Here is a 144,179-nt window from a genome sequence, read left to right as displayed (position 1 = left end):
AGATCAGAAGGACAAACGTTCTGTCTTTGAACAGCAGCAATGTTAAGGTAGGCTCTGGCGAGAGACTGGGATTCTGGACTTTGTCAAGATCCTTATGAGGACTTACTTGGAAATTTCCTGGGTCACAGCAAAGTGAGTGTTCCCCGAATCTTTGTGTCAAGATGTTCATCCTTGTACTACATAAAAACAGAAGTGTCATGCTCACTTTATTGAGTTTCTATTCAGCATCCTTTTCCCTGAAAACTAAAATAGACCCTGTTCGTGCATCCAACACTGATCCACTTTACTAGCCCAAAGCATCCATCCCCTGGATGTTGTTGAGTATCAGCTGCTAGGCTTACCTCTGCCCTAGGGGAAACTTGCAATTGGCCAAACAGGAGCCATCTGGCCCAGAGAGCCCACTTTGGGTATACCCCTTCCCCAAGACCATCCTGCATCCAATGACTGACTAACCTAGAGTTTTATAAAGGGGCTCATCCCCTCACTTTAAGGTGGAATCAATTCTGCATGCACAGTTCATGCATCCAGTGAGATCGGAACACATCCTCGCTTAGCTCCTTCCCCAGACCTCTCCTCTCCTTTCTTCTGAGGGTCTTGTCTCAATATATCACACTCATGAGAATCCCAGTCTCATTCTACTTTTATGGAACCCAACCTATAATGTCAACTTAGCACTCTGTTCTCTAGCCCAATACTATTATTGATAATAGGTAACATTTTTGAGCTTCTACTATGTGCCAGGAAACTCTTTATATACCTCATCTTATATGATCTTACAGGTTCAATGCCATTATCTCCACTTCACAGATGAAAAAAACTGAAGCCCTTTATAGAGGTTATTATGTGCGGTATGACTGACAAGTTTCCTCTGGCTTCAGAAAAAGAGCCCGGCTGTCCTATGGGGTTGCACTCCTCATTCTGCAAAACGATGCTTTCCTCCATGGCAAATGTTCCTCTGAGCTTCTCTTCCTTCCTCCTACCTCCTTCTCATTTCTCAGACCCACCCCACCCACAGTAAACCAGTGGTCAGTTACGTGAGTTTCACAGCTCAAGATCTCTTGGGACGGAAAATTCAATTTATTCCCATCTGCTTTAGTTTTTTTTTTTTTTTTCTCAGAATGTCTTTTTAAAATTGGCAATACGTATTTTAGTGCTTCCAAGGATCGTACACTCAACAACATGTTCCTAGCATTTTTAATAGGGATGTGTGTGTGTGTGTGTTGAGAGAGGAGGGATCACACAACCTTCTTTTCCAAGTGCTTAAAATAATTGATGAGACCTGGGTCTACTCTAGAATCACTGGGGCTTCCCTCTACGCCCAAAATCAGGCCTAGTGCCAGCAGAGTAAAAGGGAAAGTATGCAAACCCTCCTGTGAAGAAAGGGGCATAAGAGAATGCTTTAAAAGAAAGGACAGGGACATGGAGGGTATAGTTAAATGAAGAAGAAAAATCTAAGAGCAAACCTACATGCCTTGCATAGGCTTTTTCTTCTACCTGGCATGGCTTCTCTCCTTCTCCAACTACTGAACTCTTCATGCATGCAACAAAACCTAGTTTAGAGTCAGTGATGCCTGTGGACATGCAGAGTACAACCCATTCTCAAAATGTGGAATGGCAGGTAACTAAGAGCTCATTCCTGTGTGAGATAAGCCAGAATCAAACCCTCCCTTCACCACGCACTGGCTGTGTGACCTTGTGCAAGTCATTCAACTTCTCCAAGCCTCAGTTTCCCCATCTGTCAAATGGTAATACACATAAAGCACTTAATGATATGCCTAGAACACAATAAATGCTCAATAAAATGGCACTAAATCTCTTCACTACTATCACAATTAACACGCTCTCCTCTGAATTCCCATAAGCACCATTTTCCTATTGTTCATTCTATTAATTTGCTATTTACCCTAGATGGCCTTGTTTTGTTAATTAACATTCCATGTGTGTATCTCTCTTTTCCTTAACTATACTGCAAGGTCCCCGGGGACAGGAAGTGCATCTTATACTTTTATATCCCACACAGCTGTGAGAACGGTGCCAACCATATAATACATGCTCAAATATTTGCTGAATAAATTCTTAAAGCTTTGGCTACAAGTATAGGTGCTTATTTTGCTTGGCAACCGGACAAATAACATTTGTATTTACACTCTTATTTCCCAGGCTAATTGATGTGGGTCTTATAATCATAAAAAACCCTCTAAACTCTCTCCTAATAGCGGCAGAAGCCATCAATTAAACAAATCATTAGATGTATCAACAATCTATTAATCCACTCTTAGTGGAGGGACCCGGGTTGATTTTCAGCAGTGAATTCGACTTAACTGGAATATTCAGTGTGGTTTCTAGTTCTTCGTCAGCACGCTTATTCTATGAAATGAGGATTAAATGATAAAGTAGCTAATATAAATATGGATATAGATAAGGATATGCAGATAGCATCTAATCCAGTTCCTGCATATTCCAAATCCTCAACACATGATGGCTTTAAAATTTTGGAGGGAGAGAAGACTTGGATAGTCAAGACCCTCAAGCCCTGGCTCTGCCACTTGCCACCTTTTATGAGACCTTGGGCAAGTCATTTTATCTCTTTGATCTCCCATTTTGATCTCCCTCCCATGGGAGATCTCTCATCTCCCAGCAAAACAAGGATAAAATAGTACCTGCATTGTACGATTAATAGGAGGGTTAAATGAATAAACAAGGATAAAAAGGATTAAAAAAGTACCTGCATTGTACAATTAATAGGAGAGTTAAATGAATAAACAAGGATAAAAAAAAAAGTACCTGCATTGTACGATTAATAGGAGGGTTAAATGAAATGATAATATAACATGATACCTGTCCACATCTGTCTAACCCAATCTTCATTCCTTCATGCATCCCTCCCCTACTTCTACCGTCATTCATTCATTCACCTCAACACACATTTACTAACCACCTACTGGGTGCCAGAAACCACACTTGGCACATGAGATATAGTGGGGAAAAAAGAACAAGAGGGGCTGCCTTCATGACTTTGATAGTCTAGAGGAAGATACAATCAGTTAGTACAAGAGAATAGTAAGTACCCTGATAGAATCTGGTACAGGGGACCAAGGGGCCACAGAAGAGGGAAGGAGGAGGTCACCAAAGGCTTCCCTGAAAAAGGTGTGTGCTGGCTATCATGCTACCATCGCTCAGCCCCTGCCCACCCTTTGATTATCTGCATGGGTATGCCAGGCTGCACCTGCTTCCCAGTTTGCCTGCATCCCTGGTAGAGTCTGTAAGATGGATGGTGACAGAGATGACCTCAAGGATGGAGGAGTCTCTATTAGTTTTCTGGGACTGCCGTAACAAAGCACCACAAGCTGGATGTCTTAAACAACAGAAATTTGTCATTTCACAGTTCTGGAGCCTCAAAGTCCAAGATCAAGGCGTTAGCAGAGTTGGTTCCTTCTGAGGGCTGTGAGGGGACTCTGTTCCATGCCTCTCCCCTAGCTTCTGGTGGTTTGCTGGCAGTCTTTGGCATCCGTTGGCTTGTGGAAATACCACCCCCATCTCTGCCTTCCTGTTCCCATTTCCTTCTCCCTGTGTGCATGGCTGTGTCCAAATTTCCTCTTTCCATAAGGACACTAGTCATATTGGATTAGGGTCCACCTGAGTCCACCTCATCTTAACTAATCACACCTGCAACGGCCCTATTTCCAAATCCTGTCTCATTTTGGTGTGGTTAGGACTTCACCACATGAATTGAGGGGCAGGGACAGTGGGTTGCTAGCCATTGATAAAGAAAACAGGCTGTAATACAAAGAACAACCTCCCCGTGGCCACCTGCCCCATAAATCATTAGCGACCAAGGGCTATTGAATTACCTTTGGAAGATGGATGACACTGGGCTGGAAGGCTGCTTGATAAGGTTTCCCTTTGAATAATTCTACGTAGAAAGCTGGGTTTGAGAAATGGGGTCTTTCCACCAGCTCGGCCCCATCCATGCCGTCTCTGCCAGGTGCATTCAAGATAAACACGTTCCTTATGGCCTGGCAGAGTGTCTGACGAAGGAAAAAAATGTACTGCCAGGTCCCAGGGAAGTATTTACTTCTTCCTGAGGCACAAATGATGGTTTTGTTTTATTATTCTTCATCGTTTATAGCACTAACGTATTAATAATAACCATCATTTATTAAGCATAGTCTATGTGCCAGGCAATGTGCAAAGCACTTGAGCCTTACTAAATCCTTGAATCATCATACGAAAGAGGTCCTATTACTTTCGACACTTGATTGGAGAGCATATGGAAGCTCAGAGAGGTGACGTGACATTCTCAAAGTCACACAGCTAATCAGTGTCAGAGATGGGGACTCGAACCCTTGCTCTTGACAGGAGGCAGCAAACTTTTTCCATTAAGGGGCCAGACAGTGAATACTTTTAGGCTTTGCGAGTCATACTAACTCTTTTGAAACTACTCGCCTCTGTTCTTGTAGTGCCAAAGCAGCCATAAACAAAGGAGCATGGCTGTGTTCCAATAAAACTTTATTTATACAGACAGACAGCTGGATTTGGCCCATGGGTTGTAATATGACAACTCTTAACAGTTATATGGCACTAACTTTGCCCATTTGGGCTCTGTAGTTTCCTGTACTTATCTGCTTCCACATAGAAAATGTACTGGCTCCTCATGGAGTCATCTAGTTTATTCAATTCATTTATAATGTCTTTATTGCCTTCTTAAAGGCTCTAGCTCTATGGAAAAGAGAGAGATTCTGCTAGTCAGAGAGGTGAGATGTGTGATAGATTTCAACCATTCATTACATTAGTGAGAAAAGGGCCAGATAATAAATCCCCAAGTCTCAGGGACTTAGCAGAGTCACTGAGATTTTTCTCAACTTCAGCATTATTGACATTTTGGGCTAGATGCTGCTTTTTGATTCTGTGCATCGTAGGAGGTTTAAGCAGCATCTCGGGCCTCTACCCACTAGATGCCACTAACATCTCCCTAGTCACGACAACCAAAAATGTCTTCAGACATTGCCAAATGGACCTTAGGGGGACAAAAATCATTCACAGTTGCAAGCCACTGGGTTAGGACAACAAAAGTTTATTCCTTACTCACGAGAATTTGGATGGAGATCATCAGCTCTCCTTGATAGAGGAGATGCAAGATGCTTCCCACAACTTTCTGCAACTCTGCTATCTCAAAGTTCTTTGCTTCCTGCCATGCAGGGAAGAGACAGAGAATGGAAAACTCACCCCCTCTCTTAACTTTCTCGGACCAGACGTGAGACACATTGCTTATGCTAGTGAGCCACTGGCCACAGCCTGGCTGCAAGGGAGGAAGAGCACCGGAGTTGTTGGCAATCTCCACCAGTCATTCGGTTACTCAGTACACATTTAGTGACTACCTATTCTGGCTGGCAGCGTACTAACGCTGGGGATGTCTCAGTGGATAAATCAGGTTTTGTCTCTGCCCATATAGTGCTCACGTTCTTGCTTCATTGTGCTCTTTTAGGTTGCAAAATAAATAAATAAAAAGGAGCATTCTCAGGTTTGATAATACAGATTATTGAAAGGATATGTCTAGAGGTGAGACATAAGATAGAATTATCTCAACAATGAGGCTCGGTCCAAAACTCCTGAAGCCCCATTAAGAACCTGAATAAATACCATGAAAGTCTGAACCTCAGTGATCTTTCTTCCCCTTGGTTCCCCCCTACTTACTATCCATACGTCCAAAACCAGAGACTACAAAAATCAATTACCATCCAATAATGAGTCTTGGTTGGCCACTTTTGCTAAGTTGTGCTATGGCCCCACTCAGTTCCACAGTGTCTGTGGCTTACAACAACATTCATTCCTTTGTTGCTTATGTACATCTGTATGCCATCTGCCGAGTGGGTTTCATCTCTGCCCCACATCTTCTTTATTCCAGAACTGAAGGAAGGGCAGCCCCATTCTCAGTCATAAGTCAGAAGGAAAAGAAAAGTATTGCAATCACTGTTGACTCATAATCTACTGAAATTCCATTGGCCAAAATAAGTCATTTAACTGAGTATGACACCAATGGGGAAGAAAGTGTACTTATTACTCAGGGAGGGACACAGAAAAGGGGTCCTAGCTGATAGGTGAGTTTATCAACTAGAAAAGGACTCTGGAATCTAGTAGGTGAAGTCCAGAGATGCTGCTAAACATCCCATAATGCACAGGACAACAAAGAATTATATAGTCCAACATATCAAGCAAATATTTTGAACACTTAATGTAATACAATCTGCTACAGTGGTTCTCAGTTTTGCCTCCCACTCCCAGGGACTATGTGCCAATGTCCAGAGACATCTTTGGCTGTCACAACAGTGGAAATGCTACTGACATCTCTGGTAGAAGACAAGAATGCTGTTAAACATTCCTACAATGCAAAGGACTGTCCCCTACAACAAAGAATTATCCCACCCCCCACAAGAGACACTAGGTTCCTCCATTCATTCACTCACTCAGTCTTCATTAATCAATGATTTACTGAACATCTGTTGAATGCCAGGCACTGTGCTAGCCCCTGGGGATATAATAGGAGCTAAAATAGACATGATTCCTGCTCAAATGGAGTTTATGGTCTACTTAGATTGACAGACATTAATCAAAGAATCACATTAACAACTGTTTCACAATAAAATAAATGAAAGAATGGAATAGTTTCTATAACAACCTGTTAGGAAAGAGTTCTAAAAGGCTCTAAAAGGATGAACATACAGAAAGTAAGGAGTGAGTAGGACATCATATAGCTTAACATGACAGCAGGGACCAGATCACCCAGGGCTTTGTAGCTCAGTCTAGAGAGTTCAGTGTTTCTCTTATAAGCAATGAGAAGCTATTAGTAGGTTCTACGCAGGGAGGGAATAATCTACTTTGGGTTCTGAACAGATCAGTCAAGCTGCAATGTGGAGAATGGTGTGGAAGGGGACAGAGTGGATACAAGGAGACTTATCTGCACACTGCTGCCATCTTCCAGGGAAAGGGTGATGGGAGCTCAGAGCAGGGTGGTGGTGGGGAAGACAGAGCCAAGTGGATGTATCTGAGAACTAATTAGGATGCGGGGTATGCAGGGGGGACAATTGTTCAGACCATTCATTTTCTAAATTTCTGGCCTGTATCCATGGGTGGATTATTGTGAGTTTCACTGGGATAGAAAACACTGGAAAAGGACCAGGTTTTGGGGCAGGAGAGAGCAGGAAGACAATATAGTCTATAAAAGAATGTGAGCTTAAGAAGTGATTGAGGCACCCAAGTGAGAACATCAAGGCGGCAGCTGGGTACATGGGTCTGCCATTTCTGAAGTTACGATACTAATCATCATATAGATGCCTGAGCCTCACATGGAAGGAAGCCTTTGCATTGGACCCCAATCCCCAGTCTCATGCATTGTGGCTGGTTTTCCTTGACTCAGTGTCAGTAACCATAACAACTGGATGAAGATAGAATCACTTGTCTGCTTCCCTAAGAATTCATTCCTTCATTCAACACTCTTGGGTATTTGTGTGTCAGACTTTGTCCTTGGGGGTTGGCGCTACAGCTGTCCATGAGAACAAGCAAGGTGATGGCATTCAATATTTTATGGTTTCTCCCTTTATATGGATTGCTCAAAACGACTGATTCTTGCTCTTTCATATCTGGTCTGGAGTAAATCATCTCATAGTGAAGGAAATGCTTGCCTATAACATAACCTTAAAATTTTAATAGGATAATAGAATTAGGGTATTTCAGCCTTATAGTGGTAGGATCTATTTAGTTCAATGGTGTCAGATAGATTTCCTCTCACATGCCAACTTCAATTGATTGGTAGTGGCTGCCTGGAGAGTTTGGCTGAGAATGGTTCAGCTGGAAAGAAACACAGTGATCGATTAGTGATGTCTGTCAAGGATTTGATATGGGAGAATGGAAGGTAATTACCCACTATGCTGATCTCAGCTCATTTATGTTTATATATCACTGAATTCTATTTTGTTAAGAATTCTTGTGTACATTAGTGAGAGATATTGGTCTATTATTTCCTTTTTTCAATAATGTCCTCATCAGATTTTCTTTTTAGAGTTATGCTGGCCTAATGATATGAGTTGGAAACAACTGCCGTCTTCCTTTTATGAAAGAGTTTGTGTAATACTGGCATTATTTCATCCTTGAATGTTTGAGGAAATGTGCCTATAGTTGTGGGGGAGAGGAGGCAGGGAGAGGCTTTAAATTGTGAATTCAATTTCTGAAATAAATGCAAGGCTATTTAGATTTTTGATGTCTTCTTCTGTTAATTTTAAGCTGTGTTTTTCAAGGAATCCATACATTTCATCTAAGTTGTCAGATTTAACTCATTCCTTTAAAAGGTGAAGAAACAAGAGCTTAGCCGTGACAACTGACATGCCCCAGGCCATGTAGTAAACGACAGATCAAGAGTAAGAACTCGGGTCTTCACAGGCTCAGTCCAGCGCTCTCAATCCGCCACATCCAGGCTTACCCTACTTCCAAAAGTGCCAGAAAACTGTGTAAAGTCTTTCCATAAAATGGCATATACATGCATTTTTAAATGCCCCCATTCTTAAGTATTTAGCATGATCTGGTGACAGAAAGAGCTGTCTGGGGCAAAACCCCACAATTGGAACCTTAGATTTTAGCAGTCTTACCTGCCAAAGCCAAAAGTTTTTTGAGAAAATCTCATGGGTAGCAAGGAAACTACTCTGTCTGAGCTGCCCTGGAAGGTACCCAAGCCTGCCTTTCCCCGTGGTGTCCCCAGTTCAGCGCAGAAAGCCAGGCTGTCCGTGCAGATTATTCCCAGCCAAGGCTGGTCCTGGCCACTGGAAGACAAAGTCCCCAGGGACCATCTCTGCCTACTCTGACCTACTTAGATGTGACATGCCTGATGGGGTCAGGAGTGGAGCTGATGGGGACGGACAAGGAAGGAAGGATTGGGGTGGCCCCAGGGAGATGATCTCCCAGGATTTGGCTCAAAACATTCCTGGGGGAAGGTCTCTCTAGAAGAGAAGCATTTGTTAAATCTGACCACATCTGCACCCTGCTTGAAACCTTTCAGTGATACCCTTGTGCGCTCATGAAATAGTCCAAACTCCTTAATGTGACCTTCAAGGGCTGAACACACCTTGCTTCTCTTTAATGGTGGCCATTCTGAAAGTCATAGGAAAAATCCTTCGGGACATTGGCCTAGGCAAAGAATTTATGACCAAGATCCCAAAAGCAAATTCAGCAACATCAAAAATAAATAAATGGGACTAATAAATGATCAACAGAGTAAACAGACAACCTACAGAACGGGAGAAAATATTTGTAAACAATACATCCGACAAAGGACTAATATCCTTCTCCCATATCTTTCAGGTCTCTGCTCAAATCCCACTTTACAAACGAGGATTCCCCCGCGGCCCTGTGTAAAGTGACGACCCTCCATCTCTTCCAACCTCTCTCTTACTCCCCCTTTTCCCCACCATAACATGTATCTTTACTTGACCTACACATGCCATGTTTACCCATTCATTGCTTATGATTTGTTGCCCCCACTAGAATGTAAGCACCCTGAGGGCAGGACTTCTGCTTTTCACTGCTGTAACCCCAGTGAGTAGAACCATCCACCCATATTGTTGATTGAAAGATTAAGACTCCCGGCAACATGGTGGATTGACGAGCATTGCCAACCGCTGTGCCACAAACACACGTTATTAGAAAAAAACACAAAACATTAAGTAATACAGAGCCTGACTCAAACAAAAGAACATCCCAAAGGGTCAGAAGTAAAGAGAGAACCGAACACTGGCTGAGACCAGGATGACCCCATTGGAGTTCAGACACAGAACACAGGCCCCGGGGACCTGAGGGCTAGAATACTAATTTCACCATGGTGACAGGGGACATGGATTGGAGCTCTGCAAGGAAGGGAGCTAGATGTGAGGCTCTTGCATCTAGTGGGGTCTTTTGAAGGGAGCAGAAAACTGCACCACCAGCCCAGATGAGCCTGGTCTCCTGGCCGGTCTCTCAGCCTGGGTTCCCCCTGGGCAGATCCTGAAACAAAGATTTGGATGCAGGCAGTTAAATTGGGAGGTGACCCTAGGAAGCATAGTGACAGAGTCGAGGAAGAAAAAGAGGAAAAGGGGAGAAGTCAGTCACGGGTGCACAATAAGCAAGTTACGACTGTGGACAATTGAGGCTCAGTCCTGCTAGGGGCCTCTGGGAGACCGTGTAGAACTCACCCTAAAATCATCTCATGGAGGATGTGGATGGGACATTTATCCACCCACTCCCACCCCCCAAACATAGAGGGCTGCTTGGAGGACCTTAACTTCCCCCAAGCTCCAGGCTTTTCTAGAGCTCAGCCAGATGAACTCCTATGAAGACGGAGAAAGCTCTCAGGCAGAGAAGGGGAGGCAGACAGGGAGCTGTGGGCCGTAGGCTGGGAAACACCTGCAGCTAAAGAAAAGCTCACATGGCCCAAAGGGATGCAGGTGGAGCAGCTACTACACCGGCAGGGGCAGGTGCGAGTCTGCAGTAAGGCATGCATGTATCGTGCCGTATGGGTCTGATTTTTATTCTCCCTACGTGACACAGAAATCCTCAGCCAAGGAATCAACATAAATATACAGCTCTTGAGGCCCAGCAGGAAGAGAAGCAATAACGCTGTGTAAAGATGAAATCTATTACCGGGAAGGTCTGTTGGGGCCCCCGCCCACCACACAGAGTCCACGCGCAGGGGCCAGACCCGTGGAAGGGACTGGCAAAAAGCAGAAGCCCCGACTCCCAGCACAGAGATGGACGCAGCAGTTAGGATGACACAGAGGAGGATGGCCAGATCACCAAGGACAACATCAACAAAAGTTCTCTTCTCTTTTCCTTCCTCCCAACCTTAACACAGCCGGGAAAAGAGCAGGCAAGGGTGTGGAGTGCAAGGAGAGAGCTGATCAGATCCATCGTGTCAGTCCAGCCAATGCTGAGGAACCCAGAAGAGGAACTTGGAAACATAAGATTGAAGTCTTAAAATGGACTGGGTGTAGCAAGGGGGATCCTTGTGCAGGAAGGTTGGAAGGTGTAACAGAGACTGCCCTTGCAGTAGTCACTGGAAAAAATTAAACAATTTCATGTTTATTCCTCAATAAGGGGAGACTTCTCAATTATACAGGCGCCAGTGGCAATTTCTGAAATCTTTTACAAATTGGATAAATCTTCCCTTGTCTCTATGTCTAGCGTCTACCCTTATGGACGCATGTGCACAAGAGCACACACCTGCGGACAGCTGAGGAAGCCCCCTGGAACTGGCGACACCCCAAAATAATGTTGCTGGTTTTGTTGGCAGAGCACAGGGCATTTCAGTAAGAATATTTTCTGGTTCTGCCGAGAAGCAGGGTATCAGTAACAATCCCAATTGTAAAATCTCCCACTTCTGCTCCATTCCAGTGTGTTTCAGGAGGTTTCAAACAGTTGGCAAACCTTCATGCATTGGTGTGTTTATGCACACTCCCCACCCGAGGGAGGAATCGCAATTTTGAGACGCTTGTGCCCAAGTCTGACATGGTGTAGCAAGATCCCAGAACATCTGTCAGGCGATTACATGGTCCTGTCCCCATCATTCATGTACCGTGTCCTGCAACTGTTCCACAAGGTTGAGACAGCAATTCCCCTCAAAGCCTGCCATGTCACTCATGGCCAATGAGCCGCCATATCTGTTCTTTGGGCTGCATTCGAAGGTGAAACCCCCTTTTCCACTAATCAATGAGAAAGCACAAGGTGAGAACTGTGGTAAGGGCCTAGCTAAAAATAATGCACAGGCCTGGCTAAAAAAAAAAAAAAAATTAGTACCTGTCCCCATTTGCCATTCCAGAGCCACCTAGCTGGTGTCCATAAAGATTGATTATTAATTCCCTCTATAGATAACATCACCTATTTGAAACCTAAAGGTAGTCTTTAAGATATCTCCCAGGCCCCGCATTCCAGTGGATTGGCTGACCCACCCAGTGGACCAGAGGCCAGACCAGGAAACCTACTCAACTGGAATTGTGACCCCAGAGACTGAAAGAACACAAGAAGATGATTTCTACACCCTTTTAATTTTGCCCCAGCTAACAAACTCAATTGCCTCAGCCCTTATCCTTAAAACCCTGTCTCCCAAATTCTCTGGGAGGCAGATTTGAGAAAGTTCTCCCGTCTCCCCTTTTAGTGCTATGCAGAATAAAGACTCGTTCTCTGCCTTGTAAACCCTGCTGACTCCGAGTATGGGCTTCCTCTTGGGCAGCGGCGTACGAACCCGGTTGGGCCATAAGAAAGGGGCTATACTTCTCCTCTTTGCTTTGATTTGGGTCTCGCAGTTTCTAGAGAAGCAAGGAGAGCTTGGCAAGGGCTCTAGAGCACAGTTCTCTAAGAAAAATGAGGTTGATGGTCATGACCCCACATCTTACAACATACCCTTTCCTCTCCACCACGCGGCACAATAGTTGTCTTCGTTAAAGCGCTGGAAAAGTGCCCAGAGCCTTTTCACTTTCCAGGCCCAGAAAGACAGAGATGGAAATGGGCTAATGGGGGGCTTGCTCACTCTCCATGCTTCTCCCACCACCGAGCCTCTCTGCAAGGGCTGCTCCCTCTGCCTGGAACGCACCAAGCCCACGCCCTGCCGGCTGCTCCCTCCCTCGATTCCAGCACCAAGCCCCTTCCCCAGTCTAGAGCACACGTCTTTGGGAGATTCTTGTACAGAAGCAAGTCCCCTGTTCTTCACATTTTTCTCACTCTATAGCAATTCACCCATTTTTAGAGAATTTGACTACAGTCTGCTTTTCCACCCAGACTCCAGTTTCCACAAGAGCAAAGACTGTGTCTAATTTTGCTTACCACTGTATTTCCAGAATTTGGTGCATCTCCTGGTACATGGTAGGTACCCAATATTTTAATGAATAAATAGACTAATCCTATTTTACCGGGAAATGCAAATGCATTCAATAAATATTCAAATAAGTGAATCAATGCCTTTTAAACTGGCATCATATTGGTACCTACCTAATAACAGTACCTACTTAATAAAGTTATTAGGAGAATTACATTAGTTAATGCAAATAAAGCTCTTAAACAATGCCCAGCACATAATGAGCACAAGTTAAATATTAATTTCATTGTTATTTCATTGTGCCCACGATAGGAAGATATCTTGAATTATTATCTAAAGTGGGTTTTTTTCCATATTTTTTGGTAACCCAGCCCTTCCTTAACCTGGACATCATTTTTCAGATGTGGAAACTGAGGCTCAAAGAGAGTCTAGCTGCACAGCAGGGAAATGGCAGAGCTTAGATTCCAGTCCCCATCTCTCAGACTCTAAGACATTTGTGTTTAATCCACTTTTCAAACCTTCCAACAGTGGTTGAAATGAATTAATAGAACTTCAACTTTATGCATTTTGAAAGATCAACTTTTTGGGGGGAGTGGGAGAGCCCATTAAAAGAAGGTACCATTTTACTCAGGAATCACCATTAGGAAAAGTACCTATACAATGATGATAATCTCATGCCTAGCTAAGAAATAAATTCTCCTTTTTTTATTATAACAAGGACAATGGTGTACTGATGCATTATTGGAAACAATTATCTCTATGCATGGTCTGGCCTGTAGCTCACACCAAGAAGTTGCTGCCTCAGCCAATATTACTTAAAGATGGTGATTTTGTTTTGTTTTTTAGTCTCATGAAGTGTACTTTAAAAGTGAATAGGAGTCCCTATAGGAAAAATCGATTACATATTTCCATTTTAATGTAAACATTTAGTGTCTAACACTTTGCCTCGCTATCTCATTAGCATTTGAATGCAAAGCACCATTCCAGAAATTTCGAAGCCTTTTTTTTCTCCAGGCAGAGAAAGCAAATAGAGCAAAATAGTTACCCCAGTGGAGAGCTGACTAAACACAATAATCATGATGAGGAGTGGAGAGTGGTTGGGCAAACTTTGGGTCAAGAAATATAAGAGCTTCAAGTCCATCTTCTCCTCCAGGGAGTTGCTAAAGGTGTTTTATTCAGATTTTTAGAGAATCTTTTAAGTTCTGTTTTGCAAGTATTACGCTCCCTCTAAAATAACAACAAATAAATAAAGCAGATGTTTACAATAGTCAGTTTCAAATTTCGAGGAAGGCAGCCTTTCCGATTCCTGAGAAACACTCAGCCTGTCTGCGCCACGTACACCCAGCGTGGCAGGTGCAATTGAGGCAATTTAGGCTGAGTGCAAAGTGCTTCATTTCAGGCTGAAATCACGCCAGAGCCTCCTTACAAAAGCTGCATTCAGCACCTCCAATTCCACATTCCACGCTGCACACTGTCTGCCATTATTATCCAGGATTCCGAAAGCACTTGGCCGTGTTCAATAAGAGTCAGGAAGGGGAACAATGGCCAGGAACTGCTGGAGGACACAGAGCTGGAATAATGCAAAGGGAGCCGCCAGAGGTGTCCACGGAGCTCTGAGAATAGATGTGGCTCTATGAATGCGACGTGAGAGAGGTTGGGTTTATCCAAAAAAGCAGACCCAACCAGGTAAGAATTTGATCACCACACTCTACTGATAGCGGTGTACTTTTGGAGGGCTGGTTGGCAATATTAATAAAACTAAAATATGCATGCGCCCTGGCATCCAGAGATTTTTCTTCCTAGAGAAAAACGCAGATGGATGTGCACAATGAGGGACGCACAAGGAGTTGCTTGTATAATAAAAGCCAAAACATGGGGAACAATCTCATAGACATCTACAAGGGAAGAGTCACACTGTGAAGCACCGTGATGCAGCAGTGAAAGAACCTCAGCTGAATAGGTAATACCCGAGCACATCCGTCCAGGGATCAGAATGTTCCAGAAATGCTCCTAAGTGCCTACACACATTAAACCATTTAATCTTCATAACAGTTCTTGGAGAGGTTCTCTAATTATGCTCACAGAGCAACTGAGGCACCAAGATGTTGAACAACATGCCCAGGATCTCACGAGTACACAGGGCATTCAAACCCAGGCCGCCTGGCTCCGAAAGCCATACTTGCTACTCAAGAGTCTTAACGACATGCTTTTCCCTTTGAATTTAAAAAAAAAAAAATCAAGTTGCAAAATCATGCATCCAGTATGACATAATTTATGTTTGTATTAACACCTATGTGTGAAATAATACTATTTCCTATGGTCACTTTTGCTACAATACAGAGAAAGGTGTGGAAGGATACGGTCCAGAGAAAAGAGGTGGGAAAAGGTTAAAAATTGAGAAGGTGGTCAAGAGAGGATCTAGTTTTATTTATAACATTGCAATTTTTTAAATAAAGGACAGTATAGCCATGTATTACTTATATAACTGAAAAATAATTTTTTATAACTGCATTGTTCATAAGAACTTGTCTGAATTGGTTGCCAAGATGCCTAAATGAGCCAGGCAGGAACTGTCCAGTAGCTTGTGTGTGTGCAGCATGGTTCTATAGTTCAGAACCATTTTCACCAGCACTGTCCCATTCACTCTTCATGACAAGCTTGAGAGTCAGCTTTCTCGTCCCCAGGTGACAAATGAAGGCAACATGAGGCCCGAGGAAGTCACACAACTTGCCCAAGCTCTCACCACTGAACAGTGGTGACTTCAGAGCCTTCCCTGGCTGACCCAAAGTCCAGGCTCCTCCTACTTTATTACGGGAGCTTCATTAATATCATACCAATTCCTGTAATAGGGGACCCCACTGTTTGGCTCAAGGCCCAGGGTATGTGACAGTCACATAACTTTGTCACCACAAAGTATCACAACAACCAGCCCCATATGAAGAGGGGAGAAAATGCAAACATAAAAGAGGCCATGAAAATATCAGCAGTGATTTAAGAGTCAGACAGAGTTGACCCTAGCTCTGTCACTTTGTAACTGTGTTATTTTTAGGATAAAATAGTTAGCTTCCCTGAACTCTGATTCTTCAAATAACAAAATAGAAATAATAATTAATACCCTTAGAAAGTTTTTATGAGGAATAAATAGCTAATGCACAAAGAGTTCCTGTTACATAAACGTATTTAGTAAATGGCCACAATTATTAATTCATGTGGGCATTTAGCAAGCATTTAGGAGGTAGATTACTATGTGCCAGGCACAGTTCTAGGCGTTGGGGACACATGTGGGAATAAGACAAGTAAAATCCTTGCCCTGGTGGAGTTCACATTCTAGAATAGGGGGACATGCATGATAAACAAGTAAATGAATGTGAACAGGTGGTATTGAGTGGCTCAAACTGAAAGGAGATTCTCATGAGAACTTTCAATGAAACACTAAGTTGAGGAACCCACAAAAGAATGAGAGAAGAATGATTCAAGTCTTACTAAAGTTTAGGGAGTTTTTCCTTCTGGGAGTTTTTCTATAACAATGGTTCTTAATCAAGGGCAATTTTGTCCCTTGCTATTGTATGAATGTTTGTTCCCCCAACTCCAAAATTCATATGTTGAATCTTAAACCCCAACGTGGGTAGTAAGAGGTAGGGCATTCTAGGAAATGATTGGCCCATGAGTGATCTGCCTCCTAAGCAGGATTGGTGTGCTTATAAAAAAGCCCTAAGGGAGCTTGTTCACCCCTTCCACCAGAGGAAGATGCCATCTTTGAAGAAGAGATCGAGCCCTCAACCAAATGGTGATGCTGTTAGCACCTGGTCTTGGACTTCCCAACCTCCAGAACTGTGAGCAATAAATTTCTGTTGTTTGTAAATTACCCAGTCTAAGGTTATTTTATTACAGCAATCGAAATGGACTAAGACACCTCCTAAGGGACAATTTGTCAGTGGCTGAAGACTTTTTTCATTGTAATGACTTGGGCAGAGAGAGGGGGCTGATGTTACTGGCATCTAGTTGGTAGAAGCCAGGGATGCTGTTAAACATGCTACAATGCATAGGGCGGAGACACACAACAAAGACTCATCTGTCTGCAAATGTAGACAGTGCCAAGACTGAGAAACCCTCTCCTGTGGGAATAAACATGATCTGTCTGCTAAACCCAGGCTCACATATGCATACAACTGTCCGCTCAGCATCTCTGTGGAAGGCTGTATGCAGAGTTCCTCGTCTCATCCAGTGACAACCGTAACCTTCCAGTTGCTCAGGTCCAAACCATCAAAGCATCTCTACTAGTTTCCCAGGGCTTCTATAGTGAAGAACCACAAACTGGTCGGCTTCACGACAGAAATTATCTCCCAGTTCTGGAGGCTAGCAGTCTAAGACTGAGGGGTCAGCAAGACTGGTTCCTCCTGAAATTTCTAAGGGAAAATCCATTCCATATCTCTCTCCTAAGCTTCTGGTGGCTAGTGATCAGCCTTGGGTTGCAGATGCATCACTCTGGCCTCTGCCCCCTTCATCACCTGGCATTCACCCTGTGTCTGTGTCTTCCCATGGCTGTCTTCCTATAAGGACACTAGTCGTTATGTATGACTATTTTTAAATAAGGTCACCTTCTCAGGTACTGAGGGTTAAGTCCTCAACACATCTTTTTTGGGGAACACAATTTAACCCATAATACCTGATCTCCTTCCTCTTACTCTCCAGAGCCAAGTTGTCAGAGCATCCTGCTGGCTCTACTTGCAAAATATAACCAGGATCTGACCATTTCTTCCCCCATCCACAGTTACCCCACTGGTCTGGTCCTCCATGACCACTCCCTGGGACATTGTGGTGGCCACCTCATTGGTCTCCCTGCCTCCCTCTGCTCTGCTTCCATTCTCCATCCAGATGGATCCTGTTCCAACATAGTCATATAATGTCACTCCTCCCCTCAGAATCCTGCAGTGGCTCCAACTAACGCTCGGAGGACAAAGGTAGATCTTTACCTGAGCCTACAGCATCCTACATGACCTGGTCCCCGTTTCCCTCTCTCACCTCCTCTTCTACCCCTCCCTTACTGCTCTGACAACACTGGCCCCCCTTGGTTTTCCTCAAATCTACCAAGCTAGCTTCTGCCCCATGACCTTTGCACTTGCCCTGACTGGAATGCTCTGTTTTAAATCATTTTTTTCAGTATTTAATAGATTAAAATAATATTTATAAAATATGTATTAGTCTAAAGAATAATAATAGAGTGTACCCACTATAAATTTTAAAGAAAAAAAAAAAAGAAAGATGGACAACTCTTCTCCTGGGCACCCATGTGAATAACCCCTTCAGGTCTGTGCTCAAATGTTGATGTCTCCAGCATCTCAAGCCATTTGTGGCACATAGCGGGTGCTCTGGGGCACAGGGACAGAATTTGACCTTGCAGGACTGCAGCTGGATGTGTCACAGCACATGGAAAGCAAACCCTCCAGTGAATTGTGAATGCACATCAACCGTGCTCACAAGGCTGATGAATAAAACCAGAGTGTCACTTTATTCATTTACAGTGAGTACCGTACCTGCCAAGAGGAAAGACACTTAGAGCTTTGGGCCAGCCTTGTATACATGCCACTTGAGAACAATAATAATTCTTATTCTTTTTTTTAATTAACAGCTTTATTGAGGTATAATTGATATTTTAAAACTGTACATATTTAATGTATACAGTTTGATGAGTTTGGATATGGGGATATACCCATGGTACCAGCACCACAAAGTAATAAACATATCCATCACCTCCAAAAGTTTCCTCATGCCTCTTGGTTTGTGTGTTTTGTTGTTGTCATTGTATGTATGTGTGTGGGGTTAGAACACTTAACATGAGATCCACTCTCAACAAATTTTTTACATTCATTACACAGTTTAATTAACTAAAGGTACCATGTTGCACAGCAGATCTCCAGAACTTATTCATCTAGCATATTTGAAACTCTGCACCCATTGACCAACATCTCTCCACCTATTCCCCTCTCCTGCCCCTGAAAGCCACCATTCTATTCTCTGCTTCTATAAATTTGACTATTTTAGATTCCTGGTATAAGTGGAATCACGTGCAAATCTTATTATTACAACAATAGCTATGCTTATAACATTATTATAACAACAGCTATGAGTAAGAAAAGAGTGACTCTGTGTCAGTCCTCCTGCCCACTGTTCTACACTCACTCATTTACTCTCATGACTGTGTTAGGATGTGGTTCAGGTTATTAATCAGATTCCATCAAGGAGGAAGCCAAGGCTTGGCGAGGCAAAGAGCTCACTCACAGTCGCTCCACTGGGAATTCGAACCTTGGCCTCTCCACTTGTATAGGAATTAACGCGACACCCTCAGCCCCAGCCTTGCAGGGAAATTCAGAGTATTCTCATTAGGTGCTTGGTTATGTAACATCCTCCTCCTTTCTCTTCCTCCAAAAAGACAACTTTCGATTAGAACTGAGATGAGAAGCAAGGCAGAACAATAACGAGCGAACAACTGATACTTGACTTCTCTGCCCACTGCATCCCCATTCCAGAGCCCATCCCCAAGCTGAATCTTACGGGCCTATTTAGGAGTCTGCCTAATTAATGACTGTAAAAGCAGTTTGGACTTTGCAAGCCTTTTATAATGTGCCTCATTTAGACATAATGGGCTCAAGATTGCCTCTGGCATCCTCAAGAAAATTAAAAATCCAGTAGGCAGCAGAATTGCCTCTATGCGATTTTCCTATTACTTTTATTTTTATTATGATTGCAAATAGCAGCATTACTAATGGCACCTTGGACGAGGATGCCTTTCCGGGGAAGGCCCATTTCCCCACATGCGCAGCAGGATCTGTCGGTCCTCTAGCCAGCAGCATGCTGGCTCCTTCCACATGATGTCATTGAACATCAGCCAAAGGGAGGGGAGCTGGAGGGCTCCTGGACACACGAGTCGTTCCTAACGTGGGGCCACCACATGCCGAGATGCCATTCGTTACCCTCCAGCTTGACAACAGGGCCCTAATTGGTGCTTGTCTGATCCCTGGCTCTGGACAAGCAGGTGTCTGGCACATGGCAACTGGACAAGATTTGATATTTAGGAAGTCTGGGTTCGCATGCAGTAGAAAAAGATGACAGTGTATAAAGAGGGTAGGCATGGAGTAGCGTGACGACATCTCAGGCCACCCCATTCCGTCCCCACCCTCCCCCGCCCCCCCGCATATCAATCCCCACCTTGTCCAGTATCTCCACACAGGATTTGCTACCTGCCCATTAGCCACTCGGTAGCTAAGTAGGTGATAAGATCAACTGTCACAGTACCGCAGTGCCTGTGTGCCAGTCACCCTTGTTTTCCTTAACAATGGCCCCAAAGCACAAGGGTAGTGATGCTAGCAATTCAGATATATCAAAGTGCTTCTTTTAAGTGAAAAGGTTGAAAGTTCTCAACCTAATGAGGAAAGAAAAAAAAAAATCACATGCTGAGGTTGCCAAGATCCACAGTAAGAATGAATCTTCTACCCGTGAAATTGTAAAGAAGGAAAAAGAAATCCGTGCTACTTTAGCTGTCGTATCTGAAACTGCAAAAGTTATGGCCACACTGCGTGGTAAGTGCTTAGTTAAGATGGAAAAGGCATTCAGTTTGTGGGTGGGAGGCACGAACAGAAACACGTTCCAGTGGATGGCAACAGGGGTCAGTACTATCTGTGGTTTCAGGCATCCACTGGGGGTCTTGGAATATAGTCCCGGGGGAGGGGGGGAGAGGACTGGAGGGGGGTGGCAGGGGGCTACTGTGTTGCCAGGAATGAAAGCCAAACTACAACACTTCAGCAAAGACAATCGCTACGATTATGCTACAGATACCTCAGTTTAACTATTTTAAACACCACTTCCGCAAAGGTTTCCAGAGATTTCGGGGCTGATCAATGAAAGGGATTCGATCACTGTAGCAGTAGCACACAACAAGCATCACCGAGCAGTACTTGAATGTGATGGGGTGGGGGTGGGGGTTCCTCACAGCATGAGACCATCCAGAGGCTCACTGCCCCGGGGGCCACCATCCAGGGGGTGGAGGGCAAGGGGACTCCTAGGAGACAGAGGGATTGTGAGTCTGGATGAGGATGCACAGCAGGAATGGAATGCACAGCAGAGAATGAACCACAGTCTCTGAGGCAGGAAGCCCCAGAGGGCAGCAGCTGCTACAACCACAATGTCCAATCTTATCAATGGGGTTTCCCAGCAGGGGCTCTAAATGACTAAAAGCCTGCTCATCTGGGCTATTTTTAAAACAATTGCATGTGTACAAATTTGAATTTGGTTCCTTGACTTGCACGTCTCAGATTACAGCAGACATAAAAATAAAGAGTAAACAACCAAGGACCAACCGACAGAGGCCAATTTAGTATCAATGGAAGACATTTGGGGCTCATTTATGTAACAACCTCCTTGCCATTGCTCCCCCTAAAAAGCTGGGTGCAGCTGCCACTATGCTCAACCCAATTTCATTCCACTCATACTTACCTACCCACGTTGCCCACTTCCAAATTGATGTTTTGATGGTTTTTGCAGGTGAATAGAATTGGTGGGATTAGGTAAGTAGCGTGTTACAGGCAGTGAGAATGGTCTACCCCAGGTGCAAAGAGTGCACGATTAGTAGAGAATTTAAAAGCAATATAATAAAACTGACTACCATCACTATGTTTTATGTTATCACCATGATCCAGTAATTCTAAACAATGTCAGTGATAAAATATATCTTCCAGGTACAGCAGACCACACCCACCCTCTTCAGACCGCTGGATTAGTTCACGTTCCTGTGCTGTAGCTACAAAGAAGCGTATCTGTCAGATGGGATAACAAAAGAACCTCATAGGGATGTTGTGGGGGAAAAAAGAGATTATAATAAAGACATCACAGTCCCTCTCCAAATTGATCTGTAATCACTGTCAAAATCTCGGCAAGTTTTTGTTCTCATGGAAATTTCCAAAGTCATTCTGAAATACATGTGGATAATCAAAAAAACCAAGACTATCACAAGGAAGAATAAAGTCAGATGATTTTCACAACTGGGTATCAGGAGTTACTATAAAGCCAGGGTAATTAACGGAGCATGCTTTGATGCAGGAAAGATAAACAGACCAGTGGAACAGCATAGAGAGCTCAGAAACAAACCCCCCATACTGGATTTATAACAAAGGCACCACTTGAAAGTGATGGTGAAACAACGTCTTTCTCAATAAATCACTCTAGGTCAAGTGGCCATCCACGTGGAAAAATCTGAATCTTGGTTTCTACCTCATATTATATGCAAAATCAATTCCAGGTGGATCGTAGGTCTAAATGTGAGAAAACATGGCAAAGTTTCTAGAAGACAAAATAAGAAAGAGTATCCTCAGCTTGCGGTGGGCAAAGATGCCTTAAACAAGATGCAAAGGAACTGGGGGTAGGTGAAGCCCCGTGGGGCAGGTGGCTCTGAGAAAGAGGCAACCCACAAATCGAAATCCTTGTCTAAGTCCCATCTTTTAAAGTTTCACTGCTTTGGAAATATTTCAAAGCACAAAATGTTCAGCCTGAAGCATCCCAGAGGTAAGGGAATTTCCCACAATGCTCTTTGTGAGAAGCATCTATGCCTAGGCTGCTTTTATAGCAGCAGTGACTCTGACTCTATGTGTGGCAATTGTTGTCCACGTGCCAGGCACCATGTAAAGTGCTTTGCCATCTTTTTCTTATCTATCTGTATTTCAGCCAGTGGTTGATGCCCGTGAGTCAGTCACTATGGAAACAACAAACACAAGAAAAATCTATCCCCCAGTCTCTCTCCACTACCTCATCCTTTAATATTTGAAATTTTAAACTCACCAAATTAAGACACAAAGAATCAATCACGAAGCTGAAGTTTAAATGAGGGCGTTCTGCTCTCTCATTTTGCTCAAGTAAAACCTTACCCTTGGGTTGATGGTTATGACTCTTAAAAGTTTATTTCCATGCCTCCTCTTAATCAACCTGTAAGAAATAGCCATAGTCGGCATTGTAACACCCATTTTCCAAATGGGTAAACAGAGGCACGCCAAAGAAAACTACTGATCGGGGTCTGGAACCAATGCTAAATAAACATTTTAAGCCACATCCAACATAAATAGAAGAGTTGGTTGGTCAGTGTTTCAGGGACCGGCTTGAGTGAAGAATAGGACTGCTGCTTCCATGTTTGCCTCGCCATAGGTAAGTAACTTCAGTGGGAAGGCAGATGTGTATTCAGCCTTTATTTGATTAGCCATGTTCAGGACCTCCTCACTCTTTTCCCAAACTGCTCCTCCTGCCTCCACTTTTTCCCTATTCCACACAACTCATGATAACACTCTCACATTCATCTTTGGGCAACAAAGTTCTATGTCACTTCTTTGCCCCAAAACCATCAACTGTTCCTCTTTATTTTTTTAATACAACATTTGCAATCAAACACTGCCAGAAATAGATCTTGGCTCAAACTTTGACACCACCGCTTACCAATGGAGTGTTTCTGGTGTACTTACTCAACTTCTCTGAGCCTCAGTTTTCTCATCTATAAAATGGGGTTAAGGCTAAGGGTTGATATGAGTGAGGGTAAAGAGACAGATTTTAAAATATAGTGACTTAGCACATCAATGTGGTACTTTTAAAAGGTAGAATGGAACACTGGATTCAGATAAAAGTAAAATCTTTTTATTTTCCTCCTTTTAGATCTGGCTTTGTACCAAATTCTATGCTAGCACTTTTCATGTAGGCCATTATCAAATCTGCACAACTACCCCCTGAGGTAGGAATTACTATTTTCTGCATTTTTACATACACAAAGAAACTGAAACTCAGAGATGTCACCCAGCTGGTAAATAATAGAATTTAGATTTAAGCTCAGATACGACTGACTTCAAAACTCATACTTTTCACAGCTATTCTTGGACTACCTACATCAAAATCTCTTCCGGGACTTGCAAAAATACAGATCTCCGTGCCCCAGTCCAGACTCAATATGATGAAGATTGATGGACTTCCAACAGAATCTGTTCTCCCTTTCCTTCTTAGGGGCTGGAATATGGCTGCACAACCAGAGTTACATTTCCCGGTCTTCTTTGCAACAATTATAGATGCAGCCAGGTGATACGTTCTCGCAAATGAAATGTGAGCGGAAGTACTGGGTGCCCCCTCTAAGCCAAGCTAGATACGAAATAAGCACGCCTTCTCTGTTCCCTCCCATCACCGGGAACCTGAATATGGTAGGACCCAACCCAACGTTGACTAAGCAGGTAATAACTAACCTTGACTAAAAGATGTTTATAGAGGACAGAGGTGGGGGGGCCTTAAGAGGGAAGAAAGCTGGGTCTCTGAATGCCTGTGTGATATGGTTATCTACAGCTATACAACAAACCACGCTAAATCTTGGTCACTTTAAATAAGAGTCATTTGTTTGGCCTGTGACTTTACAATTTGGGCAGATGGATATGGATGGCACCAGGTGGGGAAGCTCAACTGGAACAGGAGGATCCACTTCCAAGATGATTCATGTGCAAGGTTAGCAAGCCCAGCTCATCCTGGGCCGACATCTAGGATTTACCTCTTCTTTCATACCTGCCTCTTCCCAGGGTGTTGAGCTTCCTCACAGCATGGCCACTGACTTCAACCAGTAAGTATCCCAAGAGCAAAGGAGTGGAAGCCTAGAAACGGATACATCATCCGTCCTGAGCCCAGAAACGGATACATCATCATTTCCACAACATTCTCTTGGTCAAAGCAGTCACAGAGCCTGCCCAGAGTCAAGGAAAGGGGACACCAACCTCATTTCTCAATGAGAGGAGTGTCAAATAATATGTATTCCTCCTTAATCTGCCACATCACATGAAACAGCTTCCACCAATAACACTAACTCACTTTGGATTGCTATGCATAGGGAAGAATTTCTTTGTTCTCTAAGCCACGTTGTCATTGGGCCTCTAATTATAACGGCTTAGCTTTTTATCATAACAAATACTCTCAGTGAATTAGAATCTCCTGGGACAAGGGTCAGGAATCTGCATTCTAAAAAGCAAGCTGATGGTTTAATACGCACTAGAATTTGAGATCCACACTGCTGAGCAACAAGGGAGGTCCGTTTCCGACTGCCTAATGCCTCTGAGATAGTTAAGCCCTTTTATCTGATTGCTCATGGGGTTCAGATCTTAGAACAGACAACGGCTCCACAGGGATGGTTTGAAGATCCACAACATTGCTAAATCCCACTTGGCAACACTCAACACTTGGAGAGGCCTTGGAGCTCATCTAGTGAAATCTTCCTTACTACTTCCAGTGTTATGGGATGCTCCCTTTGGTGGCAAAAATGACAAAGTCCGTAGTAAAGGGAAGTATTTTCTGACGGTCTTGTCTAAGATGCAACCGCTATAGACAATCAGATCAAAGGATTTAACTATTTCCAGGGCATCCAGAGATCAGAAACTGAAAGTATAGCAGTATTGCTTAGCTGAGTGGATCTCAAATACCTCCCATATGACATTAATTAATAGTGAGTCACTTTATGGGTTACACAAATTTTACATAACTGGGGAGGCCAGGTTCCTATCCCAGGATGTTAAAACTCTCTAGGCAAGAAAGTTGCAGGAAAGAGCAGTAATATTTAATTAGTGAAGACACCTAACCAACAAAAGGACAGTTTCTAGACAATTATCTAGCTATTCAAGGCTCTTACCACCTGAGAATTTTATGATATCAGGTCTCTAATTCAAAGCCATTCTCCTCTTCTTAGTTCCCTTTCAATTCTGTTTGAATATTAAGCTTCTTTGTGGTTAATATTGAGTTCTTGCAGACTTACCTTGGTGATCTTCCTCAACAGACATTACAACTGCCCCATAAGGGTGTTGCAAAGACTAAATAAGATAGAGATATCCATGCAATGAATATTCATGATGAAGATCCCCAGAACATGTAGTACAATGTTCAAAACAACATGGCTGCACAGTAAATATAAATCTCTCTCATTACTTTCTCATTTCTAGGAAATAACTTCTAAATCAGAATAACACCCAAATACAGCCCATGGGTATTTGGTTTGCCGTATGTAATAAGCTTTAAAAAAAAAAAAAACAATTTAAATTTGATTCCAACATAAAAATCAGAAAGTTTTAAATGAAAATTCAAACTTAGGGCTTCTCATAAAAAAACAGAAGTTCTAGAACACAGACCAGCATGGTCCCTACAGGCGTGAGTTTGACAACTCAGGACCTAAATGTTCTCTCTCACCAACTTCTGCCTTCTAGGCCTGCTTTCCTGGGATCTGATTTGTCTTCATGGCCTGGGGGAGTAGGGAAGGAGTTTGCAGAAAGCTCTGACATCACCATGAATTCTGAGTGGAGAAAACCGCATTTGATTCTTGGCCAGGTGCTGGATACATGCATTGACAAAGGACATGGGCATAGCACTATTTCTGGAAAATGATAATACATCTTCAATATGGCTTCCCTGGTCAATTACCACCCATCCAGAGAATTGCTTTTGAAGTCATTATGTCTTATTCATCTACTGATTCAGTGAAGCCCTCCTATGTTCAGTGTTTGATGCTCTATCCTACAGAGTATACAAAATTGGTAGGAAAGAAACCTCATCTAACCAATCCCTTTTCACTATTCATCCTTTAGTTCTCAGCATTGATGTCTCTTCCCCCAGGAAGCCTTCCGTGATTCTTCTAAGTTAGACTACTCTCAAGTATATACTCCTGAACTTTTCCCTTTTGTCACATCCCATGAACTCAGTCAATGTCTTTCTCTATCCTCCTCCTCTGAGTTCCTTACGACGTCCTGTTAACTGTATCTCTGGTTCTTAACACAGCGCTGATACCCAGTGGTCCCTTAACAATATCCTTGGAAGAAAGAATAAATGAATGATTGCATGAATGAATGAATGACAGAAGATTTGATGCTTACACAACTAACTGCAATAGAATTGAGAAGTCAGTATAGCAAATGTGCTCTTTATTCAATGGCGGTAGAGTACCATTTGTCAAACATCTTAAATATTACCCCTAAATATAGGAGGTTAAATGTCCAGTGTATTCATAGCTATAATTGATTAACAGCTATAATGATTACAAGCAGATAATTAAAGCATTTTCCTCTAAAGGGGCAATTCCCTTCCCACAAAGAATTCTGATATCAAGTTCCTTATATAAATTAAGTTCTTGGAACACAGTAGGTGCTCAATGCATGGCATGGCAGAAGTCTCACAAGTGCTGAGATTTATGATATCACATGCATTTCTCATCGTGACTGCTGTAGTCTCAGCACAGGATCTGGTTCATAGTGCATCCAATAAATATTGACTGAATCAAATTATTTAATTAATGATGAATTAACAATATTAGATCAAAGAAAGAAGTTCATCTGATCTTCCAAAGGGCTGTCTGAATGGGTCATAAAGTCCCCGAGTGTGCTCTGGGACACTTGGGGTCAATGATAGAAAGGTCAGTGCTCAGCCCAGAGGGTGAGCATCCCGGGAGCCTGGGCTGCTTATCTGGTCTGTTGAGGGTCGTGCCCACGTTAGCTCTGCTGCGAAGGGCACTTTATCTCCGGCAGCACAGGAGGCTGAGGGCCCCAGATAAGCCCTGCAGGAGAGAGGGGCAGACTCCGATGGGGCTCCCGATTAGAGCTGAACATTCTGAGGTCTAGAGGGGTCTGCGGGCTCGGCCTGGTATTTCAGGCCTCTCCACAGGGGAGTCTTCTTGTATTTCACAGAAAAACTGCAGAGCTGGGAGGTTAGCAAGTAAGGGTTTACGAGAGAGAAAGAGACTAAAGATAGAAAATAACGGACACACGCGCGTGCACACACAGGCTCGGGTGCACAGAGAGGTGCACGGCGGGAAGGCAGGGTGGGCAGGACAAGAGAAATTTGGGAGACGTAGAGCCAGACCAAGAGAGCCAGGGCAGGCTCACAGGGATACACACAGGAACAGACAGGAGAAAAATGAGAGATAGAAGAGAGACAGAGATTCAGAGGTACCCACCCAGAGAGATGACACAAATATACAGAGATGAGAGAGACATGTGCACAAGAGAGACACAGACAGATGAAGGACAAACACTAAAATAGAAGGACACAGAGAGACACAAAACAAGACATATACAGAATGACAGACAGAGGGAAAGGACATAAGGAGTGGAGGCAGTGGACAAGCAGGTCAACCAGGCAGATCTGGAGGTCAGCTGTATCTGGAGTGAGTCTCACAGAGATTCTGATTTGGTAGTTCCCATGGGGTCTGGGCATCTTAAGTTTTGAAGACTCCCCATGTGCATCCTTGCCCAAAGCAAGGTTTTGGTCAGTGAGAGAACAGAATCAGAATGACTTGAGGCTATTTCTTAAAAATTTAAGGTTCTTGGGCCCTTCCAAATCCACGAGTCAGATCTACGGGCATAGGGATCATGCAACTGGATTTATACAAACTCCTCTGGGGATTCCAGTTCTAAGCTGGTGGCTTTAGAGGAACCACACACACGCACACACATACATCTCAGAGCACTCTTGAGGATGGTGTCACTAGGTGCTTGGGCTGGCCTTTCCAAAACTCTCCTAGCCCAACCCATCTTTATTGGTGGAAGCATATGATTCTTCACTAACTACTTAATCATATGGAGATTTTACTATCATTATGCCCACTTGAGCAAGGTGAGGCTCAGAGAGATGTAGTATTTTTCCCAGGGTCACAGAACAAGGTCTCTTACATCTGAAAGGAATCTCAAAGACCAGCCTATGTAATAATTTCCCTGTAAAGTTCAGAGGATATAATAATTTCCCCCAAAGTTCAGAGATGAGATATCTGACCAGGGTCATAGAGTCACTACTATACCCAAATTATTTTTAAAAAATGATTTTAATCAGCCATGACAGACAACATGATTGTATATGTAGAAAATCACAATGAATTAAACCAAAATAAAATTTTACTAAAATAAGTGAATTTAGCAAGGTCACAGAATCCACATCAATATGTAATAAAAACAAATTGTATTTCTATTAGCAACAAACAATTGCAACACAGAATTAGAAAACCAATAGAATTTACAAAAGCATCAGCAAGAATATAGTAACTAGCAATAAATTTAATAAAAAGTGTGCAAGACCTGTATACTCAAACTAAAAAAGAACATTGAAATTGAAGAAGATCTGAGTAAATGAAATAATAAACTATGTTCATCAAAAAGAAGACTCAAAAGTAGACTCAATATCTTTAAGATACCCACTCTCCCCAAATTGAATGCAATCAAAATCAAAATCTCGGACAAAAGAAATTGGCAAGCTGGTTTTTAAATTTCATGAAAAAGCAAAGACCTACGTATCAGTTTGCTAGGGCTGCTATAACAAAGAACCACACACTGGGTAGTTTACATAACAAAAATGTAGTCTCACAGCACTAATTATAATTTTTTTAATTCATAAGTTGGATGTCATAAAAATTTAAAGCTTCTGCCATTCAAAAGACACCATTAAGACATCAATACAGAAGCCATTGGGAGAAAATAGTCACAATACATGTGTCTGAAAAAGTGCTTGTATCCAGCATATAAAAGAAAGTCCTATAACTCAATAATAAAATGAAGAATAACTCATTAAAAGTGGTCAAAAATCTTGGATACACACTCCACACACACACAAAAATAAATAGCCAATTAGCACAGGAAAATGTATCCAATGTCATTAGTCATCAGGGAAATGCAAATTAAAATCACAATGAGAAAACACTATAAGTCCATCAAAATGGATATTAAAAACCTGATAAGGTCAAATGTTGGCTAGAAAGTGGAGCAATCAGAAGTTTCAAACATTTCAAATGGGAATATAAAGTACACAACCAGTTTGAGAAAAGATCTGGAAGGTATCTTGTAAAAGTAAACATATGTCTACCCTGTAACCCAAAGAAACTCATCCCTAGGAATGTATCCAAGAAAAACTTTTTAAATATTCAAATATTTGTACATGTTTCATTTATAATAGATATTTGGAAACAACCCAGGTATCTATCAATAGAAGAATGGATAAGTAAACTGTGGTATATCCATACAATGGAAAATTATACAGCAATAAAAAGGGATGAACTGATGCTTCAGGCAACAACATGAATGACTCTAACAGGATGATCAGCAAGAAATGCTAGACATAACAGAATAGATACAATGTGATCCCATTTTATATAAAGTCCAAAAACAGGGAAATGCATCTTTCCAAAACTCTCCTAGCCCAACCCATCTTTATTGGTGGAAGCATAAGATTCTTCGCTAACTACTTAATGATATGGAGATTTTACTATCATTATGTCCACTTTGCAAATGAGCAAGGTGAGGCTCAGAGAGATGTAGTATTTTAGTATAGTGACAGAAGTCACTATAGAAGAAAAATTGGCCACCTCTGGGGATGGAGTATAGGCTGGCAAGAGGCATAAAAGGACCTCTTAGGATGTTGCAAATGTTCTATATCTTCATTTGGGAAGTGTTTATATGTTTAAGACTTACTCTAATTATGTTATTCTTCATTGAAAATAATAAAGATAATGACAACTGTCACATTTTAAAAATAACACACCAGCACTTCAGTATCATGCAAAATAAATACCAGGATGTCATTTGGATACTTATTTCAGTCACTATCCATGGAAAGATCCTCCACCAGGTAGCGGAGAATTGACAGTAACATCTGTATCTTGCTCAGAAAACACGCAGGGCTTTAGAACGCAGCCAGCTCACCAAGGTAACAGCAGTTCCTAAGGGAAAAGGACCCACCACCCTCATTAAAAGAAGTGAGACACTACTGGTGTCTACCTGTGAGAAGACTGGATATGTATACAAATGTGTCCAGAGAAAATGAATACAAAGCTATGGCAGTAAGTGCTCTCCACAAAGATGGCAGACCAACAAAATTGAAAGTATATTTATTAAGTACAGGGGTGCAAATGCCAGGAAAACAATAGGCTGATTATTGATCATGGAAGAAGCTACACTTTGGGTTGACCGGTGGCCAGATAAGGCTGAGTGTGCCAAGGTCTAGGCACCTGGTGTCTGTCTTATCAGAGGAGAAGGGACCAGCTGAGTAGCAGGCAGGTGACACTGTAAGTTCTTATCTCAGATCTCATCATTTAAGGAGGAGGACAGCGATCAGAGGTAGACTAGTTCATAAGAAAGAGAACCAGATATAAGATCAGTCATTCCTTTCCTTATTTGGAGTTTGGGTTTGGTGACGCATACATCTAGTCAACTCCAATTTATTGAGCACCTTCTATATGCCTGGTATATAATTTATCAGAGCAGTTACGAAGTCAGGCTGCCTGTATTCAAATGCTGGCCCTACAGCTGACTAGTATGTGACTTGGGCCAAATGACTTAAAAATCTCTGAGTCTCACTTTTCTCATTGTAAATGAGGACTAATGGGATTAAGCTTATGAAATGATGCAAAATAGGGTTGCTATGAGGATCACATTATGAATTCATATATATTAAAAGTAATTAGAACAGTACCTGCCACAGAGAAGTTACAGTTACTATTGTCAGTGACTATGTCCTCATGGATTGTATGCATACATATACACATACATACACACACACACATACACACACACACATGCAGATACACAAGAGAAACAGAAAGATAGTGGCCCACACAAAGAGTATATGGAATTTTTCTGATATTCATTAGTTGAGCACCTAATACACGCCAAGCTCCATGCTAGGAATTGGTGTGCAGAGATGAACAGTGTACGTCCTCGAGGATTAAAGAGTCTAGTGGGGAAGTCACAGACACAGCAAGCTCCTGCAATACAGTACGGGGGGCAGATGTGATAGCAACACAGCAATAAGTGTGATTAGACTCTGTATGGAGGAAGGGGGCGAGAGAGAAAAGAAAACATTGAGCTGAGTCTTGAAAAATGATGAGTGTTTACTAACTCGCTGGGGGCAAGGAGGGACTTTAGATGGAATGAACCAAGGTTTAAATCGAACCTAGAGTGTTCCAATTCCAGCATGACAGTGTGAGAAACTCCATGAACCTGTTTCTTTGAACAACTGGTGAAAATTATTTATAAAAAACACTCATACAACAATTTAAAATCCATAGAAATGGTCCCATGGACATACACCAAGGAAGAAACATTTGTTTAAGAAACTCTACTATAATTTGGTGACAGAAGTATTTGACTTTGGTATTTGAACCTAGACCTCAGGCCCTTTCTTCTCTCTCTCAGCTGAAACAAGGTAGAAAATTTACTCAAAGCTAGTACAGTCAAGAACATACGTTTCCCTCTTTCTCTCTCCAGCTCCTAATCAGAGGTCTATCTTCCCAGAAAGAGCAGAACAGCAGTGTTTCTCATCCTGCCCACAGGAACCTGGTGCTCAGGCAAAGTTCCGGGTGAGTGTGGCTGGAAGGTGAGGATGTTCTTCTTCGGCCCAGCCCCACTGATGAGACAGAGGACTTGAGCACGGCACTGCTGAAAACACCCCTGCTCCGGTTTAGCAGTAGGGAGAGGCAAGCTGAACCAACCTGAGGTTGCTGCCCACCCCTCTAGAGCGAGCACTCAGCTCCTAAAATGGGGGTGTCAATCAAAGGGGACTCTGCCATTCACCTACCCCCAGTGCCACAGTTGTGGCTCAGAGGTGTTCCTCAGGAGAAGTAAGCCATCGAAAATGGGACCCCTCATCCATTCCCAAATAAACCAATTTTATTTGGAACAGAGTGTGGGGGGCATAAAAGTCTAAAGGTGCCTCAATCAGGAGTGCAGGTGGCAGTGAAGGGCAATTCGGGAGAAATTGATAGATTCATTGTAAGTATAGGCTAAACCGTAGGCTAGCTAGCTTGCCAGAGAGAAAAGGGGTAAAAGACAACCGGGAGAATTTCATCACTACAAATCTCAAACAATGACCTTAGAAATGTGTCCCTTAAAAAGACCCCAAATTTGACTGAATCAGTTTTGGGGGCAATTTATGCCCCCAAGGCATTGTTGAAAATAAAGGAACAATTAATAGAGCTCAACATTTGGCATGGTCAGGGAAAGAAACCTGCCAGAACCACTGACATTCTAGAGTGACTGTGGACATGCCCCAGGCTGTGTCCCCTTGCGGAGTGGCATCAGTGGCTTCATACTGCAATGATAACTTCATTAAATTAATTAAAACTTCATTAACATAATCCACCCAGTCACTAAATAAACAAGCAAATAACGACAAGTTCTGAGGAGGGGAGCAGCATCCAAAGTTACTGCATATACTATTTAAAATGTCCAGTTTCCAACAATCACAAAAAGAAGTATATGACATGCAAAGTAACAGGATGGCCCATAAACAAGGGGGAGAAAAGGCAACAGAAACTACCTGCAAATGTGACCAGGTATTAGATTTAACTGGTAAACACTTCAAAGTAATTGTTATAAATATGTTCAAAGAATCAAAGAAACCATGACAAAGAACCACAAGCAGGTATGATGACAATGTCACATCAAATAAGGATTATCAACAAAGAGATAAACAGTATGAAACAGAACTACATGGAAATTGTGGAGTTGGAAAGTACAATGACTGAAATGACACTAGGGGGGTTCAACAGTAGATTTCCACGGCAGAAGAAAGAATTAGCAAAATGAATATTGATAGAGATTATGTAATTTGAAAAACAGGAAATAAAATGAAGAAAAATAAACAGGGCCTCAGAGAAATGTGGGACACCATTGAGTGCACCAACACAAACATAATGGGAATCCTAGAAGGGGAGAGAGAGAAAAGAGCAGAAAAAAAAAAAAAAATTGAAAGAAATAATGGCTGCAACTTCCCACATTTATTGAAAAACATTAATCTACACATCAAAAAAGCTCAGCAGACTCAAGTACGATAACTTCAAAGTGATTCACACACATCATCATCATAAAAACACTGAAAGCCAAAGCCCAGGAGGAGATCTTGAAAGCAGCAAGAGAAGAACAACTCATCACTTAGAGGGAACCTCAATAAGATTAACAGTTGACTTCTCCTAAGAATCACTGGAGGCCAGGAGGTAGTGGGATACTGTATTCGAAGTGCTCAAAGAAAAAAAATTAAGCTGTCAAAAAGTTTTATATTCAGCAAAACCACCTTTCAAAAAAGAAGATGAAATAAAGACATGCCCAGATGAACAAAAACAGAGAATATGGTGCCAGTAGACAAGCCTTACAAGAAATACTAAAGGAAGATCTTTAGGCTGAAAGCAATTGACCTCAGATAGTAATTTGAATCCACATTTTTAAAAAAGAATAAATTATGTAATAATAAATGCTTATTTCCTTCCTCCCTTTTCTTCTCTTAGTTTAAAAATTGACTGTATACACCAATAGAATTGAATAAATAATTCTATATGTATAGAATGTATTATTGGGCCCATTTTAACATATAAAATGTAATATCTTTGCTAATAATAAGACAAAGAAAGTGGGTGTGAGCAAAGCTGTTTTGGACTAAGAGAAAGACTCCGGGGGTTACTTGAATCCATGGGAATAAAGAAAACCAGAATGATAAGTAAGGCTAATATAGCAAAAGCTATAAGTATATATATGTTTTTCCTTTTTAATCTCAATTTCTTCAAAAGATATAAAGTTATATAAAGTAATATTCATGTATTACTGGGTTTCTAACATGAGTAAATAAAATATGTCTAACAATAATGCCACAAAAGAGGGAAAGGGAATAGACCTTTACAGGAGTAATGTTTCTACATCACACTGGAATTATTATTACAAATCTGAAGCTGATTCTGATAAGATATATATGGCAACTCCTAGAACAACCACTAAGAAAATAACTCAAAAGACATGGTAAAAAAAATATTAAAGAAATGAAAATATTACATTAGAAAATATTCAATTAATACAAAAGAAAGTGGTAAAAGGGGAAGAGAGAAACAAAAGACATGGGGGACATAGAAAACAGAAAGTAAAATGGCAGACATAAATGCAACCAGATAAATAACGTTATAAGTGTAAATGGATTAAAATCTATTCGATAAAGATTAAAGTGAAAAGTAATGAAATAGAGCATAGGAAAACAATAGACAAAAATCAATGAAACCAAAAGCTGGTTCTTTGTAAAGATCAACAAAATTGACAAACTTTCAGCTAATTTGAAAATAGAAAAGCAGAGAGGGGCCTCAAATTCCTGGAATCAGAAATGAAAGATGGGACATTATTAGTGAACTTACAAAAATAAAAATTATAAAGGAAATACCATGAGCAATCATATGCCATTAAATGAGATAACTGAGATGAAACAGATAAATGCCTGTAAAGACACAAACTACCTAAAAAGACCCAGGAAGAAAAAAACAATCTGACTAGACCTATAACAAGTAATGATATTGAACTCATGCTCAAAAACTACCCTCAAAGAAAATCCAAAGTCCAAATGCCTTCTTGGGCCAATTCTATCAAACATTTAAAGAATATAGGAGTGAATACTTCCCAACTCATTTTATGATACCAAAACCAGACAAAGAAAACAAAGCTATAGACCAATAACCCTTATAAATATGGATACAAAATTCTCAACAAAATGCTACCAAATCGAATCTAGCAAAACATAAGAAAAGTTATACACTATGACTAAGTGGGATTTTATTTATCCCCAGAGCGCCAGGTCAAGGTTGAGTTAATTTCTGAAAAGCAATTAATGTAACACACCGTATCAAAGTAATAAAAGACAAAAACTACATGGTAATCTCAATAGATGCAGGAAAAGCATTTGACAAAATCTAAAACTCTAAAAAGCATTTGATGAAATCTAAACTCTAAAAGGATCTAAATGGGCATTTTTCTTTAAAAACAAGATATACCAGTGGCCAATAAGCACATAAAAATATGCTCAACATCATTATTTATCAGGGAAATGCAAATCAAAACCACATTGAGAAACAACTTTACACCTACTAGGACTGGCTGGAAATAAAAAGTTGGATGTAACAATGTTGACAAAGATGTGAAGACAAACACTGCTGGTGGGAATGTAAAATGGTGCAGCCACTTTGGAAAACAGTTTGGTAATTCTTCCAACGTTTAAACATAGAGGTACCATACGAACCAGCAATTCTACCCTGCATATCTAACCAGGACAAATGAAAATGTATGTCCACACAAAAACTTGTACAAGAATCTTTATAGAAACATTATTCATAATAGCCAAAAAGAGGAAACAAATGTCCATCAACTGATGGATGGATAAACATAGTATGTCCATATAATGGAATATTATTTGATCATAAAAGGAAATGAAGTTCTAATACATGCTACAACATGGTGTGAAAACATTATGCTAAGTGAAAGAAGCCAGTCACAAAAGACCACATATTATATGATTCCATTTTAAATGACCAGAAAAGGCAAATCTATAAGGACAAAAAGAAGATTTGTAGTTGCTTATGGCTGGGGAGATGGGGGGTTTGGGGAGGTGATAGCCAAAGAATATGAGGTTTTGCTGTAAAACTAGAAGAAAACATAGGGGGAAAGTTCTATGACATTGTTCTGGGCAATAATTTTTTGGAGATAAACCCAGAAGCACAGGCAACAAAAGCAAAAAATAGATAAATGGAACTACATTAAACTAAAATGCTTCTGCACAACCAAGGAACAAGAAGCAGAATGAAGAGATAACCTACAGAATGAGAGAAAATATTTGCAAATTCCATATTTGGTAAGAGGTTAATATCCAAAATATATAAGCAACTCACTAGTAAGAAAACATATAATCTGATTTTAAAAGGTACAAAGGATCTGAATAGACATTTCTCAAAAGACAACATACAAATGGCTAACAGGTATATAAAAATGCTCAAAATCACTAATCATCAGAGAAATTTAGATTAAAACCACAATGAGATATCACCTCACACTTATTACAATGACTATTATCAAAAAGAGGAAAGATTCTGACTTCATTTCCTCTTCTAAAAAAAAAAAAAAAAAGAGGAAAGATAGTAAGAGTTGGAGAGGATGGGAAGAAAGCGGAACACTTGTACATCGTTGGTGGGAATGTAAATTAGTACAGCCATTATGGAAAACAGCACGGAGATTCCTCAAAACATTAAAAATAGAACTACCATATGATCCAGTAATCCCACTACTGGGTCTGTTTCCAAGAGAAATGAAATCATACCAAATATGTATCCACATTTCCATGTTCACTGCAGCTTTATTCACGATGACCAAGATACGGAATCAACCTAAGTACCCAGGGATGGATAAATGGATAAAGAAAATGTGGTCCATATACACAATGGAATGCCATTCAGTCTTTAAAAAGAAGACAATCCTCTCATTTGAGACAACATGGAAGAAATCTAGAGGAAATTATGCATACAAATACATGATGTCATGTATATGTGGAATCTAAAAATGTTGAACTCACAGAAGTAGACAGAATGGTAGTTACCACAGACTGGGGTGGGGGCTGGGTTTGGGGAGACGTTGATCATAGGATACAAAATTTCAGTAACATAGGAAGATTAAGTTCAAGAGATCTACTGTACAACATGATGATTATAGTTAATGACAATGTATTATATTCTTGAAAATTGCTAAGAGATTAGAGTTTAAGTATCCTCACCACAAAAAAATAAGTATGTCAGGCAACGCATGTGTTAATTAACTCAATTTAGCCATTCCATAATGTATACATATTTCAAAGCATGTCATATATGATAAATATAATTTTTAACTATCAATATAAAAAATGTTTTAAAAAGTACAGGATTTCTTTCTGAGGTTATAATCAGATTCTAAAATTGACTGGGGCGATGGCTGTACAAATCTCTGAATGCACTAAAAACCACTGAATTATATACTTTAATTGGATGAACTGTATGATACATGAATTATTTCTCAATAGAGCTAATTTTTTTCAAAAAGACCTTCTAAGAGATATAACCCCCCCCCAAATTGAACCTATAAAATAACCACAAACATTTACAAAGTGTTTATTATGTGGCAGGCACTGTACCATCTGACAAAAGTTTGCTTTACTTGTTTACTATGCACCAGGCACCTCTCTAGACTCAAATACATCAAGGAATGAGATGCATTTTTTGTCTTTATGCTACTTACTTTTGAGTGGAGATAGACAATAAGTAAGTATGTATTACATAGCAGTATGTGTTGAGAAGAAGAATAAAGCAAGGTGAACATACAAAGAGGAGGAGGGACTGTCATCTTGCAGGGGGAGCACAGAAAAGTTTTGTGGATCAGCTGGTATCTTTGCAGAGAGAGAACTGAAGGAAGCGAGACCTGGGAGGGAGAAGGTACAGAGCACTGGGAGCAGCTGGGCGCAAAGGCTTTGAGGTGTGGATGTGTCAGGTGTGTTGTAGGAAGAGCAAAGAGCTCAATGTAACTGGGTGAAGTTAGTGACAGGGAATGGTGGGAGAGGTGGTCAGGCAGGAAGGCAGGGACTTGTAAAGGGGCAGTGGGACTTTACAAACATCTGGTGCTAGGCTCTGTCTCACTCCAGTGGACAGACTTGTCCTTAACCCCATGGCAACACATCGAGGGCATCTTCCCTGTATGTCTGAATGTCTCAACATAGGGTTGGGCAACCATAGTCTCCTATAAGGTTTTTCAAACTGTAGGCTGCAACCTATTCCTATCCATTCCATAATATTAATTTAATGGGTTGAAACCAGCATTTTTAATGGAATGGAAAATAACCCAGTGCAACAGTTGTTGATGTGCCTGTATGTGTGTGTGTGAGAGATGCACTGTCTATGATATGTATTTCTTACCAAGGGCTGCATCAAAATATTTTAAGCCGACTCTAGTCAATTCTCCCACTCACACTGCCCTGTTGGAGCAAACACCACACTTACACCTGCACCAAAAGGCACCTTGGCTGTTGATTTGTGTTTAGCCTCCTGTGCAGACTGTCAACAATTTAATTGATCCAAAAGATGAATTCATCTGTGGCTACGGAACCAAAAAGGTCTCCTGTATTAATTGAGATGTTTACTTTAAGCAAGGTAGCAACTGCACTGCAATGACTATCTTTTTGCTTTGTTTACTTATCACAGCTCTTGGCTGCAGAGGAATCCTGTGATAATCCTCTGAGTTCTGATATACCATGTAAGGAGGGACTAGTGGCTTCCCACCAAAAAAGTGCTGGGCACCTCAAAAGTGGAGTTACAGGGCTCAGACAGGTTGAGATTCCAATGCTGATGCTCCTACCTCCCCAGCCATGTAGACCTGGGCTAGTGACATCACTCCTTTAAGCCTCAGTTTCCTGTTCTGCAAAATGGGGGTAATGATAATACCAATCTCATAGGATTGTCATGGGTTAAATATGAATGGCAGTTTATAACTAACATAGCACTTGACTGTGCATATTAACATAGTTGATCCTAACTACAACCCTGAGAGGTGAAGAACCTATTATCCCCACTTTAAAGATGAGAAAACTGAGGTCAAAGAGGTTCAGTAACTTGCCTAAGTTCACCCAGTTGGTAAGTTTATGAGAGATGAACTTCAAACCAAAGCTGTTTGATACCAGAGTCCACACTTGCAAATTTTATATTCTCCTTACTTCAGTAAGATAATATTGATAACAATGCCTGGTACACAGGTGCATAAATTTTTTATTTAACACTTACATAGTGCTTATTAAGCACATCTATAGATATTATCTCATTTTACAACAACCTTAGGAGGCAAAGACATTGCCATCTCCATTTTATAGATGAGAAAACTGAGATACAGACAGGTTAGGTAACATGTGCAACGCCACACAGCTCCAAGCAGAGTTGGGATTCATGCCCAGGCAGCCTCACCCAGTCTGGAAGCCTAATCACTTTACTATGCTGCCTCTCATTTCACTGAGCACGCTGCATCCCACTCTCCAAGACCTTTACCCTATTTCCAACCCATCGTCAGTCCAGAATAGTCATTAAGGATAAGGACTACATAGTCAGCCAGGATGATGTGTGAACTGAAGTGACAACTGATGCCCGTGGACCTTGGGCAGGTTCCCTCTCCTCTCTGGGCCTCACATCCTCCCAGACTGGGATGATAACAATAGTGCCTGCCTCATAGGGAGGAGAGCAGAGGACTGGGGCCCATCACTCATTCATTCATTCATTCATCAACCAGAGGTCAGTCCAGCTCTGAGCAGGGCTCTGCTAGGGGGGCAGACAGCAAGATCAAGATGTCTCAATGAGAGAACCAGACAAGAATGTAGAAAGGGGTAGGAACAACTTTCCATGTTATGAATTACTCATTTATAGCAGCAATTTCTAAGGTATGTTCAGGGGAATTGAGTAATAGTCCCATGAGGTCTCAATAGCTAAATTGTTGATATATTATTCCCCTAAGGTTTTCAGGGAGGGAGGGAGGGAGAGAGGGGGGGGAGAGAGAGGGAGGGAGAGAGGGAGGGAGAGAGGGAGGGAGAGAGAGAGGGAGGGAGAGGGAGAGAGAGAGAGGGAGAGAGAGAGAGGGAGAGAGAGAGAGGGGGAGAGAGAGGGAGAGAGAGGGGGAGAGAGAGAGGGGGAGAGAGAGGGGGAGAGAGAGGGGGAGAGAGGGGGGGAGAGAGAAGGGGAGAGAGAAGGGGAGAGAGGGAGAGAGAGAGGGGGAGAGAGAGGGGGAGAGAGAGGGGGAGAGAGAGGGGGAGAGAGAGGGGGAGAGAGAGGGGGAGAGAGGGGGGGAGAGAGGGGGGGAGAGAGGGGGAGAGAGAGGGGGAGAGAGAGGGGGAGAGAGAGGGGGAGAGAGAGGGGGAGAGAGAGGGGGAGAGAGAGGGAGGGAGAGAGAGAGGGAGAGAGAGAGGGAGAGAGAGAGGGAGAGAGAGAGGGAGAGAGAGAGGGAGAGAGAGAAGGAGAGAGGGAGGGAGGGAGAGAGAGGGAGAGAGAGGGAGAGAGAGAGAGAGAGAGAGAGAGAGAGAGAGAGAGAGAGAGAGAGAGAGAAGAGGAGGCAGAGGAAGAGGGGAGAGAGGGCAAAAAGAAAGAAAGAAAAAGAAAATAGAAATGCACAGAAAGGAGAAAGGTTTCTCTGCTTCCGCTGTGGGACTCCTAGGAGCATACCAATGTGTATTGTGAATTTCAAAAGAAAAAGAAAGAAAAAAGGTGCTAGAGCATGTAGCAGTTCCTACACTTTGCTGATCAAGAAAGATATTCATCGAAATCCTCTGACAAGTATGTGGTTCCACTGGCTAAGTTTGAGTTCTAAAATAGATCCTGAGACAAAGATGTAAGATCAAGTAGTTTATCTGAGAGGTACAAGAAACCGCAGCAGGTGAGGGAGGGAGTGAAGGTGCATTATCAAGCCAGCTACCACTGTGAGCAACTACAGATTAATCCCACTGGGACTGGGGTAAAACACATACCTCAGAGTTATCCTGCTTGAAGGGAAGCGAACTGGGATATTTGTAAACAAGAGTTTCTCAACCTCATCAGCAGGGGCTGAGTAAGTCTTTGTTGCAGGGCCAGCTCTCCGGTCCATTATGGATGTTTAAGCAGCATCCCTGGCCCCTACCCACTAGATGCTGGTAGCAACCCCCTCCCCTCCCCAGTCATGAGAGCCCAAAACATCCCCAGACACTGACAAACTTTTGCCTTCCATTGCGAAGCACCATTATAGACCAACTCCTGTCAGTCATGTGTTGAGACATATTGGCAAAAGGGATGTTATTTCATCAGAGAAGACAAAGAAATGTTCAACAGTTAGAGAAAGCCCCCGGGCAAAGAAATCAGGTGCTGGCAGTCAAAAACCTGTTAGCATAAGGGTGCCCAATCTATGGTGAGTTGTATAATTGTTTCATTAAATATTACAATGTAAAAATGATAGCAGTCAAGTGCACAATAAATGTAATACGCCTGAATCATCCCCAAACCACCCCTTGCCTTCCCTGGTCCATAGAAAAATCGTCTTCCATGAAAATGACCCTTGGTGCCAAAAAGGTTGGGGACCACTGTCTAGTATACCACAAAGTGGTAAGGTAGGGATATGGGTAAGACTGACCATGTACACCTCCACCAAACGGTTTGGAAAACTCTCTTTCTATAGGATTGTTTTAGCAGTTTCATAACACTATCACATAGACAAAACAAAATGTATTTAACCAATCACTTGTCACTAAACATTCAGGTTAATTCTGATTTGTCAATATTATAAATAATGAATATTCTTACAGCTTTATCTCTGCCCACATTCATGATAATCCAGGATAAATTCATAAAAGTTGACTTTCTAATTCAAAGAGTCTGAATATTTTTTCCAGCTTGTCTTTCATAATATATAAATTACCCTCTCACCCATACCAGCGCTATACAGTATTATATATTTTTTGACCTTTGCCATTTTGATAAGTAAAAATGGCTGTTTATTTTTATTTGCATTTCACATGTGTATAGGCCATTCACAGTTCTTATGTCCATGGGCTTGCCTGCTCATTCACCGGGGAGTTTGATTTTGAGGGCTGGGGAGGTGTTCTCCCATTCTGAGCTTCGCTTGGTCACCCAGGCCTCCCCATCTCCTGTTGTCCACCAGTGATCGCCAACTCTTGGCATAATTAACTCTGAACAGGAATGAGCCCAGTAGACTCGCTAATTAATTCTGATCCCTCCTGAACGAAACACTTTGAATCTCCTACTTCTAGGACACATTTCTCCAGACCAAATGGTGCTATGCAGGGTGTGAATCTTCTGGCACTGGATCCTGCCAGCCGCTGTGTGGGTCTAGCCTGGCCCGGAGCCTCCTCCTCCTTAGCTTCACAAAGGATGGCGAAGTGGGGAGATTCCACCCCAAAGAGAATCAGGATAAAACTGATAATTCATCCAGATTCTTTGCTGTCAAGGAAAGAGAGCAAAAATCCCCACTCCTTAAGGGTAAGCTACGCATAGTGACCTCCTTCCAAAAAAAAATACAATATAGAAAGAGGGAAGATAGTAACTATGGCGGAGAAACCTGACAAACAATATCTTCTCCAGGTGATCAAGTTCAACGACAACAGCCATAAATCATTTTGATAGTATGTACCCTTGATAGGATGTGATAAAAACTGGCACTTTACCTTTTTGGTCTTCCTCCCAGAAACCCATTAACCTAGTCTAATCATGAGAAAAAAAAAAAAAAAAAACCATCAGACAAATTCCAAAAGAGGCGCATCCCACACATACTTGACCAGTACTCTTCAAAACTACCAAGGTCATCAGAAACAAGGCATATCTAAGACACTGTCACAGCCGAGAGGAGCCTAAGGAGACACAGCGGGTGAGTGTACTATGAAGAAAACGTTATTAGGCAAAAACTGCAGGAATCTAAATAAACTGTGGACTTCAGTTAATAATAATGTCTCAATGTTGTTTATATGTGAGAAACGCCCCATACTAACCTAAGATGTTAATAACAGGGGAAACTGGGTGGGGGGCATATGGAAACTCTCTGTTTTATAAGTCATGATTTTTCTGTAAATCTAAAACTATTCTAAAAAAATAAACTCTATTAAAAAACGATTTGCCAATAAAGGAGAATAATTTTAGACCAAGAGAAGGCGATACCCCGATGGCTAAGAAAACAGCCTGCAACGGGGTGGGAAATGGTAGTTTCTCTCAGAGGAACTATCTGTTCTGGAATTTCAGATGAGCACTGAGCTGTAGAGTCTAAAGACTGGGGTGCAAATCCTCCATCTGTGTGACCTTCAGCAAAGTCACTCAGCCCCTCTGAGGCTAACTCATCATCCGTAAAATGGGACGGAGCACTGGCATGCTTCCCTCAGAGCACGGTATCCTCTGACTCCAAGTCTTGTGCTCTTTCCTTGATGCCAATGACGACTTCCATTGTAATGTTCCACCATGATTTCTTTTGTTAACCATCCCAAAGTGGCCAAAGCAGCAGCAGCCGGCCAAGAAGAGGATTCCACTTACATCTCCACCTCAACTTCCTTGTTTCCTTGCCTCCTCTAGCCAAAACCACCTTCAGCTCTGCCCGACTCCCCTCTATGAAACGTAGATCTTTTACTGTTTATTTGCCCTTTCAGAACTATTGTTTTCCCTTCTCTACCCTGTGCTGTCCCTGAGAGGCTGACTTCTATAAACTACATGAAGTTGCTGCCTCATCCTCTTTCAGCTGGGTTTGGCCAATGAGAGGCAGCAGCAAGAGAATTGGATGGGGGTGGGGGGGGAAGATATTTCTTCATCCTTGCTCTCCCTCTCTGCCAGGCTATGGTTTGGGCAATGGTTGCATGCCTGTGGCCACAGCTCCTGTCGGGTGAACTCTTTTCCATAATCACAGGTCATGCAGAGTTCCAGAAACACCACTCCTCCCCTTGCCTCTTCAGAGCTGGTGTGTGCTCCAGCTGCCAAATGTGGTGGTGTTTATAGGGGTAGAGTGGGGTGAGTGGGAAGAGGACTTTGGCTCAGCAGTCAGTCTGGGAAGGTCAGTCCTCCCCAAGGCAACCCCTGCTTTCTTCAGCCTTATTCTACAGAAACAGCCACTGCAGGTGTTAGAGGAGGTGTATCTATACCAGAGAATCTGTATCATTTAGGGAAAATTGCAGAGCTAAAGATAAGACATGCAGAGGATTAAAACCAGACGTCCTCATGTTTTAAAATATAGTGTATTAATAGGAAATTAATATGGAGGGATGTGAGGCCAACAAATCAGGAGATGACTGCCACTGACAAGACAGTTTGCTACTCCCAGTTCCTGAGAGGAGGGAGCGTACCACCCCACCACAGGGAGGGGCTGCACAGAGACACATTAGGGTAATACAGAGACAGAGGGTATGGGGTTACTGTGGGCAGGAGCCTTTGTTGGGGTTTCCACAGAAGGAAGCAAGCAAGGTGGGGTAAACAGGGTTAGGAATGGCTAACTTAAGTAATTTCAGCAGGCTCTGAAGGACAGGGACTGTCTCTAGTTGTCTGGTACTTGGCACTGGGTGATTAGGGCAGTGACCTGCAGTATGGAAGCCTAAGAAAGGAGGTATTTGGGGTTGGTTTGCATTTGAAAAGCATGCTCAGTAGGATAGTTGTTTATTATCTCTAGTAATTGGCTAGTCCAGGGAGGGACAGTCCCTCCAAGGTCAAAATACAGAAAATAAAAAGTGTGGTTAACATGCTCCAAGATTACTTTCCAAAGGCTCTCGCACCCCAAAGGGACTCCAGATTTGTCAAAAGGCAGCCAGAGGCCATGTAGTATTGTAGAAGGGGAAACAGGCAGAACTGTAGGCAGAGACTGGAGTCCAGGACTCCCCAGACCCACTCTTACTGAGTAAGCTGCTCCCCTCCCACCTCAAGGCTCAGCTTCTCCTCTGTTAACGAAGCTGTGGTGACTATTCTTATGTTTGGGAACCCCAGCATCCATTTCCCCTTTCCTAACAGTACCCTAAATGTCCTTTTAGGAGCCAGCACTGCCCACTTCTCAGTCACGTGATTTGGGAAGACTGGCTTGAGCCAAGCAGGACATCCCACCTCCTGGGCACAGTGATTGTTTCAGGAATAGATATACACAGCAAATCAAGATCGTGAGATACTGGAACATATTTGCAAAGGTTTTGGGGAAAGTAAATCCTCTTCCAGGGCACAGTGATTGGTTCAGGGATGGATATACGTAGCCAATCAAGATGTGTGAGATACTGGAACATATTTGCAGAGGTTCTTGGGAAAGAAAATCCTCCTCTGGGGCACAGTGATTGGTTCAGGGATGGATACACATAGCCAATCAAAATGTGTGAGATACTGAAACACATTTGCAGAGGTTCTTGGGAAAGAAAAGTCTCCTCTCTCTTCCATGAGGACTACCAGAAGGAACTGTCCCTCAACTCTCAGACAGTTCAGTAGGAAGAACTATGGAAGCCATTTTATGCCTGCGTGTATGTAATCCTGGAGCCCAGGGAGACACAAAGTACCTGGATCCTTGAGAACATCAGTTGTGTTGCTAGAATAAAGCCACCCTACGTCTTGATGTACCTCTGGACTTTCAATTACCCTAGGCAATAAGTTCTCCTTATTACTTAAGTGTGAACTGGCTTTTATGTCATTTGTAACATAGAGACTTCACTAACATACCATCCCACCTTCAAAATCCAGCTCCAAATGACTATCCTTCATAGAGCCCTCCCCAGCTCCCCTCTTAATCCCAGAGAGCTCACTCTGCTCCTCCCTCATGCTTCCCTCCTCCTGATGCCTCCAACTGCTGCTTGGTGAAAATTCTCCTTCGAAAGACTCTTGGGGAAATGTCACACACAAGTATGACCCGTTCCTTCCTTTGGCTTAAACTTAACCCTTCATTGTTGAATAGCCTTTGCAGCTCCACACCCTTTACCAGTGATCATGAACAAAGAAGATGTTTGGGTTGATGGAATGCAATGAAGGGGCAGGTGCGCTGGATTGGGAATCAGGAAACCCACATCTCAATCCCGTGTCTGACCTTCACCCACGACGTGACTTGGGCTAAGTACCACCCCTCTCAATGTTTTTATCTGAGAAACAAGAGTTGGAACAAGATTTGGGGGGTTTTCAGTCATGTTATTTGGGACCCTAGGGTTCTAAGTGGCTGTCCCTGGAATCCCTGCAGAAGTAGAGAGATTGACTAAAGAAGTAATGCCCACCCACTCTCCTTCTCAGTGTCAACAATAGCTGCTTAATGAAAAACATTAAAAGCCCCTAGAGAAAGGGATAGCTAAGTGATTATGGTAATCACCAAGGCTGTTTACCAAGAAATTCTGGTTCTCTCTCCAGGTACATGGTAGGACTGCTCCTCTCCTCTCTCTTGAATTTAGGTATATCCATTTGCTCGTTTTAGCTAATGAAATGTGAATGCAAGTGATAGGTGTCACTTCCAGGCAAAAGCTTTAAAAGAGAGTATGCAATTCAGCATATTCCCTTTTTTCCTGCTATGGTAATCAGAAAAACATGTCAACATGGAGTCTCCATTAACCTACTTTCCTGAAAAGCTTTGATGCTTTGATGAGCAAAGACACCCCCCTTGCCCCATCCTGCCAATGTGCCTTGGTCACACTACATGAATGAGAAACAAAGTTTTGTTATATTAAGACTCTGAGGTTTGGGGTTATCTGTTACTATAGTAACAGGCAATGCCTAGCCTAGTCTGACTGATACAAGCCTTTCCCAGTCTGACTTAGGGCAGCCACCATTTATTAAGTTCTATGTGTCAAATTCAAGTGCTAAGCATTTCACATACTTCAACTCATTAAACCCTGGCCACACCTCCATACAGAAATCCTATGAGCATACCCATTTACAGAGGAGAAAACTAGGGCCCTAAGAGGTTAAATGAATTGCCCAAGTACACATAGCTAATATGTGACATGGTCAGGACCCAAACTCAGATCAATAATAATAATTTCCTCTATCACTTATAGGAATTAAACCCAGTAGTTTGCTGGAGCCAGCTCGTACCAGCTCATGAGACCTGACTGTGAGCATCTCTTCCCAAGTTCGCATTCAGTGACATCATACTGATAGCTTGAAATTGATCACGGTGGTATTTATACCATGGAAATTAGCAAATGCTATAATTCAGGGCTTCTCTGTGGGAGCTCTTATCTACCAAACTTGTTCAGGGAAATTCCCAGAAGCTCATCTAGGACACCTTGGGGTTCCCTGAAGTGTCTTTCGTTGATGAGAAAGAATCTGCAGTGAGACAAGTGCCAAGCACTGGAGTTGTTAAGAGTAAGAAGAGAGAAGGTGCTCTGCAGGATGACTAAAACATATGCCAGGAGAGCAAGAGGAAGAAAAAAAAAAAAAACCCAATGGGGGAAAGAAAGGCCTTCCAGGAAGGAGGATAGAGTCTTTAATCTTTTCAGCACACATTTTGTTAAGTCTGCATAATTCATGAAACACAAGAAAATCCTGCGGACAGTGGCAGTTCAGGGCAGAAGATCAAGTTGACAAGATTGGCTTTGGGGTGAGACAGGCGGGTGGGGGCTTGGCTGCTGGACCTGACCTATATTTCTCTGTGTTTATACTTCGGCAGGAGCTGTCACTGCTCATCCGTCACCCCAGCCAGGCTGCAACCACAGTCCAGTTTTCCCTACGGGCTTTTGGAACCTGGAACCACAAGGATGGCTATTGCGTTGGGTTCTGGTTGCTGTTCTCACATATCCAGACCACTGTATTAATTCTTGGGATGACAGTGATAGTCACTCTGCCACTCATAGGCAGGGTGACCTTGGGCAAGTAACCTTACCTAAGCCTCACTTTGGTCTTTGGTAAAGTAGGGTTGATAAGAGGTCCTAACTCATAAAACTATAAATGCACAATGCCTGGAACATACTAGGTGCTTAATAAATGGTGGCTATCAACTTTTATTATGACAAGGAATAATAATTAAAACAACTAACAGTGCCAAACACATTTTGAGACCTTTGCTTAAAGTAAATCCTTTAATGCTCACAGCAAGCTTACCAGGAAGGTATCATTATTGATCCATTTTCTAGATGGAGAAACTAAGGCAGGAGAGGGATTATCATTTGCCCAAAGTCACAGTGAGTGGTGAAGTGACTGAGTCCCTGCTAAGGGCTAAGCATTTTGTAAACATTATCTCCTCCCCATTGACACAACTTTGAGAGTTACAGATTGTCCTTTGCATTTCAAAGATGAAGAAACAGAGGCTCAGAGAGTTAAACTAGCTAACCCTAGGACACTAGGATTGTAAGCGGCAAAGTGCGAATTCAAACCTAAATTCACTTGTCTCTTAGTGTCCATTGTATTCAACTATCCTTCATCCCCAGAAATAAAAGCAGCCATCCTTATTAAGGCTAATTAACATTTATTGGGCACTTAAGATACTCAAGACATTGGTCTAAGCACTCCACAGGCATCCTCTTACATAATTATGCCAGCAGCCGCGGGAGGTGGGTACTTCTTCCCATTTGACAGAGCAGGAAACTGAGGCACAGAGAGGTTCGTCCTTGCCCAGAGTTGCACAGCTAGAAGGTGGCAGAGCTGGGACGGGAACCCCACTGTAACTGTTCTGACTCCAGGGCCTCCTCGCTCAACCTCCATGTATTCTGTCGAGGTACAGGGGCTACTCCACACACGCCCTGGACCTCAGTGAAAACCCCAGGTCCTCTCGTTTGCTCTGACCAATACCCGAGCAGGTTTGCAGAGGGCGGGTGGGGGCGGTACTCAGTACTCAGGAACTGGAGGGAGAAGCTGGTCGGGGGAGGGGCGATGTTGGGGCTAGACATGATGGACAGAAAGCCAGGCCAATGGCCAGTGGGCTGGGCCAGCCCTTTTTACCCTGGGTGTTCCTCCCTCCCCCAGCTGACCCGGAAGGAATCCCATCCTAGGTGTATACTGGAGGTCATGGGGCTACCAATTAAAGCGGGCCTGAGGGGAGGAAAAAAAATCCCTCTGTCTCCTTGGAGACAGAGTGAATCTCCGTGTACTCCAGCCTCCGTCCCCTCCGGCGAGGACAGCAGGGACCCAGGATGGGGACTGGAGAGGCGAGGGGAAGGTCCCCCTACCCCGACCCCGGGTTTCCAGGCTACAAAGACTTACTAAAGCAGAACCTTCCGAAATGACAACATGAAGGTCGGAGGCTGCCGGCTGGATGGACTTCCAGGCCGAGTCTAACAGAGTCAAGACAGGAGGTGCAGGAACACTTGGCTCCATTGACATCACCCGCACACTTCCGGGGGTGGCCCAGACGCAGGGCCCCGCCTCGAGGAGGAGGTTTTATGTCTCCTGTAGGCACCAAACTGAATTCCGATATGAGGAAGTAGTCAGTCCTGCAGGGAGCTCACCCTCTGGAACCTCCGGACATGCTCAGGGTGACAATCGGTGACTGCTGCGTCTCTTTCTTGCTTACACACCTCACACCACCCCGGGTGCCTACACGAACCCTTGAGGTTCCTCGTGTGGCCTGTGGGTCCCCGCCCGCCTTCCCAGCTTCGCCTCACACTCGTCCTGCATCCTTCTAGAAGTGCTGCTGTGTGCAGGTCCCTGCCTACTGGGAGCTGTTTCTCCTCTCCTGGACTTAGCTACCCTGCCTCAAATGCCCTTTCCCTGTCTCCTTTCAGCCACCACCTTTCACCAGAGGGACCCTAATCATCCTTCACAGTTCTCCCCACACTGTCTGTTCTTGCCTTTCTCCCCCAGTGCCGGGTTAGCTGCTCTATTAAGTCTTCTAGAACTTCTGTCACTGATCACCACACACTGGTGGCTTAAAACAACAGAAATTTATTCTCTCACAGTTCCAGAGGCGGAAGTCTGCAATCAGGGTGTCTGAACGGCCATGTTCCCTCAGAGACTCTAGGGAAGACACCTTGGCTTGCTTTCTTGCTTTTTCCTGGCTTCTGGTGGTTGCCAACAACCCCCTCGTTCCTCAGCCTGTAGCTACATCATTCCAATCTCTGCCTGTCTTCATGTGACTGTCTTTCCTCTCTGTGTCCTGGTGTCTTCCTTCTCTTACAAAGATACCAGTCATTGGATTTTGGGTCCACCCTCATCCAGTGTGACCTCATCTTAACTAATCATATCAGCAAAGACTCTATTCCCAAATAAGGTCACATTCTGAGGCTTCTAGGTGGTGGGTGTCAATTTGGGGGAAACACTAGTCAACCCAGTACAACCAGTTTACAAATGGGAACAGTATAGTATTGCAGGTTGGGAAGATCAAGGGAAAGTTCAAAGAGAAACTGGGTTCCTGAGGTTGACTACTATTTGAACAGGCAGAATAAAAAAGTAAAGAGATTCCATTTTCACAAAATTGCTTGAGCAAACACCCAAAGGTGGGGAGCCAGTGACCCCCATAAAACTTCTCTAGTAGGTTTGAGCTGGTGCCTGATAATATCCTTTCTGAAGGCCCTCATAACTCCTCCCACTTGCTTGGGCCACTTAAAACAATCTGGCAGTGGAAGAGAAATACTCAACACCTTTAAACAGAACCCATCCAATAATAAAACTGAAAATAATAATCTGTCACTTTGAAAGTATGAGCCAACACGTTTTTCAAGAAGTATTCTATTCTAGCAATAACACTGGACTAGTAAAATGCTTTTCCTGTACATTCTCTCTTCTGTGCATTTTCCAATGATGAATATCAAGTCATCTTTGGGAGCATTAAATCTCCAATTAGTCCATGCAATTGCAGAGCAGGTACATTATTAATTCCAAAAGGCAAGGGGAAAAAAATGAGACCTGAAGCAGTAGAGAGTCATGGAGTCAGATATTTAATAGTTGGGGATTCAAATACTGCCTTCGTTACTTACTGACCTGTGACTTTTTGACCTCTTGAGCCTCAAGTTTCACATCTGTAAAATGGGGATAATAATTGCACCACCTCTGGTTTGTTTTCAGATTAAATGATATAATGTATGTATTACACCACACCTGGTACAAAGTGAGAACCTGAATAATGCTAGCTGGTAATCTTCTTTTTAAATAAATTGTTTTCAGTAATCATATCGTCAGTAATTATATTGTTATTGTAATTCCGAAACATGATATATCTGTATTGTAAAATAAAGCAAATACCTAATTTCTTGTCATTGGGAATCAAGGTTTTTCCATTTAAGAGAGAGATAAATATGCAATCAAAGGAAAAACACTGCATCCTCAGTTTAAATGAGAAATATCAGTATGAACTCAAGATATACTTTCTCCTAAAACACATATGCATTTCCTAACTGTCCTCTTAAAGTGCCTAGACCCAATAACTAATCCAGGAACAATGAGCATTCCTAGAGCCCAGATTATGGTCTCAAATACCATTTTTCCATTCAAAGAAGTAAGAGCTCCTTGCAAAAATGGCTGACTCTGTCTTTGAGCAGAAAATGTGCAAGATGAACCCAAAGTGGTATCATACCAAAGGGTGAGAAAGCTGTTGATATGTTAAAGTTGTTTCCAATGGACTCAAGGGCCAACTTTAATAGTCTAGCCAAAAATGAGATGATTTCATCATCAATAAAAATAATAATGCAATGCACTTAAGCACAAATATATTAACGATCCATGAATTCACAATGGTATAAAAAACTAATTCAGTTGTTTAACTCCTCACTTCACTGATATAAAGGAAGTTCTAATTAGCTCTATGTTACAGATGAAGAAACGGAGACCCAGTCTTTCATCCAAAATCACACAGCTTATAAATGAGGGAGCTGGAAGTCCAAGCCAGGTCTGTGACATTGCAAAATGTATTGCAGAAAATATTCAATAAAGTTTAACTTTCCCTCCACTACCCCCCTCCCCCACCACACCAGGGATATGACACATAAAAAATGGTGAGAATGAGGATCTATTAAAGTTTCATCCTGCTGTCTCTTATTCCCCGGTTACAAGCAACAGATGTTGGAGGTTGAGTGTGTAGCGTGATATAGATGTGAAATGATAATGATGAACCAATTATGACCACTCTTGTGAAAATCCATGAGAGCTGTAAAATGCTCTTTGGTTTCAAAGTGGTAACCAGCAAGATGTTCCTAAGATACTTTATGATTCACATTGACACCTCTCTACCCCTTAGACCAAAGTTTCTTAAAGAGTGGTCTAGAACCATTTCTACCCATCATCTAGGGTACTGTCTTAAAATGCAGGTTCATGGGCCCCATCTCAGATCTACTAAGTGGATCTCTAGTGGACGAGGCCCAGTAATCAGTATTTTTAGCCAAGTTCCCTGGAAGGGATGTTAGAACAGTAAAATTTAAGAATCACTGCCCAACATTCCCCTCCTCTCATCCAAAAACACCCTCCTTGCTCAGACCTCTCTGCTTCCATCTCCCCCATTCAACTTACTCTTCACTACACTGAGTGATCTTTCTAGAAGACATATCTGATGCAGCACCCCTGTTAAAACCATTCAATGGCTTCTCGCTGTCCTTAGGACAGGGTCCAAATATTTTAGCTCTTTAATAATCTCCAGCCTTGTTTGACACCATCCTACATGACTCCCTGTACCCCAATCATGGGGAATTCTTGACCCTCTTCATGTTTACTTATCATTCACTCTAAGCCCACCATTGTGTCTCTCTCCAAATCCTACACTCATCCTTCAAATGCCCTTTTGGATTCACCTCCTCTTGGCCTTCCTTGGTGCTTCTGGCTAAGTCAATTTCTCTGATCCCATTGCATCTCTCTCATAGCACATCTTATGACACTTAGTAACGGGCAGGTTATGTACCTCACCCCCTGGAAGCTCCTGGAGAACCAAGGCCATGTCTTTTTCACCATTGTATCTCCATCACCTGGTACACTTTGAGCACATTGTGGGCTCACAGGGCTTATTAAATGGGTGAGTGAATGAAGGAAGGACTGATATCCTCCTCCTAACCTTCATTCCATCATAGTTCACACCCTAGCCCACCCATCCTCTGAACTCTTCCTACCTTCCTTCACTTCTTCACTCATCAGTAAGAAATTTTTTTTTTTACACACAGCCCCACTGGCTCAGGGCTGTGATCTTGGCAAAGGAGGTGAAGGGTGCTATGCATGGTCTTCCAGATACCCCCTTTAGCCTAAATAACAACTTGTTCTCCCGTGGCACTTAACAGTTTGCAAACTCCTTCAATATATATGAATATAGCATCCCTTAAAACATCCCCAAAAGACAGGCAAGGTTATACTTGGTTCTCCCATGATGGAAGTGTTTTCATGTAGGTTGGAAGTGTTTTCATTCTCTGGGTGTCTGCCCCATCCACAGCACCTGTTTTGGCAGCCCTTGCTGAAGAACTGACCACAAGTAGCCACCCGTGTTGTATGCTAGGAGCCTGACCCTTGGCCACAGCTGACTGAACCAGGGCTGTTACACTTGATTTAAGTGAGCCAATCGTGTCCTCTCTTGAGAATTTGAACTGGAAAAGAAAGGAGACTTCCTTGCAGGTCGTTTTTGGCATTGGGGGAAACTGTGAGCTGAACCGGTGTGCACAGAAAAGCAGAGAGGAGCCACTGATGGTCTCAGAAAGAGAAAAAAAAAACAGTCTCCTTGACTTCTGAGCTCCGTGTAGTGTTCCAGTATAGTCTCTTGTGAAAACAAGCTCTGAGCCCTGCCCTTGGGTCCAGGAGTGCCCTCACCGTCCTTACAATAAATATTCTATTTCACTAGAGTTAATTTGTGTAGTTTCTATCCCTGTAAACAAGCCTTGACCCAGACAGGTACATAAGCAGAAGGAGGAATACTGGGTTAGAAACCAGAAGATCTTAGTGGCTTTGCCACTGAGCAACTATGTGTGTGACCATGAGCAAAGCATTTCATCTCCCAGGACCTCAGTTTCCACTCCTATAAAGTGGGAGCATTGACAATGCCTAGCATACAGGATCAACAGGGCAGCACATGTAATAGCATTTTGGAGCTGTATAATTACTTAGTGAATTAACTTGTCCAAAGTCCCCACAATGGCAGTAAATTCAAGCATCCTAGTGGGCAACCAATGAGAGAGCTACTAAGGAGAGCTCGAGCATCATTCAACAAGAAGTCACTTTGTGCAAACAGCCTCCTGGGAGTGAAGCTGCCTGTGGACCCTGCCTGAAGACAGCAGGGAGGGTGCAATGGCTTTGAGCACATACTACCCGGAACTCACCAGCTTCCAAGAGACCCCAGACTGGACAGAGAGCCCCAGTCCCTCCACGGGAGGTAGGAGAACATCTCCCTCTGGCTCCACTTCTAACATCAGTTCCTCCCTCTAGTTCTGTAAGCTCCAGGGGCAGGGATGGTGTCCGTCTTGCTAACAGCTCTATCTCCATAGGGCACAAAGACCTGGCATGGAGTATGTGAATGAACGCCTCCCGTGTTGCTCTATGTCCGTCTCTGTGGTCTCTGTCTCTGTTTTGATGTCGCTGTCTCTGCCTCTCTCTTTATGTCTTCTTCTGTGTGTAGTGAGAGCTCTGCCTCTCCCTTCCCTTAGTCTCTCTCCTGTCTCCTATATCTCTCCTGTCTTCCCATCCTGTGTCTCTTTCCCACCACACACACACACACACACACACACACACACACACACACACACGCCTGCCCCAGACCTCTCCCTCACACCGCCTCCCTTTGTCTTGGTCCCTCTCCCGTTGCCTAGTAACCACCCACCACCACCACCAGCCCCGCGGAAACCATAGCAACGAGCAGTCGGAAGATGCAGCCATTTGTCTCCCTTTTGTCCCTTACATTTCGGAGGCCCGCGCACGTGGACGCTCCAATTACAGGTACTCGGGAGGGGATGCCTTTGTCCGCGGCCCATTCACGGCGCCGGCTCCGCCGAGAAGCTGTTCGCACTGCTGCACAAAGCGCCCTTGTGCCTCCTCCTGGCGGTCCCCTCCACCCCCTGCCGCGCTCAAGGACAAACAAGGATCTCCAAACTCGCGCTCCAACAACTCGCGGGCAGCAGGGATGGGGAGCAGCGCCTGGTAGACAGACAGACAAGGGTACTACTGAGTCCACAGCCCCCAGAAGAGAAGCCCCCCCACCACCACCAGCGCAGAGGGTGGGGAGTGTAGCGGGGACTGCGCAGGCTGTGGCTCCACCCTGCTGGCTGAGCGCCCGTCTGGGCTCCCACCTTCTGCCCACTCCTCCAGCACCTAGGTCGTTCTCAAGCCACAGAGCCTTCGCACATGCTGTTCCCTCTATAGCTAGCTCAGATCTTCCCTCCCGGCTTTGCGTCCTGAACTTCCTACCTGACCTTCCACCCCAGCTCCCCTTCCTGAGCGAAGCCTGCCCTGCTCATCCCTCTACCCCCTGCATTGGTTCCCACAGCTCCCTGAGTCGTGCCTTCCATGTGTGCGATCATACGTATTTCCTGAATGGTGTATTTGTTTCCGGGGGCTGCTGTAACAGATTATCACAAACCGGGTGGCTTAAAACAGCAGGCATGTATTGTCTCCTAGTTCTGAAGGCTAGAAGCTGGAAGGTGTGGGTAGGGCCGGCCATGCTCCCTATGAAGACTGTAGAAGAGCCTCCTCGCCTCTCTTCCAAAAAGCTCTGCTGGCTGCCAGCAATCCTCAGCATTCCTTGGCTGGTGGACGCACCACTCACAATCTCTACTTCCAAGGTCAATGGCTTTCTCCCTGAGCCTCTCAGCCCAAATTTCCCTCCTCTTACAAGGACGCCAGTCATTGGATTAGGGCTCATCCTATTCGAGGATGACTTTACCTTAACTTGATTATGCCTCTAAGGAGGTTATTACCAAATAAGGCCACATTCTGAGGTTCCAAGTGGAAATGAAATTGTAGGGGAGGGGCCACTATTCCACCCAGTCTCAATGGTTATTCCTCCTCTAGACACATAAGCCCTGTGACCTCCGCAAACTGTTGATCACAACTCTGGCCCCCAGCGTCCTGTCCTCCAAGGGGTTGGTCAATATTTAGTGAATGCATGAGCAAGCAAGAGTTGCTTCACCTCCATGAGACTGAGTAGTCCTTACCCATAAAATGGGAACAACAACATAACTTCAAAAGATCATTAAGGAAGAATCAACATGGGGCACACACAGAATGTTCAAAACTCAGCAAACCATGTGTATTAGCTGTAACTGCTACAGCCTGTAACTGTTACAGCCAATTACCACAAATTTCATGGCTTAAAACCACAGAAATTTATTCTCTCACCGTTCTGGAGGCCAGAAATTCAAAATTAATGTGTCAACATGACCATGCTCCCTTCCCAAGTCTCTAGGGGAGAATCCCTTCTTGTCTCTTTTGGCTTCTGTTGGCTCCAGGTGTTCCGTGGTCTTATGGCTGCCTCACTTCAGTCTCTGGCAGTCATGGCCTTCTTCCCTGTTCTGTGCCTTCTCTTCTTCTTATGAGGACACTTGCCACTGCATTTAGGGCCCACTCAGATAATCCAGGATGACCTTTCCTGGAGACCCTTAAATACACCTGCAAAGACCCTTCTTTTCAAATAAAATTAGATTCACTGCTTCCAAGGATTTGACCTGGACATATCTTTGCACATGGGTCCCGAGGGTGGGTATCCTTCAACTGACCGTCATGATTATTATTTCTATAATTAAGGTACAAGCTCTGGTTGCTGACAATTTATATTCAATCAATATTTATGAGGGCCAAGTAGTTGCAGTTCTGAATGAAATATACTAAGTTTTATTTAATTTTCACAATGACCCCGAGAAGGTAGATGCTACTCTTTCCATTTTAGAGTTGAGGCAAATAAGGGAGGAGGGGTGGGGTGATTTCCCCCCAAGTCACCAACCTGGGAACAGGTCAGAGTCCTCAGATGTACCCAGCCCCTAAGCCCAGTGTGGGCATAAGCCATACCCCTGCCCAAAGCCCTTTCTCTCTTCCTGCCTTCACTGGCTGGACCTCCTTCCAGTCCCTTCTGGCTGGATGTCCCTTCTTCAGGAAGCTCCTCTGACCAGCAGGTCTCTGTTAGGGCTCTTTCTCTGCTTTCTAAGACATGCTCTACTCTTCACTCTGTGTCTGTGTCTCCTTCCTCTGAATTATGAAATCCTTGAAGGTAAGGACTGAGTCTTTTTCACTAATCACACAACACAGCTAAGCATGGAACCGATCCTAGAACAAGAGTCCCATAAATATTTATGAAGTGAAATTATATATATAATGGCATTGTCATGGACTTATTCAACTGAAACATATATCAATACCCATTATATTATTACTACGATTTCTTTAATTGAGACCCAGGTCCCATAGAAATCCTGGTTTAGAGAAAACTAATGGATCCTGATTCCTAGGAGTCAAGTAATTGCAAAGATTTAAGACTGGGTCATTGGCAAAATCCTGGTGCCATTAATAGAAATCAAGAGAACCAATTGTATAGGCCAATGCTTATCAAACATTAATGTACTCACAAGTCTCCCAGGGACTTGTTAAAAACTCACATCCTGATTCGGCTGGGCTGTGATGGGGCCTGTGATTCTGCAACTACAAGCTCCCAGGGGATGCTGACATGGCTGGCCCCGAAACACACCTGAGAAGCTAGGTTGCTGCAGATTTGAGCAAGAAGTTGAAGATGATGAGTTACATTCAGAAATGCTGAGTTTGAGTTGCAGAAGTGATTCTCCAATGACTATTTCAATGAGGCAGTGGCAACACAGGGATAGGCTTTGGACGGGGGCTGGGGACTATAGCTTCCAATACGGCACGTCAAATAGGTTGTTGATGAGCTTGTGTATGAGTAAGGAAGAAACAAGTAGATATTTGGGGGAATGAAAAAGAGAGAAATAGAGAAGCAGCAGGAGAGGGAGAGAGAGAGAAACCAGGATGGTGTAAGAGCCACAGGACAGTCAACTGCTGCGGAGAATGAGGACAATGAGTTTGTTAATGGAATAATGACCTTGTAGGTCACTGGTAACCTTGATAAAAGGTTTCACTAGCATGCAGGCATGTGTAGCAGACACTGTTGATTCCTGTTCCATATGACTTTGGGCCGTGTGAATTCACCTGCAGCTGCAGCAGGTAACTGCCCCATGCAGAAGCTTCCAACCTTGAGCACCTATGTCCATTTGTTTTCTCACTTTCTGGACCTTCTCTAGCTCCAGAAGAGCTTGCTTGGCCTCAAGTACTCTTGACCCAAATGTGTAGGGGAGCAGAATTAAGCTCTCTAGTTGCCCACAGTGGTGATCCACTCAGCAACACACCTTTCATCAGCTTTCTCCCCTCCCCAGCTCACTCTTCCACTCCTCATTTATACTTCCTGGGGTTACCACCTCCTTAATAAATTATTTGCACCTAAGTCTTTCTCTCTGGTCTGCTTTGGGGAAAACTCACACTAAGATAGGTAGGTAGACATAGTGCAAGAGTTTAAGCCAGGAGAAATGCAAGAACCAAGTGCATTAACACAGGTATGGAAGGCATTTTAAGCTAGTCTTGCAAATAGCCCCTCATCCCCCAGACCAGACAAGTAATGCTCTGAGCAGGCAGATAAACTAGTGATTAGAATCACTGATTTCCCACTGGGTGAGGGCAAGCCTTTGGAAGCAAGTCCACATGACCACCACCCCCAAGCATCACCACCACCACCAATCCACTTTAACCCTTGCCCCCACACAAAAGAGTGGATATTGTCCCAGAAAACGGGCAAAGCTTGAGGAAGAGGATAAAGTCTGCTTTGTTCGGTTCACATCTCTGGCGGGAGTCTCTGGGTGCAGCTGAGGTTGCTGCTATATATAACACACAAGCACAACTAATAAAACTGATTGTAAAGCATTTTGCAGATCCAAAGTGCCACATAAATGCTAAATAAGAAAATTAATCTTAGCTACAAAGAACTCACGTTGTGAGATTGGAGTGGTTTTGAGGCTGTGCCAGGGAAGGGGAGTGTGTGCCATCTCTCACTCCCACTCTCTGCCTTCATTCCCCCACAACCAACATGTGCATATATGCTTGTGAGCAGCATGCAGATGCTCCCATATGCACCCCTGACACACGCCCCCCCACACCCCAACACATACACCCCACATGCATACTCATCACCCTGCAGGTGTATATACCCAGAGACATCTCCATAGCCATGATGCATACGCACATGCACTCCTTACACACACACACTTGCAAACATACATCACACATACATGCACCCAGAGATACCTGCATAGCCATGCATATACACCCAGATGCACACACAAACATATACCCACAAACATTCACACATAGACAGTCTCTCAGATACATGCAATCTTCTATATGTCCTCTTCTCATACCCTCTTATACATGTGGCCACAAATGCACCCCCTGAGAACCACACACACACACAAAACACCCTCTAACATATACCCCACTATGCACACACAGTCTCACACATGCCTTTATACATGTTGTAGTATCTTAAATCCTTGTTTGAAATTCTTCACACCCTCCTTGCATTAAAACCATACATGCATGCCCTTTGCCACGTAACTTCTGCTATGGACCTAGTTTACTTCCGCACCTGCTGATGGTGGAGGCGGCCACGTCAGTTGCTTTGGCCAATGGAATGTTAGCAGATATGCTACAAGGATGGATTAAATATGCTTCTAAGCTTTGGATTGTTCTCTCGGTCTCTATGACCTGATGGAAGCAGAACATCCCTCTTTAGCCTGGGCCCTAGGATGGACAGGGAGCAGATCTGAACTTCATGCACAGTGTGAGGCCTAGCCCAGCTGGACCCACAGCCCAAACTACAGCCACCCAGCTGAGCCCAGTCTACAACCAACATGGTTGTCCCACAAACCTGTGAGACTAGACCAGGGGTCAGAAAACTATAGCCTGTGGCCCAAATCCAACCTATGCCTATTTTTAAAATACCGATTTAATAGAATACAGTCATCCCCACACATATACTTATTGTCTATGGCTGCTTCCACTCTACAAGGGTACAGATTAATAGTTGCAACAGGCACTCCATGGTCAACAAAGCCTAAAATACAAGCCATCTGGCCCTTTATAGAAAAATTTTTCCAACCCCAGGAATAGATGCTAGTTGTAAGGCATTAAGGTTTCAGGGGAGGGAGTTATACAGCATTATTGTGGCAATAGCTAACTGCCACATCTGTACAGATACAAATACTTCAGGTACTTTCCCACGTGCATGTTTTTGTTGCCATGTATCTATAGGCACGTTTCATCTCATAAAATTACCCACATTCTCAACACATACACAGATACCCTTTCAAGATCTGCATAAACACAGAACATACAGACTTACATGTAAGTACACATACACAAATACATGCCTAAAATATTCCAACACAAAGACACACAACATTCCTACAACCACTCACACGTTCACCCACATGCCATTCATATGTTCATACTACATGCCTATGCTCACGCCTACATATCCTCATGCACAAATGAACACACGGGCACATGTGCATTCTTTCTGGCTCCATTTCAGCTTTTCTGCCTGTTTGTGGAATGAAGCTTGAGTAATTCAATAAGCTCAGTGTCTTCCAACAAAATTCTTTGGGCTGCCGAGAAGTGTTTCTACAAGCCTAGACCTCAAAGAACTAGGACCCTTGGCTCTGATGGCCACAAGCACCCTCCTCAGAAAAGAAGAAATGTGCTCAAAGTTTGTATACAGTAGAGGCAAAAACTCCAGTTTCTGGCGCTGTTGAGAGCAGAAAAACATGCATGTCCACCAGGTGGACAGAGAGATACTGTCTGTTCACAGACTGACTTTACCTCCTGCCCCAACACCCCTCAGTCTCCAGGATTTATTCCTGGGAGCACCTTTAGCAGGCATGGCATGCTTCTTGGCTTGTCCTCATTGCTTTTAGAAACCCTGATGCTCAAGCCACACTCGGGACCACAGTAGCTGGCACTTGGGAGAGACTCAACACATCCTTGCTATTATCTTCCACGATTACCATAGGAACATATGCTCTTGTCTCCTTTCCAAAAGCTGTAGAGGCAGAAGAGGTTTCTTCCCTGCAGGCTTCTCTGGCACCCCACCCCCACCCTCAGCAGCTCACATTGGCTTAAATAAAATATAGTGCCAGAGTCAGCCCTGTTTGTCAAGCACGAACAGCAAGTCAGGCATCAGATTTTTCACGGATGGAGAGCGGCCAGCTGAGCCCAGACAGGAATTTGGATGCTCCTCACAAAAGGCTTTTGAAAGACCCTAAGAACTCACAACCTGGAGAGGCAGGAACGCCCCAAGCCTTGATAAACAAGAGTGACAGCCAGGACGTCTACCTAGGCTGAGGAGGGAGGAATTTAGGCTCTCGGTCACCTTCAACTCCAATCACCACGTTTCTACTTTGCAATGAAGGCCAGGTTGGAGGGCGACTTGGATTTCTGGAGGCTGGACCAGCAGGGCAGCTAAGCACGTGGGGTTTGGGGGCAGCCAGACCCAGGTTCAAATATCAGCACTGCCAGTTTTTAGATGAAAGACCTTGGATAAGTCACCTCACCTCTTCAAAGCTCCAACACGTCAACAGTAACAGCAGCATAATAAAATACTTCCCCTTGCAGGGTTATTTTGAAGATTAAAAAATGAAACAGGTCATTTTGTAAAGTGCTTGTCACATAGCAGGTACTCGATAACTGGCCCTAATTCCTCCCTGCACGAGTGTCAACATTTATGGATTTTTCGTTAAATATCCGCAGGACCTGGACTTCTTCTCTGTCACACGCATTATCCTATTTAATTTTGGTTCCCTTTTCCTGCTCTGTTATATTATGTAACATTTTTTGAACCACATGTTCATTCAGCTGTTCCTCATCAGCTTGGTTTTGTTCCCATATAAACACATACACATAAAATAAAACAAGTTTAATGAAAAAAGAATTTTTCCCTTAAAGTTTCTTTAATGAAGGAATTCACGTAAACCTCTATGATGAAAATGAATCCTATTTAATTTTTTCTGGAATGTTTTTCCACCAAAAACAAAAAAAGTGTTTGCAGAAAGTACAAGCTATGCAGTTGTATTGCCCTTCATTCTTTGTTCTAATAATAAGCATTTAAAATGGCATATTTAACCCCCACCCATAACCTCTTGATGAGGTAGGTACCATTTGGATCCCAGTTTTCTTCTGTTTAAGCAAATTATTAAAGTACAGCACATATTATTCAGAAAAGTACACAAATTGTAAGCGTCCAGGTTGGTGGCTTTTTGCAAGGTAGATACACGTGTAGAAACAGCACCCACATCAGGGCTCCCATGTGTCCAAGGCCAGCCACTCTCCTGAGGAGGTTAGACTGTTTTGAACTTTGTATAAATGGAATCATGCAGTATTGTGATAGGCAGAATAATGACCTCCCAAAGATGTCCATGTTCCAATCCCCAGAATCTCTCACTGTTTTACCTTGCATGGCAGAAGGAACTTGGTAGATGTGATTAAGTTAAGGGCTTTGCGATGAGGGAGATCATACTGGATTTGGGTGCAGTCCAGCATGGCTATGTCTAAGACCATAGGCACGTTAGTGGAGTGGCTGGGATTTGAACCCAGGCAGCATCTAGAATCTACACTTCAAACCACTGGTCTAGGTGGGAAAACCAAGGCTCTGAGAGACAACGTGATTTACCCAAGGTCACCAAAGCCAAAGGGCAGAGCTGGGATTTGGCCTGGACCTCTGCTTCCTGACGTGTCCCTAACAGAGCTGACACACCACGGACACTGCCAGCTTGGATCTGTGATGCTGGAAGCTTCTCCTGACGACAGGCTCTTCCCCAGTCCGCCACTCTTGCGACAGCTCCAGGACAACAGCTGAGTGAACTACTCACCAGGGAGGCTCAGTGGACTCCTAGGTGTCACTTGCTGTCCCCAGCCCCTTCATGGGAGGAGAGAAAATGCCACCAGCCCTTCGATGCTCTGACAAGACGGAGGAAAATGTCAGGTGGACTTTCTGCATGGCACATCAACCGTGGAACAGCTTAGCAGGGACACAGGGCTGGATATTTTCGCTCCCTGGAAAGTCCCCTCTCTTCCAGATGGGGCAGTGACACCTAAGCTGACCACAGGGCTGAACACAAAGCCACAGTCTCAGAGGCCAGATAAAATTCCCAGACCATGTGGACTCAAAGGGATGTTTTACAAACTCCCTAATTCTCAAGATAAGGAAACGTAACACCTAGACTAGTACTAGCTGGTCTTTATTAAGCACCTACTAGACACTGGGCACCATGCTAGGTGCTTTTGTATTGTTTTCTCAATAATCCTCACCACAGTGTAGAGACTTAGGCGATTATTAGGCCCCCTTTACTAAAGAAGAATGAAGGTTGAGAAGGCTTGCTCAGGGCCACACAGCTGGTACTGGGAACCAGAACACACTGCCCCAGAGGCAGAGTGACAATACATCCATGGCAGTTTACACCCTCCAGAGAACGGGAGTTTCTATCCCCAGTTATACTCCAAGTAACGACACCTAAGACCACCATTTCAGCATTCTAACACTAGATTCATCGTATACATCATAAAGTCTACTTTGCAACTAATAATGGACATAGAAGATGAGTCACAGGTCCAGAATTGACAGTATAACAGTCACAAGCATGGAGGTAGAAGATAACTGATTGTCCATCTGGGTCATTTCTCCCTCCCTTTCTTAACTCAGAGACAAAGTCTAGTGGTCTATGGCAGTCCCATTCCCTTGCCAGGGATTGGTTTGGGAAAGGTACTTTGTACATAGTTTCTGACTGATTGCTTCTGGGAAATGATTTTTTTGCTCTTAAAGAGGTGTAATTAAGAATAGGCTTTGTGTCTTCTCTAGATATTGTATCTGCATGTGACATCTGGAATCACAGCAGCCATTTTGTGACCTTAGAGGAGCCAGACTGAAGGCGATTCCCACAAGCTCAGAGATGGAAAGAATCCAAGTCAGATGACATCCTTGAAATGCTGATTAACCACAGAACAAAATGACCTCCAGACTGCCCATTATGGACTTTATGAAAGTCCTTATTAAGTACATGGATCAAGGTTTTCTATTACTTGCAGCCAGAAGCACCCTCACTAATACGATGAACTTTCAATCCTAGTGTAGAACCACCTGGTTTCTAATCCCCACTCCACCAGCAACTAGCCATGTGACCAGGGGCAAGTCGTCTCTTGACCTTTCTGACCTTGGTTTTCATCTTCTGTACAATACGGTCAGTAAAAATAACCCAGGGTCATTGCAAGGCTACAATGAGAATATGAAAATTAAAGCATTTTGCAGACAGAAAAGCTCAAAGTATTGCTGGATATTACTACTGTTGTTGATAGTATAGACTCAGCAGGGCCAGAAGAAGCTGGAGACATCCTGGGGGGCCTGGAGCCTGCCCTTGTTCCAGGGGATGGACTCGAGGAAGGCAGCAGCTGCAAACACTGAGATAAGAGCACATTTGCATTCTCCCAGCCTCTCCTGCCCAGAGCCCTGCAAGACTGAGCCAGACGAGCAGCTTCTCAGGGGCACAGGGCCAGCAGCATGCATCCGAGGGAGGCAGGGATGCCAAGGTGGAGCTGAGACAGGGCTGTACCCCAGCCATGTAAGCGCCACCAGAGAAAGTCACGTGCCAGTCACTGTGCAATATTTCAGCTATCACTTCCTGACAGTCTCCTGGGTGGCCAGATCCTTTGTTTTCAGCATCGCATCCAATCCTAGTAACAACTCTATGAAGTAGATTTATTCCTGTTTTATGGATGAGAGACCCAAAGCTCAGAGAGGTTAATAAACATGCCCACGTTTACACAGCCAGGAGTGGAAGGGCCAGGTCTCTCTGACTCCAAAGCCATGCTCTTAATCGCTATGTTGTGGCCAAGAATATGAAATGACCTAGAAGCTGCAAGGAAAGAAGAAATCAAGAATAGCCCTGGAAAGAGTTGGACTTCTGTGCTTGCAAATCTATTTGCCTTCCTGGAGCTCACAGCCCAGCCTGTGACTGAAGCATTCAGACCCCAACTCTTCCTACACTTTACCTTTAACATCCCGGCCTGTGTCAAAACTTATCTTGTGTCAGCTCTCTTACTGGAGAAAGAGCCCCCAAGGGAGATGCTGCTGCTCTGAAAATGGTTACAGAAAAGTAGAGAATGTACTCATTTCTAGCATTGCATGTCTTAGAATGTGTTTGGATATCTACTGGGTCACTTCATCCCTGCAGTAAACCTGTTGGGCACACAGGACAAATATTCCCAAACCCTACCTTTCTTTAGAGAAAACTAAGAATCCAAAGAAGATACTTGTCCAAGGTCACACAGCTAGTATAGGTGAAGCCAAGATTCCAACCTACATAGACTGGGCTCCAAATCTTTTGCTCACTACACTGCACTGTGCTGTTCTGAGAGGGAAAGTGATTTTCCCAAATTCACACAGCAAGGTAGTGTTGCTGGGATTTTTATTTACTTTATTTTATTTATTTATTTATTTATTTGAGACAGAGTCTCACTCTGTTGCCTGGGCTAGAGTGCCGTGGCGTCAGCCTAGCTCACAGCAACCCCAAACTCCTGGGCTCAAACAATCCTTCTGCCTCAGCCTCCCGAGTAGCTGGGACTACCGGTGTGTGCCACCATGCCTGGCTAATTTTTTCTGTATATTTTCAGTTGGCCAATTAATTTCTTTCTATTTTTAGTAGAGACAGAGTCTTGCTCTTGCTCAGGCTGGTTTCGAACTCCTGATCTTGAGCAATCCGCCCACCCCGGCCTCCCAGAGTGCTAGGATTGCAGGTGTGAGCCACCACACTCAGCCTGTTGCTGGGATTAAACTCGATCAATACCCCTTGCTGCCTCCCAGCAGCCCTCCCAGATTTTCTCCTATCTCCTTCCTCCTTCCTGGCAATGATCTCCCTTCAAGTTCCCCTTTCAGAAGCAGCTTGAATGAAGAGATGTCTCTCACCCCATGACCTCCTTGGAGAGAAATAGAGGAGGAAAGGGAGGCTAGTGAGAAGGGGGAAGGCCATCACAAGCTTTATTTGCATGAGTTGCGGATGGCATGGTTTCCTGAACTCTTGGCAGCATCCGCATGCTCTCTGCCTGCAGGAAGGAGGTGGAACAGCTGTGTGTGCATCTGCCAGAGGAAATCTTTAAAGAGCAGAGATGATGCTATTTTCCTACCAGCAGCAGCAGCGGCAGCAGCAGGGCAAGCGCTTGAGGCTCATTTTGGGTTCATTCTCTCTCTGTCTGAGGTTCATGTCTTTGTAACAGCTGTGCACACAGAGCGAAGTAAGGCTCTCAGGCAAGGAGGCCTCTGAAGCCATCTCAGGAGCCCTCTGGTCAAATTCATGTAAACTGACTATTCACAGAGATTGCTTACCAACAGAATATAATAACTAAGACTCAATGTATGCCAGAGAGAGAGACAGAGCGAGCTAGGGAGTGAGCCCTCTAATAGAACAGCTATTAGCTATAGTATGTGTGTATATACTTATTATTAAGTCTATATATACACTTAATCCAAAAAAAAAACTCTATGCCATGACTACTATTATTATCATTCTATGTTTCAGAGGGGGAAACTGAGCACAGTTAAGTAGTTTAGCAAAAGCCACACAGCTTATTTGTGGTGGAGCCAGGATTAAAGCCCAGGAAGTATAGTTTCAGAGTCCACGTTCTTTACCTCTAGGCTGTGTTTATTCTCAGTGGTTCTAATACTGTAGCATACATAAGAATTACCCAGGACATTATTTAAAATTCACATTCCTGAGCTCCTGAGCCCTCTGTGTTCAGAAAGTATAGCCTAGAGAGCTCAGGTATCTGAATTGTAATAACCTCCCTTGTTTGGCTCTTATGCAAGTGGTTGATAGAGCACTCTTTGAGAAAGACTTACAAAGAGATGTGTTCATTTACACAATTTATGGGACAGAAACTATACTTCAGCACCTGGGATAGGCACAGAAGACAGCAGAACACATTGCTACAATGTTGCTTCCATTTTCTGAATGATAACCATATCCTAGGAACCTTGATAAATACCTTACGTTCACTAATGTTTAATTATCACAACAACACCAGAAGCCAGGTGATATTATTACCTCCCCATTACCGATTTAAAAACCCCTGAAGTCCACAGAAGTAAAGTGACTGGTCCAAGACCTCAGAGATAGCAAGTAGAGGAACTGGGATTGGAAGGCAGGTCTACCTGATTCCATACACTGTGATTTTCACCACTGATGCACAATTACTACCTTCAGGATAATGCTAGAATAATGGAGGAAACAATATGGGGACCCAAACAGTGACAAAAATAGTAGAAAATAGCCAGAGAGTGATGCCAATAAGGTGCTGTGAAGGTTAATATCCCTTCCTGTCAAAGGACAACCATGGCAGGCTTTCTGATGGAGGTGATATTTATATAGGTTTTTTTTAAGGGGTGGGGTAGGCATTGAACACGGCAGTGATGGTAGTTGGGGGGAAGAGTATTCCAGGAAGAGGAAACATCATAATCCAAAGCACTGGTGTGGAAAAGAACAGGGATTTGGTGGGAAATGTGAACAATACCACTTGGTCGGTGTTAAAATGTAGGCAAATCTATAGTGAGTAGCTCACTCCCTCGCCTCCTTCCACTGTCTATCCAGATGCCACCATTCAGTAAAGCCTTAGCTGACTTCCCCATTTATAGCTGCAACAAAAATGTCCCTCCTTGCTCCTCTTTCCTGCTTTATTTTTCTCCAAAACACTTTCCACCTCTAATAGACTATTTACCTTTTTTTCCCCGTAACTCTTACCTATCTCTACCCACTAGAACATAAGCTTTAAGAAGGTAGGAATTTTTGTCAGTTTTATTTATTGTTGAATTGCCAGGGTGTGTCACAGGAACTGGAGTGTGGTGAGGTGGGTTAGGTGCTCAGTAAATCTTTGTTGACATTTCAACATAGGAAGGAAGAAAGAAGGTATCTAGGGAAGAGAGCACTTAGACAATTCAGCACCTTGGACAGAAACCCACCGCTCAGACACCGGGAAGCTTCATGTCTGACTTCCCAATTGTAATCTGAGATAGGAGCCTAAATTCATTCATTCATTCGTCCCTCCCTCCCTCCTTTCCTCTTTCCTTCCTCCCTTTCATCTTTCTCTCTCTCCACTGGTTAATTTACTGTAAATCCAGGATGATATACCACCGCCTCACATCCAGCTGTGGCCCAGCCCACAAAAGCCACTCCAACTGCAGACATCGGTAGATTCCAGGGTCCTGACATTCCAATCTCAGGTGTGGGGAATGCAGGTAGCATCTTCCCATTAAGGCAGGCTTAGGAGGCACTGCTCATTCCACTGGGGTGATTCCTGAATCAATCCCCCACGACGAGACAGCCTTCCCAACTCTCTTCTCCACCAAAACATCTTTGACAAATCCTCTTTTCCTCCCTCCTCCTCCTCCTTCCTGATGAGTCCTCAGAGACTCCAACCAGTCTGTTTTGATCCATATTTATCAGCTTGGGGCTGTCTTCCCTTCCACCGTCACCCTCGTGTTCTCCCCCAAGTTAATTGGGGAAGACGGATGGATGATGGTGTCCCATGTAACTTAATTAAGATAAAAGCTTCCACTGATTTCCCTGCTGGAGAGACTAAAGATGTTGCCAGCAATAACTCCCAACGCCAACACATTTGATGTGTGTGGCACTGTGAAGGAACTAGGGTCTTAGTAGCCGCCTTCAGTGCCAAAGGGTCCCAGTTATACAAGTTCCCATGACCCCAACAGCTGTGAGAAGTGGGGAAAATGAAACCCAAACTCATGCTTGCTGGAAACTCTTAGTCTCTATATTCAGAACCTGGCCACTTCTCTCCACCTCCACCTGGTCCAAAGCCCTCTATCTCTTACCTGAATTATTGCAGTAACCTCTTCACTGGCCTGCCAATTCCATCCTTGCCCTCCTATAGCCCCTTCTCAATACAACACTGTTGCGTTGTCCTGTCCCTTTTGAAATATAACCTTCAATAACATCACTCATCACTCCTCTTCTCAAAACCCTCCAGTGGTTCCCCTTATCACTCAGAGGAATAGCAAAATTTGCCACAATAGCCCTACCTGTTTAGCACCTTGCTTGCTCTGTTCTGGTCTCACTGGTTTCCTTGCTGCTCCTTGAACACACCCAGCATGATTTGGCTATCTGCTTCGCACTGTATCTGTTCCCTCTGACTGCAATTCTCTTCTGCCAGGTAACCACATGGCTAATTCCCTCACCTCCTGGCCACCTTATTTAAAATTGCAACACACACTGTCAATTACCCTTACCCCGATCATTTTTTTCCCTATAGCATTTGTCATTTTCCAGTATATAGGATAACTCATCTATTGTATCTGCCTCCCCTGCCCCCAAGCATGTGAATACCCTAAACCCAGAGATTTTACCTGTTGCATCCCCAGCCCCTTGAATGGTGACTGCCACATAGTAATCAATAAACATTTGTTGAATAAATGAATGGATGAATCAGAAGTATAAAAATGCATTTTACTAAAGATGGCTAGATGGAACAAAAGTAACTGTGGTAAGGACATGCAAACCAACATAAGATAACATTTCCTGAAGCATAATCATCAAGGTCTTGACAAGTCCACAGGTTTGCAAGCTGACTATGGCAGCCTGGCATTGTGTGCGTAAACCTGAGGCCACATTAACTACCTGGCTCTACTGCTGCTCGCCTTTGTGACCTTGGACAAGTTACTTAACCACTCTGAACTTTGGTTTCCTCACATGTCATAAGGGCATGATAATAGATACCTACTTCATGGGGTTGTTGTGGAAATTAAATTGCTTATATACCTAAGGAACTTAATACAGCACCACAAGCACAGTGAGCAATTTCTCCATGAAACTCCCAGGTGCTGATACAGGTCTAGAGCCGCTGACTGGAGGAAGGGTGGGGAGCAGAAAGCTGGGTCTCGCAGTTGCTCAGAGATCTGCCTCTGACTCCCGCCCCCACCCCACTGGCCATATCAACTAGAGGCCCCCATGAACCTTCAGCCTGACAGATGCTGTTTTCCTAAAGTCGAGCTCCCACTTCATCCCCATGAAGCCCTGCTTGGGTCCAGAATCTCACATATTTCTTGACCCCGATAGCTTTGACTTTTTATCTTAACTGCTAATGTCACTGGAGCTCAAAATTAGTCCACTAGGCCAGGTGTGGAGGAGGCATGGGTAAAGGGAGTGACAGCTACTTGACCACCTTTATTTCTCTTTCCTTCCTCTCTCAGCACTCCCTGGCCTTAAATATGCCTTTTGCTTAGCCCCAAAGCAGCAGCCCTCATGCACATCTATGAAAGCAAGCACACTGTGGCCAAGACAGTAAATGCTGGTCATTTAAGTTGCTAAGGTTCAAGGTCAATTGCTGTGCAGCAATAGATAACTGATATATCTGGATAGGGCCCCAAACCCTGCATTTCTAACAGCTCCCTGGTGACAACCAGGCTTCCATGGACCTCACTCTGAGTAGCCAGGAGATTAGACAATTTGCTCAAGAAAACACAGCTCATGGCAAGTGGTAGAACATGACTTTGAACTTGGATCAGTCTATCCACATCCCCTTGGCATTCGCTGTCCCAAGAGTCATTCCACTGCAAGTCCCCATCTGAGGGCTTCCTGCCTGCTTGCTCAGGGCATACTGGAAGTTCTGTGATTTAATGGCCCAGTGGAAGCACTTACCCAATTATGGGTTGGAGTTGGAGGACAAATAGCATAGCATCTTTACCTTTTGAGTGGGATAACTCAGAGGAGTGTCCTACAGCATCTCCCAAAAGTCTCCAATGGATTGAGCTCTAGTTGCTCACAGTGTTAATGACAATCTTTTACTGTCCTTTTTCCCTTTCCTTTGTTACTTCCCCAGCCCATGTAGGTAGTTCTTGGGATCACCTTCCAAACAAACTGCTTGTGATCAAATCCTTACCTTGAGATAGTATGTGTCAGCTATTGTGCAAAGAACTCTAAATATAACATCTCACTTTACCTCTACAAAGTTTTATAGACACTTGAAGCACAGAGAGGGTGAAAGAATTACCCAAAGTTACACAACTAGAAATTAGCAGGGCAGGATTCGAATACAAGCCCCTCTGACCTGACAGCTTACGTTCTTTTACCTCTATTCACCCTCTACCCATTGCCATCTGCCTTCTTTCTAAAGCCACCCATCTCCATTCTCAAGTCCCTTCACACTGTACGTGAAAACTTCGGTGCCTCAGGCCCCATCCCAGGGTAGTCCCTCACCCCGCAAGGAAAGAGACCAGGAAATCACTATGACCATTTCCAAAATGATCACTGAGTAAGACCTTCTAAAGATATGTCCCCAAAATGTAATCCCACAAATGGGGAATATATCATCAGGTTTTCCAGCGTATCTTTGGAGAATCCAAAAAGAAAAGACTCAACTGTGACAAGTGGAGCCTGAATCAATCCTTACACGTGACAATTTAACTAGACAAAACTACAGGGCTTTGCTCTGGGAGGGAGAGGAGGAGTTTCGCTTACCACTCTCTACCCAACTCATTCCCACAAATGCTGAACAAAATCTACATAGTATCTGCCTCCAAGTAGGCAGTTGGTAAATATTTCTTGAATAAGTGAATCAATCGATGTGTATTAATGAATCAATGGATACAGGTGGACCAGCTAGCTAGGCACAGAGCCTCCAGCTAAGACCCTTCCCACTTTCAGGAAATTTCCTGCCCGTTTGACAAAGGAGCAAAATGCTAGACCATATGTGCTAAGAATGATAACCTTGCTCCTGTTGAGTGCTTCCCAAATTTTTCAAAATTACTCCCCATGTGATGTCTCATTTTATTAATCCCTCCCCTTGTGACAACCTTGGAGCTATTGAATGGGAACAAAGGCCATGGAGTGTGTGGGAAAGAACTTCGGCCTCCAAATCCAAGAGACACTAAGCTCTATCCCTGGTTTTTGGTACCCTGTGTCACTAATCATATGAACTTTGGACAGTCTCTTCTTCACCGTGAGGGCCAATTTCCTTGTCTATAAAATGTGAGGGTTGGAGCTGAATCTAAGATCAAAGATTCCCTTCTGGTGCTTTAGGATTCTAATGTCCATCCAAGGAAGAAGAGAGGGAAGAAGAGGGCCACATTTTACACATCACGAATTTCCCAATGCTTCCTCAACCCCCAGCTATGCATCTATGGGCACAGTTACTCCTGCCAATAATAAATGCTGCTTTTATTATATGCTCATCATGTTCTTGGGACTGTGTAGGGAATTCTCCATACATTATCCTATTTATTCTTCACAACAACCTGTGAGCCTGGGCTTGACATATCATTTATAAATGTTTCTAGTTGCCTGTTATGGGAAACCTGACTACAAATGGCATAAGCCATAAGGGCATTCTTAGCAAAGAAAGTAAATAAAAGGATGCCCCACTTTGACTCAGCATCTCAATGATGTCAAATATCTAGGTTCTTATATCCTGCTGTTCCATCATCCCCAGAGTGCCGGTTTTTCATTCACAGGTCTGTTGCCTCATGGCTACAAGATGGCTACTGTGGCTCTAGACATCACAACCTCACACAACAGCATTCAAAGCAGAGAGAAGGAAAGAAAGAGCAAGAGATCTCTCCTTGAGAACCGCTTTCTTTTTCATTGGAGAAAAAGCATTCCAGAATCCTCTAAGCCAACTTCCCTTTTATCTCATTAACCAAAACTTAGTCAGATGGTTACCCTTGGCTACAAGGAAGGCTGGGAATGTAGCTTCAATTTTTAACCTCTATCACAAGAGATGGGCATGAGAAGAAGAAATGTGACATGGCTATTGAATAGGTAATCAATGTCTGCCACACTATTTACCCCCATTTGAAATTAAGAAAACGGAGGCTTAGGGGGGTCAACTAACTTGCCCAAGGTCACAAGTGGATAAGTGGTCACAGTGGGTAAGTAGCAGAATCATAAACATGGTTGTAACCAACTCTACAACCTGTGCTGCTCTTAACTACTGTCAAATTGTGTCCTCTGCACTTATTAGACCTTAAAAAGTAGAACGGTGGGCAATTTAAAGGGAGTCACATATTCTTAAAGGATATTGAGAGCAAACAAAGATTTCAAGTCAGACTTGAGGATCCGATGGTCAGAGAGACCGGAAGTGGATTTCTACAAGGCAAGTGGATTCTGCCCAGAAACCTGGGAGGATGTGGAAGAAAATGCAGCATTGTCCTAAGCCCTTGGCATCCCCCCCCTCCCAACTACAAGTTTGGCTTCACAGGGCTCTCAGCCTTGCGCTCACCAGCATCAGCCGCTGAGTCAGAAGATGATCGTCCCCGGGAGGCAGGCAGGAGCCCTGGGAAGGAGATCTGATCATGCCTGGTCCACGTGTCAAGGGGTGATTAATAGCATAATCACCCTTTTCCACAGAGGCCTGTGGTGACAAGCCTTTTAATGAAGGACACTGGCATTTTGCATTTATATATACTCAGCCACTGACTCATTACCGCAGTAGCCACTGGAAATACGAGTCAATGAGAAGGGGGAGGAAGAATTTGTCTGGCTTGGGGAGACACCAGGCTAAAAAGTAGACCACCATGGACCCTCGTGGTTGCTGCACGAAGCATAGGCAGCTCTTTGGCCCTCTTTGGAGAACTGTATTATATAGAACATTTCCATCATCACGGAAAGTTCTACGGGGCAGCCCTAACATGGAATGAGGGTGGAAGGGGGTTGGTTTCCCCCAAAAGAAAATCAAGATGCTGGGCCCTAGATCATTGCGAATAGATGTAGGGAAAGCAAAAACAGATGCCCACTGCATGTCATTTAACTTGAGAGCTGCAGACTTCTGAGACTGATGGGAGCTATGGACCTTCTTTCCGGGCGGAAAACAATCACAAGCAATTCCGTAAACACAGAATTCTGCTTCGAGTTCCAGAGGGGTCAGGAGCTCCCTGAAGCCAAACAAAGAGCAATGACCCCAGTTCAGAATATCTGATATTCAGGGAATTTTAGCAATTGGTAGGAGGCTGGAGAGAGGAACTTTTCCATACTTTACTGCCTGAGAGACATCTCCAGAGATTCCTTTCTTCTCCACCCCAGTGCCCTTAGTCTGGGAACAAGAAGAATTTGTCTCTACTCCTAATTATCCGGTGAGACACAAACGATGCAAATATTATGCTAAATGAGGCCCCTTAAAATAGCAGAGAGCAAACCAGCAGCAGAAGATGTCTTGTCATTTGCAATTTGCAAACGAATGTGATGCCTTTCTCCATCCTTCTCCCCCTCCCCTCCCCTGTTGTTGATGTTAATCTGAATTCCTGAAGGAGTCACCTTCCCCCTAGAAAGGTGTTCCTTGAGGGGAGGAGAGAAGGGAAACTGGAGGATGGAAAGTAGCTTGATTGCGTACATCTGATTAGTAATTACACGCCAAGAGCGGCTCTGGAGAGAAACACTGTCACCCTCTGATGAAGAAGAGGCTTTGATGAGGCAGATCTCGGTGGGGGGAAGGGGAGTAGGAGGGGAGGGAGGTGGTAATCGATGCAATTGGAGGACCTGCTGCTAGTGGGGCTGGGGGAGAGGCGGGCGGATTATTTCATCCTTTGCCAGCATTTGCACTTCAGCACTCATCAATCAGCACAGGTGACCTTGAGGTTTTGTGGCTTAAACTCTGTGCCTCAGTTTCTTTATCTGTCAAATGGGAATAAAGCCAGTACCGGCTTCTTAGAGCTGTGGTGAAGATGGAATAAAGTCTTACTACAGTATATGCACCCAAGCCAGCTCCAATGGGGCCCCCAGTGGACAGGACATTGAGTGTGGGACTCTGTAAGACCTCCAGAAGTCCACGTGATCTCTGCCAACAAGGCTGTAGACCCACACCCTTAATAAATGTAATAGGACAGTCTATAATCAACCTCAAACTACTTGCGTCATCAGAAAGGAATGATAGCTTAGACAATTCCGGACACAAGTAACCAAAAATAGCATACAGTTGACTCTTGAACACCTCAAGTTCAGACTGCACGGGTCCACTTATACGTGGATTTTCTTCCACCTCTGCTACCCCTCAAACAATAAGACCCACCCCTCCCCCTTCCTCTTCCTTCTCTTCCTCAGCTTACTCATTGTGAAGGTGACAAGGATGAAGACTTCTCCAATGACGCACTGCCACTTAATGAACAGTAAATATGTTTTCTTTTCTTCATGATTTTCTTAATGACATTTTCTTTTCTCATGGACTTTCAACTGTGCAGGGCATGAGTGCCTCTAACCCATGTTGTTCAAGAGTCGACTATATTCGGTTTTAGCTGTTTTCGTGAACTTTCCTGCCACTGGTGGAGAATCAGAAAGTGGGGGGGGGTGTCTCACTGATCCAGCATTCTCAGTTGTTCAAAATGCAGACAAACCCCTGAAGGAATGACCCCCATATCAAGCACACTGCACAATCCCTAGCAAATGTCTCTCCCCACTCTTCAAAACTCAGAACATGTGACTCAATCAACTAATTGCTGAGTGACCTTGGGTAACTAGCTCAACCTCTCTGGTCCCCAGTTTATTCATGAGCAAAATGGAGATAATAAAACCAAGGCTTCTCCACCGCTTTCTCTTCCCTCTGCATTTCCCTTTCTTCTCCAAATGACTTAGATCAGAACCCCTATACTCTCCCCTTCTTAAGAGTATACCAACCTCCCTGCAGAGCATAACAGCCCCTTCCCATCCCCCAAAATCTGCCTGGCTTCACCACACCCTATCATCAACTCCAAGAAGACAGAGGTCCACTTTGGCATGAGAGTGTTCAGTAGAGGGCGATGGTGGTTAGATTTTGCATTATTACCAACTTGTGCTGGTTATGTTACCTATGATGACCTGATGGGAAGAATGGGCCAAAGCAGTGGCCCTCAGCCACGGCAGCCCATTGCACTCACCCGGGGAGATTTAAAAATGCTGATGACAAGATTCAAACCCCACCCTGAGGAAATTCTGATTTAATTGATTTGGGGTATGGCCTGGGCATTGGGATTTTTTTCGGGGGGGAAAAAAAAATCCAGGTGATCCTAATTGGCAGTTATGTTTGAGGCTAGAGAAACTAGGAGGCATTAATTAGCTAGTGAATAATCTATAGGGATAGGGGAAAGTCTAAAATTTATATTTTAAAATGTTATCATTAAGTATTGAGTTTTGAAAACAAATTATTAATATTTATCTCCCCCCAAAATCAAAAACTAAAGTAGGAAGCCAAATAGGCAATTTCTTAAAAAGAAGTTGTAATTAATGTAGAACACAAAGGGGAAAATATCCATTCCCCTGATTAGCTCACACAAATAAAACTCTGTCATATACAAAGAGCTGTTTCAAATCAATAATATAAAAGAAAACTAAATGAAAATAAGATACATAAACAATTCTTAGAATACATATGTCTAATCAACTTTGAAATTAAAAAATTGCCTTTCTAGTATTAAAAGATACAAATGGAAACAAGAAGACACCACCTTTTAAATATAACAAACAAGAAAAGACAAAGAAAGAAAAGAAAAAAAAAACCCTCTCTGCTGGCCAGGGTGAGGGAAGTACAGTCAAACACTGCTGGTGGGAATATAAATTAGTTCAACCTTTCTGGAAAGCAATTTGGCAGGACAATCCCAATTATGTTAAAAATATATACGTATGTATATTTAAGCACATTTAAAAAGACTGTAAAGATATAAAATAAATGTTAACAGCAATGTTCTTTGTGTAATAAGATTAGAGGGATTTTTTTATTTTCTTCTTTCTGTTTTTCTGTATTTTCCAAATTTCCACAGTGAACATGAATTGCTTTCATAATAAGGAAAAAAGAAAAACAATGAAAAGAGACACGTTTTTAGAAAACCTTGTTATGTTCTTTTGAAATGTATTTTTTACCGTTTCATTCCAGGATGCTTGGTTTTGCAATGCTAAGCTTTTTCTGAAGAGTTTTGTACTTCATCCTGAGAGAGCTGGCGAATGAAAGGAACTGCTGGTTATTCTAGTCTGCCTAGCAAAAAAGAAAGCACACCTGCTTTGCACCCAGCAGACCCGCGTGGGTATTTTGGCTTTGCCCCTTGCTGGCTGCGTGACCTTGAGTGAACTATTCAAACTCTGAGGTTTAGAGTCCACATCTTTAAATGGAGACATATAATCATTCCAACCCCACAGGATAGAGTGAGATAGCATAGGTAGAGTGCCCAGGACAATGCCTGGTGAGCAGTAGGTAAATGGTAACCAGCACAAACCAGACGGTGGGCAAAAGGCACCAAGTCCTCATAAATGAGAAGCAGTCACCAAGAGGAAAAGGTTATCCCTTTTGGACAAAATTATCCTGATAAGTACACCCTGCGCCATCATTCCCATTTTCCAAAGGGGCTTTGGAGGCTCTCACGGAGGTAGAATTATTTGCTCAAGATCCTCCCAGAATTTCAGGACTAGGGGCTGAATGAGCAGCAAAGCTCAGCTTTCTTTGCTCTTGGAATAACGTCCTGCTGCTGTTTCCCTAGCCCAGCATGACATGTTGCCACTCTTCCCACCTCCCCCCAGACCAACGGCAACATCTTCTCCCACTTTCCACCAACATGGTCCTCTTGTGTTCATCGCAGCACGCTAATTATGGCAAAAATTGAGCATTATCTAAATGTCTAAATTGGGCACTGTGCCAAACTTCCATCAGGGTGGGGACACACCAGGCCATCCTTTTACTGATACCTGAAAGTGCCTCAACAGGGAGACTTTACCTGCCCAGACATGCAGATAAAACAGTATCTCTCTGCTCTTTTTAGCAGTGATACATCCTAACATCAGGCTAGGCGTCAGGCACCAAAGTTCAGATACATTCTCCCAAGGCCAGAGGGTTCCCCAGAGGATGTCCCAGAAGCCGCTTCCTCCTGATGCTCATTGCCTTGTCCTTCCATTATGGTGCCAATGCAGCCACCGCCTGCTCTCCAAGTGACTAAATGCTGGCCCCACATGCCAACCTAGGGGTACTGGAATGAGGTTTCTACACTCTGATGCAGTGGTCCATGTGTCGCTGCTGCTAAGAGAGGCAATAGGAGGAAGAGGAGGTCCTTAAGCAATACAGATTGGGACCCCAACGTGCCACCATTCTGTAGTGACACAGCTCATGCTTTTCACATGACAGCTGATCGAATCACGTGCCCTGGAGGTCCATCAGGAGGAACTGCCTATGAGGCCACTTGTCCTTGTTCATAAAGCCACTTATCCAGGCTAAAGCCAGACGTGTGATCCTAGGAGGCAGGAACAGTCGCCTCCACTTTATACAGAGAATTCATTCTATCACTCATAATTCGCTTTGTTTCATCACACCCTATTTTATTCTCCAAGGAGAAAGAAGAGAGGTCCATTTTGTTGCAGTTTATAGTGAGTGTTGAGAAAGAGGAGGAATATTAGACTGCTTATATTTATTTTTACTGATTTTTAGTGAGAGGAACTATGATTTACTCTATGCTCTCCCTAGGTTATTTTATTCATGCCCAAAATTAAACTGCTACTTATTAACAACTTCCAAATATCTGTCTTTAGGCTAGATTTCTCTTTTCAGCCTCAGACTCATATAATATAATTTATATTCAACATCTTTTGCTGCATATAATGCATCATACTGGTTGTCTAAAATGTATCCCAGATGCAACATGTCCAAGGTCAAATTCATAATCTTCTTCTATTCCAACACACCCTACCTTCACGAAGAGCAGTACCATCTATCTAGTTCTTCAGGTCACTCAGCATCATTGATGGCTCTCCCCTCTTCCACCTTCCCCCCTACCCTCCTTCCTTCTCATCTCCTCCCCTCCCTTCTTCTCTTCTCGTTCCTTTTACCTCTCTCCTTCTATCTCTACTTCCTTTCTCCACTCACCTTTTTCTAGCCTATTGCTGAGCCTTGTCTAGTTTCTCTACCAAACAGCTCCTGAATATGTCAAATCCTTCTACTTATCTCTGTATCCACCTAAACCACACTGACATAAACTGCTTTCATCTCTCACCTGGACAACTGCAAATACTGCCTTCCTGACTTTGCTAAATCCACACAGGCCCTGCTCTAATATTTAGGCAGAGAATCTTTGCAAAACACAGATATAATCATGCTGATCCCCACTTGAAGCCCATCAAATGACTTCCCATTGTTCTTCACATACAGAGAATTATATCTGTGTTTTGCAAAGAAAAACAACATATTCACCATGGCTCAGAAGGCCATGCACAGGGTGCTCCCAGTGGACCCTCTTGAATCACCCACTGCATCATTCTCTGCCCACCAGCCACAGTGGTCTCCTCTCAGTCCCACAGGGCCCTTGACACAAGCTGCTCTCTCCCAGCACCCTGGCCCTATCCCTCACCTGGTTAATTCCCTACCTTTCTATACCAACCCTAATATCACTTCCTTTCTAATTCCCCAGTGTCATCTTATTTCCTTACTGTGCATTTTCATGAATGTTTCTTGTCTTCACAGCATTATCTCCATTTATAATCATAATTGGTGTGATTAGTCTGTCTTCTCTACTACAACTATAAGCTCCTTGAAGACAAAAAAAAAAAAAAAAAAACTGTACCCATTTTGCAATCCCCATTTCCTGCTCCTAGTTTCCTTGCATGCATCAGAGCTCACTCAGAACTAGAAAGGAGAGAGGCGGATTCAGATGGCTTCTCGTCCCCTTGCTTATTGGCCATTCCAAATAAGTAATGCGATCTTTCCACCAATGGCTATCAGCAGAACTGAGAGGTAAAGTCAGCTTGCTAGAGAAATGCCAGGCGGCAGGAAAATCTAAGACTGGCTGCTGAGACTGGCCACACTGGTTGGCATCATGAATAGTCACAAGAAGCAGGAATTTGTTACCAAAGAACATTGTGTTTTCAGGGGGGAAATATCTCCCTGTTTTCTATTCCACTAAAAAAAATCCAATTATCTCTTTAATTAAAAATAAAGGAGATTTTTCTGATTATGAAGTCAAAGTGGAAATCTCACAGCAGGCATTTAGAAGAGCGGATGAGAAGCTCATTGCGCATGTGTGCCTGTGTATGGACGTGTGCGTGTGTCTTGCCCGTGCACACACATGCACAGTAAGTGTTTAAAAGGGGTCTTATAACCGCCATACCCCTAATCCACCATAGCAGGCACTGGGCAGCCACATTTGTACAATGGAACCACTCCTGCTGCTGATTGGACCAGGCATGAACACCTCATCCAAGCTGAGCCAATCAGATTCCATTCCCTGAGAACCGCAGACTTGGAACCAAGAAAACCAGCCTGCCTGTGTAATTGGACCTGTAATGTCTGAACTTGGTCGGCAGCCGTCTTTTGCACCCCACATATGAAGCAGAGAAATTTCATCTGCCAAGAAAGCTGAAGCAAGTGTGCAGAAAGGAGGAGAGGCAGAGACTGCCTGGGTTCCAGGTTGCTCTCCAGACACCTGCCCTCGGAGTCCATGGGTCTCTCCAGTATTGTCCTTATAATAATTGTCCTTTTTTTTTTTTTTTTTTTTTTTTGAGACAGAGTCTCACTTTTTTTGCCCAGGCTAGAGTGAGTGCCGTGGCGTCAGCCTAGCTCACAGCAACCTCAAACTCCTGGGCTCAAGCGATCCTCCTGCCTCAGCCTCCCAAGTAGCTGGGACTACAGGCATGCGCCACCATGCCCAGCTAATTTTTTGTATATATATTTTTAGTTGGTCAATTAATTTCTTTCTATTTTTAGTAGAGACGGGGTCTCGCTCAGGATGGTTTCGAACTCCCAACCTCGAGCAATCCGCCCGCCTCGGCCTCCCAGAGTGCTAGGATTACAGGCGTGAGCCACCGCGCCCGGCCAATAATTGTCCTTTTCAATGAACTAGATCAAGGGGACTTCTGTAACTTGCAATTGATGCAGGACTAGCAAATGTGCACACCTTGTCCCCCTCAAATGTCATTCTCAGTGAGTCCTTTCCTGACCATTCTGTTTATAATTACACCTACTCCTTATCCCCTTCCCTCTCTATTTTTCTTCTTAGCTCTTATGTCCTTCTAGTATACATACATATTAGATTATAGGTATGCAATATATAACTACTTTTTAAATCATTTATTATCTCTTCCCACTGGAATGTAAGCTCCACAAAGAATTTTTTTAAATTTCTACATAGCAAAATAAGTAAGTAAAAGTAAACCATAAGTGAAGAAGAAAAACCCACTGATTACAGAAAATACTTTCAATGCACATCACCAACAAAGGATTAAAAGCAAGTCCATAAGGAACTCCAATGAGATACAAGAACAAAATGAACAACTCAGGAGGAAAGATTGGCAACTCACAGAAGAGGCAACACAAACAGCCAATAAATATGTAGAAAGATGCATAACCTTACCTGTAGCCAGGGAAGTAACTAAAACAAGATAGTATGCATGCTCGTCATCTTAGGAAATGTGTACAAGTCATTTTTCATTCATTCATTAGTTTAGCAAACATTATTAAACAATTATGATGTGCCAACTCTGGGTAATGGATACAGCAGTGAACAAAGCATACAAAACCCCTGCCCTTACAGAATTCATAGTATACTGAACGTAAAAATAAAATTGGAAAGTAAGATATATAATCTGTTAGTGATATCTACTACGGTGAAAATTTAAAGCAGAGAAGGACATGAATTATTTAGGTGAAATTTGAATTTTTTAAATAGGATGGCGAGGGAAAGCATTGCTAAGAAATAAAGACCTGAAAGAAATGAGAGTGATCACGTGATATCTAAGGGAAGAGCATTTGAGGTAAAGGGATCAGAAGTGCAAAGGCCCCAAGGCAAGAAAGATTGCCTCTTTGCTTAGTTCAAAGACCAGAGAAGAGACTAGTGTGGCTGAATCAGAGTGGATAAGAGGGTGTGGTGTGAAATAAGAAGAAGAAGAAGAAGAGGGCATAGCAGGTGATGATGTCAGGGAAACCATATGGAGAAGCAGATCACATAGCAGGGGTCCTCAAACTTTTTAAACAGGGGGCCAGTTCACTGTCCCTCAGACCATTAGAGAGTGCACACCGTGGGGCCTGGGCCCGAGTTGGCTGCTAAGCAGGACAGGCAGCAGCGGCAAAAACACCTGATGGGCCAGATTAATGTCCCCAGTGGGCCACATGTGGCCCGCGGGCCGTAGTTTGAGGACCCCTAAATAGAGTCTTATAAGTTATAATGAGGACTTTGGCATTTACTTGGGGGACAAGAGTGTTTGTCTTTTTTTTCGACTGATGTGTCCCTAATACCTAGAACAGTGCCTGGCACATAGCAGGCACTCAGTGAACAGTAGTGTCAACAAACACCATGCCGTCAACAAAAATTCCTGCTATACAAAATATTTATGATATACTGCTTAGCTGTGTTCATTTTTTTAAAGGTGGATTACAAAAGAGGATAAAAGTGGGTGATCATCCGAGTCGGGCGGATTGCTCATGGTCAGGAGTTCGAGAGCAGCCTGAGCAGGAGTGAGACCCCGTCTCTACTATAAATAGAAAGAAATTAATTGGCCAACTAATATATATAGAAAAAAAATTAGCCAGGCATGGTGGCGCATGCCTGTAGTCCCGGCTACTCGCGAGGCTGAGGCAGAAGGATCGCTTGAGCCCAGGAGTTGGAGGCTGCTGTGAGCTAGGCTGACGCCACGGCACTCACTCTACCCTAGGCAACAAAGCTAGACTCTGTCTCCAAAAAAAAAAAAAAAAAAGTGGGTGATCATGAGTTGTTGACAGTGGTTGATTTGGGGTAATGACTATGGACCTCATTTTTTTCTGTTTTTATAACTGAATTTTTCTTTTAAAAGACCTGCAATATTTGAAAGGAGAAAATAAATGCATAAATTGGGTAAAAGTGTGGAAAAGGAAGAAGATAGGAAGAGGAGAAATTAATTAGGCTGCAGAAATGCAGCCCATGTTCCCCCACCTCTGTCCTTCATCTGCCTCCTCCTCTCTTTCTGAAACACACACACACACACACACACACACACACACCTGGAAGCCCTCCCTCCCTGTTTTGGCCCTGTCTTTGGCTGCATACCAGGCCCTGTCTGCTCTTGGCAGCCCCTCACATCCTCCCCAAGGCCCCATGTACAGAAAGCCCCCGCTGCCCCCGGCCACCACGGAGGCCTCATTCAGATCCACAAAGGCAATTAGCAAGGGCCTGCCACCTGGCTCCTCTAATTGCCCACACTCCTCACAAGAAAGAAATGATGGCTTGCTCTCAGCAAAATAGAAACAACTCAGCCATTAGCCCCACGTGCATGCAGGGAGTCCTCCCCGAGGAATACCCAGAAACTGCCAGAGGTGGGAGTCATGTGACCAGCAAGTCCACTGCCCCAGGATGGATGTAGTCAGCTGGCCAGAACAGCTTCTAGTCTGGCTCTCTGGAGAGAGGCCCCTAATGTGAAATCAGGCCTCTGGAGGCTAGTGGAAGAAGGTTCAGATCCCATCTTTTCCGGTCACTAGCTGTGTGGCCTTGGGCAAATCACACTGCCTCTCTGAGCCCCATGTACAAAACAGGAGTAGTGACAGCACCAACATCAGGGGTTGTTATGGGAGCTAAGTGAGATTAGTGCCCAGTAGGAGCTACTGATGTTGTTATTTATAAGTATACTTTTTCTCAGCCTGTGTGCCCTTCCCTACCCCTTCTACATCGCACTAATTCCTCTTTCTCCTCCAACATTCAGTTCAGATGTTACCTCCCCGGGATGTCTTCCCTGACCCCTTCAGGCTGAACTGGGCCCCTTGCCACGTGCTGCCACTGCACACACTATTTACCTGTATAATTCAGGGCTCTTTGGTTGTAAGCAACAGAGACTGCCTCTGGCTAACTTAGAGCAGTGAGGGAGTTTATGGGAAGGATGTCAGAGCTCAGGAAACCAATGTGAGGTTGGAGAATGGGCCTTGGGAATGAGCCAGGGATGCTCTGGGAAGCTGAGATGGAAGAGAACGTCCAATCATCTTAGACTCCTTGTCCCTCTGCTCAGCATTGAATTCCAGGGAGGGGATGGCGGACTGGCCTTGCTAAGACACAGGCCCCCTCCTTGGCCAGTGTAGAGCAGAACCCCCAATAATGGCCCCACCATACTTTCTCCAGGGGGGAGAGTTTACCCCAATAAAGTCAATGGTCTATGAAATAAAAGTGGGGGCTGGTCAGTGAACAAACAACAGAAATCCCAAATATCAACAGGGATCTCATCTCATTCACCCATCTGCGTCTCCAGCACTTTGCTCAGTGTCTCAGAAAGGTTGCTGACCTAACGAATAATGGGAAAACCACAGCCTACAAAACAAGTAGTGCTAAGGTGCCAACCGAGGCACAAAGAATGATCGTGGGAGGAGGTGGGGGTTGGTGGTCAGAAACACAGACTTAGGAGGCAGACACGGATGGGTTCAGCTCCAGCTTCACTTCATCTTTGACTCTGCTATCTTTGACTTTGAGCAAGTTGCTCCCTGGACTTCAGTTTCATTAACTATAAAGTGGCGATAATCAGTATAGTCTCTTAGTAAGTTTGCAAGGGTCAAAGAAAAAGATTGACGTAAAGAAATTGTAGAATTCCTGGGATGTGAGTGCTTAATAAACCACACTGTTAACATTCTATTGTTGCTATCACTGTTGTTATCACTACTCGGGAGGGGAGAGAAGGATGGAAGACGCAGAGCCTTATGGAGAAGGTGTCACTGGGTTGGGGTGGCCCTGCGGGGGACCCCGGGATGAACAAGGTGGGAACGCTGCCCTAGAAAAGCTCAGGGTTGAGTGAGGGAGACCAATGAGTTCCCGCCCAAGATAAAGTGTGAAACTCATATTTAAAACACTTAAGAAAAATGAAACTAACGTACAGATGATGAAAAAAGTTATGCAGTCAGTAGAAGCCGATGCAGGAAGAAGGAAAATCAAATGTCGTCAAGGACTGACTTAATTCAACTCATCAAATGCTATGGGTAGTGATGAAATGCCCAAGCCCTGGGGAGGGGAAGGGAAGGGGACTCTGCCCAAGTAGTCTTCCAAAGTCAGAACGTGAGCTGGGGTTTAGGATAAGCTTGGAGACAGAGGCCAAGAAGAGGGAAAGAATTCCAGGCAAGGGGAACTGCCCCAAAGGCCTGAAAGTTGGAGCATCAAGCCTTAGGAGACTGTCTTATCTCTGGCTGCTATAACAAAACACCACAGACTGGGTGGTTTCAACAAGAAAGACTCATTTCTCACAGTTCTGGAGATGGAGAAGTTCAAGATCATGGTGTTGAAGATTCAGTTCTTGGCAAGGGCCCTGCTTCCCGTTTCAGGTGGCTGCCTTGTTGCTGTGTCTTCTTATGGTGGGGAGTGAGCTCTGGACTCTTCCTCTTGTTACAAGGACACTAATCTCATCCTGGGGCCCCACCCTCATGACTTCATCTAAACCTAATTGCTTCCAAAGGGCCCCACCACCAAATTCGTCACACTGGGGTGTGACGAGTTTGGGGGAAGGGGTGACACAGACATTCAGTCCATACCAGAGACTCAGAGGGAGCAAAAAGGGGGAGACTATGATGTTACAGGTGGCTTCAATTTTTGACAGATCCTCCCTTTCCCTGTGGATCTCTATAGCTTTGGTTCTAGCTCAGAGAGGGGCACCCAAACGTGGTCTTGCCTAGGAAGTAGATGCTCAGGCTTCCTCTTAAAACTCAGAGTCCTGGGCTCCGCCCCAGGTATACTGACTGAAGCAGAATCTCCTGGGATGGAGCCAGGGAATCTGGATTCTTTTCAGTTTCTTCAAGTCACTTTTTACATTTTTTAGCGCAGTGAAATTCGTGACATGAAATTAACCATTTGAAAGTGTACGGTTCAGTGGCATTTAGCACATTCACAATGTTGTGCGACTGTCACGTCTATCTCATCCCCAAACATACTCATCATCCCAAAACAAGATCCTTCCAGTCCCTGGCAACCACCAATCTTCTCTCTGTCTCTAGGGATGTGCCTATTCTGGACATTTCCCGTAAGTGGAATCATACTGTGTTTGTCCTTTTGTGTCTGTCTCCTTTCACTTAGCATAATGTTTTCAAGGCTCATCCGTAGTGAGCACGTATCAGAATTCCATTCCTCTTCAAGGCTGAAAATGTGTGGTGTATGAAAACACCACAATGTGTCCATCCATTCCTCAAGCTGATGGGCATCTGAGCTTCTTTCTTTCTTTCTTTCTCTTGGCTATTGTGCATAATGCTGTCCCCCTCAACTGATTTTGATGTCTCCGATTTGAGAGCCAGTTTTGAGGTTATAATCACTTAAAAAGCCAAAGTTCTTGAACTTCCTCATACCTCCCTCAGAATCAGCTAAAAATACAGATGCCAAAGTCCCACTTCCAGATCTTCTGAATCGGTAGAGATCTGAGTGGGGCCTGGGAATCTTCGTTTTCAATGAGGCCCCCACCCCTCATTCCTGAAGCAATTCTAGCACAAGTAGCTTCTCCACCACTCTGTAAGAAAAGGTGATTTGAAAGGAGGTCATCCACGGTTGCCTGAAGGCTGGGTCATTTTCTTTCCTATTTTTTAACAATCGCCGATATTTGCCAAATAGTCAGTGGGAAGCATATTTTACCTTTTTGTTCAAAATTACTTTAAATATTAACAAATAAAGCAAAAAGGAAAAGGTCCCAATGCCTGGCCTGATCCCCAGTCCCTGACTCTCTCTAGCCCCGCCCCCACCAGCTGAGACTCCCTGACCCATCTCCCAGGCCCCAGGATCCCTCCAAGCTAAGGCTCTTTATGAAATGCATACACACATATCAAGAAAGCCAATCTCTGATATCTATGCACAGGACATTTTTGCCTACGGCGTGTCATACAATTTACTAACTTACTGTGCACTTTTTGGAGCATCTGAGGAAATCAGAGCTGGGGGCTGGATCTCTGTTTGTTTTCCTACAGATAATGATATTCTCCCACCACCTAAGTTAATAGATTGAGGCTTGCAGGCATTTATGAGTGGTGTGTTTAATACGGTTCTGGAATATTTGCCCTATAAATTCTTAAGAACAGACTTATAGATTGCCTATTACCAGCATTATGGGCTATTAATAAATCAGTTACAGTCACGTATTTTTTAAAAATTGCATTTCCTCCTTTGTGTTCACATTCTAAGCAGCTAAAAATTGGTGAGAGATAGAACAGCCATGCCAGACGAAGACTGGCTATTTCCCATAGAGAGATGGCAGGGAAAGGGCTTCGACAGCCAGGGCTGAAAAGACAAACAGTTTGGACCAAGAAAAGGAGGAGGAGTTAGGGACCCCCTCCAGCTGGGCGTTGTTGTGGCATTTGAGAGCCACAATCCATCTTTCTGTGCGCTCAGGCAGCAAGGCTGAATCCGCTAGAGTACTAGTGTTTCCCTCGCTATAAAAACCCCACCAGCATTCTCTGCCCAGGCTGCTGCATTAACTTTGCATTTTTGGATATGCTGCGTGGTGTGGGCGGTACCTTGAGCATTGCCAGGACTCTGCAGCTGGTGTGCACAAATCTGGTCACATGAGAGGGCAGACTGGACTTCCCCAACTCCAAAGCCCCTTCTCACCTGCAAAATGGGCAAAAATCCCTGATCCCCCCCTTCAAGGTTCCCATCCCAATCTAGATGTTCTCATCTTAATCTAGAAGTCCTTAGGCAGGGATCCTCAAACTTCTTAAACAGGGGGCCAGTTCCCTGTCCCTCAGACCGTTGGAAAGCGCGGCGCACATTCCACACATGCGCACTGTGGGCCCGGGACCAGTTGGCTGCTAAGCAGGACAGGCAGTGGCAGCAAAAACACCCGGTGGGCCGGATAAATGTCCTCTGCAGGCTGCATGTGGCCCGAGGGCCGTAGTTTGAGGACACCTGCCTTAGAGGATGACACTGCATGAGTATTTGGCACTCCTGGAAGCTACTTTCCAGCTATGGAAATCAGAGCTCCCTCAGACTAGCACTGACCTCCCTAGTAGAGTGCGCAGTTTACCCATCACCCTACCCGACAGGAGGACCCCACAGCACTGGTGCTTGGGACCACAGTGTGGCTTCACTTTGCATCCTTGCACATGCAACCCTTTTCTCCCAATAGTGGTAAATCCAGGATGATTCAGTAAGAGCCACACTATTTTCAGAACTATTCTTTTCCTTCATCCCCCAGGACTTATTGCTGAAACTGAGTCATTATTGCTCATTGCCCTACCAGTGGATTCACTTCAAAAGATCCTTTGGTCACTTTACAATCTCTTCTTATTAAGCTTTGTCTCCCCCAACCCAAGCTATCATGCATGCTTGTTACAGTCTCAACACCAGTCATTGAGGCTGTTGGAATTTTTTTCTCAGAAAGTTCCAGTGCAAATAGATGTAGGGAAGACCAGTTTTGGGCATCATAGACACTGTATGATGTAAGAAAGCATTGCTGGTTACCATAACCAACCTAACACCTCAGTGGCTGAAGATAATCTTTTTTGTTGTTTTTATTTTGTTTTGAGACAGAATCTTGCTCTATTTCCCTAGGTAGAGTGCAGTGGCATCATCATAGCTCACTGCAACCTCAAACCCCTTGGCTCAAGCAATCCTCCTGCCTCAGCCTCCCGAGTAGCTGGAACGACAGTTGCATGCCACGATGCGCGACTAATTTTTCTATTCTTAATAGAGACGGGGGTCTCACTATTGCTCAGGCTGGTCTCGAACTCCTAAGCTCAAGCAATCCTGCCTTGGCCTCCCAGAGTGCCAGGATTATAGGCGTGAGCCACCATGCCTGGCCGACAGTCAAGTTTTATTTCTCACTGACCTCCTGGTCTGATGCAGATCTGGCAGGTTTCTTGGTGGCTCTCCTCCACGTGATGACTCGGGGATCCAGGCTCCATTCATGTGATGCTGCAATCTTCAAGACATGACCTCCACAGTCACTGTAGAAGAGGGTAAGAGGGAGCATGAAGGAACCTTCAAGGAGATGCTTGCATTTCATTGGCTAAAACCCAGTCATGTGGTTCCAACTTAATTGCAAAGGAACTTGGGAAATTTTATCTTCCTGTGGGCCCAAGAAGAGGACATGGGATTTTTGAGTATCTAGTCAGTCTTTGCCATATACCCAGTGTCCTCTTCAACTCAGCCAGAAATTCAAGCACATGTGGATTCTTAAAGATTTTCTTTTCCTAATGAGATTAAAAATGTCCTAAGGGTAGAAATTATTCTCTTGAGTCTCCCCAAACCCATAAGCAATGCTTAGGATAAAATTGATGTACATCAATAGCCACAGAATTTTAGAGGCCAAGGACATCTCCAGAGGTCATTGGCCAATTCTCTGCCCTCAATTCCCCAATATGTCTGGATCCACATATCGCTTTAGAAGATACCAACCACCTTCATAATCGTTATCTCATTCATGTCTCATAACATCCTCAAGAGGGTGGACAGGATTGGAATCCTTATCCCCCAACACAGATAGGGAAACCAAAGTGCAGTCTAAAAAATAAAAATGACAACACTGATCAACAACTGCTGAACAGCGAGATGGTTAATTTTGTGCATCAACTTGACTAGGCCACAGGGTGCCCAGACATTTGGTGCAACGTTATTCTGGCTGTGCTGTGTGGGTGTTTTTGGATGATACTAACATTTAAATCAGAAGACTGTCCCCCACCCCCAACGTGGATGGGCTACATCAAATCAGTTAAAGGCCTGAATAGAACAAAAAGGCTGAGTAAGACGGAATTCTTCCTGCCTACCTGTCTTTGAGCTGGGACATCAGTTTTTTCCTGCCTTTGGACTTGAACTGAAACATCAGCTCTTCCTGGGGCTTGAGACTTCTTGCCTTTGCACTGAAACTACACCATCAGCTCTCCTAAGCCTCCGGCTTTCCAACTGCAGATCCTGGGACTTGTCAGCCTCTGTAATAGCATGAGCCAATTCCAGTCAATAAGTAAATATCCCATTGGTTCTGTTTCTCTCGAGAAACCCTGCCTAATATGAGCACCTAGTATGTGTCAAGTATTTAAACATATGTATCACTTCATTCAAAACTCATAATGGTCATAACAAGCTTGCTTTTGTAATTTTTTCCAAGGCCACACAGTAAATGGTATACATGAGATTTGAGGCAAAGCAGGAGAGTCCAGAGTCTTTCTTGTTAAGTGCTACACTAAGAAATACACAGTAAAAGTTGTCTTTAAGATCCTACTCCAAAAAACCTCCTAGATCTTCCTAAAAGGACTCCCACTAGAAGTGTCTGAGCCAACAGGAGGGTGGGGACATGTAACAACCCTCCTATGTGCTGGTGGCAGGGACACATATTAAAGAAAGATGTTCTGCTATTCCAGATGCACAACTTGTTCAGTCCACGACTCAATCCTACAACCCACCCGGGCACCGAGTCTGGCTATTGCATTAGTGTCTCCTGGCTTCTCACCACAAAGCCCCGGAGACCATTAAAGGCAATAACTCTAGTGCAACCCTACCCCCAAACCCCACTTTAGATCAGGTACCCCTTGGGGGCTGCCCATATATACCCTGTTCCAACCTCTCAGCCAGAATATGGCAAGTCAACAGTTAACTAGGAGACAGGAGAATCCAAGAAGCCCTTAGAAGCTTCCCAAAATACCTCCCACCCAGGCGCCTGTGAGTGAATCAGGATCTTCCCCAGTGGAGTCAAGCTTGGATGAAGAAATCGTCTCCAAAAGGCTTGTTAAAATGCTCTTTCAGGGGAGCATCCGTCATGCGGATTTGCAAAGTTCACTCATCAAACGAGCTTATTTACTGATTCATTCAATGTCACTGATGCCTGCAGGGTGTTAGACTGTGGATACACCTGTGACAAGAGTGTCCCTTTTCAGAGCAGCAGGCAGAGTCCCTTGGAATGAGGACACAGGAAGGAGATGGATGACAATCTGATCACAGGGCCCTAGAGGAGGGGGGAGGATGGTCTGAGCCATGGAGAAGGTGTATAGGGCTCTGGGTGTGAAAACCAGGAAGGCACAAGAGGGTTATCGAACGATTCTGCCTCAGGCCAGCACCGCCCCTACAGAGGAGATGACTACAGTGGAGGTGACTTTGTCCTCTACTCTCTGCCACAACCCCTGGCCTATTTCTCTGAAGATAAGGTCTGGGGTTTAGAACCAGAGGCCTTCAATTTATGTAAACATAAAATTCTCCTTTGCAAGATTGCTCGGCACAATGGAGAAGCTGGACTGGCAATCGGAAAACTGGCTCTAGCTCTAACTCACGTCCTGGTGACCGTGGGTCAGTCATCTCTCCTCTTGGGGCCTCAGTTTCCCCAGGTACAAGTGGGCCAAACCCACAGACAATAAGAGGAAGGGTGGAGTTGTGGTGAGGACTGAGGCTTTGGCCTTAGTAAGGTCCCAGTTCAAATCCCAACTCAAACACATATTTAGCCCATGCAGCCAACATCTTCACCTTCCAGAAACTCTTACAGCCGGGGGTGGTTATGGCCAGTAAGGAGACACAAATCTAGGGAAAACATCTCCAAGTATGGAAAGACAAATCTAGAGGAAAGGGTGTCTGCCATTCTCCCCCTTCCTATTGCCTGGATCATGGACAATATGCTTGAAGGTGCAGCAGCAGCCATTATGTAATCATGAGGAAGATAGCTACACTATGAGATTGGAGAACGGCACAGAAAGAAAACAGAAGGAGCCCGAGTCCCGGAGGATACTTTTGCAAATGTGATCTTGAGCAGCTGATAGAAAACCTCCTGTTTCATGGACCAAATACAATCCCTGACATCTTCAGTTACAGCCAGGCACAATTCTAACTGACCTTGAGCCAGTCATTTCTTTTTCAATTAATATTTATTATTCACTCCATGACAAGCATGTACTAAGCACATTACATCTATTCTCTCCTAATTCTCACAACGTACCATTTCACAGATGTAGAAACCAAGGCTCAGAGAGGGTACATAATTTGCCCAAGGTAATACAGCCAAGTGAATTTCACCTCTAGAACCCAGGCTTTTAACAACAACCCAGACCTTACTCTCCTGAGCCTCAGTTTTCCTGTCTGTAAAATGAGGACAGCAGTGTTGTAAAGAAGTTAAGGCTGTGAGCCTTAAATCCAGACAGACTTCAGTTCAAATCCTGCCTTCAACACTTGGCGCTTGTGTGACGTGAGCAAGTCACTAACCCTTGCTGAGCCCCACCTTCCTTTTCAGTACTGGTGACAATAAGAGGACCTCCCTCCCTCATAGGGTCATCCTAAGGGTTAAACATCAGGTAAAGCTGTTAGCACTGAGCCCAGCACAGCCCAGGCAGTTCTCTGTGGCTGAGATCTTATCTGTCCCTTCCAGCACTGGGTTTCCACGACATTCGTGACAGGCTGCACGCCGAAGCTGAAATGTCCAACATATTTCCCTGGGGGAGAGGTGCTGCTGTGGCATTCTAGGTACAGAAGACAAATTGAATACAGAAATTTTTCATCTGAAACCAACTATTTTTTAAAACAACTGTTTATAACTTTGTTTACTCCCGGCAAGAGTCAGACCAAGGCATCGGCCCCTCCCTTCTGCTGCGGGTAATAGAGGAGAGACAGAGGGAATCGCTCTCCAGCGGCTTCCCCGGCTCCAAAGCTAAGCTAAAAACTTTAAAAACCTGCAAATGGGAGGGAAACGGGGAGGTGCGGAAATAATAAGAAGCGGGTTCCGAGGAGGTTATAGAAAAACAATGAAATCATGGTATTTTCCACGATAGATTTCATCAGTGCTGCCTGAGTGCATTCTATTAAACCTCATTTATTAAATTTCGAGGAACATAATCTAGATATGAGATTCCGGACAAACAGGTTGCAAAATAGCTGATTCCAGACGCATCGACGTCCCCCCATGCGTGGAAAACAGGCTGGTGTTTTTCATTCTGATGGTCTCGCGGGGCTCTTCCTCTACAGCTCGCGAAGTGCAGGGAAACGCTGCAGTGGGGAGCGGGAGGGGGGCTCCATGCTGTGGTTTGCAGACTTTCTCCCCCCTCAACAGCCGTTGGGAGGGAGTGCATTTCCTGCCCTGTGGCGTAAACATCTCCGAAGCCGAGCGGGCATGCTTAGTGGTGTCCTGGCATTTGTAGGCCAAGAGGAAATCGATGCACAGGTGCCAGGAAAGCAGGGTAGGCACATGACACAGATAGCTCATTTGTTCATCTAAGCGTCTCCGCGGAGCCTCGGAAGACTCTACCCCACCTCCCTGCAGAATCTCTTTTGCTGGTGTTTACAAAGCAGGACTTGGCCAGGGTCTTTCTAGTGGATGAAATTGATGATATTTTTATTCTGGGATTTCTAGGTCTTTAGAAAGCATCCCTCTCCCTCATCAAACCCCAAAACACTCCCTCAATCCTGCTCTCAAATGCCCAAACCAGCTATTTGTGAAAGTGAAAGAGGAGAGGAATCTTACACATGCCAGACACTCTTAATTTTCTCCTCTCTTTGGTACATTCAAGGGGGGGGGGTGAGATATAGGGAGGTCTAATTCCAAATCCATTTCCTTTTCCTTCCTCTGAGCTGCCATTGTCTACAATGCTTAAGGTCACCCATCCTCAGCCCACATCCACTTGCTCACCATGTCCTGTTGGCTCCAATCTCAGAAAAATCTCTTAAATGAGGCTCTTGCTCTTAAAAGTCCAACTCAGATCTCTTTCATGAACTACAAGGCCCTTAGAGAGAGCATCATCATGGTTAAGTGTAAGATGTGAGCTCAAGAGTCAGACTGTCTGGGTTTAAATTGTGGCCGTGCCACTTGTTAGCTACGTGGCCTCAGAAAATCACTCCATCTCCTGCTGAGCTTCACCTTCTTCATCTGCAACGTGGGAATTAAAGGACAACCTGCAGCTGTGGATTGCTGAAAGGATGAAGTGAGATTATAGGTTGGAAATCCTTGCACATACCCAGTCCTGCCATTGCTGTCATTGCTGTTACTCTGCCTGCTCTGGGGCTAACCTGCAACTAACCTCACTTCTCCGTTCTTCCCAATTCTAGCCATACCCTGCTCCCCAGACACCCCCATGCTCCTTCTACCTCTCTGCGAGGCTAGGATATTTTTCTCTATACATTTCCCACTTTCCAGTCTGTCCTGTTCATCCTTCAAGGCCCAGCCCCAGGTCCACCTCCTCAGGGAAGCCACCTAGATCCCCTCATCCTGGAACAGCACTTAATCGATGCCTGACAGAAATGAGTACGGTATACAGTTGAGTCTTAAGCAGTGAGGAGGTAAGGGGCGCCTATCCCCACACAGTTGGGGATAGGCACTTATAACTTTGCCCCCAAAACTTAACTGCTAACAGTCTACTGTTGACTGAAAGCCATACTGATAAAAAAAAGTCAATTAACACTTATTTTGTATGTTACGTGTATTATGCACTATATTTTTACAACAAAGCTAGCTAAAGAAAAGGAAACATTATTAAGAAACTCATATGGAAAATGTATTTACTATTCATTAAGTGGAAGTGGATCATCACACAGATCTTCATCATCGTCTTCATCACATACAGTAAGCCGAGGAGGAAGAGGAGGGGTTGGGTCTTGCTGTCTCCATGGTGGCAGAGGCAGAAGAAAATCCGAGTGTAAGTGGACCATGAAGTTCAAGCCTGTGTTGTTTGAGGGTCACCTGCACAGATTCCCCAATTCCCTCATCCCTCAGGCAGGATGTATCTAAGGCATGTGTTCTACTTGGCTCCCAGAGTTTCCTTGGTAGGAGTAAGCTCCAGCTGCCCACAGTGGGAGCTGCCTTTCCTTTCTTGTCTCCCTCTCCCACTCCCCTAGTTGCACGCAAATCCTTGTTTCTGGGGATGCTTCTGGAGAAATGCAAATTAAGAACCCTAATTCCTACTAGCTGTGAGATGTTTAGCACATCACTTAAACGCTCTGTGCCTCAGTGTCCTCATCTGTAAATGGATAATAGTTGTACTTACAGAATTGTGTTATGAGGATGAGATGAGCTAAGATGAGCTTGGAAACGTGCCTGATATATAGAAACTACTATAAATAATAGCTCTGATTATTCTCAACGTATAGAAGAGGACTTCGCATATGCTACAGCTTCAAAAAATGTTTGCTGGTCGAAGCAAACTGAATCTCTGGGGAGGGAGGAAGCCTTTCCATTAAGCCTTTTCATTCCATGTTAGTTAGGTCTCCTGGTTTCCAAGAATGCACTCAAGCTATATAAGCAAGGAATCTTGTTGCAAGGCTATGACTACGTGAAGAGAGACAGACATCTCTAGGGAACTGGAGAACAGCCAGCCAGACTGCACCAAAGCAGGAGCATAATTGGGATATATGAACGTGGCTTAGAATCTGAGAACAGCTCTAGTGGTTGGGTTACCTTGTCACCCCCCGAGCTGCAGAATGTTTTTGTTGTCTTCTCTCTAAAGATCTACTGCTAACGCAACTCACTTGGTCAGTCTCATCATCTCTCTTTGCGCAACTTTCTGAGTCCATTGAGGTCTCTGAGTTTCCAATCGCATCTCTTCCCCCTGTGGACTCTGATCCAATCATCATAGGAGTCCAATAGGGGAAAAGATATCAGTTTCAGAGGTGATAAGTTGAGCTGGAGAACACGGTGTAGATTTGTGACCAGAGGCAAGAACTCCACTCCTTCCTTCTTAGTCTGGCTCTTAGAGCAGAGAGCTGAGCCAAGGGTCTGAGCTCCCCCAAGAACCTGCCCCACACCAGCTAAGCAAGAAGAGACCAGAGAGAGTATGGAGAATAGGTCATCCTTACGACACAGGAGCAAGAGCTGAGAATGGATGTTCCTTACAGCAGAGCAATTTTCAAACCAGAGACTGAACCAGCCATGCTCAGTTGCTGTTCCTGGCTTCACCAACAGATCATCTATTTCCCCCGATTGAGTAGAGTGAGGAAGAAAAGAGAAAGGATAGACCAATGCATTCCCCTATTTCCAGAAGAGTAGTAAGAGTTATTTCAGTGGGCCGTGGTAGACTAAGCAGGAGAGAGGTAGAATGTTTTCTCCTACACCTGCTAACTGACCAACGTTGCTATCTCCCTAGTTCAAATTCTCAAGAGAGATGAGCTGATTGCCCCAGACACTCACCTCCACCCCTGTTTGAACAGAATTACCATGAAAGGCCAACGCCTAGGCCATTGGCCAGCCCACCCCTCAGCACCCCTTGTTTACTGTCTGCTCCTATTCCCTTCTAGAATATTCCCAAAGGACAGGAACCTTGTCTGTTATGGTCACTGCTGTATCCCAAGCATCTAGAATGGTCCATGGCTCCGAGTAGGAGCCAGATAAATATGCACTGAATGATCTTATACAGCCAGATAAATACACACATGACTGAATGATTAATATTGTGAATAAATGAGTGAATGAACAAATCTAACAAGTTTATGAAAATCCCTGTTTAAATCACTGGAGACTCTCTTCTATTGCCTGGACCAACTCAGCCCCAGCCTCACACTTGCATAGTCCACTGGGCAAAGTCACAAGACCCCTCTTACCTAGAAGGCGATTGAGTGGGCTTCAATTGTGGCCCCATGCTCCTCATCCCCGCCAAAGCAACTTAACCAAGTATTCCTTCCAACCAAGTCCTGGAATCTTCCTGAGAGACACTCTGGCCAACACAATTCTGTCTTACTTTATTTCCAGTGATACTTTGGCCCCTCTTGAAACTGGACCACTGCCCCGATTACCTGCTTCTGAATCCAACTCTGTCTGCACCAGTATCCTTGATTAACACATTTTCTCATAGACAATAGACTCTCCCTCCAACTCACCCACCAGGGCATTATTTAACAGAAACCTAAACCCAGCATGCTAATGAAAACAGCTCTTGCAAATAATCCTTTAAAGAGATTCTAAGTACCCAGCTGCTAATAAAGTGATGTAAATTAATGACCTTTTGGAGGCTTCTAAACATCCACAATATCCCTGGCCTCCTGATTTTTTTATTATTTTTTTTTTACCCAGAATGGGATAGGGACACAGCTACAGCTCGTTGGAAGCACCAAGACAAACCAGTCATTTCAGGAGAGTCAAGTCTCATCACTGCTGGGTCTGATTCAGTGTCATAAGGAGACAGTGCCCTGGGGAGCTTTGAGGAACAAGGGGCTCACGGATGCCATGAGGGATAGATAGGGATGCCCCCCATAAAGGGACTTTGTCTTATCTTCTTTGGCATTGGTCACAGACTCTGAGGAGCTTCAAGAGTGAACCTGGGATAAGCTGTACTTATGAATAAGACCTACAGGGTCTTATCGTGAAGACCAGACATCATTTGTGACAAGTACAGTACATAGGTGTTCAATAAACGGTAAAGGTTATGACACAAATCACACATTAGGCCCTGTGACAGGCAGGGACATGGGGAGAGGGGCTTCTCAGCCCAAGACATTGGTATCTTGGCACCAAAGGGCTTTCTGCACTCTTAAGTGGAGGCTTTACAACTATGAGTTTGTCAGCTCCTGGGGATGCTTTTAAGGGCCTCTAAGACCAAAAAGGCCAACTTTAAATGGTCCTAGGCCGGGCGCGGTGGCTCACGCCTGTAATCCTAGCACTCTGGGAGGCCGAGGCGGGCGGATTGCTCTAGGTCAGCAGTTTGAAACCAGCCTGAGCAAGAGCAAGACCCCCCTCTCTACTATAAATAGAAATAAATTAATTGGCCAACTAATATATATAGAAAAAAATTAGCCGGGCGTGGTGACGCATGCCTGTAGTCCCAGCTACTCGGGAGGCTGAGGCAGAAGGACTGCTTGAGCCCAGGAGTCTGAGGTTGCTGTGAGCTAGGCTGACGCCACGGCACTCACTCTATCCTGGGCAACAAAGTGAGACTCTGTCTCAAAAAAAAAACTGTCCTAAGATAGCTGACTGGTTGAGACGTCACAGCAAGGGCTCCACTCACGGGAGCTCCCATCAAGGTGAACGTCGCAAAGCCTGTGGCACTGACTGGACCAGAAGATCCTTTTCTTGCATTCCTCTTCCAACTCAGTTTGCAAACGCCCCATGCCCTCCCCCACATCCCTGTTCTCTGATTATCAGCTTTAGACTCACCTCCTCCAGGAAGCCTTCCAAGGTTTTTGCAAGCTACATGCTCTTTTCCCCATTTCTGTATCCCTGTGACACGTGCCATCTGCAGGAAATATTTTACCTGCCTCCCCCTTTTGTTACATTATGTCCCACTGGTTTTAGGTATGTGAGATTTTGGAGCCTCCTTGAGGGTTGAGACTCTGGCCCACAAGTCTCAGTATCCCCTTAGCAATGTTTCCTAGTCCAGTGTTTCTTACTGTGACATGCACATGAATCCCCCGGAAATTCCTGTTGGAATGTACAGATTCTGATTCTGTAGGTCTCAGGTAGGGCCTGAGATTCTGCATTTCTAACGAGCTTCAGGTGATGTTGATGCTATTTTGAGCTGCAAGGATCTAGGGCAGGTGTCCTCAAACTACGGCCCGCAGGCCACATGCGGCCACCAAGGACATTTATCCGGCCCGCTGAGTGTTTTTACCACCGCTGCCTGTCCTGCTTAGCAGCCGACTCGTCCCGGGCCCACAGTGCGCATGTGTGGAATGTGCACCGCGCTCTCCAACGGCCCTCCAACGGTCTGAGGGACAGTGCACTGGCCCCCTGTTTAAAAAGTTTGAGGACTCCTGATCTAGGGCATCTTATAACAACATAGTTTCTTGAAGGTTTTAATGTGTTACGGATTTTAAAAGATAGAGAAGCAAGTTTACTCTGGGATTTCTCAGAGCCTTTCATAACATCGTGAATCTCCAAGGGGTGCTTTGGTGTGCACCATCTCCCAGCAGAAACCTTTTTTTAAGGGACTGCCTTACAGCACCGATCTCATTATCAGACACGTAACAATAGCTAATAACAAGAGCAAACATGTATTACACATCCTTACTCTGGGCCAAGGATTTTACCTGCGTCATCTCATTTAATCATTCCACTCAACCCCAAGAGGTAATCACTGCTGGTATCCCCATTTTAGGGGAAGAAATGGAAGCTGAGAGGAGTTAAGCCATTTGCCCAAGTATGCGTGGTACAGTCAAGACTTGAACCCCATCCATTTGCTTCAAGGTCCACCTTTTTAACTGTCCCACTTGACTTCTAAACCTGGGCCCAGAATTCTTCCTTATGCCAAAAGTTCTAGCTGGGAGACCAAACTTGGTGAGGGCTTGTCCCTGTTTCAATCACAATCAACTTTAGTCTAGGTACTCTTTTGCATTCTTTGTTTCAGTGGCTCAAACACATAAGAGTCCTGGATCAGCTTCTCTGCAATTCTCTTGGCCCTCACCTCATGGTTGCAAGATGGCTGCTACTGCTCCCAACATCACAAACGGACAGCAAAAGGCATTCCTCTTTATCTGTGGCTTCTTCTCTAACCTCTTTCCACTTCCATGCAAAGCTGCTCACTTTGCAGTATAGCACAGTGATTTATGCATATGGACTAGGAGATTAAACTAGATACAATTCACTGGAGACCCACAAAGTTTTTAAGAGAATTATATTTGAAAAAAACACTGTGACTGCCACACTAGAAAATAATTTTTTTTTCCCTTGGAGCCATAGGGTTTGATTACAAAAATAGAATAAAAACTTCAAAAACAAAATGATCCTTTCTAATTTAATGGAAAATTTGTTATTTTTTATTGTTTTCTGTGCATGAGTTATATGCAACTCGCGGCTCCCAAGGTGAAGAGACGTGTGAGTTACCTATGCTTCTCGAGACTCCAGGCTCAAAACTAGAGTTAAATACAACTCACAGCCGTAATGTGTTAAACTGAAAGGAACAGAGAGAGTACAAAATGGTAAGAGACCCTCAGATCACAAAATTTCTATAAGCAGGAGGCAGACTGAGAAGACTACTCAGTGAAAACACATCCTACCTTTCATTTAAAAGGAAGGGTAACTCAGATGGTGGAACCAAAAGACCAAAAAGTAGAACCAGGTGTCAGGGAGAATTATTCCCAGGCCTTCAGAGTGAATCAAAGAACTGTCAATCTCCATCTGGATGGATTTAAGAATTCCTATGGACCAGTGACTCCTGGGTGCCTCACGTTTTCCCCTTTGTAAACAGCAATGTCTATAGCAGTTATTCTATACCTCTCCCCCCATTGTATCAAAAAAAAAAAAAAAATTTTGTCTTAAGATCCTGGCTCAGCTACTTGATGTCTTGGGCACCTACAACCATAAGCCTCAATTTCTTTGGCTGTGAAATTGGCACAGTAATAGTGCCTTCCTATATCATAGATTGTTCTAAACACTCAATAAGATGATGCATGTAAACACTCCACACAGTACCTGACACGTGGTAAGTACCATTCAGTAAATGGCTACTATCAATATTATTTTTCATTAGTCTACAATTGGTACTCTGAACATACTCGTACGATACAGGGCCTGTCATTCTGCATTGCTCGTCTATCCAGTTAGGCTCTGTGTTATGAGTGGTAGAAAAGATATTTATGTTTTTATCTTCAACAAACATAAATATCCTGGCATATGGACAATGCTCAAGAAGTGTTTGTTGAATGAATGAATGAGTGTGTACGTTAAGATTCTGCATTCCATTCTGCTGGCTTTTGGTACTTGGATACCCTGGGTTTCCCTCCTGGATGTTGTTGTGGAAGATTATTTGAGAAAGCCGGGGGTCCTTCCTACCCACCATGCTAACCACACAATTCTGATCCTCTGTGGTGGTGAACTCCAAAGGTAGCTGCGACAACAGGAGGCTGTCGTGGCTGGGGTGAAGACCCTGAAGAATGAGGGTTTCTTCCAGAAACACGCAAGAAACCCAACTCTCCTCAAGCCACTTTTCACACCCAAAGTACTCTGCTGACCACCCTTCTCCCAGCTCTGTGCTACAAAAAAATGAAATTCAGTGACCTGGCATTTGTCTTGCGGCCCCAGACAGTTGAAGGCCAAACAGGATGTAAATATAAAGATGGATTTATCAGCTCTCCTTCCATGCTTCATGAACATTACATTTGGCTAATTTAGGAAGTATATCAAAATAACACATACTCATCTGCACGAGATTAATTAGGAAAACCGTCGTGAAGGGGCTATGGTGACTAAGGTGACCTATGACCTCATTAGGAGCCAGGCTCCTTCACAAGTATCATCAACAGTCCAAACCCGGGATGGCAAATTCCTAGCACAAATGATGCCACTCACCCACGGCAGACATCACTAATCAATTACAGCACTCTCTCACCCCAGATGCACCCTCAAATGTGTCTTCATTGCTCCACTGATGGGAGCAAGTCACTACTAATTGATTGGGGGTGCTATGCAAGATTAAGCCCACTTTTCAAGCTTGACCTAGATGTTCACACTACCTCTGTGATCTTCATGATTATAATCTCCTTAGTTCTTCTTTGTCTCCAACAAGGTGATCTTAATGTCATCCTATGTCATCACAGAGCATCTTGTCATATGTTGTATCTTATATCGCTTCCCCTCTCTAGGACCCTCTTTAAATTGCATTTTGGTGGGACGTGGTATTAATTCAGAACAATCCAATGAAATCCGTGTTTTCTATAAGGATATCACTGAGGACACTGTTATTACTTTATACAGTGTCTTCTCTATGAGGCTCTGGGAGGGAAAAAAGTGCTTTCTTGGTCTTAGACTCAACAATAGATGCGTCTCTTCTGAGCCACCCAGAGGTTTTTTATATTCCTTATAAACTGTATGCATTCTTTAACTGACACATTTCCCTCTTTGCATTGGCTGCGAGACACTTACAGCCCAGGATGGTGCTATTTTCCATGTAACTCGTGCATTCATCTCTTTCTGGAGTTGATCTTATTTTTCTGGATTGTTTCCCTCCTTTGTCTTATTTATCTTAATTTTCATTTATTTTATTCTGTTGCTTTTCATGCATCCTTGTAAGCCACCTTGAATATTGTGGGAACTAAGGGTTGGTATAAGTAAATAGATAACTAATACCCTGATGAATGGGAAACATTATTCAGGCTCTTTAATATGAAATTCATGTGCAAATGTTGGGTGTAGGGGTGCACCAGACTTTGTTTACTTGAAAAGAGATTGCATAAAGCTGTATTTCTGTCACTTTAAGCATCCTTCCCTTGTTCCTCTCACTCTGAAGAACCTAAGAAACAGGTATGGGAGGGAGGGGGTGTCACAGCTCTCTGCTTCATATATTCTATTACAGAACTGAGATCGCCCTATAGCATCCTAAATCTGCTTGCTAAAAGGCACACAGTTTAACCTTAATATTAAATGCTCAGGGATACCTAAAGTGACAATATGGAAGAATAGTTACACCCCCCCAGTCATAGACTTATATTGCCTAAACTACTTGTCGAAGCCACTATGGTTCGAAGTTAAATGCATGGACTTTGGAGTCATATGGAGCTGTGTGTAAATTTCCATTCTTCCATTCAAAAATGTTTTTATTTAACCTCTTTCATAAGCCCCAGATTCCTCTTCTATAAAATGCCTATTAGTATTTGCTGGGGTTGTTTGTCAGCTTAAGTGAAAAGCATTTAGCACAATGCATGGCACATGGTGAGTGCTTAATAAATGGTAGCTATCACTTTATTAGCTTTCATCACCCTGTCCCCTTTAACCTTGTAAATTGAAGGCTCTGCTTTACTATACCTGATGGAGGTAGAGAGTAATGTGGTTTATTACATCCATACTAGCATCTAGCCCAGGGTCAAGTACCTAATGAGTATTTAATAGCTGGTTGCTGAATATCTGGAAGAATGTATCCCCGGAGGCATTAACTATCACTGTACTTACCACACAGTACTATATTTCATTATACTGTACTACTTCCTCCTTCCTGGAGTGGTCTCTCTTCACTTTCCACCAATTGCATTCATAGCACCCTCTGCTGGCTGTTAGTAGCAATGAATAACCACCCCAAACTTAGCATGAGATTTGTTCTGGAGGAAAAGAAAACCTGCCCAGTGCCAGTGGCTCACTTCCATAATCCTAGCACTCTGGGAGGCCAAGGCGGGAGGATCCACTGAGGTCAGGAGTTCAAGAGCAAGACTCTGTCTCTACTAAAAACAGAAAAATTTAGCCCGGCACAGTGATGCACACCTGTAGTCCCAGCTTGCTATTCAGGAGACTGAGACAGGAGAATCATGTGAGCCCAGGAGTTTGAGGTTGCTTTGAGAATGATGATGCCTCTGCACTGCAGCCAGGGGTGAGAGAGTGAGGCCCTATCTCAAGACAAAGAAAAAAGAAAACAACTCAGACATGTACTGAGTGCCTTCTGTGAGCCAGCAAATGTCTCAGACATGTCCATCATCTGCACAGGAAATTGTGTGGTTGGTGACTGAACAGACACATGCTCCCCCATCAGGTCAATTCCCCTCCCTGTGTGTAAATTCTACAGCCCGGGCACCCAACAATCTATATTCTGTTCCAGGTCAAATGAAATAACAAGAGGATTAAAAATGTGTCTCAGAAATCCATAGACAGAGCCCAAAAAGGCAGCAACAGGGAGAGTCCTGGTTAATTTCAAGATGCCAAACAGACAGCTTTCCATCAATTTCCAAGACCTCATTCTCCCCCTACTTCATTCTCAGAATTGATGTTTATGTTTCCACCAGGATAGAGACCAATTCTCCTTGGCATCCTCCGTCAGAAAGAATCAGAAATTTTCCAGCTGGGGTGCTACAAATTGCATTTCTCAACACAGTTCTGGAATACAGGGTATGACCAGCATAGCTAACTAAGTGATCAAAACTCAGGTGCTCTAACTTTATAACAATCATCATCAGGCACCTGGAGTTTCACCAAAGCACGGGGCCTTTCTCGTCCTCCCAGATTCAAAGAGCAAGAGCACATCAATCTGGAAGCAGGTCCGCAGGGAAATTGCAACATGAAGGGAGGCTGGGTGAAGGCTCTCCCAGTTCCTCCTGGGTGAGTTTGGGCATATTGCTATATTGCTCTGAGCCTCGGTTTACCCACTTTTGAAATGCAAATAAAAGCAGAAACTCATTCAGAGGACTATTGGGAGGATTAAATAACCACACACAGGAAGCACTTAGCACAGTGCCTGGCTCGTGGGAAGCGCACAATAAATTTGAACCAAGCTGTAGTAAGCAGGTTGGTGTTTGTTCTCCTTTTTAAAGAATATTCCTCATTCCACATCCCACTTAAACCCTCGGCAGCCATGTTTATCCTATCTAAACCCCGCCTCCTACCCCACGTTCCCAGCCAATGGCGGTTGGACAGTGGAGGAGGCCTCACCCGAGCTGGACCAATCAGAATCTCCCTCCCAACAACCTGGGGTGGGACTAGTCAGACTCCACTGTTTGAACTGAGGGACACACAAACCCAGGAGGCAGCAGGCTGCTGTCTTCCACAAAAGGTCTGTGGAGAAAGAGGTCTCTGCAGGTCTTCAGCTACTGAGGGGGAGAGAGAGAGAATTTAAGCATTTGTCTCAGTTCCAGATCTTTTCTGGCTCACAGTTCCAGGGTCACGGAAGGCCCTGGATCCATCCTTTTCCCATAAGCTTCCTCAGACAGCCCCACTCTTTTCCTCCGGCTTGTCTGAGGAGATTTCTCTTACTTGGAGAAAAGAGTTCTGAGACCAAAGCAATGCGATTTCCAGGCCCAGCCTCTTTTCTTGAGACTACACTATTCCCTGGGATCCAATGAGAGATTCTATGAGGAAGGAAAGGAAAAAGAGGAACAAATAGCATATAATGAGCACCTGTTGGGTACCAGCCACTCTCCTGAGTGCCCTCTCCCATCACTATCTGGATGTGAATCAATTGTACAAGACAGGGACCATCGTAACCACCCCACACGTGCTACGACAACTCAAAAAAGAGAGGGAGGAAGTTGGGAAACCAGATTGAAACCCCACTGAGTCACTGTGTGACTCAGGCAGAACCCTTTCCATCACAGCCTCAGTTCCCTCAATTCTACAATGGGAATAACAACAGCTTCCCGGGAGAAGAATGTAAGAATGACATGAAATTTATTCATTCATGCAATAAACATTTATGGAGCTTCTAGCATGCGCCAGGCAATGTTCTGGGCTCATGGGGTCTATCAGTGAGCAAAAGAGTTCAAGATTCCTCTCCCTGAGTTGCTTACATACTAAGAAGGAGACAAACAATAATCCCAGTAAGTGAGTGGATTATCTAGTGTTTAAAAAATGATCAATACTATGGAAAAATAAGGCAGAACAGTGTCTGGAGGGCCAAGGGTGTGGGCTGAGGTTGCCACAGGTTGGGCTATGAAGGTGATCAGGATGGGTCTTCCTTGCAAAGGGGAGCTCTGCGCACAAGCTTGAAGGAGGTGAGGGCATGTGCCAAGCAGATGTGTAAGGAAGGAATGTTTGAGGCAGAAAGAACAACTGGAGCAAGGCCCAAGGCAAAAGCTGACCTGGAGTGTTCAAGGAACAGCAAGGAAGCCAGTTTAGCTGGAATGCAATGGTCAAGCCAAGAGTTGCACTGGGAGAAATTAGAGGAAAGGCTAGAACACATCTCGCAGGTCTCTGTGGGCCACACCATGACTGGCGCTCTTCCCCTGCATGAGCTGTTGCTTTTCAGCAGAGAAGTGACATAACCAGGCTTACGTTTTAACAACCGGGGTGAGTCAAGTGAGGCACTTGCCTTGAGCTAAATCTCCCAGGAATCAATAAGTAATATTTTAATGCAGTATTTATTTAAAACCAAAATTGATGCCAAAAAATCCATCGTGAACAAAATATCACAATTACAATTAAGACAGAACCAACACTGACAGATCGGACAAGGGGATACAGTAGAGAGAGAGAGACTAAGGGTGGTTTCAAGGTTATTGTCCTAAGCAGTTAGGAGATAAAATATAAATTATCTGGGAGCTAGCACATAGTAGGTGCTCAGTAAATGCATCTCCTTCCATGCTCTGCCTTGATGCTACACATGGAGTCCCTGTGCAGCTGTATTAGGGGTCACATCTTGCATGTGTGTAGCTAATCTTGGCAGCACATATCTGATATAAATAAGAGTGTGTCTTGATTTTAAATAAGAATGCCCTTAGAAAGAACTCAGCATAGCTCCTGGCACATAGTAGATGCTCAGTAAAGATAGCCACTTATCATTAAGTATTTTTTAGTTAATAAAGCCTGCCTTTTTTTTTTTTTTAACACAGATCTCATTTGTATGACTTTCCTCGCTTGGGATAATAAATCTGTGCTCCCTCAGCTGCCTCTATGACAAAATAGGTTCTTGCCCAAAGAAATGCCTTTCACCATGAAAAACAAAAGCCAAAACAAAAATCACCTCCTACTACAAGCACTTGATAAGTGAAAATATAAGATCCCATTCAACAGTTCTGCAAAGAAGTTCTGTAGAAGCCCTTAAGCCCAAACCAAAGCGCCCATGAAGTTTATTGTTACAAAGCAGAAGTTCTCAATGGGGATGGTGCTGCCCCCTAGGGAGAGATCTGGAAAATTGTGGGGTGTTTCGATTATTACTAGGTCTGGGGTATGCAACACAGCCAATAAATATTTTGCCAAACATTTACATCCATGAAAAACAAATTTATCATTATCATCTGAGCCTAACTATAACTCCTTTGGACATACAAACTAAAACAAAAATTTTTTCACATGGTTTAAATAGACATGGAGTTTGTGTGGGATTTTTTTTTTTTTTTTTTTTTTGAGGGCGAGAGGTGTTTTTGCGTTTTTTGGTTTTTTATTTTTTTAAGAGATGAAGGTCTCACTTGTTTCCCAGAAGGGTCTGCAACTCCTGGGCTCAAGGGGTCCTCCCACCTCTCCTGAGTAGCTGGGAGCCACCACACCTGGCTGACATTGAGTTTTAAAGAACCACAACTAATAGATAAATTGGCCGAAGGGTATTCTGTACTTTACGAACTTTAACAAAAGTTGTGCACTGTTTCAGAAAGCCAGGTCATTGATGGTAGCACTGTGCATATTTTTTGTAGGTGACACAACACATCTGTACAAGTTTGTCTTCATGGTTGCGACTGTCACCGTCATTATATATAGAAGCAATTATCCAGCTGAATCATTATGTTTTATAGTACAGTCATATGCAATCATTTACATATTGAAATACTGTATATAGGTACTATCTTATTATAGACTCCTTTCACTTTATTCTCTACCATAATACAGTTAGTACATTATATTGATTTTTTAAAGTTATGTATGTATATAGATTATATTATCTGTGAAATTCATTTCTGGAGAGTGCAGAGGGTGTTATAAAACTTTTTCTTTTACAAAAAGGGGCATTGAGTCTAAGGACTAATGTCATCTACATGCTGTCAAAAATATGCCCTGTGGATTGGGGAACAGTTATTGCCCAGTTTCCCCATATTTGAAAAGAAACCAGGCATTCTTGCATTCTTGCATACAAGGTCTTGAATTTTTTTTTTAAAAAACTGGAACTAGTTTTAAAATATGTATATACACATTAGACCAAATAATTCCATTTTCTCACCAGATGAAGCCAGACTGTGATCTCATCTTTAAAACTAGGTGTATTTGACAGAGGAACTGAGGGAGGTATGTGAACCTCTCCCCAGTATGTAATTGTTCCAGCTGCCACTTATCAAATGTGTGCAGCCTACTGTGGAGTTTTATATATGCTATCACACTTTATTTCACAAGAAGCCTTTAAGACAAGTAGTGTCCCTGATGCAGATGAGAAAACTGAGGCTTGGAGAAGTGAGCTGACTTGGCTCAAGAAGGGAAGCCAAGATTGCCAACCAACTCTAGAGTCTTACAGCTCATCATAGTAATTACTGCCAAAAGCATACTAGTGCCCACTGTTTGCCTGACCCAATGCACAAAATGCATGACAAATATCCTCTTGTCTAATCATTACTATCTCCATGTTTTGAGGCACATACATATTTATCTCTGCTTTATAGATGATGAAGCCGAGGCTTCAGAGAGAAGCATTTGCCCAAGACCTGTAGCTGGAGGTGCCCGAGTATCCCGAGTAATCCCAACCAGATCTGGCTGACTCCAAAGCTCATATGAGCAATGATAATTGCTATATTGCCCCTCAAGGGAGGAAAGAGGCAATAATAAAAGTGGGTAAGCCCCTTCTATGACAAGTACTCTGTTCACCGTGTCTACATCAGAGATTATCAGCCTTGACTACACATTAGAATCACCTGGGAGCTTTAGAAAATCTTGCTGCCTGGGTCTCACACCCAGAAAGTCTCATTTCATCGGTCTCAGCTATGATCTGGGCACCAGGATTTGTAAAAGATCCTCTAGGTGATTCCAATAATTGGCTTAACTTCCCTCCACCATCTACCTGGGCCAGCTTTAATGGTTCTCAACTCTAAGAGTGTGCTGGAATCGCCTGGGGGGCTTTCTTTCCTGGTTGTAGATGCCCAGACCCCAACTCCGAAGATTTCTTTCCAGCTAGTCTGGGAAAGGGCTCATTCAGGGATGAAGAAGCTTCCTGGGTTATTCTACTATACAGCCAAGGTTGCAAACCACGAAACCACTGTATATTCTAAGACACAGCCAAGATTGCCAACCAGTGAACCAGGCATAAACTAATATCCTATTTTGCTTAGGAGGTAGCTAAGGCTCACACAGGTGAAGTAACTTACTCAAGGTCACATACCTAGTAAATTCTGTTGTAGCCACTATTCTAGGATAGCATGAGAACTGAAAAAAAAAAAAAAAACTTTTTCCTTAGCACTAAATGCAAGTCATTGCTGAACAGTTAAAATTTTGATAACTACTAGGAACTGGGCTCTTTCTTTAAAAAATAGTTCCTGTATTATGCTCTTCATGTGGTTATACCCTCCAACTTCTTTATCTGCTGTACCAGTTCTCTGTTGCTGCTATAACAAATGACCAGAAACCTAGTAGCGTAACACCACAAACGCATTTTCTTACCGTTCTGAAGATCATTAGTCCTAAAGAGGTCTCAGTAGGTTAAAAGTCTTCCTTTCTGGAGACTCTAGGGAAGAGTCCATTTTCTTGCTTTTTCCTGCTTCTGGAGGCTGCCACATTCCATGGCTCGCAGCCCTTGCCTCCATCTTCAAAGCCAGCGGTGGTGGGTCAAGTCCTTCCCATGCCTCGCCACTCTGACACTGGCTCTTCTTCCTCTTTCTTGCACATTTAAAGATCTCGTGATTATATTGGGCCCAGCTGGAAACTCCAGGCTACTCTCCCGATCTTAAAGTCAGCTAATTAGCAACCTTAATTCCAACGGCTACCTTAATTCCCCTTTGCCATGTAATGGAACATATCCACAGGTTCCAGGAATTAGGATGTGGACATCTTTGGAAGGCCATTGCTGTGCATACTGTACCTGCTTTGTCACCATGGAGGCTGTCCCACTCGTAGCCAAGAAATCAGACAACCCCGGTCCCCGGGAGCAGCGTGTCTTGCTCTGACTGCAAGCATTCAAGGAAACGGCCCAGTAAGTGGGGTGAAAGTTCATAAAATTGTTTGGCATCACATAGATCTAATTTTCCTCTGTTTGATCGTCCACATGGCATTATTGGCCTAATTATGATTTTTGACACAGCTTAGTCAACCACTGTCAGGTACCCAAGCAACCTTACACCAAGGAGAAGAAAAAGAGACAACTTCCTGTAAAGCCAGAGAATGAGAGGCTCTGAAGTATGGCCTTTAAAGGCCACCATAGTCCACCCATCATCTGATATTAACCCCTCTCTCTAAGTGGTTATCTTCCTTGTACTTGGTTCCTCCTGGGACAGGGAGATCATTAGTTCTTAAGCAGCTCATTGTACTTTTTAACTGCTCTGACTCTTTAAAAGGGTTTTCTTACTACACTGCTGTTGAGAATTTTGCGATAGATCTGTTTGCGCTAACACAGAAAAACATCTCCAAGATGAATTATTAAGGGCAAAAAGCAAGTGAAGGGTTATATTCCTAGCATGATCTAATTAGTATGCAAACCTTCTAGGTGTGTACGTAATTGCATAGGGGAAACTCTGGAATCATAAGAACAAATCAATGACAATATTTAACTTTAATAAGAAGAGGCAAATTTAGAGGGAATAAGTGCATATTTTTCTACGTTGTAATGATACATACCTCATAGGTTGTTGCAAGAATAAAGTGAGATAAAGCCAGTAAAATATTTAATCTATAACCTGTCATGTTATATATAGTAAATACTCAATAGATGTTAACTAGTTTTTTATGACTTTTTTAAAAAATTATTTTTAATAATAATTATTTTTTAATAAAAAATTATTTTTAATAATAATATGGGTGCACAATAGTTGTATGTCTTTATAGGGTACATGGCATGTTTTGATACGGGCATATATTATGAACTAATCGAATCAGGGTAATTGAGGTATCCATCACCTTAGACATGTTAGAAACATTCCAAGATGTCCACTTTACCTGCAGACATTACATCCACTTTCCAAGCAGAAAAGAGGAGTAAAGATGGTTCCAGCTGTGTCTTTTCCCTTTTTTTGGAAGATTGCCATTTTTCCCAGGAGCACTCAAAGCAGATTTTATTTCATTCCCACTGACCCCATTTGTGTCATTTCTAGCTGCAAAGGAGTCTAATAAAGTGAGGAACAAGATTTCCATAATTGACTTTGACTAGTCATGACTCATAGCCTAGCACTGGGTATAGCACTGCCTGTAACAAAAATGAGGTTCTACTCTCAAGCAAGAAGGTGGGTTAGATATTGGGTGCATACCTGTCTATCACAGCTTCCGTTCATGGAGCCTAAATCTCTACCCTAAGCATCCCCTGTTGATCCTAGTTGTCATTTACAACAATCCATGCCTTATTCATAACTCCACTTGTAGGCTGCTTGTGGTGTGATATATAACTTATTTAAAATCTCATGGGGAACCCAGCAGGGTCAGAGCTGGGATTTACAGACTTCCACTTGTGGAGATGAGTAATATTCCTTTCCCCAAGTATTTATTTACATCCCACTGAAATGCAAGACGGAGGGAAAAAAAAAACTCGAATCCTATCTGTAGTTGGGATGTTCAAACATCATATGAAAGGAAATGGAGCCAGCAATGGGAGTCCAGTGGTAGAGAGGGGTGGCTCAGGTCGGGAGGGAAATTTCATCATAAAAGGAAAAAGAGACCAGCGCTCAGGAGACTCAACTACAAAGTCTTCTGTAGGAGGACCCGGTAAGAGACAATAGCTGGAACTTGACCTAGGCTAAATGAGGGAATATATGAGTGTAAGCATGTGTGCTCCGGGTAGACCAGGGGCTCTAAGAAATACTGATGTGTCACCTCTTCAAATTAAGTGTAGGAAGGACAGACAGTCCATCGTCTCACTTCACAACAGAATGCCAAGCGACCATGGCACTGTGAGAATTGAGGGCCCCGACAGCTGCCCAGCAGAAGAAAGACGGAGAATGTTGGTTCTAGAATCACACTGCTTGGGTGCACACCCCACTTCTACCATCTCCTAGCTGTGTGACCTTGGGAAAAGTTGCTTGACCTCTCATTAGTTTCATCTGTAAAATGGAAATAATTAATAATAATAATAATATAGACCTCAAAATATCATCGTGAACATTAAATAAGGTAACATGTCTAAAAAGCTTAGCACGGTGCCTGGCACTTAGGAAGCTCTTGCTGTTTGGAAGCTATTAGTATTGTTGTGCAAAAGGGTCAAGACTGCCAACGGTTACGGTGGGATCTCAGAACAGTCAATGCCAGCAGCAGTTACTAGAAGCCAGATATCAATTCTAGAGTACAACTGTAACTAACCCTAATCAGAGGTCCCACGTGGCCCAGTCTGGAGGACCATAGAATTTAAAGAAACTCAGCCCAGCAACTAAAAGAATGCTCGTCTAGCCTTTTGCGTCCCTTGCTCAGCATTGAAGAGGGATCAAATTCACTATCTACAGCAGCACTTCTTTAAAGCAGGTGTCCAACCTACAGTGAGTTGTATAATTATTTCATTATATATTACAATGTAGTAATGATGGAAATGAAGTGCACGATAAATGAAATGTGCTTGAATCATCCTGAAACCATCCCCCACCTCCTTCCCCAGTTTGTGGAAAAATTGTCTTCCATGAAAACAGCCCCTGCTGCCAAAAAGGTTGGGGACTGCCGCTTTAAAGGATGCCTTTGTCTCGCTCACCAACTCCCCCCACACCTCCTTCAGCATATTCCTCACCCCCAACTCTCCCCCAAACCTCCAAACCCTCCCACCCATGAGCGTCCCACACGGTCTCTCCCTCTCACCTACCTCTGTTCTGTTTTCTCTCTGACAAGTCAGTGCATGATTTTTCAGAAGAAAATCCCACCATCCCTTCTCTGGTTCTTCATCCGCTGATGAGCACGTTGTGCTCCTGAGCCTGGGGTGGGGGAAAAGGAAAAAAAATACTAAGTGGATATTGCCAGAAATCATCACAAGAGAACCAGAAGTGGAGGAAATGCGATGGATCATAATACATTCATAAATTGTGTCTCTGCCTTTTTATGTAAGGCTCCTTTTTTTTCCTAACTCAGCCACTTGACAAGTATTTATCTGTGCCAGGCACAGTTCTGGACTCGGGGATGTAGGGTGGTGATACACGCCCCTGCTTTTAGGAGCTCACCTGTCTCCTGCTGTCTTATTCACCTCCCGGGACAGAGGATGCCCCAGGTCACCCAGGTCCCAGGCCAGGAGCCGACGCTCGGCCCCCTCGGACAGTTCTCCTGAAGACCCCTGCCGCGGGGTGGGATTCCAGTCCGGATGGCTCTGTCCTCCCGCTGCTTAATAGTCTAGGAAAATGAAGACGCTGAGTTGACAGTGGCCTTGGCAGACTCAGCGCGAGATCCCAACACATTTATCACCAGCCCGGGAGCCACTGTTCAGCCTCACTGACCTGTAAAATCCACACTAAACTCGGGGCCGGCTCTTCAGCGTCTGAATTTGATTTAGACCCCAGTAAAGGCCCCTAAGGCCTGGCGCTGACAAATCACCATTTCCCAGGACTGTTCCGCTTCACACGGAGGTTTGAAGAGTGCCAGAAGCCCGTGGAAGGAGCCAGACCTGCCTCACCTACTAGCACAGACTCAAGGAGCCCCCTGGTTCTCCAGCGCCCTCCACCAAAATCCCTCCTCAACTGGGCACTTCTCCCTCATAGCACCTGTCACATTTGGAATTATGATATTAAAATCTGTCTCCTCTGATGGAATATTAGCTCTGGGAGGGCAGGGGCCCTATCTGACGTATTCATGGCTGTCCCCCAGTGGCAAGCCCAATGTGTGGCACATAGTAGGCACTCAATAAACATCTGTTGATTTAATCATGCATGATACCACTTTCATTATATACCTCGAAAAAAAAAAGTGTGATAATAACAACATTTAGTCAACATTGACTCCATATCAAGTAGAATGCGAAGTGATTTACATTCATTATCTTCAGCAAATAAGAAGTCAGAGAGGCAAGATTTATATCCTGACTTAGCCATTTCCCAAATGCATAACTTTGAGCAAGCGATGTGAGCTCTCTGAGCCTCAATTTCCTAATCTGTAAAATGGGTTAGCAATAATAATACCAAGCTCACATGGTGCATGTGAAGGGCACAACGTAGGAGCAATTTTTTTTTTTTTAAAGAGCTCAGGTCGCAGGCCACAGAATGCACTGTTGACCGCGCCCCACGCTTGCCAAACTAGTTGACTCCTTGGTCTCCAGCACAACCTACAGTGCAGCCTTGACCGAACTCGGGAGACCTCAGTCCCAAACCCACCTCTGCTGCAACGTAAGGTGCAACTTTCAGGATGCCCCTGCCCTTCTCTGACTTAGCACCTGCCTCTATAAAACGGAGGAGAAGAGTGTAAATAAAGAAAGTGTGGGCTTTAGGATTGAGCACACTTCACATAGGAAATGAACCTAAGTGGTTCGATCTGCCTGGCATCCACTGTTACCTATTCCGGTAACAGTATTCTGATTTCTTTAAGGGACGCTCCCCTATGCTACCACACACTCTCAGCCCTTGAGGTCCAGATGGAATTTATGACCTATTCCCCCTCCTCCCCCCAGATTGGCTGATCGGAATCACAATTATTGGTTTTGGGATGTTCGTGACCTAATTAATGTCAATGGATATCAACCCTGGAACTTTTGTTGAAACCACTGAGAAAAGATGTTCCTTTTCACTGGACAGCTCAGCTCATAGGCTATATGACTGCTTGGGAGCATTTTCCTTCATAAGATTTGGGTCAAATTCTAAAGAGCCTTTCACACTATGCTAAGAAGTATGAAAGTTTTACCCTGAAATTGAGAGCTTGTCCAATTTTTTTCACCCAAGTATTTATAAACAGAAGAGAAGAACAAATTAGGTAACATGTTCGTTTTGAAGTGCTGAGCTCATGACTTCGACTGCAAAATTTCCCCAGCCACTCTTGACTTAGCTTGCATTATACATGTATGTATACTTTAAGTATTTGCTTTTGTGTTTAATAAATTCTGCGCTCCAAAAACTCTTAAAATTGTTGGTCCTAGAAAGTTATTCCTGTTTAACCTGTGGCTTTCTGACTCTCCTAGTTCACTATCATGTATCTTTAGGGCTACAGGTGCCCCAGTTTGAGAAATATGGCTTTAAACAAAAGGCCGTCACTGGAGGTTTTTACTGGGTAGTGTAGCCTGATCTTGACTGCACATTTAGAAGATAACTCTGGGCAATGATACCTTTTGTCCATAATTTCCAAGGTCAGGGTTGCAGCAAAAGTCCCTATAGTCCCACATGAACTTTGACAAGAGGTCAAGCTTGTGACCTCATTCTGGAATGTTCCAATCTCCCCACTCCTATCACAAGGCCCCTTCACACATCGAGTTGACCTTTCCAAAGGACACAAGAGTCCCTGCAGCTCCCATCAAATTTTATTTCCCCGTGGGGCTGTGCTCTGCCAGGAGATAACTACATTCCTGCTAAATTGCTTTGATAAAGTTGATTGTGGGCCTCAGATGGCTGAGCTTTTCTGGAAGTTAAGTTAAGGCTTTGAACTAAAATCTGTCTCAGCACTGATCTAATCCCCACAAGGATCAACTTCCACTGCTTCGGGGTCACCCTGAAATATTGTGGAATCCTTGTGGCACAGAGGAGTGATCTGTAACTGTTTGGGGCGAGGGTCACAGATGATTTTAAAAACCTGATGGAACCTCTGGGCTCCTCTAGGCAGAAAAATAAGTGCCTTTTGCGCAAAATGTTAGACACAATTTCAGGAGCATGGTAGACACTCCAAAAACCCCATTCTGAGATTAGGTAAAAATCCAGGGATGAGACTGCCAGAACTGGAAGAAATCATAGAAATAATCTGGCTCAGCGGGTCCCTGAATAACAGTGATAACAACAGCAATTATTATGATGATTATGATTATCATGAAAAGCAATCTTCTATGAAGTGCTTGCTATGTGCTAGGCACTCCGCTGAGACTTTGTGTACATGTCATTAAATCCTCACAATAACCCAGTGTGTTTGGTGCTATTTCATCCCCACCTTACAGAGGAGGAAACTGAGGATCCCAGAGCTTAAGTCACTGGCCTGTGGACAGTGAGGAACTGAGTGGCAGAAGCTGGCTGTCTCCTAGATCCATGCTCACATCCACAGTGTATTGGTGCCTGTCATTCGTAGTTATTGTCACCCTTAGTAGAAAGTAACAGGAACCCAGTAAAGCACAAAGCAGGCTTCTCACAAGGAGGGATATCAGTGTGTCTTACAGAATCCAGAGACAAGAAATGGGCAGGATTGGCGGACTAACCTGGGACTAGACATCAGTTTGCTATAGGAACCAAAGGAAAAACAAAAGCAATCCATCTGTTATGAACTGAAGGTTTGTGTCTCCCCAAAATTCAAACAGTGAAGCCCTAACCTCCACTGTGACTATATTTGGAGGCAGGACTTGTGAGGAGATAAAGGTTAAACGCGATCACAACATCAGGCCCCTAATCTTTCCATAGGGCTGGTTCCCTTATAAGAAGAGAAAGAGACACCAGAGCTCTCTGTCCACCTTGTGAGGGCACAGTGAGAAGGCAGGGTCTGAAAGCTAGGAAGAGAGCCCTCGTCGGGAGTTGAACCTCACCAGAAACTTGACCTTGGACTTTGCAGCCTCCAAAACTGTGAGAAAATAAATTTCTGTTGTTTAAGCCACCCAGTCTATGGGATTAATATTTTTGTCATGGCAGCTTCAGCAGGCTAAAACACCCTCTCCCTCCCTCTCTCCCTCCCCTTCCCAACAAAGAAAGAGAATCAACAAAGGGGAGGTTTAGGAACTGAGTTTCCCTAGCATGCAGGCTGGGTCACCAGCTGGAGATGGCCACTCGGAGCCACATACACAAAATGAGTGAAACACTGAAATTGCGGAGGTCTCAACCTCAGATGCCTCGGAGAGTCCGACAGGGAACAAAAGTGAGTGACATGGGCTGGACATGCACAGAGGGGAGAGGTGAGGACCAAGAACCCATGCAAGTGGCACGGCCATTACTCAGCACCAGCCAGCCTTGCCATGCGGACACACAAGTCAAATGCTAGCAGTTTGTGCCTTTCTGTTTGTTTTTTGTTTTGTTTTGTTTTGTTTTGTTTTTTAATAAACTGATAACCTTCATTGGCATGTGCAATCTCCAGATTTTTTAACACTGCAAACTTGTACAGTCCAAACTCAGCACATGTATGGACTCTTCCTAAACTGAGGGCAGCTAGTTTGTGAGATGTGTATAGAATCCAGCTGGGAGGGGAGCCGAAAGAGGGCATGCTAAGGAATCACAAACCCAGGTTCAAATCCTGGTCCACCACTTCCTTGCTGTGCTACTTAAGAGGTCACTTAACCTCTCTGACCATCCTGAGATAATAATCCTGTTGTTTCCAATATTTTTCCAGTATAAATCACGCTGTTGTAAATAATGCTGTACACATGTCATTCTGCATTGTGCAAGTTTCTCCACGGGATAAAATCCCAAAGAGGAAACTGCCAAGTGTCGCAGGTTGGATTCTCCGGAACAGATGCTGAGAGGGAGTTTGGGTTGCAAAATGTTTATTAGGAACATATGTCCACACACGAACTTGTACATAAATGTTCATAGCAGCAGTATCCATAATAGCCAAAAAGAGTGGAAATAACCCAAATGTCCATCAACTTAGGAATGGGTGAATAAAATGTAGTATATTCACATTACGATAGAATAGTATTCAACAATAAAAAGAAATGAACTACTGATTATAACATCATGAACACTGAAAACATTATGCTAAGTAAAATAAGACAGATGCAAAAGACCACATATTATATGAAATGTCCAGAACAGGCAAATCTTTAGCGATGATAGATTGGTGGTTGCCTAGGGCTGGAAGTTTGGGAGGAAAATGAAAAGTGAATGTTAATGGGTACAGGGTTTCTTTTGGGGGTGATCAACCCTAAAACTGATTGTGATGGCAAGTTGCACCATTCTGTAAATATACTAAAAACAATTTAACCGGACACTATAAATGAGTGGATTGCATGGTATATGCATTATATTTCAATAAAGTTTTCTCCAAAAATGTTGAAGGGAAGGGGGAGGAAGCAGAATTGGACGGAGAAAAAAGTCAAAACAGCCAAGCTTTTATACCCCCGTCTTTCTCAGTTACTGGATGTCAACTGCCCCCAGAGTGCATGACCTTGGCGGAGGTTGCTCCCTGCAGATGTCAAAGGAGCTGACAGCCGAAGGCCATCTGCTGACTGTGCTCCCCACAGCTGGGCAGCAAGTCCTCCCTTAAAGGAGGGGCTTGAGAGGCACATCTCCACGTCACCTGCATCAAGTCACAAGGCAAACTTAATTAATTTTGATAGATATGGCCACACTACACTATCGTCGCTGTTCTCATTGTCATTCAGGAATTCCCCAGCCACCAGTAAGACTTTTTTATCTGGCAGGTGGGATCCTATGGAACACCAGTAAGGCATAAATTTTAGAAGACCACACGGAGGAATACCTGAAATGCCACACAAGAAAGACTTTTCATTTTCTCCCGTAACGATCGGGGAACCCCAGGATGGTTCTGTTGTTTTTCTGCAGAAAACTGACATGAGGTGAAGCTGTATTATAGGACAGTTTATACTAGTGACAGCATGCAAGGTGGACTGGAACGGGAGGAACCCGGAAGACAGGGATGCTAATTAGTAGACAACGGAAGCCACCTAGGCATGGGGTGGGCGGGGTGGGCGGTTGCCATAGAAAGGAAAGGAAGAGATGGAAAGAAGTTTCAGTGCATCTGGAGGTGAATCGGACCTGGGTAAGGGGAGAAGGTGACTCATCTCAGTTCAAGGCCAAGGGCACTGGGAGGATGCCCTGGCCCTTCCCACAATGACACTGACCTCCTGAAAACCTTCCCCATTCACCCATATCCCTCCATTTCCACTATCACCAGCACCAGCTCTTGCTTGGAGAATTCCAGCAGCCTTCTTACTGAGCTCAGAACACGCACCCTACCTTCCTGCAATCTACTCCCCTTATGGCAGCAGCCAGAGGGACTTTCTTAAAGCTTAAATCAGATCCTGTCACTTCCAGGCTCAACCTCCTTCCACTGCCCTTCCTACGCTCCGGAGGAAGTGCTGCGTCTACAAGGCCCCCCCATGACCCACACTGTCCCCTGCCCAGCCTCGTGTCTTACCACTCCCCACTCCTTTCCTTGTCGATCTTCCTTCACGTCTCTGAAAGTTCCACGTTCCCTTTTGCCTCTGGGCCCTCGCACATGCTGTTCCTCTGTGTTCAATGCTCCACGGTCTCTAGGGCGCTCAGACTGTAAACTGCAGGTGTCGGGTTAGAAGTTGCCCATTCCAGGACACCTTCCGTTACAGCCACCCCTCAAGATGGGATGACAGACAGCCCGGGTCGGACTATCTGCAAAGAGGGCAGCAACGGTTCTCCCATCTCTGCACGCACCCATGCTGCGGGAGTCCATTTCTCCACCCCCTGGATGGAGCTGGCGGTGGGATGTGCTCTGAGCAATGGAAAGGGACAGCAGTGGGGTTCTAGGGGTACAGAGTCCAGGCCTTAGGAGGCTGCCAAGCCCCTTCTGCTTTCACTCAGAGGGGGACACAGCCACCGTGTGAAGAGGCCAGGGCTATCCACCGCAGTCTGCAACATAAGCCAGAGGTGACTGTGTCTCCAGGAAATTTCTCACTACAACTGAGCTTGGTGGAAACACCTGGAAAAGCAGGCCTCCATTCATCTGTCTGCAAACCATGCACGTGTGCTGCAAAAATCCAAGTTCTTCTCTCCCCATGGGCCTTTGAAACTCCATTCCTCTCCCAGGTCTCGCTTAGTTAGCAGAGAAAACTAGGACAGGTTTGCCCCAGCACAGGGGAATCTGAGCTCAAGCCCAGCCCACGTCCTCTGGGACAGGCCACACCTCTACCATCTCGTAGAGAATTCCACACCCTCAGTAGCACTCCGCCCTCAAAGACGGTGGGATCCTTATAGGTAAGAATGATGTACAATATACTTTCATTTCTGCACCTGAGAACCTAGCACATTCTTTTTTTTTTTTCTGTATAAAATCTTTTTAATTTTTACATATTGGCGAAGTATCCCCAAAATGGAAAAACAAGCACCGCATGTACTCACCAGCAAATTGGTATTAACGGATCAACACCTAAGTGGACATATAGGAATAACATTTATCGGGTGTCAGGCAGATGGGAGGGGGGTGCACGGGGATGGGTATATACATACGTAATGAGAACCTAGCACATTCTTAGCTCACATGAAATACTCAACCAATTTGTGTATGAAATAGAGAAGGAAGAATGAGTCGCATAGAAAGGGAGGAAGGGAATGGCCATTTGGTGTGTGCAGTCTCAGGCAAGTTACCTAACTTTTCAAACCATCACAGACCCTCCTCATCTCTAAGATGGGCATAATGATGTTTCGCACTTACTTACAAGCCATGCACAGGTCTAAACTTACTATCTCATTTAATCCTCACAGCCTACAAAATAGCTACTGTTACTACTCCCATTTTATTTATTTATTTTTGTTGCCTATTCTTGTCCTGCAAACTCACTCTCACTTTGTTGCGTGTTGATCTTTCCAGTTCAGTTTTTTTTTTTTCAAATCCACGTTTCACAGATGAGAAAATGAATTCACAAAGTGTTTAAGTTGAATCATTTGCCCAAGATCACACAGTTTAGAAATGGTGAGGTCAGGATTCAACCCTAGTCCTCAGATAGCACACAGGGTGGTTCTAAGAACTCAGCAGATGGGGGACTGTCAGGTGCCTAGCACGGGGCTCATTAAGTGTGGACTGTTCTGAGCAGTAAGGGAGCGAGGGAGGGGAGGAGGGGAAAGAGAGACAACCGCAGACCTAGCTTGTCTACTTTCTTGTGACTCTCCCTCTCCTTAGGTTCATAGAATTGGATTTATCATTAGCTAATGATTAGCCCTTTCATTTTATTTTATTTATTGTATTTTTAAAATACAATTGGATTGCTTGATAAAATAATATCATGAACCCACTGTCCAGACCAAAAACCTAAATGTTAGCAGTAAATTCATCTATATTCATCTACCTGTATATTTTTCTCATCCCATCTCCTGCCTTTCTCTTAATGGCAACCACTCTCCTAAATGTTGGATTAGTCATACTACTGGTTTTTATCTTAAGGTTTTGTTATTTCTTCACATATAGATGCCTAACAATAAATTGTTTCATCTTGCTTGGTTTTTTTTGGTTTTTTGGTTTTGGGGGTTTTTTGTTTGGTTTGTTTTTAGTTTTGTTTTTTTTTTTTTTTTTTGTCTTGTTTTTTGAGACAGGGTCTTGCTCTGACACCCTGGGCTAGAGTACAGTAGCATCATCATCGCTCCCTGAAAACTCAAACTTCTGGCCTCAAGCGATCCTCCTGCCTTGGCCTCCCAAAGTGCTAGGATTACAGGTATGAACCACAGCACCCCCCAGCCTTGCTTGTTTTTCACTGCATAATTTCTAGATCTTTCAATCATAGGCTCTCCCTTCTTTTGTTGTAGTTGAATTTTTACAAAGTCACCCAGGCCATCATGTTTGGGTATGTGGGGTCTTCAGTACAAGCAGGCTCCCTGGCTGAGGGCGTTGGGGCCGGGGGACCAGGGAGGGCTGGAATCCAGCCTGCAGCTCCCCTGGCCTTTTTCTACCCAGCATAAAGGTGCCATTCTACCACCACGCCACACACCCGTGAGGCGGCAGCCACCTAGAGAGAGCACTTCTTCTCATTTGCACAGAGGCCCAGTAGGGGCTAATGGGGGCCATGAAGGCCCTTCCCCTGGATCGCCAGCTATCCTCAGGCCCTCCACGCTCAAGGTCAAAGTCGAGCCCGTTTGGGATCGCAGGCAGGAGATGACCCACAGTGACAACCAGAGACACAGCTGCATCACATGATTCATTGCTCCCGCTAGAAGCTCACTGGCCTCACTCAATCTGTCCATCTCTAACCCATCAGGAGGGATTTCCTAATCAGGTTCCAGGGGCTGTAAGATTTATGTCAAGGGGGCTCGATTTATTGAATTAATGCTGCTGAGCAGAACCGTAGCTGTTAAGCAGTGTGGAGATCTGGATTTTACAGCAATGTAACTAACAAGGCTATTAACACAAACTGGGCCTGCCGCTGGCATTTATAACACCATAAATCTCTGTTCCCACTGGAAGTATTTATGGTGAGGCATGCACTCACAGCCTCTTGCTATGCTTTGCTTTCAAGACTTGGCAAAGAGGAGGTGTTGCCCGATAACAGGGATACAGTCAAGATGAAAGGAGGAGAGAACGAAGCCTGAGTCGTCCCTTCTGTCCGCTTGAAACACTGACCATTGCCATGGGCAGATTTAGATTTTTTCATCATTATCATGTAGTGGGTATTTATTTCCCATTTTATGCGGCACTTACCACGCGCCAAGCCCTTTGCAAACGTAGTGGCTATGAATTTCCCAGCACCTTCTCATGGCTGCAAACGTGTTAGCTTCTGAGTGTGTGCACGTGTCGGGGTGGAGGGTTTCCCACTGAACTTAATTTCTGTCTTGAGTCTCTCAAATTCTATGAAGCAGAACATTTAATCTTGTCACTTCCAGGTAAATTCAGTCTCTTGAGTGATTTTTATTTTTCTCATTGATTTCAGGTTAAACCAAGTCATATTTTAGATGTCCTCACTCCTTTCCTCTCCGTGGGAAAGACACCAGGCTCCAGGGAGTGTTCAAATGTCCCCATGCCCTCACCAAGCAGGGATGGCCGGGTCTGTGTTTTTGTCTGACCATGTCCTCTACTGGCGTCCACTGAGGTCTGTGCTGTGGTGCCACCTGCCACATCGGCTGCCCTCTGCCACCAGCTGCCACCTGCATCTGGGCCACAGGGGAGCCTTGCAGAACTCTGTCTCACTCTCTCCTCCCTAATCCCCAGGTCCCATTTAGGGGCCAGAGACTATGGCACTCCAGGGCCACTGGAAAAACACATGCTCTGTCATAGGATGCCACATACCTGGCCGTACCACCCCTATATCTGTGCCCCTCCACCTACTGCGCCAGGTTACCACTGGGGACATGTCCACGTGGCCTGCAATCTCCTTTGGCTTTTTTTTTTTTTAATCCATAGTAAGCCTTTTTCAGTCACCATTCTACGCACTTAACAAGATGTGCTTCCTTCATTCCCACCAACAGCTCTACGAAGTGAGATCCATTATTATCCCCTATCATAGATGTGGAAACTGAGGTCCGACAGCTTACGTGCCCTGCCTGAGGTCACACGGCGAGATGGTGAATTTTATATGCCAACTCAACTGGGCTACGGGGTGCCCAGATAGCTGGCGAAACATCATTTCTGAGTGTGTCTGTGAGAGTGTTTCTGAAAGAGATTTGCATTTGAATCGGTAGACTGAGTGAAGAAAATCTGCCCCCACCAAGGGCGGGCATCAACCAATCCACCGAGGGCCCAAACAGAATAAAAAGGTGGAGAAAGGATAAATTAGCTCTCTCTACTAGAGCTGGGACATCCATTTTTTTTTTTTTTTGATGCTTATTTTTTTTTAATCTGTGTGACACCCATTCAAACCACACCTGGATTCCCGCCCCTCACAAACTGTGAGATAATAAATATTGGTTCTTTTAAGTCACTCTTTTTTGAGGTAGTTGGGGGTAACTTGACATACAGCAAGAGATAATTAGTATAATGCCATTTGTGTAAAATTTACAAGCACATTAGATTATGCCGTTTACAGAAAGGTGTGTATGTATGACATGTGAGAAGACACTCATCTTCTCCTGCCCTTGCACATCAGAACTCCAGCTTCTCAGACCTTCAGACTTGGACTGAACTACACCACCTGCTTTCTTGGTTCTCAGGCTTGCAAATGGCATATTGTGGGACCTCTCAGCTTTCATAATCGTGTGATCTCATTCCCCTAATAAATTCCCTCTTTATCTATGACTATATCCATGTCTATACCAATATATCTATATCTATATCCTATTGGTTCTGTTTCTCTGGAGAACCCCGACTAATACACACAGATATTAAGAGGAGGAGCTAGGCTTTGAGCCCAGACAGCTGGGCTTCACCAGGGCAGAGAGACCCCCACAAAACCCAAAACTAAAAATAAGATCCTGCTCTTTAACACCCCTCCAGAACTCGTCCCCTAGAGAGGCACTGTTCAGAGTCCCACATGCATCTAAGTGTTTGTCTCTCTGCCCTTTCTTCAGTCTGGGGTTTAGAAAGCTTAGGGGTCAAATGATTCCCCAGGAAATCTTCCTAAACCCTTGTTCTTGTCAAGACCTCAGCCTTTTGGACTTCCAAAGATACAGATGTCGCTGTGGTCTTTTTTTCCTTAGGATTGTAGGGGCCAAGGCCTGGTCTGAGCAGAGTCTAGGGTGACAGGTGAACTTGAATATTTCAGGGTCCAAAAAAAAAACCCCACAAAGATGGAAGCTTCACCCTTATCCACAACCATGTCACCACATTCAACCTCACAACCACCCAGTTGAGGAGGATACAGTCCTTCCTTTTGCACAAGGGAACCAAGGTTCAAAAAAAAATCCAATGGCTTTTCCAGAAAGGAAAGTTGGTAAGTTGGAGAATCAGAATTTGGACTCGGCTCTGTCTGAGTTTTGGGGGGAATCACTCAACTTCATTCTCAAGACTCCAGCAAAACCCATTACATGTGTATGCCATAGTTTACTAACCCAGTCTCCTTTGGGCACATTTATGATAATTTCCTTAGGATAAATTCCTACAAGTGAATTTGCAGTATTATAAGGCTTTTTGATTTATTTTACCAAATCCCTTTCTGTTAAGCTTGTGTGAATTTAGCCTTCCACACTACCACATCCAAGCGTCTCCTTCGTCCTGGTTTGCAGCCTCACTGGGTGCTATTGTTCTTTACGCATCTTCCAATTTTAGAGATGAGAAATGTTCTCTCAAGGAGAGTTTGATTTGCAGTTTTTATTATGAGTGAGGTTAAATCAATCACCTATTGAGTAACTGCACGAGGTTCAGCAAAGAGAAGGGGATGTGGGAGGAGTAGTTGCAGACAGGAAGTTATTTATCAACACAAGGATCACACAGCAGAAGAAATCAACAACCCAGAGGCAGTCTGAGCTGACACAGGACCAAGTGCCAGAGGAGGTCGAGGTTGAGTTCAGCAGGAAATGGCCAGTGCCTATCTGTCCTGGAGCTGAAAGGGAGACCTCATGTCACTCTTGCACACACTTGGTTCCTTTCAGTTCCCCAAGGGGTCCACCATCCTGTCTCCTCCCAGCCTTTGCCCATACTGTTCCTCCGCCTCCTCTTCCTTTCCCTCTGCTAAGTCCTCTTCCTCCTCACCTTTCAGACCATGCCTTAAGTGTCTCTTTCTAAAAGGAAGCCTCTCGGATCCCAAACAAAGTTCATGTCCCCATGTTACGTGCCTTCTCTATGCCCTGAACATCTGCTTTAAAACTACCTAATGTCACCCAAAGGGGGAAAAAATCATTTTATCAAACAGACACCTGCACTCGAATGTTTATTGCAGCAACAATTCCCAATCGCAAAGATGTGAAATCAACCCAAGTGCCCATCAGTACAATAGTGGATTAATAAAATGTGGTCTGCGTATATTATGGAGTACTACTCAGCCATAACAAATGAATTAATACCTTTTGCAATAATCTGGATGGAACTGAAGATGATTCTCCTAAGTATTGCAAGAATGAAAAAACAGGCCGGGCGTGGTGGCTCACGCCTGTAATCCTAGCACTCTGGGAGGCCGAGGCGGGTGGATTGCTCAAGGTCGGGAGTTCGAAACCAGCCTGAGCGAGACCTCGTCTCTACTAAAAATAGAAAGAAATTAATTGGCCAAATAATACATATAGAAAAAATTAGCCAGGCATGGTGGCGCATGCCTGTAGTCCCAGCCACTTGGGAGGCTGAGGCAGAAGGATTGCTTGAGCCCAGGAGTTTGAGGTTGCTGTGAGCTAGGCTGATGCCACGGCACTCATTCTAGCCTAGGCAACAAAGCGAGACTCTGTCTCAAAAAAATAGAAAGAAATTAATTGACCAACTAAAAGTATATATACAAAAAATTAGCCAGGCATGGTGGCGCATGCCTGTAGTCCCAGCCACTTGGGAGGCTGAGGCAGGAGGATCGCTTGAGCCCAGGAGTTTGAGGTTGCTGTGAGCTAGGCTGACGCCACAGCACTCACTCTAGCCTGGGCAACAAAAGTGAGACTCTCTCTCAAAAAAAAAAAAAAAAAAAAAAAAATGGAAAAACAAATATTACGCATACTTACTACTAAATTGGAACTAACTGATCAGCACTCATGTGCACAGATGGAAGTAAAACTCAGTGGAAATGAAGCAGGTGGGAGGGAAAGGAGGGGATGGGTGAAATCATACCTAACGGACACCATGTAAACTATCTGGGTGACGAGCACACATAACTTGGACTCAAGCAGTACAAAAGCAATCCATGGAACCAAAACATTTATACCCCTGTAATATTCTTAAATTTTAAAAAAAATAACTACCTAATGGGTACAATGTACATTATTAGGGTGATAGATAATTTAAAAGCCCTGAATTGACCATAATGCAACCTACACATGCAACAATATTATACTTATACCCCATACATTTATATAAATATAAAATACATATTATAACAATAATGAATTAACTGTGTTTGTAGTTACTCTTGTCACCTCCCAGAGGGTAAGCCCTGGATGGACTGTAAACTCTGAGGGTCTAGATTGTATCTGTTCTGCTCCCCTCTGGGTTTCCAAGACCTAATCTAGTACATAATAGAATGAAATAATCTAGACAAAATCCAGTACATAAAAGACTTGCTAGTTTTCCACTCTTGTCTCCCAGCTCTAAATCCACCTGTCATTATTCTGTTTTGTGCTAGTGGTGCTAAGTCTGCAAACTACATTTCTTTTCTGCCAGCTGGATTTTCTTGTTGATACTCAATTAGGGGAGACTTGAAGGATGGAGGAGAGAGAAGGGACTTGCTCCTTCTTCTTTTTCGCATTCTGTCCCTATAAGCACCTTCCCAAGCAAAGCAATTCCTCCCAACTCTCCGTTCCGTGCTCCCCCAACCCCCAGCTACTCCCACACCCACCCCACCTGGGCAAGTAGTTTGTCTCCAGTTGCTTTCAGCGCTCCAAGAATCAGCCTGTTTGCACCCTTTCGTGGGTCCCTGCATAAACCAGGGCTGTCCCTTTATCAGAGGTTTCAGCCCCAGTTCCACCAGCTCCTCCTCTCAGCATCTGGGTTTCGATAACCACATGCTCTTCCCTCTGTTCCCTCAGCTACAGGTGCACTCCCCTCGGTTATTACATCTGTGCAACCTCATTGTTCTGCCTTTGCTTCTCCATCCTCCATGGCCTGTCCATCCAATTCCCAGAATTAACTTCTCTCTGTTCAAATACCTAGTACAGTTTCTGTCTTCCTTGCTGGATCCTGATAAGATAGCAGACATTCAGTTAAAACTTCACTGAAGCCGGGAACCATTCCCTGGTTAGAAAGTCGCATGAACAACTGAAATCAACACCGGATGACTGAACATCTATTATACAGTGTGTTTGGCCTTGTGCTAGTTCCTGGAGTTCCAGAGATAAAACAGAGACAGAATGATCCAGGAGTGCCTAGAACACTTTCAAACAGAGGCTTGAGCCTCTTTTCTCCTGCCTCCTAGCCTAGATGAGAAGCATTTTAAAGGAGGACAATTGAAGCTCCTGCTCTGTGCACCTTTCAGGTGTTTTCAATGGGGTCTCCATTTGGCATGCTAGGTAGAATAATCCTTTGTTGGGCAGGACTGGCTTTACGAGAAGTTTATCATTTTTGGCCTGCTCGACTAAATATTAATACTAACATCTCTCCTCCAGTCACTTTTGTCAGACAAAAATGCCCCCGCAAATTGACAAATGCCCCTTTGGTGGTGTCTACCCTCTCTGACCACTATGAGGTCATCCATTGAGGAGATACCCCCAGGGGATGAAGAACTTGCTAATTATTTCTGGCATTATCAGCCCCAGCAGAAAAACCTTTAATAAATGTAGAAGATAGTGTAGTTCTGCATGAGATCTTCAAATTAACCCAGACAGCCAGCAGAATGCAACCCAACAGAGGGCATGACAGGGCGGCAGTCCGGCAGGGGGTGGGAGGAGGAAGAAGGCAGCCGGAAACCTAATTAGCCAGGGCTGCTCATATTCGAGCGGCTCTGCTCCCAGCTGCTTCCTGATTCATGACATGTTGAAAATGAAATCATTAGGAAGTGCTCACACACAGCCCCTTGTTAGAAACCAGGACCAAGTAGGCTTTAATTGGAAGAAGAGAGATGGGGAGGAAGTGGGACACAGAAGGAGAAACGGTGGGTGGCAGTTGACAGCCACACAAGATGGGGTGTTTTTGAAAGAATTGAGGTTTTCTCTCCTTCTCTCTACTGTCTTCCTTCTACTCCATTCCCTGGTGACTTGCAGAGCACCAGTTCTCAAGAAAGTAGGTTGGCACCCTCTCATGTATGGGGATTGGTTATGAGATGTGGCAAAAGTAACCACATTGTAGTTAAAAATTACTAACAATGCTTTTAAAAAATACAAAACTCAGACAATACTTTTTTCCCTTCCTTTATTCCTTCCTTCTATACCTTTCTTTAATCTTTTAAAAAATAATAAGTTAAGATAGATTCAAGTTGTCTCTTAATCATATCGTTCTCTGGCACTTATATTCAAATATCCTGTCTCACATGGGAGAAAAAAATGCAGGGTTCCAGGTACAGCTCTCAACCCAATTATAAATGATGTTTGTTCCTTACTTGCTGTACCCATCCCCATTCCACCCAAAAGAAAAAAGTGTTGACTTTTGAGATCAGCATAGCACAGCAGGATTACAAACTTTGGAGTCAGAGAGAACTGAGCTCCAATACTTCCTTGGACATTTAGTAGCTCTGGGACCAGCAGCCACCCAGCTCTCCTCTCCATTGGATGCAGCCGTTGGCATCTCAGCTTCTAGACTCTGACTGCTGCTGGGATATGGGGACCCTCATACCGCTACTACTGATCTCACAGTGGTGGTGTGGGGATCCAGAAAGATAAAGGATACAAAGATTATTTTAGCATTAAATCATCACATGCACTGAGATTGTTGGACCTTGGTTATTTGCAAAAGATTTATATAGTCCATTGATTACCTATGGCTGCCTTCCCACTTTCAACTGATCCCAGGTGGGAAATCTGGCTCAAGTGGGTGCATGGTGGGCCCTCTGGATTGCTGCCCAACACCCATTCGCCCCCTCCTCCTCTTCCATAGAACCTCAATTTTATTCACTCTCCCAACAGCTAAATGTTCAAAGTGAGGCTGTACCCTCTCAACCCCCAGGGAGGGATGAGTCTTGATTGGTCAAAACCAACCATAGTAATTCCATTGCCCTCATCAATGATGGTTGAAGCATGAACAAACGTGTGACACAATTTCTGACCAATGAATGCGACGTGGGGGTCTGCCGAGGGCTCCTGGGAGATGTATTCCTTCCACCTACAAAGTCAATGCCTTTGGACAAGGTTGATGTCTTGATGCTTGGAGCTGCTGCAGCCACCTCCGAGCTTAAAGGGAAAAGTATAAGGACAAGGCTAGTCACTGGGAGCCTTTGGGAGCCCCAATGCCTCTGAGCCCCAGAATTAACCCTGGAGCTTCCCTGCCTGGAGATGTCTTGATACATAGAATAATTATGGGGGTTATACAGCTGGGTTTTCCTGGAAATGGTCCAGCTCACACTCGGGCCAGCATATTGTCTGATGCAGCATTTGTCCTGAACAAAAATGTCCTGGTTTGTATGTTAAATTATATGGTCTCCCTACTGATAATAAATGTCCTTCTTATTTAAGTCACTTTGAGTTAGACTTATTCCATGCAGCTAAAATATTCTAATTAATAAAGTGCTAGAGAGAGGTACAGAGGATATGTAGGTGTATGCATGTGCATATTTATACATACACACAAGCACAAACATGACTATGCTAAAGTTCAGAGTGCATGTATGTAGTGTTTAACCTCAACTTAAAATGGTCTATGCTTTCTCTTCTTTCCTCCTTAGTAAAGATCATTATTGTAGAAACACAGAGAACATGCGAGAGAAAAAAATACTGAATCATAATCTGAGAATTCATCTTCTCCCAAGTGTCCATGAATCCTCAAGGCAGTGCCTCCCCCACACATCATATTTTCACTGTTGTCTCAAGCAGCAAAACTGTGGTTGTTCTTGATGCTTGTAGCTCTTTAACTTTTCCAAAAGTTATAAATCCACTGTCAGCGAAGGCATCTACGAGGAGTCCTTGTTCTCACTCTCTCCTTTATCTGTCCTTCTCCCAGTCACTCCATTAGTGGCTTCAATTTGTCAGTTGCCCTCTCCTCTTACACTGTCATCAGCAAAGCGGGGCTGACTTGGCCACTGTCTCGGAGAAAACTGAGCAGCCTGAGGATGCAGTGTGTGGAACAAGTGCCCCATTAGTTTTTCTATCATCTGGTGAGCCTCATCCGTTAGTCTGGCTGATTTGAGACAAGGTTTCAAGGTAAACCTAACAGACAGACACTCTACATTAGGACAAAAGCAAATTAGAACACTCAATGCCTGCCCAGCCTGGATATGGTCCTTGCAGATAAACTCTCTGTCTCTCTCTTCTATTCCTCACCTGATGCAAATTCATGTGTCTGAACTCAAGCTCTTTCTACCCAAGGTCAAGACCATCTGGACTTGGAAATTGGAATCAAAGAACTTAGAAGATGCTCACAGCTGTTACTGTCACTCTTCCAAATCCCTGAAACAGACACTCTCCTATTCTTCTATAAGACCATAGATGTATGGTCCACTCTTCTATTCTGACCATAGGAGCATAAAAAGACACATTTTTGAGAGGGCAATATGATAGTACATATATAAAACCTTAAGAGCATTAATGCACTTTTATTCAGCAATCCAATCTCTATGGACTTATCCTAAAGAAATAAGGAACTTATCCTAAAGAAATTTATGTGTGTATAATAAGGTTCATCATATCACCATAATAGAAAAAATTGGAAGTGCTCATTGGCAGAGGATTAGGGAAATCATTTATGCTACATCCATGCATATGAGCAACACAATGGAACATGATATTTATTAAAACAAGCACTGGACAGTTTCACAGGTTAGAGCATAAATTGGCAACACCATGCTGGTGGATAATCTGGCAATCTGTATCAGAAGCCTTCAGAATGTTCACGCCCTTTGAACTAGTCATGAATATTGTTCACCAAATATTTCTGGCTCTCCACCTTCCAGACACATGGTTAGAAAATGGACTTCATGGCCTCCTAGAATTTGTCCATGTGACTGGTACTGCTCAGTGAGTTATAAGAGGGACTGAAGAATACTATTACTTCCAAGCCAGGGCACTGAATTACCACTGTAACATCCAGATAACTCTTTTCTTCTTCTGTGGTGATTAGCAATGTTTGAAATGGTGGCAGTTTCCATCAGCCTTGGTCCCAGAGTGCAAAGATATAAATATCACATAGCTAAACATGTAGGATGAGTGAGAAATAGCCTTTGTTCTTCTAAGCTTTTACAGGTGTTTTTTACTCATCCTATTCTGCCCATCCTGCCTAATACACCCTTTGATCTAGTATGCCATTTCTAGAATTATATTCAAAAGAAACACTTGTACCCTCAGATACATGTTGGAGGACACCTCGTATAAACAGATATAAGCTACAGGATATTCATTACAAATAACACACACAAAAGCACGGGGCAGTAAGTTCCACAGAACATACGCAGTGCCAAGCTAGTTAGGTCAGAAGGCATTTCAACATTGTCCATACACCATGACATTTCCTAAGATGACCCAAGCCTGATGTTGAACCCAAGTCACCATTCCAGCTCTTTCCTTCCTTCCCTCACAAAGAATTTACCCTCAGAGACTGCAAAGTCCAGTCTGCTGACTTCAGTCAAGTTTCCCCGACCCATCAAAAATGTTCTAATAATATTAAATGTCAAAAGGTCGGGGTTAGAACCTCCATCTCTTTACTCCCAAGAATTTCTGTGATTCCCATGCAAATTTATTCAACTCCTCCCCGTAAGTCATCAAGCTCCACATAACAAGGAATATAGGGATGGAGAGCCTTTATCCAAAAATATGAATGCTGTATTCTTCCCCTGGAACGACAGGTACTAACTGGCTTTGCATCTTCACAACCCACTCAGGCAAAGTCTCCACCTCTAGAAATAAATGCAGCTGGAAATGCAGCAACTTCTCTCGACCCTGCGGTAAATAATTTTTAGGTTTACCAATTCATTATACTATTATTATGAATTATAATTGACCATCTTGATAGTGATGAGAAATGAAAGGATGAGGGCAGAGGAGAGAGAGAGTGACATGTTTCACCATCCAGATTAGAATTTGCCTTGAAGTCTCAGGATGCCTCTTTTAGCAACAGCTCTTTAAAATTTAACAATCCTCCTGGGCACACCTTCTGCGCCCTAGGAAGTAGTTGGTAAAGAGAATAAGCAGAACAAAAGTCCCTAAAGGGCCCAAAGGGGCAGTTTCTCAGTTGCAAGAAGACCAAATACAGTTGCTAGTGGTGGCAACAGTGGCAGTGGTGGCAGCAGGGGGGCCGGGGGAGGGTAGGTGGCATTGGCAGTAATGGGTAAGCGTGGTAGACCCACTCATTAGTCCAATCCTGACCCCCTCAATTCACAAGGCTGAATTAATGTGACAGTGATAGTGGCATTAATATTTACTAGGATTTAATATTTTATAGCCAGTTGCTCACTCTAGCAATGCATTAAAAACAGAGAGGTCAGCTGTCATCAGGAAAAACAAGAAACTCAAAGTTGCAAGGGGGGAAAAGGGGAGAAACAGGGAGTCAGTCAGAGCAATGGGTAGATAGGGGAGGACAGCGAGTCTCACAGTGAGAGTTGAGCATCTTGGGACACCTGCTCCATAGCCTGAGAGACAGAGGCATCACTAGGCCTTCTGGTCAACCACTCTTCCCCTCCTATTGTTCTCCTTTCTAGAACATTCTGCCTCCATTAGCATACCTATCTCCCCTCCCATATGTGGCAGGAAGGGAAGACAATGTGCCCTTTTACACCTGAAACACTAACAGACTGACTTCAGATAGCAAATTAAGTTGGGTCGAGGCCCCCATGCAAGGCCATTCCTAGGATCTGGTCACTGGCTGCTCTTGGGATACCTCCTCCCTGAGACCAGGTGAACCCAACTAAGAATCACAATCCTCCCCAAAGTGCATTTGGAGAAGTAGTCTGTAAGCTGGACGAATAGCTCTGTGAGGACAGGGACCAGGGTCTGTCTCGATCACCAATGTTTCCCAAGAGCTGGAAAAACGCCTGCAGCACAGTCAGCGTTCAACAATCATTTGTTGGATATGCAAATGAACGGGGAGTCCTATGGGATGCTGTATTTTTTAAAGTTTCCATAATCAAATAATTGTGGGAAGCATGCAGACTCTAACCCTCTCTTGTAGAATCACAATGTAATATCAGAGAAGCCTTTGTCTAACTCTGTTTATCCCAGAAGGTTTCCAATTTATTTGATCATATTATCCCCCAGCTTTTTTGGAACACCTTAACTCTATTTCTGTGGGACATGCTTTGGAAAATGCTGATATGGGGTGTTACAACATAGGGGAAAAAGCAATAAGTCTGGAGTCAGACAAACCAGGATTTAAATCCCAGCTTTGCCACGTTCCAGCTGGGTTGCCTTGGGCAAGTCACTGAATCCTACTGAGCTTCAGTTTCCTCATCTATGAAACAATTATGTCACTCATGTGGGTTCTAACAAGAATCAAATGAGATATACTACACATGGAAAGTAGACCATTTGCATTTGCAGTTGTTTGTTGCTGTTTCTAGAAGCCAGATGCATTAAAAAAAAAAAAAAAAAAGCCAGAAGCATGACAAGTTGACAAAAGTTGACATTGCCCAAAGCAGTATCAGGTCCTGCTAGAGATGTGCCAAAGTCTGATCTTTGAGAGCTTCTTGGGCCTTGAAAACAAATTTCCAGGTACAGATGAATTTTATTATCATAGGAAATTAATATCCAAATTAGTTTAAAGGCCACCTGAAAAACCATGAGAGACACTGGTTATTCACAATTCCTTTACCTCTTGCCACCTCCCACAGTCTAAAGCAGGCATCCTCAAACTATGGCCCGTGGGCCAACTGTGGGTGTTTTTGCCCGTTTGTTTTTTTACTTCAAAATAAGATATGTGCAGTGTGCACAGGAATTTGTTCATAGTTTTTTTAAAAACAATAGTTCAGCCCTCCAACGGTCTGAGGGACAGTGAACTGGCCCCCTGTTTAAAAAGTTTGAGGACCCCTGGTCTAAAGTTTGGAGAGCCAAATACTCAGTTCCCAGACTCCCTTGCAGCTAGGGGAACTGTGGCCTGTGAAATATAAAGACATCTGCAAGGAGGCTTCTGGGAAAGATTTTCATATTCTGATTTAAAAAAGAGTCAGATTTTGTACATCATATAGTTAATAACAATATATTGTGTATTTGAAACTTGCGAAGAGGGTAGTTTTTAAGTGTTCTCACCACACACACACAAAAAAGTTAAGTATATTAAACAGCTTGGGTTAGAAATTCCAGAATGTATGCATATATCAAAACATCAGGTAGTACACCATAGATATATATAATTTTTACTTTTATTAAAATAAAAAATTAGGCCAGGCACAGTGGCTCATGCCTGTAATCCTAGCACTCTGGGAGGCCAAGGAGGGAGGATCATTTGAGGTCAGAAGATCAAGACAACCAGCCTGAACAAGAGCAGGGCCCTGTCTCTACTAAATATAGAAAAATTAGGCAGGAATGATGCACCTGCACCTGTAGTCCCAGCTACTCAGGAGGCTGAGGCAGGAGGATCACTTGAGCCCAGGAGTTGGAGGTTACAGTGAGCTATGACGATGCCGCTGAACTCTAACCTGGGCAACAGAGCGAGACTGTGTCTCAAAAATATCAAAAATAATAAATAATTTTAAAAATTAAAAAATGAAAGAGTCAGACAAGACTAGCACAACCTTCTCTCCATCCCCTTCTTGAATTGAGTGCAGGTACGAAGGCCAGAACAGCAAAAGTCATCTTGCAACCTTGAGGGAAAATACAAGTGAACTGTAGAGGCAGCATTCTGGAATTACTGAGCCAATACGTACCAAAGCCAGAAACCACATTCCCTCAACTTCATGTCATTAAAAAAAAAAAAATTTAAACCACTCTACCTAAGCTTATGCTACCTGCAGCTAAATAAAATACTATCTGATTTTTTAAAAAAGTAGGCAAAAAAGTTTGATTGGGACTTTATCTTGAAAATCAAATTGAAAATTATGAAAATATGCTTATATCTCATATTAAACAAATTTAAGTTATAATTAAGTTGCTGTAATCTCACGCTCTGATTGTGAAGACAAAGAATGTATCATTGATTTATGTGGGACAGAGCGTAATTCTTCTAACCAAATTATATCCCGACATATTGCAGAGATGCATCGTCTCATCTTTTGACTTTTACTGCAAGTTCATTAAAATGAGCTTCATCAATTTTCCCAAGAGTCTCTTTTCATCTTCTGCTATTCTCATCGCTCCCCTTTGCAGTGCCCGTTGTGGGGTCATTCTTGTGGATTTTTCTCTTCTTTAATTGCCTGGCTTTGCCAGCTGTTCGGTTGCTAATGGCTTTGCATGAGATTTGAGCAGCTCCCCAGCATCACTGTCATCAGCTTCATGAGATCTCGAATCTCTGGCAAGATCTGAAGTTTCGCTTTGCAGTCAGTGTGCATTATACCTCCTTAACACTGCTGTGCATCTGATTATGGAGGGAGAGGCTGCTTGAGACACTGACCAGATGGGTGGGTATAGACCAGTGCTCAGTGAAAACACATATTTGCATGAGGATTAATTTAAGTGGATAATCCATTAGTGAATGTTTTCATGCACTGATGGCATCCAAAAGTCTACAGTTGACATTCATCTTGATGTGACCATAAAGGCAGTAACAGATGAGGTGTCAGAAGACCTGTGTTCTAGTTTCACCTCTGTCCCTGATTGGCTGCTTAACCTTGAGCAAGTCATTTCCCCTCACTGGAACTCAGTTTCCTCAATTGCAAACTGAGGGTACCATATACATCCTGAGATCCTTCTGCTTCTAAAAAGTCTATTAGCCTGCCAATAATTGACAACAGGGTTGGGGCAGGGTGGCAAGCTTGGGTTCCAACACTAAGAACCTCCGAAGCGGGTGGCAGAAAACCCTAGACAAGGTCCCTTGCTACAATCTGACTCAGGCTACACATTTTCATTTGGAGGATGCCCTCGACGTCTTAGCAGCAGAGAAACTAATTAGATTTAATAAGAGACAAGGCTGCTAAATGAAAGTACATGAGAAATATCACATTGCTGAAGATGAACACATGTTCTAGTCTATCCGCATAATAAAACCAGGGCCCCCATTTATCCTGGAATTGGTGACCTAGACAGAGTAAGAGGCATATGGAGCTCATTCATCTAGGATGAGTAAGAATTTCAGCCCAAGAAAGAACAAGGAAGATAGGCCATTTAGAAACAGACAATATATAAGTGGTAAAAGATCAATCTTACCCCATCGCTACTCTAATTCTTAATGATTATAAAGCTCCTAATGTTTAAAATTTTTCAATGCCTCCCTGCTACATTCAAGATATCCATCCACCTGGCATGGTGTTCAAAGCCCTCCAGGATCCGTGCCCTGCCAGGATCTTGGCCTTTGTCACCTATTATTTTCTGCCTATTACTTTAGGCTTCAGCATCAAGAAATTTGGGGACATTGCAAAAATCTAATTCTTAGGTCAATGGAAGAGAAGCTTTTGTCCAATGCAGTGTTAAAGCTCTCCCCTAAATAAATGCCATTTACACTGAACCATTTCTCACTTCCATGGTTGTATTTCTGCTGTACTTCTCAGAATTCTGTTTTGTACCTTCCACCCCAATCTGCAGTCAAACTATTTACAGTCCCCTGAGCATGTTCCCTTCAGCCTCCTTACTTTTACAAATGGTATGCCCTACTCTAGGGACACTTTATCAATTATACAATGCATTTGACTGCAATTAACAGAATACCCAACTAAAATGGCTTAAATAATAAGGAACTTAAACTAGTTTGTTCAGCAATTCAACAATGACATAAAGGACACTTCCAGCTTTCTACTCCACTGTCTTCCTATTTTCCTTTATCCTCAAGTTTGACCACCCTCAGGGTGGCAAAATAGCTGCCACAGCTCCAGCAATCATAACTTACACAACAGCATCAAAAGGCATTTAAAAGGTGACTTTCCCAGAAGCTCCTTCCCTCAGCAGAATTTTTCTCAAATAACTTCCTAGAAGTAAAACTTATCAAGCACCAACCCTCTGCTCCATTCCTAAATGTCACCACATCTTCCCCTAGCTTCACCTCCGATTTTGTTTTTAATTTTAGCAACATTTCCTGAGTATTACTAAGTGCCAGGTACTCTGCTAAGCACCCTAGAAACACTATATTATTTAGCCCTTACAACAATCCTGTGAGACAAGCATTGTCGTTCCCATTCTAGAGTTGAGAAAACCAAGGGCCAGAAAGGTTAAGCAACTTGCCCAAGGATACACAGCTAGAAAGAGGCAGAGCTAAGATTCAAATCTGAGTACATCCAAGTGCAAAGCCCAATTTCCCAAATGCTCTTGGTCCCTCTGACTCCTGCCCCCTCCTGACATTTTCTGCCCCTCTGGATTGCACATTCTCTTTTCCACACTAGAATCCTCCCTGTCCCACAGATCCTTGCCCTCTGCTGAGCAACACTGTCAGACCTTCCCTATGATTAAAGAAAAAACAAGAGCCATTTCCCTTCACCCCGTTCTCGCCTCAATCTATCAAACTTCTCAAAAGTGCCATCTTCGCACTTATGGATTCCACATTCTCAGCGCACAAGTACTCTTCACTCAATGTAGCATCCTGCCCCTGAAACTGCTCTGCCCGAGGTTGTCAGCAACCTCAGATAGCCAATCAAATGGTGTCTCTTCACGCTCCCTCCTTCCGGACCTAATTAATTGGCAGGGCAATCAGACAGCTGCCCAGGACTCTAGTCCATATGGGACTCGAAAACATCACTGGGAATGCAACAAAAGGAAGAAAATTGTGTTTACCAGGACTCCTCTCAGAAACAGCACTGAGTGAAGTTGGAAAACAAATTTTAACAAGTTACTTTTGGAAGGGCTGTGAGGTCTCCCCAAAGAGACATGCTTGAGGAACAACAAATGGATTTCCAACTGCCCCCTGTGAGGGCTTTTGTTTTGCTGAATACAGAATACAAGTTTGAAGTCAAAGCTAATGGCTTGGGTCAATACAGGAGAAAACTTTGCCCCATGCCGTGTTCTGGCTCTCCTCTAAACAAATGCCAAGCAAGCAAACTCTTAAAGAACATCAGTTTGAAGGGTGTGAGATTATTAGCCGGCCCTATGGACCCCCATTTCTTAATTTCTCAGTCCAGATCTATCTGCGGTATATAATGTGGCCAACCTACCTGCTCCCCTCCTCAGTGGTCTGCTTTGCTTCCTTCTGGGCTCCAGAACCCCACTATTTCTCCCTCTCTTCTCTTTCTTCTTTCTATTTCTCACCTCTGTGTCACTCGTTCCTCTGTCTCTTCCTACAACGAGGACATTTTCCCAGGCTCTGACTTCAGACTCCTCTCTCTATACCTTTTCTTACCTGATCTCAGCCATTTCTAGGTGTACTTGTTACCTACTGCTGCATAACAAAGGACCCCAACATTTAGTGGCTAAGAATAACAAACCTTGTTAATGCGGAGTTTCTTTGGGTCAAGATTCCAGGAGTGGCTTTGCCAAGTGTTTCCGGGTCAGAGTCCCAACGAGGCTGTACCTGGGTGTCAGCTGGGGCTGCAGCCATGTAAAGGCTGGACTGGGGGAGGACCATTTCCAAGCTTGCTCACATGGCTGCTAGCAGGTCTTAGGTCTTTGCAACGCATGCCTCTCCGCAGGGACACACCACGACATTGAAGCTGGCTTCTGTAGAGTGAGCAATCCAAGACAGCCTCGGAGATGGAAGCCACAGTCTTTTTATATGCTAATCTCGGGAGGACATCACATCACTTCCACCATACTTTATGCAATAAAATGGGTCAATCATGTCCAGCCCATACTCAAAGCGTGAGGGCTGCAATCGCACAAGGGCATGAATACTAAGAGACAGAGACCCCCCCCAGGACCATGTTAGGAGCTGTGTACCACGCCAGGGCTTTCCCATCAACTTTAAGAGAGTTTTTATCTCTGCCATGACCTTTTCATCTCTCCATTTCCAACCATCCCAACCACCTGCTAAGTCATTTCATGTAGACACGGGAGATTTCTGCCACCTCACACTCTATGTCAAACCAACTTTCTTGTGTTCCCCTAAAGCCCAATTTGCCTTCCCTGTTCCACTGATGGCAATGCTGTTCTGTTCCTGAATCTTTAGGGCTCTGAGTCATCCTTCATTCATTAATTCAATAAAAATTCTCATTGTTGAGCCTGATAGATGCCAGGCACTTTCATAGATATTTCCCTATTTAATTTTTGCAACAATATGAGGTAGATATTATTATCACCCCCATTTTGCAGGTGAATGAACCCATTTTTCTTTCAAAGAGAAGTAGATCTGGAGTCAGGCCCTGTTTTGTGTGCTGAAACACAACAATGAACAAGACAAGTGCAGTCCCTCAGGGAGCTGATAACCTAGCAGAAGAGAATTTTAGTGTGCAAAGGAGCTCATTGCTAAGATCATATGTAGTATATAGTTAACAACCAAGGCTTGGAACTAAATAGACCTATGTTCAAGTCCTAGATTAGCCACTTACCAGATGTGTAACCTGGGGCAAGTTATCAGATCTTTCCAGTCTTCAATTTCTCTTTCTGTCAAGATAATAGTACCTACCTCATGCAGCTATTTTTAGAAGTAAATGAGATACTACAAGTAATCCACACAGCACAGGGTCTAGCACACCAGGGTTCAATAAAAAAGTGTTTGATGATGACAAATGATAATGATGATGATAATATTGCCCAACTCACAACAACAACAATAATTGCTGCCATTTATGGAGAACTATAATGTGCCAGACATTTTTCTAAGCCCTATACATGCAAGAATTCACCTCTATGAAGTAGACATAGTAATAGTATTATCTCCGTTTTACAAATGAGGAAACTGTGACACAGAGAGGTTAAGCAATTTGACCAAGGTCACAAAGTCAGCCAATGGAAAAAACAGAATTTAAACCCAGGCAGACTGGCCTCAGAGCCAGGAACTTGATGTAATTTTACAAGTTAAAGCCTCTTGAAAAACCCAGTACTCAGAGAATCATAGTGGGCAGGTGTTTGTGTCTGTATGTCTATATGCATGACTACGTGTATGCATCTATTCGTGTGAGTGACCATGTAGGTGGGATTGTAGGTAGTGTATGACTATCACATGTGTCAGATTATATGTGCATGAAACTATGTGAGTTTGTGTGTGTGATACATATGGGTGTCATACATATCTGTACATGATTATATATGTTCTACGTGTATGTGTCTTTGTATGTGGGTTTGGTTGTATGACTGTGCATGTGGCTGTATATATGACACTGTGTGTTCTATATATGTGTCTGTGTGTGTGTGACTATTAGGCATGTGTTAAACTATGTCTGCTCAGGGGGCTTATACTGTATTGGGTAGAGAAAAATAAATTTACATTATAGGTCATGTTTTATATTCTCTTTGCATGTGGTCATGTAGCTTTGGGTTGTGAGAATTCTTGCTTGTTTATTTTTCTTAGAAGTCCTCTCCTTAGTCTAAAGAATTACCCCTACTTGCGGTTCATGGAATGATGAAAAGGCTCCCAGGGGCAAAGTAGAACTCACCTCTTAAGGGTACATAAAAAGAACTCAAAAACTCACTGAAACCTTTCCTACAGATAAATTATGGAGATATTTCCTCAGTAAAGAAGACAAATGAATTATACAGCATTACACGCCAATGTACTCTCCTCTTTCACTCTATATATTTCTACAACATTAATGGAAGAAGAACAGCCCTACGGAATGCAGGCTCCAGAGTCAGCCCTCCAGTGTTCCCCCACCTCCATGCCCAGCCTTCGAGTCTTTGTCACAATGGCTTGATGCCTTGTACAACCCTCCTCCACTGAGGATGTCTCCGCTTGGAAACGACCAGTTCTGGCAGTAACACACCCACTTCCACATTTCTCCTTCTTTCCTTCCTCTGCATCTTATCTTAGGTTTTTCTTCTTTCCTAACATTTCCCACCTTAACCCTCCCCTCCCCCAGGTCCTACCTTCCATTTTTTGTCTTTGCCCATAAAATTAGGGAGCAGGAGTAGTTAAGAACCAGGAATTTGGTGTCAGAATTAGTTCTGCTGTTTATTATCTGCGTGACCTTGGGCAAGTGATTTAACCCCTTATAGCCTCGGGTCCTTCACCTGAAAAATGAGATTTATTGTGAGGATTAAATAAAATATGTAAGTAAGGTCATTAGAATTGTGCCTGGCACATGGTAAAAGCACTAAATACATATTAGAATTAATTATTAAATTCATGATGAATCACAATGGGGACTCCATTTTCCTGAATGAATGGTTTTACACCTGTTAAGAACAGACCTCTGGGTCAAGGGTGAATTTGGTCTGGCATCATGCTGTGGTTGAGAAGACAGATCTGGGTGGAAATGTCAGCTCTCCAGCATATTGGCTTTGTGCTCTTGGGTGAGAAAGACTTCAGCTCTCTAGGAGTTTCCTCAGCTGTCAGATGGAGACAATAACAGCCCCCACCTCTTGGGAAGGTTCAGTGTCTGGTATGTAGCAAGTGCTCAACCAGCTGTTATTATTAAGATTGGGGTTTGCCTTTCCATTTATAGCCCAAGAACTCCCCTTGCACATTTTCAGCCCCTCTCTCTCTACTTGGTATTGAACCCTCCTCATTCCCCATTTACTCACAGAACTAGGAAAGTTCAAAGGAATGTTTATTCAATGCTATATCTGCTATCTATTGCTGTCAAACAAACCACTCCCAAACTTAGTGGCCTAAAACAATCACAATCATTTATTTGGCTCATGAATCTGCATTTTGGAACTTGGCGGGGTGACAATTCTCTGCTCCATGCAGCGCCAGGTGAGGCAAGTCAACTGCAAGCTGGAGGATCCATTTTCAAGATGGCACAATGACATGGTGGGCCAGTTGGTGCCAGTTTCAGGCTGGAATTCAGCCAAAGCTATGAGCTGGGAAATTTGGTTCCTCTCCACAGGTTGCCTGGGTTTCTTCACAGCATGGTAGTTGTGTCCCCAAAGTGAACATACTAAGAGAACAAGGAAGTGCATAGCATTTTTATGAACTAGCCTGGGACATACAGCGCCACTTCCACGATAATTCTATTTACTGCTCAAGGTAATCTAAAAGGTGTATCCAGGTTCAGAGTGAAGGGACATAAACTCTTGATGGGGGAGTGGTGAGGCTCTAGGAAAGCATGTGGGATTGGAGACATTGTTGTGGCCACCCTTGGAAAATAAAATCTGCTACACTTAGCTACTTTCTTTCTCCCCCCGCCTGCCTCCTACCTTCCAAGTAAGGCATTCCACCTAAATTAGCTACCTTCCCCAACCTGTCTTGACCAAGTTACAGCTAAAGAAATCCCACAAGGCATTGAACTTACTCCCTGTCCTCTTCCTAGTTGGTTTGGATTTTCTACATCAATCTGCTGGTTTGGGCAGTTTCGCCTCCATTCAGCTGATAGGAGGTAGTTCTGGGAAGGGTGGGTAGAGACAAAACAAGAGAATATCACAAAACACTGTGGTTGAGTTTAACCTCTCACTTAGGAATGTAAAAATGGAGGCTCAGGAAAGTGAGCTGAAAGTGAACCTAATCTAACAGGTCAGCGCCAGGACTTATAACTATCTCCTGATCGATCCCAAAGTCAACTGCCTTGGGACTTAAAGAATTTTTTTACTTTAATTTTATTTATTTTTCCAGCATATTGTGGGGGTATAAATTTTAAGGTTGCGTATAATGCCTTTGCTCCCCCTGCCCCCTCAAGTCTGAGCTTCAAGCGTGTCCATCCCCCAGTTGGTGCCTATCGCATTCATTATGTATGTCTGTACCCATCCCCTCCCCCTCACCTGCCAGACACCTGATAAATGTTATTCCTATATGTCCACTTAGGTGTTGATCAGTTAATACCAATTTGCTGGTGAGTACATGTGGTGTTTGTTTTTCCATTCTTGGGATACTTCACTTAGTAGAATGGGTTCCAGCTCTAACCAAGAAAATACAAGAGGTGCTATATCACTGTTGTTTCTTATAGCTGAATAGTACCCCATGGTATGCATATACCACATTTTATTAATCCACTCATGTATTGATGGGCATTTAAGTTGTTTCCACATCTTTACAAGGCACTTAAAGAACTTTGATAAAATAGCTAACATGCACCTCAAGCCCTAGATGTGCAGCCATTCCCTGCCCTAGACCTTTCTGACTGGGGAGTCTTAAGCAAACAGGTTCTATAAGATGCAAGTGATGTGAGTCTGCCCTTCCACGCACAGCTGATTGGCTTAAGTTTAATCACCTAACCTCAACGCAGCCAATCCAAAGGCTTAGTACACAATGCTGAGCTAACCCAATCAGATGCTCTCTCTCAGAAGCGTGAACCAAGAAATAACAAGAAGGCATCTATTGATGGGAACAGAAGCTGAAAGACCCTGAGGCAACAGAGTGGGGTTGGAGCCACCTTAAAAGCCTATGCAAGCTGATATTTAGATAAGCAGAAACTATGAGTTAGAGATAGGCTGGTGGTCTGCAGAAAGGAGAGGAGGGTAGTCCCAAAATAAAGATAGAGACAAGGAGTGACAAAAGGAGAGAGAAGACAATCGTTAGAGCTATTTTAGATTCCAAGAACTTTCCATTCTGGTTCCAGAGACCTTATGATTAAGCCCCTTTGATTTACACTGGCCTAGGTCCCTTACCTACTAAAACATGTAGATGGCATTCACCCATTTCTCAGATAAAGAAACTGAGGGTCAGAGATATTAACTGACTTACCCAAGAAGGCACAGGCATTGAGTGAGCCTCCAGAGCCTGGAATGCAAAGCATATGGGATGCCTGAGCCCTTTCTTCTGTATCTTTGAAAAGTTGTCCCTGTCTCTTATCTGTCCCACTAACAAACTCTACCCTCAGCACCACTCCTTTTGGGATCTTGTTCCTGGGAGGCTGCCATGAAGTTTGTTTTAGCAACAACCCTATGCTTGCCAGATGACTTTGCTTTGGGATTCCATCTCCCTAGTGGAATTCTTTGATTCTCCCCCCTCCCTTTCTCGAGCTGAGTTAATTGCCAAGACTGTGGGGGAAATCACGCTATTCCTCAGTTCACCCAGCAGGACCCCAATCCTTAACAAGGCAACTTTCTGACAAAGTATGTTAGATGGCCTCAGACAAAACTTTCCTAGCAGGGGATTGGAGAGGGAGAAAAATTAAAGGCAGAATGGAGGTGGGTTGGAGGGGAGAGAGATTTCTTTCCATTGATTTTCTTGCCGATGAGAAGTCTTTAAAAATCACTTTTTAGCTTCGGCCCTCAGACGCATGAGCTGTTATGCTGAAGGAGGGAGGGAAAAAATCAAACTCTGAATCAGATCAAACTGTGATCTTTCATTCATCTGAACAGGCAGCCATTTTGGTAAATAGAAAATTGGAAATTCTAACAAAAGAAAGAGGGACTATCTGAGGAAGGAGAGGCCT

Source organism: Microcebus murinus, chromosome 22 (assembly GCF_040939455.1).
Source record: "Microcebus murinus isolate Inina chromosome 22, M.murinus_Inina_mat1.0, whole genome shotgun sequence".
Lineage (NCBI taxonomy): Eukaryota > Metazoa > Chordata > Mammalia > Primates > Cheirogaleidae > Microcebus > Microcebus murinus.
The sequence above is the reverse complement of the archived record's forward strand: the minus strand, read 5'-3'. Positions refer to the sequence as shown.